This window comes from Pseudonaja textilis, chromosome 7 (genome assembly GCF_049901715.1).
Source record: "Pseudonaja textilis isolate UNSWEBS1 chromosome 7, rPseTex1.2, whole genome shotgun sequence".
Taxonomy (NCBI): Eukaryota; Metazoa; Chordata; class Lepidosauria; order Squamata; family Elapidae; genus Pseudonaja; species Pseudonaja textilis.
The window spans coordinates 33,290,130-33,409,872 of record NC_141996.1 but is presented as its reverse complement, the minus strand read 5'-3'; the positions used below and the strand labels follow the sequence as shown (position 1 = coordinate 33,409,872).

Below are 119,743 nucleotides of genomic sequence, written 5' to 3'. Positions count from 1 at the left end.
ATTTAAGAAAATTTATATGAACACCCAACTAACTCTCAGTGACTCCAGATGGCTTTCAAGGATAAAAACCCAATATAAAAACAACACAAGCAATAACACCACCACTCCAACTACAATAGTCAAATAAGCCATTTGATAGGCTCCATCCCTCTGGGTTCCCAGGCCTGTTGGCAAAACAAGATCTCCAGGCCATGCGAAAGATTGTCAAAGTGGGGACCAAACTTATCTCTAGGGAGAATGTTCCACAGGGAGGGAGCCACCACAGACAAGAGCCTTGGACCCACTAGATCGACCTCCTTAGGAAAGAATCTATTGTATACAGAATGTATATATACTGTACAACAGTGCATGCTAGGATGATAAAAAGAAACCACACACTTAAGCTACATTTGTCAAGTGAAATGATAACATAAGTTTCCATTAAAGAATAACGAGAACAGCTCTTCCCAAAGGTCATCAAGAATTAGCCCCACTAATAGCTAACATGATGGTAGTTCTGTCTGGTGTGGCCTGTAAATGAAATAAGCATAATTGTTTCCACAGTAACAAACTTTATACATGGCTCTAGCAGATCTTGCATATGGCAATTTAAATGTCAAAGTTTTCTATGTTCTCTATGAAAACATTAGTCTTCAATGAACCCTTTTTCATATTTTGAGAACAGATATTTAATTGTGCTGTGCTGCCATCTGCATTCAGAGAGAAAATGATTCAGCATATACATACTCTTTCATATACCATCTGCTGGGAACACCTTAAACCAAATGCATCTCTTCCAGGAGATGGTATTAGCTGTGGAGGCAGCTGTGAGAACTGAGAAGAAGCAACTGTTTGAAGGTTTTCCTGAACTCTGAATCACATTATGCCCTTTGAATCTAGATTCAATCTAATTGAAATCTAATACGAAGCCTTAATATGAATATTAAATAATAGGAAAGCCCTAATATAATCTCATAGGAAGAATAAACACATAAGGAAATGTTTTGCAAAATAGTAATTTTTTTAACTGATCTCAAAATTGTATAATAAAAGTTACTGATTTGTTCAAAAATTTATAAAGAGTTCCTGACTGAAATTTTCAAAGCTATTTTCTCAGTCTGAAAGGCAGTAACTAGATAATTAAACTATTCTAGCTTCCTGACTAATTAATACTAATTAATGAGCTAAACACTACGAGAATCAATAGGCACAGGATATAACCAGACAAGGCTTCCTTTTTTAAGACCTTTTTTTTTGCTAATAGAAATATAAAGCAAATGCATAACTTTTCCTTTAAAATCAATAGCAATTACTGGCAATTGAAGCTACTTATGGTTCTGTTTCAAAGTTACAGCTGCTGCAGTGCCCTCACAATCACTCACCCCTATGACTTTTTGTAGGTTGCAGCAGCAGTTCCTGCCTCTCTCCACCTCCCTCCTGCTCCCCACACCCTGAGGACCTTGGGCCTATTCCCCCCACACCTGGCATCTCTTGAAGATCTCTGAACCTCATGTTGGGAAGGTACACATTTCCAGGCCATGTGACTGCCTCCCAGAAGTGGCCATCATTTTCAGTGCACCCACAATTCCTTGCGGGCATTTCCAAATGTCAGTTGCTTCTGTGAAGCCGTGATGAGCATACCAAAATGGCCGCTTTTGCAAGGATGTTGCATTGGCCAAGGATGAATTGCTTTATTTTGCTACCTGCACACAAATCTGCACAGCACTGCAGAATTGCAGGTGTGCTGATAATGATGGCCACTTCCAGGAGGCAGCCATGTATCCCAGTGCCTTCTGTCCTGTACTCCTTCTCTAACATGAGGTCAAAAAATATTAAAGGGGTTAACGAGGGAATGCGTGGAGCCTAGTGAGATGGGAATCAAGCCTAAGACATGGGGCCCAGTGTGGGCAAGACCTGCAGGGACTGAAGGGGTGAAAATAACAATGGGACATTTTGGGAGAGGAAGAGACTGGGAAGTCTGGGATAGGTGGGCTTGTGCTAGGCCTCTAAGGACCTCTCCCACCTCTGAGACTGCCTGTGCTCCACTTAACAACCCTCATTTTCATTTAACGACTGTCTCAGGAAGAGCAGGGGTTGGGGATCATTAGACCATCTCACTTAATAGCCATCATCACTTGCAGCCATAATGGGCAGGCACCATTATGGACATACCTTGAGGACTACCAGAATTTCAGAATTCTGACTAGACATGTAATCACAGTAGTTCTAGAGTATCACAAATGTCCCAGATATAAACTGGAAAAAATACTAAAGTCTTCCATGTTTGCTTGAAAATATCGAGCTCAGGGCAGTTTATAAATGGAATAAAAACTTGGGAAGAAGGTTGTCTGTCTGTTAAGGTGAACTGGAAGATAATGCTTTTTGTGTTAGTATTACTGCTTGTGCTACCAGTTTATGCATTTCTGCTTGAATGCTCTCAAAGATTTAATGCAAGACTTGGCTGTTTTTGTCCTAATTTTTCCTATCACAAGACTATACGAAGTGCTTTATATTCATTTTGTATTTTGAACAGCTCAGTTCAGTAATCTTTAATCCCTGTGATAAGTCTATAAGATGGTACTAAAGCAATACTTCTTCCCCTGCTTTTTATGCCTGAGGACATGAAATAAACATGTCAATGAGAATGAGGCAAGGAGAACAATGAGAAACAGCATAAACTAACAAAATAATGAAGGACCATTGTCTATAATCTTCCAGTCCAATTACCCCTGATTAAGTTTAGCTGAGTTCAGTTGGATTTGCCTCAGGCTGAACATATAAAGATAGTATTCTTAAAAAATCTCCCGTTTCATTGCGGCACCCGGACTTTTTAAAGTCCAAGTAGTTCTCATTTAGTAAATGCCTCAGTTAGTAACCATTGGTGATAAAAAAGCAAAAGTGCATTTCATTCACCTTGCTGCCCAGCGCTCACCAGCCTTGGTGCCCTGCTTGGCCCTGCCACTCCTGGCTGACCACACCAGGCTTTCCACTCAAGGCTACTCATGCCATTCTCCAAATAGCTTCTGAGACCTTCCAAAGCATCTCAAGAACAACATATGCAATTTTGAGAATGATGGACATGGTCTTCCTGTGAGGTTTTAGAACGCTTCAAAAGTCTTCCAAAGCATTGTAAGAATGACACACACTATCCGGAGAATGGTGGGTGTGGCCTCATAAGATTTTAGAAGGCCTCAGATATCTTTGGAACATTGTGAAAATGGTGTGCACTATTTGGAGAACAGCGTGACCAGCTTTAGAAAGTATGTTTGGCCGGTCCAGAAACTGCCTGGCATCGAGTCAGTCTGGGTCTTGTGAGCAACAGGAAAAAAACAGCAAAGGTCAGTTGGGCTCATCAGGGCCTGAGAAATACATGGTAAACGGCCTTGGGAAAAAGGCCTAGTGTGGCCAGCAAATCACTGGAGGTAGCATAGCCAGCAGAGCCAGCATAGCAGAACCAGTAGACTTCTACTTTAGGCCCACCTTCGTTGAGAAATACCATAAAACAAGGCAGCCAAAAAGCAGAGATAGGTGGCAGGGTAAGTGGGTGGGAGAAGTGGGTGGGAGGATCCCTGTGGTTGTAATTGTGGATGGTTTGCCAAATGGCCACAGAATCATTACAATATCCATAATTTTGGAGACTGGGTGTATCATTCATTCAGGTCGCCCATAACTTTGAACAATAGCTGAACAGATGTTTGTAACTCAAGGATTACATGTATGATATTACTATCTGCTAGGATATATAAAATGTTTGTATTTTTCCTTTAAAATATGCAGTGATGTTCTGCAAATTGTTTTCTCTGAACAAACTGTAACCATACATATATTAATAACTAGGCTATTCTTAATAAAAAAGATACAGTAGCTAGACAAGAGCATGATGTAGTTAAAATAAGCCTTTCCAAAGTAAGGTAAATATTATATGCTGACATAATATCTTCAGAGTAGCAGCAGCTATAATGCATTTTGGCCTCTTGCTTGGTATTATCTGATTAAGAACTCATTTTGTCAGGAGGCAGCTGTTGTCTTGGCTGGGTATTACCACAGAAATATGCCAAATTGTTTATATTAGTATTCAAAGGTTACATTTCAACTGTTTTATAAGTCAGCCAAATAGTTTTGACATCTAAATGGAATGAAAGGCCACAATAATATCTAACTCGAGGCTTGAATACTGTATTGTATTCCAGTGTTTATCATTTATCAGTTAACACTAGATTTTAGCCTCATTACACATAAAAAGGTCAAGGGTCATTGTTGACCTTTCATTTATGATGCATCAAATGCCTTCTGCTTCCCAAGAAGGTAGCTCATAAATACACTGTAATCTATTTTAAATTCAAACTTAACAAGTGAGTTCAAGAGTGCCCTGATTTTCCCACCTTTGTGCATGCAGTATTAGGAATTTTACTAGGAAAGTTGCCTATTCCTGGACCATCTTATGTAACTAAATTACTGAATTCTAGATCTCAATAGCACATAATAAATATATACTTTGTTTATTGTTTGTAGCATTTAGCACCTTTTTATTATCCAAAACAAAAAGTACTTGGAAATAATCTAAGATTCCATCCATCATTTACAATTCATGCCTTCTATCAGCTGTCAGTCAGGATACTGGCTATATGTATAATTTGTTTAGCATGTGGTTTGAATTATCTTCTTTATAACAAGAAAAAAAGAAAAAAAAAGATTTTAAGGTAAGTTGGAATCAACTGGTGGACCACTAAGACGCCTAGATCCCTCTCACAGTTAGCACTGTTGAGCCAGGTATCTCCTAGTCTATGCCTGTGCACTTTATTTTTTTCTGAAGGACCTCTTTTCACCACTGAACTTGTTCTGTCCCAATGTTCAAATCTGTTAAGATCCTTATAACAGTGTTGTCTCCAGTTTGATGAGTTTCTTTTCTATTCTCTTGTCTAATTCATTTTAGAGATTGTTGAAGAATAATGAGCCCAAGATAGAGTTTTGTGGTGCTCCACTGCATGCTTCCCTCCATGTAGATGTAGTTCCATTAAGGACTACATGTTGAGTCCAGTCAGTCAGCTAGTTGCAGCTAGTTCCATCTGGTGGTGATGCCATCCCATATTTTTCTATATTACCAAAAAGTTTAGTTTAAGCTGTTATTGATTTGCTAGCACGAGGCATATTTTTTATTCATCATTGCTAGTGTCAGTGAGGCACTCATTCTGGACTAGCTCAAGAATTTTTTGAGCTGCATAATTAAGATGAAGCTGACTGGAGAAGGTTTTACCTTAGTGTGCTGCAAGATACAGACTCTTAGTCACTGGCACCAAATGGCTGCTGGAGCTGAAGTTGGACAATAATATATTATGAATTGACTTCCTATTGTTGCCATGGGACTATCTGAAAAGACTTTCAGCAAGAAGATTCATAAAAAACAGAGGTTATCTTGTTTGTTTATTTTTACTGCTCTGGAATTGTTGGTCTTTACTATCTTAAAATCTAGAGGATGGAAGGGCTAAGACTTACTGTAGGACAGTTTTGATAAGAGATGTGGAGGACCTGGTATCCCTGAGGGGTAGCAGTTTATTCCTACCTAGGTCAGAGTGGTAAAGGTACAGATTAGTTCACTTTAAGTTAGTAAGAATGGGTATTTTTGGTTCCTTCCAGCCACCCAAGTAACAGCAGAGTATCTAGGAGTGGGTGTTTAGACTGATGGGCAATGGAGTGGTCTTGACTGGGAGCACTGATTCTACCCTTACAATTGATTGGGAGAACTGTGGCATCTAGTTACATCTAGTATACAGTATATGATGGAGTTCCTTGATTGGAAAGGAGGGAGGATTGGGGTTGAAGGAAGTTACTATGTCATGAGGTAGAGGAAAGGAGTTGTATCATGGTGGTGAAGGAAAGAAGAATGTATGGATGGAGGGCTATAAGTTTGATACCCCTGGCATGGAGGAAGAACCTATTTGATTGGTTTATGCCAGGCACCTAATGGGCAGTGCTTGATTCAAAAGGAATTTGGGATTGTTCTTGAGGTTCTGAGGCATAGTTCAGCTGAGGCCTTAACTGCAGCCTGGAAAAAGGGGTAAAAACAGCCTTATACCAAATCAAGTTTTCAAAGAAACTGTAGGTGACATAAGCTTGTGAACAAACTTTATATTAATTTTTAATAGTCTTCGCAGGGTATCAGTAGAGTGATGAAAGCAATATCAAGGCATAACAATACAAGCTTCAACCCTTTTATAAATGTGTGAAGCTGAATGAATGTAAAAGTGGCAAAGATTGCAAGCTCCTGTGAAAATTGCTGATTTCTTACTATCATGAAAACATTTAATATCCTCAAGGCATATTAGATGACTATCCCCACCTATTACCAGTAGCAAAGTTATATCTGATATTAGCTTTATTATGGAATTTGCTTAATGCAAACTCAGTTTAAAAATTACAACACATGCAAAAATGATTGGGGCTTACAAAGCTTTCAAAAGAGATGCTTTGGAACTTATGGAGATGCATAAAGCACAGGCCTCTTTTAAATTTACACCAGCTGCATCTTTTCGAAGGTTGATGAGGCTGCTTTAACAATTTGAAAGAAGTATGTAAAACATGATCTTTGGTGTTGTGAAGCATATCTTTTGAATGCTTTATTTTTTTTCTAGATAATAAAATTTTATGAAAACCAACTGTTTAACCTATGAAATGAAAGATAGTTCTTGAATAATAACTACCTGTGACAATGTTAGAAGAAATTTTATTTTGGCAAAAATAAACAAGGTCATTGTTATATACGTGATGATTCAGTACAAATTTCCCTTTTATCTCCTTATGTCGATTAAACCAAGTAGTTGCTCCCTCCAAATTTTAAATTTACATAGATAAATTTGCAAAATGAAAATAAAATATATTTAATATCATAAAATACTTAGTATAAACTAATCAATGGAAAGATTTATTACATTAATTCCATGCTGTAAATAGCCAGCAGATATTGTCCAAATTTTGTTTCAAACAGAAATCTCCTACCTGACAATGCCGTCCCCTACTGTCAGTCTTATTTTTTAATCTGTTAATCTTGCTATCCTGTATTTAATATGCTGGGAGTCTATTATGTTACTTTAAATAATTTAAATAGTTACTTTCAATATTAGAAATGTTATTAGGATTTTAGAACTTAGAACTTTATCCCAAACACTCTAAGAACATTGTTCCATATCCTGCACTTGGCTCTTGTTCATTTGTTATGCCCCATTGGTGATAAAATACCACATCCAAAAGGACTTTGCTCAATGCCAGATCAATTCTCACAGGCAGTTTATGCAAACTTCTATATCAACAATTCAATGATATAAACATTGCACAAATATATCACACATAGTCCTTATTATGATTATGCCATAGCTGAAATAAGCAGTCAAAATTCATTATGGGCAAAAAAAAAGTTTTTGACTAGCAGAAAAGGAGTAAGAACGCCTCCATTTTCTCTTGAAAATTTTACCTGCTCAGTAACAGCTTTGTGTCTAGTTGTGCATTGCTCCACACAATATTTAACTCTTGCAGCTTGATAAGCCATCTATCTATGCTATCAAGCTGTTACAAAGATTCTTTCCTTTTCATCATTTGTAATAGTATATTTTCTTTTAAGCGCTGAAATATTAGAGCATGATAGCCAGAAAATGTGGATAACCACAAATATTTTATCTACCTACTTGTTGACTCACATGTTAAAGAGCAAAGTTGTTTTTTCAACACAGAAAATGTAATGGAGGTGATAGTACATTATCATTCCTACTTTATCTCTTTGATGCTCTGCTGTTTTCAGCTGTTCTATTTTAAGTCATCTGGGAACTGGACCTAAAAAGCACTCTTAAAGTTCAGAATGGTGTGAAATAAAATAAGAAATGAGCATTCTTTTTATCACAGTAGATATTTTTAAAAATTTTCCAAGCACAGAAATTATACTTAAACAACAAAAATTCCTAGAACCATTATTCCAGCAAAGCTCTATTGATAGAAAATTAGCAATAAAATAAAACTTGTCATGGTTGGAGTGTGTGTTGTGATTGTGTCTTATTTGAATTTCACAAAAATAGATTCCATAATTATTGTGCCAGAAAATTTATACTGTAAATTTAAAATGTAAATTTATTTTAAAGACAAAATTAGAATTTTCTAATGGGACATTAGTGGTTTAAACCAGTGGTCACCAACCAGTGGGCCGGGGACCACTGGTAGTCCATGAGAAAATTTTGGTGGTCCGCAGAGAAATGTCACCCACAAAGCACCCCCAAAACCAATTAATCCAGGCTGCACAGGAATACAAGGCTGTGCTGCCCACATGGCCCGTGGGAACACAAGGCTTGTGTGGCTTGCATTGCAAACAACATGAGGTAGTGAGGGGCGGATGGAAGGGACAGAGGGGGGGAACTTGCCCCATGCACCTGGCCTGGCCACTGGGCTCCTTCTTTCTGCTTCTTCTGCTTTTGGCTGCACACAAGGAAAGCAGCAAAAGTGTTTCTTTCTCTCCCCCAAACTCCGCCAGAAATGAGTCTTTGGGATCCTGCAAGGCATCCTGCTCCAAGAGGCTGCGCCAGCATGACAAGTCTTACAAAGACTCATTTCTGGCAGAGTTTGGGGGAGAGAAAAAAAGACTTCTGCTGCTTCTGCTGCTTTCCTTGCATGAAGCCAAAAGTCTCTCTCTCTCTCTCTCTCTCTCTACCTCTCTACCTCTCTCTCTCTACCTCTCTACCTCTCTCTCTCTCTTTCTCTCCCTTCTTCCCTCCCTCCCTCTCTCTCCCCCTGAGAACAGAGCTAGAGAAGGTATCCTGCAATCCCAAATAAAGAATGATCAATCAGTCAGAAAATGGAATGGGGAATTTTCCTGCAGACTTTTTTGGGGGGGATTTTCCCAGGATCTCTGGTCCACGGGATTTAAAATTATGAGTTTGGTGGTCCCTGAGGTGCAAAAGGTTGGCGACCCCTGTTTTTAACAAACAATGTTCAATGAATGGGGCACGATTGCTTTTCGTTAAAAAATGCCATCAGTATTTGATTTAATTTATTTTTTCTGTTACTTTCTCGAGGAACCCTATCAGATTTTTTAAAGAACTCCAGAATTACATAAAATACAGTTTTAAAAAACCCTGCATCACATGATCATTGGCACTGAAAGACAAACTTCTATCTCTCTTTACATATGTACTCTCATACACATATGCATTCTAGACATCTCTTAATCTTCAGATCTTGCTCATGTTAAAAACTATAGAAAATAAATATTGTCTGATATTTATTTATAGTCACTATTGCATGTCAGGAAGCAAGTATACAGAATAATCTTACTCCTGGAAAAGCTTTCTTGAATCCATTGTGTTATTCAGAAAAGGGTACTACTGCTGATTTCTGGATATTGAAATTAATTATGAGGGATTCTAATTTTCACACTCCTTCATAAACCCACACATAGAGTTAGCAATTCTAGATTAAATGACTCAATGAGATGTTAGCCTCCATCCCTAGTTAAAAAGTCATGAGGGCCTGGGATGAGAAATGGTACTGTGCACACGCTCCTTAGCTTATAAACATGAGCACAATTGTTGACTAAGTGCAACACTGCACAACTTCAGCATGTGATGTGACAGCTTTGGCTTAGCATCTATTGTAAATCCAGGTATTGTTTTTGTAAATCACAGCTTATGATTAAGTACTGTAATTCATATGTAATCAGTTACTGTGCCTATGGAGCAGACTTCATGCTATGTAAAAAGCTAGTCATTGACTGTTCCAGCTACATCCAGCTACCACGCCAACCCTGACTAATACTGCCTGGGAGGATAGAGAAATATTGTAATCTAAGGCCAGAGAGTTTCTTTCTCCAATCTGCTAAAAGGGGAAATCTATCTGAATTCTATTCATATTATTCACTAAGCCATGGTTTGGTTTCTTAAGTAAACTGGCATTGACTGGTTTCACACAATGCTACACCAAAACCAACCAAACTATAGGATTTACTGTGAAATGTAACACCAGCACTGGAATTAAAGAACTAAGGATAGGGTAGCACAGGGGTCGCCAAACTTTTGGACCTCAGGGACCACCAAACTCATAATTTTAAATTCCACAGACTAATAATATGAATTTTGACTGACAGTGGCTTGCTGACATTTTCCAAGGGTCTCTACAGAAAGCAGCAGAGACCCTGGGAAAATCCCCCAAAAAGTTTGCAGGAAAATTCCCCACCCCATTTGCCTACTGATCGATCGTTCTTTATTTGGGATCGCAAGAAACCATCTCCAGCTTCGTTCTGGGGGGCGGGGGTGCGAGGAGAGAGAGAGTCTTTTAGCTTCACGTAGAAGCAGAAGCAGCAGAATTCTGTCTTTCTCTCCCAAAAAACTCCACCAGAAATGAGTCTTTGTGAGACGTTGTGCCGGTGCAGCCTCTTGGAACAGGATGCCTTGCAGGGTCCCAAAGACTCATTTCTGGCAGAATTTGGGAGAGAGAGAGACTTTTGCTGCTTTCCTTGCGTACAGCCAAAAGCAGAAGAAAGAAGCTGAAAGAAGCAACCCAGTGGCCAGTCAAGGCACATGGGGTGAATGGGGCAAGTTCCCCCCTCCACCTTTCCCCCCCTCCGCTCACTACCTCGTGTTGTTTGCAATGCAAGCGACACAAGTCTTGTGTTCCCACGGGTCATGTGAGGGCACAGCCTTGTGTTCCTGCACAGGCTGGATTAATTGCTTTGGGGGGGGGTGTTTTGTGGGTGACATTTCTCTGTGACCACCAAAATTTTCTTGTGGACCACCAATGGTTCCCAGCCTACTGGTTGGCGCCCACTGGACTAGCACACCACAAAATTGGTGTGAATTCCTCCCTTTTTGTAAAATACTTGCATAAGAAATAAAGTCATCTCTGCCTTCAAATGAAACTATTTAAGGCCTCACTTCTCTTCTTCTCTACTTTGGATTATACCACCAGCTGGTTTATGCGTAGTGATGATGGCTATTAAAAGGTCTAAGAACTCCATCAGCCTCACTTCCTGAAAATGAGTTCTTCAGCTACAGGCATGACCTATTTAGAAGTGCTTAAGATACAATAATGATAAAATGTCAGCAGGCAGAATGAGTAATGACAACTTTGAAATTTATCTCAGGCTGAAAAGGCTGGGGGATAATGGTACTTGTGCACAGTCTTTCAAAAGCAGTCTTCTGGGCTGCCAAATAGGCTTGTACACTTAAAAACATACTAGAGATTAGCCATATCTTTGCCTGTTTTTGAAGCCCATGAAGAATGCAACGTTATTTTCCATTTGTAATGAAAGCATTTCTTTTGGTCTTTTTGTGTTCTCAATGTATTAGTGACTATCCAAATTGTAGCCTTTTTGATCAAAGGAACAATGGACTATTTTCACAAGTGGCATGAAAAGTGATGTAATTGCTTTTCAAACAGAGAGCAAACTGTCAATCAGAAATTCAACAGGAGGCTTTTCAAGAAGGAATTCAGCTGCTTGCTCACCACCTGGCCATCATTTCAGTATCATTTTCAAAATTTGCATAAAGATCCATGGGGATTGGCTGCTCTGATTGTGCAGCGAGCGAAGGACTAATTATTGTGATATACTGTAAGATCGGATGTACAGAGGTTCACACAGAATTCTTTGGGTGTCTCTGTTCTTCGATCCAAAATGCAAGAAAAGGTAGAGAGCTGTTATATTTGCTTTCGCCTTAAATTCTTTACAAATTCTGAATATGGGGTGTCAAAACTCATGATGCATCACATGATGTATTGTGATTTTTTTCCCCTTCGCTAAACTGAGGGGTGGGGGTGACCAGCATGTTACACATCCGGCCTGCAGGCCACAAGTTTGACACGCCTGGTATAGAGCCTTTTTTCAGATCGTGCAGATTTAAGTTCTTGTCACACTTCCCATATGTATGTTTAACCTGTTGCATTAAGAGGAGTGCTTTCTGTTAGTGTTTATGCAACCCAGATGCTGTTGTTTGTGAAGGATGTAACATATTGCATAAATCCAGATAATGGTGGTTCATTCCATATACTATTAAGCAAACTATGATTTAGTGCATTGCATTCAGAGCTCCAAATCTCAAAAGTATTTTGTTTCAATTTACATATTGCTTTCCAAATTATAATGACTGGATTCTTGCAAAGCACTGTGAAAACAGCATTTGTGGGTCTTTCCCCACCCTCTCAAAGGACCTGAAATATGACCTTTTATGGCTTCTTCTATTCCATCACTTTTATAGTTGTAAATACAGTAGTTGCTGCATTCTGTTGCTACACTCAGGCAATATTCAGCTTACTGAATTTTTAAAGATTGTTAATTTTTTATAAATATGGCAAGTATGAACAAATCTCCAGCTTCATCTTTATTTACAGAGTCCCACATGGACCATTTAGACGTTCTTAGAAAGTAGTACTTCTAGCAAAGTATGTCGTTTGGAAATATGCCCATCAGGGGTGAGGAAAGAGAAGTGATAGGAAAGGAAGATTTTTTGTTGGAAGATTAGAAATGGGAGTATCTTAGTTCATTGCTACATAAAAAAATCCACAATCAGCGTGCTTCTCGTACAATGACCATTTTGTGAAAACATCCATTAAAGTTGACCCATCTGCCCAAAAGTTAGAAAAATGTGCTTTAGTGTTTGTTCATTCTAAGTCAAGGGTGTCAAACTCACATTGTCACAGCAGTATCACGTGACACATCAGGACTTTTTCCCCCTTCGCTAAACTGGGTGTGGACGTGGCCAGTGTGTGACGCATCTGGCCTGCAGGCCACGATTTTAACAGCCCTGTTCTAAGTAGATAAACTGAATACCTTTTGATCAAAAAAGTATAGTCTGTCCTTATGAAAAATAATGTAGGACCCTAAATAAATAAGTTCTTAAGTGTTAACAACTGGGTTTTGGTTGGTTTGCAAAAATATTTTCTTTTTTGAGTTTTAGTGGATGGGGCAAATATCTGAGTTAGAAAATGGAATCACATGTTTTTAAGTAAAGTTAAATTTTAATTTAAGTTTTATATGTTTTGGAAAAAAAAAATTCACATTTTGATGAAGTTTTTCACATTTGTGAATTGAGAAAAAATGAAATAAAATACAACTCATAAACTAATCCTGGCACTCTATTCTGATAAAAATAGCCAAATCTGTGTCTTTTGACATATTAAAGAGAAAATACATATTAGAAAAAATACTAAGCACTTCCAAGTAACTATGATAGTTTCTTACAATCGAGGAACTAACTATATCCTTGTAAGTTGATGCAGGGCTGAGATTTTTTAACAGTAATCATTTAATGAGAGCCTATGGCTAAGACATTTTTTCTTCTCCTGGAGAAATTCAGAAAAAATATTGATTTAATTCCTCTGCCCACACATTTAATCAAGCATAATATTTATTTGTCCATCTCCTGTAAAGCTTTATACTTTTCTTAGATAGAAAACAGAACACAAAAATATAAAAATGTAAAAAAGAGAATAGAAAGTAAGGATCAATTGAATATGATAGTAAATTGCTACACTACAAACTGGGAAACCATAAAAGTCAGCTGGTGGTGACTTTACTCTCTTGCTCTTTCCTTCAGTTTCAGTCCACCTCCCAAGGTTGTTCTTGTTGTGGAGAAAAAAGAAACATTATTATGTTGTCTCGAATTGTACAAAACAGCACCAGACTATCAATCTAAAGTTTGCTCAACTTCAAGGTTGTATGCCAGTGGCGGCCTGTCCTAGATCAAGAGACCCTGTGCTCAGTCATTCAAACCCTAGTCATCTCACAGTTGGACTGTTGCAAGAGGCTCTACATGGAGTTACTCTTGAAGAACATTCAGAAGCTACATGTGGTGTAGAGTGTGGCAATGCGGGCAATTCTTGTGGCCCAAAGGTGGTTCACGTAACACCACTGCTCCCTGAGTTGCATTGACTGCCAGCTTGCTTCCAGGAACAATTAAAAATATTGGTAATCACCTTTGAAGCTCCTCGTGGCATGGGGCTATGTGAAAGACTGTCTCATCCCACTGGGATTTGGCTCACCTCACCCATCCTGGCAGAGGAGCCATGCTGTGAGCCCCATTGGCCAGAATATTCCAGCTAATGGGGTCCTTCGTTGCCACTGTGCCCTTTGGAATATCTTGACCCCCTGGAGTGAGCCTGAGTCTAACTCTCCTCACCTTCTGCAAGAACTAAAACATCTTGCTCTGGAGGGGTTTCACATGGAAGGTGGTTGATAGATCAATCACAGATCTCACCTCTTTTTATTCTACACCCTACCTCCCCATCTTTTAATTGGGGCTCAATAATAGAATTTCTATTGCATTGTATTTATTTTATTTGTGTCTTTTAGGTTATGTATAGTTTTTATTTTTTTAACATTGTAATCACCCATTATTACCCTGTGCTAAGGGGGCAGCCAATAAATGTTACAAATAAATCATAATGTTAACAATAATGATTATTTGCACTATTCATTTGATTTGCAGATATAAATAATTAATCAGATAGAAGCAATTAAAAAACTGTATACCAGCATAACAGTTCTTTGTGACTGTGGAATCTTAAAACCTTGCATCCTGTCATAGAAAGTTTTCTAGTCAACTTTCAAACTGCAGTAATGATGCAACTACTGTTCCAATGTCACTTAGTTCTAGATAGAGCTGACAGGCAGTCCCTAGTACATGTTATTTCTACTGAAGAATAAACAGATGTAGAGGTAAAACTTTCAGTTGAGCGAGCTCTTAATCTGTCCCAAAGCTGGCTCACTGATTCTGTCGTATAGTTTATAGTTTATAGTTATTGCCTTGCAGCAGAGCAAGAATTTGCCCTATAGATTGCCAGCTGTTGGGTAATCCCTACATTTTCTATTCCTGACAGTTATTGTATGATCTCTATTGCAGGAGTGTCAAACTCCAGGCCTGTGGGCCAGATCTGGCCCACGGGGTGCTTAGATCTGGCCCGTGGGGTTGTCCTGGAAACAGCAAAGGACTGGCCCGCAGTGTCTCTGCCAGCGAAAATAACCCTCCCGAGCTCTGTTTTTGCTGACAGAATGCTCGGACCACCACAGGAGCCCCCAACATGAGTGACGTCGAGGTGGACCTCCCTACCCTGGCTACGCCACTACTCCCAGCCCTCAGAGGTCAAACACAACCCTGATGTGGCCCTCAATGAAATCGAGTTTGACACTCCTGCTCTATTGTATGCTCTTTTGATTTTTAATATAATTTGATAGGTTTCTTTTAAAGAAATACATTGCTAAGCTCCTTATTTAAGACAAAGTCTGTGCAGTTTTACAGAATTTAAAAACAACAGCAGTGAACAACAAAAACACACTTTAAACAGTGATCATTAAGGGATCCCAACTATCCCTCCATAGCCTGAAAAACCCATAAGGTCCATCCATTTCAACCCAAAGCTGGAGGGAAATTAAAATGCTTCAACACAAGGCAAGGTGGAAGCCATGTAGATCTCTGGGAGAAGTCAACTTTGAAACAGAAGAAAATTGTAAAGAATTTTCATTGTCTTCTGTATACAGCAAACCACCTGTAGTCTTCTTTCTAAACAATGATTTTGTATTCAGAGCATATTATAAAAGAACTAAACTCTTGGTGCTAATTCTTTATTTAGAAAGAAGTATGGTGTCATGAATAGATTTTACACAATCCAGACAACCACTAGAAGATTGTGGCACTGCTTTTGACACTATCTTGTGTCTAGAAAAGATAAATCTTATTACATTCTTTTCCAAGAGGCAGCATTATTAAAAATAGACTACACTAGTCACAAGATGTATTATCAAGAGTCTTTACAATTTTTTGTTTTAACCTACCAGTTAAAGAAATATTTTATTTTTATATAACCAATGTGGATACTGCATGTCTTGATTTTAAATATCTTAAAACAAAATTTTATTCTGACAGGAAAAGGGTCCAAAGACATGAATCATAAGAAATATCTGATATATAATCACTCTGAAACTGACAGTTTTCATTAATTATATTGATGTATATACTACTTCCCATATCAAAGGAAAATAATCAGTATGAGTAGTGCCTTAAGATTTTGAGTGGCCTTAATTCAGAAAAGATCTGTGTCGGCGTTCAAAGTAATGCACCCATAGAAAGCAGAACTCCAAGGTAGGCAGATTCCTCAAGGAATGATTTATTGGATACCTCATATTGGCACAACTGGTGAAAACCAACTCTGAAAGTTCCTGTGGTTTTCACCAGATTAAAAACTGAAAGTTTCCCCTTCTCCCAAGTCATCAGTCACATTGTCCAATAGAGGTGTTGGCCGGTTGCTTGGTTACTCCACTCCTCCTCCCCCACAGCCACCTGTTGGAATGCCCTTGGTTCCCATAGGAAACCTTTTTGTTTTGACTACAAACCCCCAGCTATCTATTTCTCCCCTCCCTGTCTCTTCTTCTTCCTTGTGGCAGCTCTGAAGCCTCAAAGACAGTTTTACTACCGATTCTGTGGGCATGGCGTGGTTTGTTGGGCATGGCAGGGAAAGGATACTGCAAAATCCCCATTTCCTCCCCACCCCAGATCAGATGGGACTTGGGAGACAGAGAATAGATGGGGGCGGGGCCAGTCGGGGTGGTATTTGCCAGTTCTCCGAACTACTCAAAATTTCCACTACCAGTTCTCCAGAACTGGTTAGAACCTGCTGAATGCCACCTCTGCTTCCACCCTATTAAATTCCACAAAGTAGGAATGATGAACCATAGTAAGATCAAAGTCCAGAAGCATCCTGAAACATTGGTATTACATATTAATAGTTGCATAATTGTTGGTGGTTATTTTCTAAAATATTTATGAGAGGAATACAGTCAGATACAGAACATGCTGTTATCTCACTCCAAGATATGGGACTTTTCTATCAACAATTTGCTCCTTGGAGAAATAAATTTACTTATTTGCAAATGTATTATATTTATACACTGCATAATAGTATTCAGTATTAACATATTAGTGACATAACTACAGTTACAAATCAGTGTCATTTTAATTATGCACACAAATTACCCTACCATCACCAACTCTCAGCATGGAAAAGACATTACTGGTTAAATGACAAGAGTATGAATTGGAAATAAATGCAACCAGTCTTACTGATAATAAGCTGCAGTGTAAACTCTTGGGACAAGCTTTCAAAAAAATCGTTCATTCTTCAAAGTTAGAATTAAACAAACAGTAAAATCTCCTTTGATTCAAGTTCATATTGTAGTAAATACATGGATGTGAACATGTGGCTTTCTTAAGAAGAGTACAGAAGTAAGTTTCTCACTGTCTACTTCTGTAGGGCTTTTTAACTCAGTGGCTAATTCCAAAGTTCCCTGGAAGCATTTATGCAAATATTAATCAGGTGTAACTGCTAGCTTTTTAAATTAGCCAAGGGTGGTTTGATGTTTCCTCCTCCTGTGCTCTGTTTTGGACATTTAACTCTGTTTATTTCTGGCCTCCCTCCAGCTTATTTGAACCACAGAAAAAATTATATTTTCTTACAAGTCATTATAACTCTGCAGATCTAGTGATTAATCAAGTTTCCTGTAGATGGATTTATGAAGGCAACAGCTGTCAAGAGCCAATGCAAAGGACAGAGACCAGGCTTCATTAAGGAACAATGGACAGGGGCCAGCCACTCATCACACTGTGAAATAGATAGGGTTTAGTTTATAACTAAGTGCAGGAAGAAAAAAAAGAATTTTGGATAGATGTGTACACATAGAGGCAAATAGCTTGGTAATCATTCTGTTCTTTTTATTAATTAAGACTTTTCTAAGATCTTATTAGAGCTTGATACTTTCATTTCTAACTAACTGTAGGCTTTCTAGTTTTAGCCTCAGTTTGGACGAAGCTTGACCAAGCACTTGCAGGGCTCAAGTCTGCCTTTACGATGCTTTTCTTTCTTTCCATTCTGAAAGAGCTAGGCTCTTTGGGAGACTGCCTAGAGATAATAAGATCTACTGTATGCAGAGAAAAATATAAAATCACCTGCCCTAGATTGAAACAGAAGATCTGCAATTTTTGTTTTTAGCTTTTGCTCTTGATAACTGTTGCTTTCATACATCAGAATAAGAATACTTTTGAGGGCAAAATGGCACAGAAACAAGAAATGTTTATAGCTTTAAAATGTTGGTTTGGATTGGTTCATGAAAAAGCTATGAATATATGTATAGTATAGCTATGTATATAGGTGTAGTAGTGTAGTAACATAGGAAAACAAACAATGCATCATGACGTATTAATAACATAGATAATTAAGAAATCAGGAATTAGATTTAAGATATCTTTGTAGTAAATGATCTTAATTAACACTAATAGAGATGTACACTGTTATGAAAACACTGTAAAATGTGAGAACATGATTCTCTTTTTAAAATATTTTCTTTTTTCTTGAATAAAAACTTTTTAAAAAAAAGAATTTAAGAAATGTCTTCACAAGGAGCTGCGCTGTAATTCCCAGCAATACCAGCAAATTTGTCCAATGGATGCTGGGAGTTATGACTGGCACTTCATCTGTTTTTAGTCTTAAGAGGCATTAACTGTATAAGTAATTATGTGTAATTAAGTTTCACCATTACTATTTAAAAACATTTTTGCATTAAAAAAACCTTTACTGTCTGACTCTGGTAAGTCCACGGTACAATGTATATCTACAGAAATGTGTGCTTTTTGTTTGTGTATTGAGAGGTTTTTGTCCAGGCTAACGGGAATTTTCAAACGCCAACAATAAAAAAAGATGCAGCTATGATATGTGAGATGCTGAGTCAAAACTAGAATAAAAAAAAACTTTCTATCAGGATGTTGATGCTTGTTAACACTTCTCAAAACCCACAGCAGAATATTGCCTTTTTATGCTGCTTGTTGGTTGGAAATGCAGTATGTGACTGTCAACACATTCCGGATAGTTTTGACAACCTAGCCAAGATGGATTTCAACTTCAAAGTTATTTTCTGCTAGGAAAATAAAATGAATATTTAGCTTTCTTGTTCTGCTTTACTTTGTTTCATGCTAATTTATACTATGGATGGAAGAGCTGTGATTCTTTAACTGTTGGGGAACCACAATTCCTAGCCTTTTTCATTGAAGTCATGTCAGTTGTAGCTGCTGGAGTTTATAGTTAGCCTAGAGAACTACCATATACATTTATAAGATAGCCCTGTGGTAGAATTGTGATATATCAGTTTTGTAACTCTATACATTTTTATTTGCACAGAATTAAAAAGTCCATTGTATTTCCAGTGGGAAAAGAAGTTGTGATTGATCTTACTGATGTATGAATACTATGTTTTATACTAGAAAGACTGTGCCTTGTTTTTCTTATAACAATATTAAAATTGCCTACAGCAATTGTGTGCAGCTGTTGATTGATAACTACAGATTAAAAAACCATTTAAATTATAAATGATAGAATCTAAAAGTTTGAGAGGGACTCTGAAGCATCTCCATAATTTGTGCCTGAAGTATAATTTTTGCTCTGACAATATACAAAAAGTAATCACTTAATGTAAAAAGTAATCATTAAATCTCTTTAATCCATTTTATATGTACAAGTTTAGCAAATGTAGTTTTGGAGCACAGTCTTTGCACACTACTGGCACCATGGTATGCACCCCATCTGAACATTTATTCTTTACTGTCCCTAAAATTTTCTTAGTAAGAAACCCAGTATTAAGTGTCTTCATTTGTGAAAACTCAAATTTTTCACAGGGTTCAGTTTTTCAACTATTTACTTACTACTTTACTATTTACTTTGTACTTATTTCTGCTGGAATCACTTAGCAGGCAGACTATTCATTTTTATTTACTTAGCTAAAAATAGTGAACACTTCTTGTCTAGATAGGAACAGAATAACTAACCTAAGCTGCTTCCTTTGGGAGTGTTCACACTAGCAAGCTATTTGCAGTCACATCCATGCTCCTTAATGCTAGACATGTTAACTTATTTTCATTCAAATAGGAATGGACATGCAGTATGTGCATGAATGTAAAAGCATTTAAAGATCCAGTGAAATTCATTTCCATTAAATAGGATTCTGGCTGAGGAATCATTTTACTTGAAAGGATATTGAAGAAGACACATTCCAAAATAGCTATTGACTCCACTTTGTTTCCAGACACAAAATTCAGTTTGTTCCTTACAACCTATTTAGTTCTTAACAGTCAATACATCTGGGACACTGTTCTCACATGAACTTTCACATGGGTTTGCCCAAGAGACCCCTTGCCAAGTTCTACTTCCTACAAAAAGGCAGCACTTAGTTACTGAAGTTGTTTCCATGATGGCATCCTACATTTGAAAACATCTTTTCTAAAAAATAATATTGATAAGAAACATTTTGTCTTTTCAGTTTATTTGTTTATTTATTTGTAAAATTTATAGGCTGCTCATCTTACCTCAAGTAACTCTGGTGGCTTACAATCATAACCACTAAAATATTTTCGCTCAGCTGATTAATAGTTTAATGAAGTTGTTTGTTGAAGTGATCAGATGTTGAAGGTTTTTTGAATTACATTGAATAGACAGAGATTCCAACAGAAAAAAGTACAAGTTATCTGATAAAATACCCTCTTTTAACACAATTATAAAAGGAGCTTCCTTTTGCTTCCTTTACTTCCTTTTTGGCATTCAACACCTGCACTTGAAGAAAAGTGAGCTATTCCCATGTATACAACTTATAATTTACCTTTTTTTATGTATGCATATTTTTCTCCTGGGCATAAAACTTTAGTATTACACTGGAAAAAGTCATGACTTGACATGATGAAAAGTGCTTCCAGATTATTGGCAGAAGTTGATGTCATCAACTGATTGGCAGGAGGTTTAATTGACTTTTCTAAGCCATGCAACCCAAGGTGTGAATTAGGGAGTTTCCAAAGGATGCAGCCTGTGTGAATAAAATGCCATCATTTTTCATCATGAAGTTAACAAGTATGCAGGAGCCCAGGGGATTAAATGAAATAAAATCTCCAAATGAGTGAAGCAAGTTCAATTGCCTTCCTAACCCTAGTTTGGCTCCATGCTTTTCTTTCACTAATTAAGCCAGAGCAGGTTAATATTATTCACTGAAACAAGTTAAAAATAATCTGGCCAGCCACTACAAATATTTCTGTGGTGCCAATTTGAATTTTGATAGTGACTAACAAATTATTAGTAGCCTTAGTTTGATATTTGTTTGGTGTGTGATCCTAGTAAATGTTACCCATAGTGGGTAGTAAAACTGTTCAGTGTCCAAATATTCTCCCAGACTACTAAATATACTGTAGATGGCAAAAAGTGTATATCCATTCCATCCCCGCTTCCTCTCCTTCCTATAACTTATCACAGGACTATAAACCTTCGTGTCCAAAATTTAGCATTTTGTTGAGCCCTTTGTAGGATTGTCTTGCAGTCCAAAAAAGGCTTGTGTTTATGGGTAGGTTGATTGTTTGATTGATTGCTTTTAATTTGATCAGCAATTCATCTTTATATTTACTTTGTAAATTTTACATTGCTTCATAAAGAATCGTGAGTTAGAATCCAAACTAATTAATCAACCCCTCTCCTTAAAATGCCACATACTTTGAAATGTGCCTTCTTCCTCCACCCTCTCCGGCTTCTTCTAGGACAAGCAGCCAAATTTAGAAACAAGGGAAAGTATTGATGCCTTTTATGTCGCTATCATCAATGACCTTGGTGAAAGATGTATAAAAGCCAGGAACAGCAGAATCTCCTTAGTTGGTCCTTTTCTTGCCAGGGTAGGTATTAACCTCTCTTCTTTCTGAAGATATATGAGTATATTTTGAACCTGCTGTCCTATAAAGTTTGATTGGTATTGTATGTTTTTCTGCTAAGAGATAAAGTTTTAGCTACATAAACAGGGAATATTGTTTTAGTAGTACTGACCTGCTGCCAATAATGTATAGATTAGATACACTAAATGCTTAATGTTTTGAAAGGAGATTGAGATCTGTGTTATATTAAAGATGGACTGATAAATTTTTAGTTATATTTTCTATTTTTCCAACTATCATTGGAACTCATTCTGTAACATGGTTTAAACAGATTGTGGATTGAGATTAAGTCAGATTAAGTCAGATGGAATCCTTTAGAAATGCATAATTTAAACCAATTCTTATTGCAGATGAGAATATATTAATCATTGCAGTGGTATACAGCTATTGGTTGGGATTTTTCTTTGGTTTGTATTCTTGGTTTTATTCATAATACTCTTCTTTTTAACTTTCCAATATTTCAGATTTTTAAAATATAAACATTATTTTATTTCCCTTTATTTTATTTTAAACAGGCAGTACTAATTTGCAACACAGACTAGAATTCTATTTCCTCTTATGTTTAACATTACTTAGTATTTCTGTCCAATGTTTGTCCAGGAATTACATCCTATTGCCATGATTTGTGTATCACATTATGAGACTTTTCTGAAATAGTCTAATACTTGAAGACTATAGAATATCTCAACAGATGAAAAATCCAGTGTGGAAAAGATTATTCCTATTATTTCCAATCTTAATAGCTGAAAATTCATAAAGATTACTCAGACTTTCTGTCTTGGGATAAAAATCTTGATATAGTGGTCCTCATTTCCAAGTATATCATTTTAGGATTCTATAGTGAAGATCTGATACATTAATACTTTTAGCTCCGAGTCAGTGCTAACATATAAAAAAAAACCTGGAGAGATTTCTTGTCACTAATAATATGAAATTACAAGCAGAGGTCAATTGCATTAAATGTAGTTTTCAGTGAATGAGACATTTGTTATACACAAAAGTAACTCCTTACCTTCCACATTTTTTTAACAAAGGCTTTCTTTTTGATAAATATTATAAGAGTGTACAAAATTAAGCAGACATGATAGGAATTACCAACAAGAAGGTATTATGTCAGATGTATAAACATTAAATAATAAATAAGAACGAATGTTGATTATTCTTTTGAATGTCTATTTTTAAGAGGAACTAATCAGGGATGGCTATTAACATCCTTCTGTTTAATTTATTTACAAAAACATTAACATTAGCAACATCCAAAAAGTAATATAAAGGTCAAAGATTAATATAATACGTTTACCCATATTTGTTATATTTACACCGGGTTTGAGACAAATTTAGGAGTCAGATTTAGGCAAGGCAGTCAATGGTGTCATATGACACTCGGGGAATTCTTATATGTTTCAAGGCAGGAATTATATTGTAAGACTTTACACTTTGTTATTTAATTCCTATAGGAATCCTATATAAAATAAAATACATAATTATAAAATAGGTGTGGTGTGTTATAATAAAAAAGGGCTCTTTTCCATTTTAGGTGGAAATGCAGTAAAGCCTCAAAATTTTGAGGGTAGATCTTTGACAAAATAATAGCAATAACAATGAATGAATTCCTACCAAATTTAAACATATTATATATAGTATATTTGATGGATTTTACAAGGCAAAAATAATATTGTTTCCTGCTTCTAGCAGCAAAGTTAATTTTCATGGTTATTGAAATATTTGCAGTTATTTTTGCTTGAAAAATGATTTAATAAGGTGATCTATTGCTCTGCTTGAGAAGTGGAAATAATTATTGCATAGAAATTGGCAGAATTTTATCAGTTTTATAAATAGCAAAATTAATACTCACCTAAAAATGGAAAATTTAAATTTAAATGAGCTGATGCAAGAATATAGATACTATTCCATTTTGCATAATAAAACAATGTAATAATACCATTTCGAATAGCAGAAATTTTATTTATTAAATCTTCTTTTCACTCATAATGGTTTCAGATCAGGTCCTTTTAATAAATACCAGAGCTTCTGTTATTACTTTCATTTTTGAAATGTGCACAGCCCTAGTATTCATGTTTAGTGTAAAATAAACAAAAATTCCTGGCCTGGTTGCTTTGAAGATGAATGAAGGAATGTGAATGAAGGAATGAATTCTATTGATACCACCATTCATTAATAATGGAGAAAAATCATATATTTAAAAGATTGCAGTATTACCTTTTATTCAAATTCATAGTTGTAATTCAGTGTGAGTTTCTAAATCCCAAGTTATCTTTACATTCAAACTTTGAGGAAAAAAATAAGCAACATGCCCTATGACTAGTTCATTTTGTATAATAAGTCTTCTCGTATTTGAGCCTTCTCAAAACCTGTAACAGTTTATGGTCCTATTTAATCTTTTGGCAGTTTTCCCTTTATCCTAGCAAAATGTTACAAGATTTCTGTGTTCACTGCGAGAAGAAGGAAATACCATTCCTTTTTTGTAATCCACTCAGAGAACAGTAATAATTAGAAATGATAATGGTCCATGAGCAATTATATACTAAATGTCACAATCTCTCCAAGGAATTTTTCCATTAACTCTACAAGAAATCTGAAGAACAAAAGGTATTTGATTTACTAAATATGGAGTATGCATTATTTTATTTAAGACAAAGAATATATAAACCATATATGCATATACATACATAAAATATATAAACATACCAAGAACAGGAAAAGAATTATCCAACAGTCACACTGCATATTGACAATATCAGCTCTTATTGAATAGATAGAAATAAAGGGTGAAATAGTAACAATCTAGAAAGCAAAACTAAAAAAAAAAACCTTTAAACCATCTCTTTATATTTTATTTTATTTATTAAATTTATATAGACAAATGTGACTCTAGGCAGTATATCCTTATTCATCATACTGTTTTGTTTTATATCTGAAGTTCTATTTGCTATCTGAAAATGTCATATTACCTAGGACCAAGTGCCACTGAATTCACTGGGACTTAAGTACAAATAAATCAGTTTAGATTGGATTGGCAATGTATTTAACATTATTTATTTGGTAGTAATAATTGTACTGAAAGGGATTTTTGTTCATTTATATGACTATTTTTACTCCCAAACCTCTACCATATTTCATAATGATTCCTTGCTTCATTAAGGGGAATATTGATTTTATTTTGAAAAAAAATGAAACCACTATGATGAGTAGCTCTAGTTTTCAACCTAAGAAAATTCAAATGTGACTTTAAATAGTTATATTTTTTGTTGAATTTACTTACTTGTTTTAAAAACTGTAATCCTTGAAATCCAAAAATCTTGAACACTATTCTGCCTGTTTCAGTTGTTTGTGACTAGCAGTTAGCTATGTTGCTATCAATCTGAATAAATAGTCCTGAACTAAATGGTCTGATTTAATATGGCAAGATTGGGTGCCAAAATCAGCCTCCTTAACTCCTACAATCTCCAGCTGGCAGAATTAGTAAGCAATTATAACAGTTGTAATATCAATATATTTGGAGGTACTAAGATTTGTTGGGAGTAGAACAGGAGTGGGAAGCTGAATTCTCCAGAGGGGGAATATGCCTCTTCAAGGTTAGCCAATAATTGTTGTTTTTAGTTCATATTTTGAAGTGCCCTGAAATTTTCACATTATGTCACAATAGTGGGACATAAATAGCTTTTAAAAATTTATCAGAAAATCGTTGTGTATTAGGTACAACGTAGTGTCCATGTCAGAAATAATGTTTCCAGAGATTAAGTCTGATCATTATTTTTCTATTCCCTAAAAATGTAATGCTGGGTGAAAATGTTCCAAATGAATCATTTGAACCTGAAAAAAGGAAACTAATCATCATCATCATCTGAATGTGTATAGAATCAGTTATGTGCATAATCAAATAAGTACTACTGAACTATTGTGAGCAGTCCTATAGAAACCAGAACAAAAGAAACATTTAAAAAATGTTGCAGTGTGCTTCCAAATTTATTAATTAACTTGCTCAATGTATGTCCCACTTTTTCATTATGAACACAATGTAGAATTTGTGGTAAATCCTTATCTAGTATTGTTCCACAATAATAATCCAGCAAAGGAAACTGGCTGAAAGCCAAAGGTTAGGCCAAGGGCAACTGGTTAGTTTTCTTTCTTGAAGAGGAATTTTAATCTTGATGTCACCAGCCTTAGTTCAATATTTTAATTTAAAATTGTTATTTCAACTAAAAAGCATATTCCTTTTCTATGATTTAGTGCCCTGCTACTTTAGCAGGAATGATTTTTCTGATGCAAATGTATCTCTTAATCTCAATAATATATGCGTTTTCTCTTTATTTGTTCAGGGTCTATGTTGGAAAATTGAAAATATGTTACTGACTTTGAGTTTGTCATTTTATCTTTGTAGGCTAGTTTGCTTCGTTTTTCTTTTGTGAGCATATATCCTTCACTTTGTTTGCCAAGATGATGGACATGTCAGAGTTCGGGGAAGCTGCACCTTTCCTTCGAAAAAGTGACAAGGAAATCATGTTGTTGCAGACAGTGGCCTTTGATGGTAAGATATAATATGATATAATATGATTATTCTGCCCATCATTTCTGGTAAAGCAGATACCTGATCGGATATAATAAAATTGAAAGTTCTGATATAAAAGGTACACTGTAGGTCTGAACATGGATTTTAGCCCTTTTGCTCTCCTGGAAAAAAATATTCTGGTTGAATCTCAGAATCACACTAGTTATATCAGGCAAAGTTTATAACAGCAGGTGAGGACCAATTATTTGTTGGCTTGTTTTATATATGAATAAACTATCCTCTTTGAGGTAAAGAAAACATTTGGCTGTGGAATTCTGGGAACTGAAGCCCACCCATCTTAAAATTGTCTTATCTGAATATATTTTGTAGGCATTACTTGATCTATGAAATGGAATGAAATGGTTTAGAGAAAGCAAGCAGCCTAAGTACTGCTAAGAGAACACTGTATAATATACAGCTGTTGCTGTTATTTGACAATTTTAAGTATTTAGCATGCTTGTATAATGACAAAAATGTCTTCCTTTTCAAGGAAAGAAGAAATGTTGGATTCCTGATGAAAAGAAAGCATACATTGAAGCAGAAATCAAAGAGAGTGGTGGTGGCAAAGTTACTGTGGAGACAGCAGATGGGAAAGTAAGGAACCTTCTCTGCTTGATAGGTCACAAGTGCAAGGCCTATAAGACAGAGAAACAACAAGCCAATGTAAACTGTTGGTCCAGAGACACTTTAACAATAAGGTCAATTAATCCAAGACAAAAAAGAAATGGCCCATATAGCTGGAGATTGCCTTTATATTTTTATGTCTTTCTGCCTGTCTATCCATCCATCCACATCCATCCATCCATCCACCCATCATCCACCCATCCATCCATCCAACATACTTCAATGTTGACTGCTGGTGACTGTCTAGACAAGTCCCTATGATTTTCTTGGCAAGAAATTGCCTTCTTCACAGGGCTGAGAGTGATTGGTTACTTAGCTGAATTTGTGTGCCTAAAATGGGCCTAGAAATAATTGTCTCCTGGATTATAGCATGATGTCTTATCCCCTCATCACATTTGTTCATATATCTACTGTAGTACATAAATATAAGTCCTTTTAAAAAGAGTGAAGCAGTTTATCCTTATCCTGCAGGGACAACCATTGTAGCAACTTGAAAAAAGCCCTCTACAAATACATGCACATCTTTGGATCTGAGGCTTTGGGCTGATCATGTATAAGGCTAGCTGCATAAGAGTAATTATATAAAGATGGGCCATATCTCAGTTGCAGAGGTGGTATTCAGCAGGTTCTGATCAGTTCTGGAGAACCGGCAAATACCACCTCTGACTGGCCCTGCCTCCTGAGTCACAGCTGATTGGTTGGGTCTTCTTTTGTTGCCCTGCACAGAAGAACGGAGCTGGAAAGCAGGTTAGTAGGGTGGGAAGGGAATGGGGATTTTACAGTATTCTTCCCCTGCCATGCCCACCAAGCCACGCCAGTAGTAAATATTTTTGAATCCCACCACTGCTCAGTTGATGTATGTAGTTCAGTATAAAGATGGGTGGGTGGTTTATAGGAGATTCCTAGTGTTGTAGAAACAATAATACATTTTTATGCTGCTATCTTTGGAAGGAATCAGAGTGGGCATATATGGAGAGCCTGTGGAGGCTCTGACTTAAACTTCTCTTTCCAATCTTGGTTAAGCTGCAGTATTTATGGCAGTTCTGAATATTCTCAGAGGCAATGGGCAACAAAGCCTTAACTCTTTTATGTCACATGCATGAATACAAAGCAACTGAGTATAAGCAGAGTAGAATAAAAAGATCTGAGTTTACAAAATGTAAAAACACAAACCAACGATAGAGATAGATTTTGTAATTCTCTGTACATTGTCCAAAAAGCATTGCAAACAATCTTAAAGAACTTCAGCAATCAATACCTGCTTTAATAATTGTTCGGTTGTTTGGAATGTTTTTAAATAAGCATGCTTCTTTCATAGGTTTTTAAATGTTTCGTAGGTTTTTAAATGTTTTCATTCATGAAATATGCTTTCCAGTGATTGAAATTTAACTTTGAATATAATTTACAGACTCCTATGTCAAATGACTTTTAATTTATTCTTAGATGGTCAGCATCATTACTAATACCTGAAAACCTCAAATCTGCTATTATTATTTGAATTTCTGCTCCATATTTTATAAAACAAAATTACAAACCTACTATTTTCTATTTGATAATCAGATGTTCCAAGTGATATTGGTACAAGACTGTGCTGAAGTTGCATTTGTTAATAATGTATACTTGGGAATAATCTTTAATAATGTCCTTTTGTAGTGAGGCTACCATATCCACAAAGATCAAAAAATACAAAATTATTCACAACAGTTAAGTGGCCTTGAAAATAGTAGAAAATGGTTAAACTTCAGCAAACTTGCTAAAATTGACCTGTTTATTAGGAAAGAAACAATGACTACTTTTATAAAAAGACCAGAAACCTTTTGTGGGCTTTTTCCTGAAAATGGACAAAAATGCATTGTTGATTCTGGGGAAAAGGTTGTTTGGGGGAAAAGGAACATGTTATGTCATTTGGGGGGGTGGAAACAGTAATAATTATATTTGTAACTGCTGCAAAAATCAGATTTCACTTATTTAGATATTTTTCTTTCTCCCCCCATGTTTGATTTTTTTTCAATTTTTGTCCTATTATCCAGCCAGCCAGCTATCTAGCTAGCTACCTGAAAATCTGTTTGGTGTAATGATTAAGGCATGAGGCAAAGCCACCTGAGTGATCTTGTGTCAATCCCTTTTATCTCAAATTTAGGAAAGAGGCAATTGCAAACCACTTCTAAGAAGCCTTGTCCTGGAATCTCTAAGAATCAGACACAACTAAATGGAAGATAGAGATATACATAAATACCTTTCAAATTAATAATAATGGGAAAGAGAATGCATCCAATTAAAAGTTCCTTTCTTTTTTTGCAGACTGTTACTGTAAAAGAAGATGATGTTCAGCAGATGAACCCTCCAAAGTTTGACATGATTGAAGATATGGCTATGTTGACCCACCTAAATGAAGCTTCTGTGCTATATAATTTGTATAGACGCTACTCTAACTGGATGATTTATGTATGATTTCTTTACTTTGTCATCTTAAAATGTGCTATTTGAATAACATATTTTTGTAGAAGAAAATGCCTTAATGTTTTTCTTAAAGAATTGTTCAGGAATTATTTTTATGAAATATTTTTGTGATACATTCTTCTATTTAATTTAGCAATATTGTGAACTTTCTCCTTATCAGCCTATTTAACGGACAACAATTTGGGGAAGGCTGTTTCCAAAATAGAAGAAAGCAAATGCATTAGGCTCAGTAGAGACAATGGATACTATGTTTTGGATCAAGGATGTTGGAAAAGATTCCTCAATAAATTAAATTATTTTTCATTACATCTTTTTATTCTGAAGAATTTCTAAAGAGAGAGATGTGTGTAAATATAGCAACTGAAAGTAGTATTGTCTTAAGGCAAAGTTGTGCAATCTGCAACCTACAGACCTCTGAAGTTCTTGTGGGCCCAAGAACTCTCTCCTCAGCTGGCTGTTGAAATTAAGCTTATTAATAATTATAAAGTTGTCTGAAGATTATTTAAATTATGTTTAAAAAGATGTTTCTTTGTTTAGTTGCATAGATTTTTAATATGTTGCATTTATTTTAGATTTTTAACCCACCTTTATTATTTTTATAAATAAGTCAAAATGGTGAATATACCAAATACGCCTTCCTGCTCTTTTCCCCCAACAACAACAACAACAACAACAACCCTGTGAAGTGAGCTGGGATGAGAGAGGTGGACTGCCCAAAGTCACCCAGATGCTTTCACGGCAAATGCAAAACTGGAACTCACAGTCTCCTGGTTTCTAGCCTTTACTAGACCTAACTTAAGAATGTTAGCAGATTTTTGTATTTATTTTATTAGATATCCACTTTTATACCCTTACTCCTTCTGACATGAAGAGACAATTCTACTAACAATAAAATCCTCCTAGATCAATATGATATCAATTCTTAATACTATACCGGCAGGATCATTCTATTCTTATTAAAAATTCTTTTCATTTCTAGACTTACTCAGGCCTCTTCTGTGTGACAATAAACCCTTACAAATGGCTTCCTGTCTACAAAACAGAAGTAGTTTCTGCTTACAAGGGGAAGAGACGCTCAGAGGCTCCTCCCCACATCTTCTCCATTGCAGATAATGCATATCATGATATGTTGCGTAGTAAGTAAATCTATTTGATCACAATTCTTTTTAAAAGTTATGTGTATGTGTACTTGTAGCCTCAAGTGATCCCCAGATCAGCTTATTAACATTTGATGACAAATCACCAATATACAGCAGTACAGTTTTTAGTTAATATAATGTAGGTGTCGACTCAGTTCCTTAATTTACTTTTTTTAAAAAAGTTGTACAGAATGGAATCAAAGTTTCAACTGTGACCTTTCTAGTGGTGTCATCTTCTTTCTGGCTTACAAATACTTTTTTTAAAAAAGCATATTCTACACTGAAAAGCATATTATGCTTTCTAAAAGATTTTTAGAAAGATCTCTTATTTAGTAGAAAATGTCTGATTTGAAATTACCTTTATTTATTGATTTGATTATCTATGGATTTTATATGCTGCTCCAATTAGAGACATTTTTAAGCAGTGTATATTCCATGATCCATTAATTAGATTAAAACAAAGCCAGAAATATGGAGAAACTAAAAGAAAAGCAAAACAATCCAATATAACAATAAAATCTTAGTACTATGAATCTTAGTACTATACCATCAGGATAATTCAAGTATCCTTCAATCCTCAAAATGTTTTGGAAAAGCAAGGTCTGAAAGAAATGGACTACATATTTCAAGGGCTATGTTGTTCCCAAGAGTGAGTACAATACAGAGAAGGCCAATCCCTGAAGTTCTTGGTGTTAGCATTTTAGCATCTGAAGTTAGGAGCTTCAGCAAATTCTTACTAGATTTCATAAGTCAGGCATATTGATGTAAGGTAGTCCTGCATTGTAGATCCATAAAGAGATTCAAAGAAAAATGATTGTATCAAATTATTGTTGTATACAATTGTATTTTTGGATACAATTATTTGGAAACCTGCTCACAGTCAATGCAACTCCAAAAGTGCTAGTGTCACATATGACAAACAAAATAGATGCCATCATAACTTGAGCCAGTCATTTTGGATCTTCAAAATCTTCAAAGGAGCCTGATGGCCAGTTGCAATAATCTAACTGTGATGAAGCCTCAGCCCATAGTAACAGATGGTGACGCTTCACCCAGTGAATTCATAGATATGTTAAATTGGAGAAATCAGAGGGTTGATTCCTTAGGCATGCCACAATGTTAAGGTACTAGATAAAAAGTGAAGGATCTAAAAGTATAAGAATTATGATTCTTAGCTTCATTCACCTTTGGGACATTAAATCTATGTTGCATTTAGTTGAGTTAAATTCAAATACATATGTATGATTATCACCAACTCAGATCAACCTCCCGCATGGCTGCAATGATCATAATCTAAACTTGACAATTGCACATTTTGGTACATTAGATTTCTTCCATCAGAGGGCACTAGTGATGCATGCTTAACATCCGGGATAGAATATCTGCACTGTTTTCAGCATTCAAGAATATTACCATACAAGGTTTACAGACTATAATTGTGTACAGCAATTTAAAGAGCAGTATGGTACAAACGGATACTTTCTTTATTCACACTAGAAGTCCATAATATGCTAAATAATATGTTATACATTATAAAAATGTATGTTGAATAATATACACAAAAGCCAAATGAAATCTGTAGTTCTTCAGGCCCTAATAATATATTTTACAGACTTGTATAATTATCTTGTATTTAAATATGGACTGCCTCTACTTTAAAAGGCATGATTATTGTTATAAGGCAAAAATAAGGCCTAGTTTGACTTAATCTCTTAAACTCGGTTATTTATTTAATAATATTTATAGATCACACCAATTCTTTTTTTTTTTTTTTGGAGTAATTTTTGTAAAAAAAAAAAGCATAGTGAGAAGATTCTAGTCCTCAGGGATTCAAGATCAGTGGTTTTCAACCTGTGGTCCAAGACTGTGGAGGTTTGCAAAGACTTGAAGAAATCTTACACTTAAATATAGAATTAAGTCTTGGGCATCTATGACCACAAAAGATATTTAAAGGGGTTAGGTTTAGAGCTAGGGTTGCTGGTGAAGAAAAGGTTGAGAACTATTGCTTTAGATGATTAACAACTAAGCAAAAAACACAGTTGAAGTATTCTTAAAATTGTTAGTACAATTCTAAAAATTCCTATGACTAATGCATTCAGGCAAAGGTCAAAAGTATATTGGAATAATATGGTTTTTCCTGATTTACTTATTTCTGAAATGAAATTGAATGTACTTCAGGGATACACTCCTATAACAGTGTTCTACCAAGTTATAGGCATCTCTTAATGGTGGTCTTAACAAGCCCTCCCTAGATGTTTGGATTTCATAGGCAGATTCCATTCTAGTAAGGCTCTGCCTAATATATTTCACTGTTGAGCATTTGAAGTTTTGAAGGTAAAAGTAGCACTTTGAGCTGACCTACTGGAAACCTACTAGTAAACAACACAATGACATTAAAACTGGTGTTATTCTGTACTGCTCTCCTCTCAGCAGCATGGCCCTCATAGATTCTATCAGCTGCAGCTTCTGAGTCATCTTCAAAGGTGCTTCAATGTACAGTGCATTACAATAATCCAACCAAATGGTGATCAGGGATTCATCACCACTTGGTTGGATTATTGTAATGCAGTATTATTAGTAGCATACCAGTCAGAGTTGGGCAAAGAACCCATAACCAAAGTTTCATTCCAACTGCTAGAACAAGAACTGAGTATCTAGGAGCACCCCTCAAGTCATGAAACACTTTGGATTTTCTAATTATTTATAAATGAATAGCAACTCTTGGCATAATTTAAGTCATAAGAAGTGACTCTGGGCACCATCAACAATGAACAGTTCAATTGTACAGCTATTCAGGATTTCAATGGAATTTCCAGCTCAGTCAGAGGTGGCAATGTGTAACAAGGTATCATCAGCGTATTGATATTTCATCCCAAAGTGGTGGATGACATGTAAATGTTCATTAACATAAAGGACAGCCTTAAGCTCTATGGAACCCCACATTACTTGTACTCTACACTATCACCAGAAACGGATACAAATGGAACAGAACAGGCCATCCAATTTCTAAATTCTGAAGAATACCATAGTGAATTATAGTGAATGCTGCTGACAACTACCATTCACTGGAGCAGAGGTGTCAAACTCAAGGCCCAAGAGCCAGAATTGGCCCACGAGGTGCTTAGATCTGGCCCATGGGGCCACTCTAGAAACAGTGAAGGACCAGCCCATGGTACTTCTGCCAGCAAAAATGGAGCTCGCCCCTCCCAAACTCTGTTTTCACTGGCAGAGGGTTGCAGAATGCCGTCGCAACCGAAAACAGAGCTCGGGAGCTCATTTTCACTGGCAGAGCACTCGGGGCAACACAGCTGCCCCCTAAACAAGTAACATTGAGCTGGCCACACCCACCCTGGCCACACTCACCCCAAAGTCAAACACAACTCTGATGTGGCCCTCAATGAAATCGAGTTTGACATCCCTGCACTAGAGCAACCGAAGCCATTTTTATTTATTGATGATCAGGATGATACATTTTCCTTTAGGATTCTCTGTAGTAAATTCTTTTTTACAAGAAATGTCCTAAAATATATATTTTAAAAATAAGCATTTCCCAATAATAATCTATGAGGAGAAAATGCTGTTGATGTTTTTTTTTTCTCTTACTCATAGATCGAGAGAACCAATCAATGCTGATTACGTAAGTGGCTCTTCTCAAATTCTTTATATTAAAAAATTACTTTTCTAGTTTCTAGCATTTTTAGCAGAACATGCACATCTAGAGAAACCTAATTTTGTTGATTGCTAAACCTTTCCATTTTGGCATACAGTTAATTTTGCCCTTATGTTCTGAAAGCAACTTTGGTTTGTATGAAAGCTTTTTATCAAGATTACCTTAAGTCATAAATCTGGAAGATTTCAAACAGATTGTCCTAGTATTCCTTCCCAACATGAATGAACTGTAGATTTAAATGGATTTTGTTTGAGAAGTACTTTTAGAACATATTAAAAACTATGCTGAATTAAGATCAATTTTTTGATCAAGATCAAGATTTTATTCTAGTACCTTATTTGCTACAGGGCCCAATTAAAAGCATCACATCAACAGCCTTTACCTGATGCTGCTCATTGACAACTTTTATTCAATGGCATATTGGCTATGAGCTAGCATCATTACCATTACCTATGGAAAGTCTTATCCTCAATATTGGATGAACTTCCCTCTTTTCTTTAGTGTTCTATGTCTGGAATGCAATTATAGGGATAACCACTAGATGGCAGCAGAGTTCTCAGTGTCTCTTTTCTGCCACATAGAGGTCATCTAGTTTATTGTAACCAAATTCTGGTAGTCCCATTTTTCTATAAACATTCATTGAAAGAACCCTTTTTTAAGGGAAAGATGGCTGAGTCTCATTACAAAAAGATTAATGTTCAAGTTGTATTTTCTTGTAAATTAAAATGTTGAGATGCTATCATCTTTCTTTTGTTTACAGTGGAGAATCTGGTGCTGGCAAAACTGTGAACACAAAACGTGTCATTCAGTATTTTGCCACCGTTGCAGCAATTGGTGAACCTGGGAAAAAAAATGTAAATAAAAATGACATTTACTTTGTATAAACAATGACTACCCAGTCACAAATACCATGATAATTACCTATGATGTTTTAAAGAACTTCCAAGTATAAAAATACCAGGAATATTTTCTCCAGTGAGTTTAACCTATCTAAAAGTTTGTACCTTTGTTACAATAGTTATGACTGGGATTCAGGTATAGTCAGGGGTGGGATTCTGCCAGTTCGCACCTATTCTCTACAACTGGTTGTTAACATTCTAAGCAGTTCGGAGAACTGGTTGTTAGAAGAAATTACTGGCCTAATCCTGTAAGGAAGGCAGGAAGGAAACATTCAGGTGTTGCTTACAGAAACTGCCTCTCCACTAACCCTTATTACATTCTTGGCAGGACTAGACTTCCTGTCTCAGGAACTTCTCTGGAGTTTTTTTCCCCTCCTTTGCTGGTACTTTGCTTGTGGAGTGACCATTCAAAGTTACAATGGCACTGAAAAAAGTGACTTATGACCATTTTCCCCACTTACGACTGTTGCAGCATCCCCACAATCATGAGAGGCCAGGCTAGGAGATTCGTGCCTCAATGTGAGAGATATTGAATTGGCCACACCCAGCCAATAACATGACCACCAAGCCACACCTAGCCAGTCACATGACCACCAAGCCACTAAGCCACGCCCACAGAACCAGTTGTTAAAAATTTGAATTCCACCCCTGGGTATAGCTTATAGGTATATTAAATATTCCCTCTCTCCATCTCTTTCTCCCCTTTCTCTCTTTCTCATGCTTTTTCAAGAGACAATTGGACTTTCTTGTTTTTCTTTGAAGACGTTTTGCTTCTCATCCAAGAAGCTTCTTCAGCTCTGACTGGATGGTGAGGAACTGAAGGAATGAAGAATATAAATCCTTCCATTCCCTACTATCCAGTCGGAACTGAAAAAGCTTCTTGGATGAAAAGCTAAATGTCTTCAAACAAAAATAAGTAAGTCCAGTTGCCTCTTGAAAAAGTACCTTTGGGAAATCCATGACCTGGATGACTGAGAATCTCCATAGAGACACTCTCTCAGCTTCTCCCAAATAGTGTTGAAAATGATAATTTTCCAAGGCAGCTATGAATTTCTAAGATATTTCCTATACCCTCTTTCAGACAAAAGAGGAATGATTATAAAAGTTAGTTAAAATTTGCAATATAAAATGCGTCTGACCGAGGGGAAAAACACTGCTGTTTTGTTTTTTTACAACATATATTTTTAGTATTCTCCTAGTGGAATAGGTATGCTTTGCCATGAATTATACAGGGGATAAAACAGCTCCTTCAGGTGGGACAAGACATGAACAAAGTTAACTGGTATATGTTGAACAAGTAACTGAAGCATTGGTCTGATTTTTGGTGATCAGGACAGGATTAATAGTTTTGAGAGAACAATCAGTAGTAATCAATCCATGCTGCAGAAACTAAATCTATACCTAGGTAACATTTCTTGATTAAAAACAAGAATCTTAGAATTAAAATCATATTGTGTCACATATCAAAATGAATTGTAAAACAAATACCTAGTAAAATCACAACTGGAATGGATTGATAGATGAATATATGTTCTTGTTTTTTTCTTCAATTTTGTTTTTATCTTTTGTTTTAAACAGCAGCCAGCCACCAAGACTGGGGTAAGATATCTACATTTGATTTTGTGCTATCAAACTGTTATCAACTCTTAGTTACCACATAGTGACTGTGCATATAGTCATCTATATTACCAAAAGTTAATCCAAACATTTTCTGAAGTTTAGAAGTCATGTATGCTGTAATGTTAGTGCTTCAAAATGTAAGTATTAGTTTGCATTCATTCATTTATTGAATTATAACTGCAGTAAATGTAAGAGGAACACATGATTCACAACCCTTCCATATTGTGTTTTTTCCATTTTTAAAAATTATTTATTTGAGGTAGCATCTCACCTCAACGGGACTGTCCTGCCCCCCTGCACTGGCAGAGCGGGCATATTGAGGATTGTGACGGTCAAGGAACTTTGGCTGGTGGGGTCCAGGAGAAGAACCTTCTCTGTGGTGGCTCCTGTTCTTAGGAATATCTTACCTCCTGAGATTAAATTGTCTCCCAGTCCTCTGACTTTTTGTAAGAGCCTTAAAACCTGATTCTGCCAGATGGCTTGGGATACTAATGGGGAACTTCAGACTGGAAGTGGTTGACTAATTAAAAGCTAATCCCAAATCCCCTCCCCCAACTATCTGGCTCCCCTCTTTTCCATATCGTGTTAATGGTTTTATTTTGCTTGTCATTTTATATTGGAATTTTTTAAATATTTTCAAATGTTTAACATAATGTAATGTTATGTTGCAAGCCACCAAAAGTCATCTGAAATGAGATGGGTGGCAAAAAAATTCTAACAAATCAATAAATACAAAAAAAATATCTTAGATGCAGGGAAGGATGGAATTGTTCTGTAATGCTAAGCCAATATAATATAGGACATCTGACCAAGTACAGAAATTTCAGCTTCTTCATCATAGAATTCACTGGCTGACCTTGGGACAGTCATTTTCACTCCATCCAAACAGGTTGTGAATATGAAATGGGAGAAAGATCTCCTATGTCAACTTCCTTGAGCTTCCAGAATAAAGGATTAGCAATTGTCCATGTAAAAGCTATTCTGCAGTTCTGTCCACATCTTAACCCTGATTTAATTGTTCTGTCTGAATATCTGGACTTTTGTATATTCTTTGCATAGTGTTGCATTCTTCTGGTTTATCAAGGTGAAGCCAGAAATTGGGTATATGGTTACATTCTAAAGGTACTTAATTTTTTTGCATTGTAAGGGAACCCTGGAAGATCAAATCATCCAAGCCAACCCAGCTTTGGAAGCTTTTGGGAATGCCAAAACTTTGAGAAATGACAACTCTTCACGTTTTGTAAGTAGCATTTCTAACTATGGAACATTGCCATCTTGCATTATTATGTTCATAAAATAAAAGCAGAAATTGAATTACATTTAAATCAGTTTTTTAATAGTACTGTATTCCTTGATTAAGTTATTGGATGGTTTTTTTACAAGTAATGTCAACAGCTGTTCTGCTGTTACTTATTACAACATTTGGCATAGAAATTGTACCGTCTTGGGATTTTATCAACAACTTGGCAAGCTAAAGCATAAGCAAAGAGGACTTGATTTATTCAGGTTTTCCTGCTATAAACATGGCAGAAAAAATGGTGTTTAGAAATGGCCCAGAGGGAATTCAGGTCAAGAATTTTATACAAGAACTTTTCTAGCCTCATCAAATCCAGCCAATGATTTTTTTTTCTTTTTATGAACCTGTAATCCCTTTTACGAAAATGGAGTTGAAGCAACTGAATGGAACTGAGCGTTTACTGGCTGGATTCCCTCCCTTATGCCTACATAGAGTTCACAGCAGATATTTGCTCTTTGTGTCCTGATAAAGAAACATCTATTGACACTTAGGATTGAACTCTCAACCTCCTAAGTGTAAGGCCACTGCACCACTCAAATCTGTGATAATTATCCTAAATCAGAACATAGTACTAAAAGTTTCTGGTTCCCGCATAGGGAATCATTTCCTTTGGCAATATTCTTCCCTTTCTGAGCTCTATCTTTCATCTTACCGCTGCCAATACTCTCACGTGCTTGGAGGATATACTCTTTAATCAGAAACACACCCTAGAACCACAGAGTTTAAGTATATGGAGTTGGCCCTCCCAGAAATTCTATGCTTTAAGGGCTAAGCAACCTCTGTCCAATTGATTTTCCTCCTCAGATGTTAATTTGCTAGAAGTTATGGTAGACACCACTGAATGTGATGCTATCTATATCCTTAATCACTATTTGCCTATATAGTTATAAAATACTGTCACATTAGAAAAGAACAGAACAGAAAAACAGAGTTGGAAGAGACCTTCAAGTCCAACCCCATGATCAGGCAGGAAACCCTATACCTATTCAGACAAATGGTTGTCCAATCTCTTCTTAAAAATTTCCAATGTTGGAGCATCCACAACTTCTGGAGGCAAGTTGTTCCACTGATTAATTGTTCTAACTGTTGGGAAATTTCTCCTTAGTTCTGAGTTGCTTCTCTCCTTGATTAGTTTCTATTCATTGCTTCTTGTCCTGCCCTCAGGTGCTTTGGAGAATAGGTTGACTCTCTCTTCTTTGTGGCTATCCTTTAGATATTGGAACACTGCTATCATGTCACTCCTAGTCTTTTTTATTATTATTAAACTAGACATACCCAATTCCAGAAACCGTTATTTATATGTTTTAGCCTCTAGTCACCTAATCATCTTTGTTTACCATTAATAAAGGTGTAATAGGGAAATATCTGCTAATGCCATTTGCCCTCTCAGAATTAAATATATTAGACCATTTATACATTCTTGGCATGAAGTGTTTACTTTGGTTTTTTGCAAAGTTCCTAAACATACTGCTTACATGCTTACTTTCTGTACTTGTCTGAGAAGTGTGAAGGTAGTCCAAAGGAAACTTCTTCAAACTGATATCTTACATTGGTGTGTGGACAACAATTTTAGAATTGGTTATCCTTGACCAAGCTGGCTAGGGAACCTGAAGAATACAAGATAGTTTAATGAACTTGTGGATAGAGAAGGATACTATCCATATTTTACTGCCTTCCTCTAACATGTATTCACTCCCAACAGAATACACTTCTTATATCTATTAATGGTCCCAATCTTAAATTAGTTTTGATGTTTATTAAATGAAGACCTCATTTTTCATTGAAATACGTGGCTATTTGGATTATTTTCCAGTAAAATCATTATTTTTCACTGGAAACAAGAAGGGACTTCCACACGTGTTGCAAGTATCTTCCTGTTATTAGTGAGTAATATGAATTTTGATATTATTATAACACAGGGAAAGCTATAAATTATAAGGTCATCAGATTTGGATTGCAAAAGCCTTATCATCCTTTGAATCTTTGTAGTCTATGTCTAGTAGCCATACTAAATTAGAAAGATGGACAACATGTGAAAAATAGGTATGCAGGTAGTTTTTCTAGATCAATTAGCAGTACTAGTGGGATATAACCTGCTGCCCAGAATATGCAGTATTCATACAGTATTTTGGATTGCAAAAACAGCAGGACCATCTAAAGTTTATAAATAAATAAAATAACAAATACATTTTTTACTGATAAAACAAGTAGAGTACAGTTTTATATATGTGAAACATATGAGTCCTATGTAATATTCTGTAAGGGATTCAGCAAAAGTAAGCTGATTGCAATAAAACCAAAGGGAGTATTTGTTCTAATTATGGCTGTAAAGCTGCAGAAACCACACTAGACCCCAAATTCACACATAAAAAAAAGGCTGAAGTTCCAGACGCTTGAAAAATATCTATGCTGTTGTAAACTGATAATGTATTTTAAGTCTCTGTTTGTATATACTGTATATAAATTGTCTGTCTTTCCAGGAGAAGAATTTAGAATAAAATGTGTATATCTTTGCACAGATATCTAAATAAATCATTTTCTTAAGCAGTCCTAAACAAGCAGGCTCCATGTATACCAGTCGTAGAGTATCAAACTGTTTTAGAAAGTTTATTGACTTAGAATAGTTCCAAACCAGTGCTTCACAACACTTCAGGGAATGACAATAGACTTGGTTGTTGTCACAGTTTTGTTTTGGAAAAAAATGTAATTTTTTCTAGAGTTGAGCTTGACTCCTAGTAACTTCCATGCTTATTTGGTTTTCCTGACAACAATATGTCAAATATATTCTAGATGCTCTATTCTTCTGGATCTTTTAAAAATCAACTAATCTAGCTAATCCCTATAGCAATGTAACTTGCTTTTTTGTATGTGAAGTTTTTCTATATCTAATGATAGTGCAGGACAAGGAATGATATGTTTGCTATTAATAAGATGCAAGGAAGGAGGTTGCACAGTCATTGGAACATTGTATGAGTTTCATGTTCAACGAAATCTCAACCAAAAATAAGATAATCATGGATATGTTTCAGACTATTTTACAATGACTGCTGGAGAAACATGCATATATTTTATCTAAAAACAAAAAGGGAATCATATTCAATGACTGTGAGAAGATATAATGGGACATAGTAATATTGAGCATCCTACTGATGCTCAATATTCTTGATTGTAATGTGTCAGGGGTCCTGGAGATTGTTTTATCAAGATCTCTGAGTATAGTTTGGGAACATGCATGGCAAACTCTTTTTCTAGCCATCGTCACCATGACTTCCTTGAATGAAGATTCATCCTTCCAAGGAGTCATGTTTCTTTAGTTATATATTGGATGAACAATTTGTCCTAAATCTTCCACCATTAATGAAACTTAAAAATGAAATTGAAAAACTATTGAATATAAATTATATCTTATCACTTACTCTAAATAAACTATTGTGATTTATGCAATAAGCAATGATTTAAATAAACCAAGGTATAGCGTAATGTTTGAATCAGCCAAAGATTTATTTTAACATCCAAACACTGCTGTTATCAAAGCAAGCTTATAGTAATTGGTAAACTACTATTGGTCGTATATATTATCATTTTCACATGTTTTAAAATTTTGTACAATAGGGTAAATTCATCAGAATCCATTTTGGGACTACAGGGAAGCTATCATCTGCTGATATTGAAATCTGTAAGTAGCATACTGTTTGTTATAACTATAAGCTTTATATTTCACATAAAACTTTCAACCTATTTTTCAGTTTAATTCTTCACTCTCCAACTAGATCTTTTAGAGAAATCCCGAGTTATTTTTCAACAACCAGGTGAAAGAGACTATCACATCTTCTATCAAATCTTGTCAGGAAAGAAAGCAGAGTTACAAGGTAATAAAAAGGAAAACCATGCTTTGTTGCATGTTATAAACATGCTTTGTGTGCATGAGGTAAAACTTATCCGAAAGTGAATGGATAGAGGAACTGAGAAAGAAAAATGTGAAATAACAGCCATTTCAATTAAATAATGGCAATAAAAAGTAAACAGATAATCTGAAAACTTTGAATAATTAAAATGACAATTTTCTATCTTCAAAATAAAGAGCAATCAACAATCTATTGAAATAATGCTAACATTATTTTATAGTTATTGATTTAAAATGATTATTTTATCTCATTATTGGCCATATTAACTCACAGACTCTTAGTCTGCAGAATGTTACTTTATCCAGCACTTTAAAATAGCACATATGGAGCTCATGTTAAATAACACTATATGTGTATAGAAGAAAAGAACTAAGTTTCTCTGTATAATTTGTGTTTAGAGTAGAAGATTGCACACACAGTGAAATCCTAGAATTCCACTATTGGACAAGGTAGACAATACTGTCTGTATGGATTCTAACAGCATGAAAATGAATTCTTATGTACCCCAGTTGATGTCTTGTATTGGGATTCTGCATATAATTCTGGATGAACAGAGAGCAAAACTATCATACTGATAATAAATACTTCATATAATTTGAAAGAGGATGTTCCTTTCCATGCACTTTTTTTACTTACATCTGTATTTTTATGTGACTACATCTGTTATTACACAAGACCATTGATTGCTAGTGCTTCGTGTAATATGGGCAAAGCTTCCCTTTATACATGTCCTAAATTTCTGCTTGGCAAAAGCAGTAATAATCTCATTTTTGTTCTTGTCATCCAGGCTGAGTGGACCATCTGCTAAATCCTTAACCAGTTAGCCTTTGCTATGGCCTAATTAAGGTAGATTAGAGGAACTGTTTCAAAATGATTTTCGGCTAACAGGATTTGGATGGAAATATTCCACTGTGAAAATGTACCTTCCATGGTTAATTTATTCTTATGCTATACTTACTGACCATGATTGTTGTATGGATAAACTGCTGTCCATACAACAGTTTCACTATTACAGTCGATTATTCACAGTCTGCACAGCTGCATGTGTGAAATGGCAGAGAATTTATTAGAAGTAATACTTTTGTAAGAGGTTCCAGTTGTTGACCACATTTTCTGATATCTTAATAAATTTGTGAAATAATCCTTTTGTCCTAATTTTTTTTTTTTTTTTTTTTGTGGTGGGAGAAGGGGGTGATATGCTTCTTGCCCCAATTTGGACATTTGAAATTACATTGCTTCTCCACATAACATCAAGACATTAAAATCAATTGAACACAATTTTGATGGGCTTTTGAAATAGGAGAAGCTGTGTAAATGTCTTTGTCTTTTATTATTTGTAGCAGAATTAGGATCAGCAAGCACATCTGCCTATGCTATTTGACTGAAAAGCTAAGCAGGGTGTAGGATATGAGTCTATTGATCATGTGGAGTTAATTGCATAAGCATAAGAATGCGTCATTAGATGGAACTATTCAGAGAGACTTGATTATCCAGGCAAATACAATAAAAAATAAAATAAAGTCAATTTATAGTTTCAGAATGGCTTGGAATTCAAGATCTTTTTAATCCTGCTGGAAATGTGTTCATGTTATCACTATTATGTTAGATTAATCTCTTTCTGAAGGACTAGGAATGTCAATGAAAGTTCTGTATAGGAACCTGGTTAATATAAGCAAAGAAGTGGACTAAGCCATTTTATAGTGATCAAGTGTGGGTTTATATATTTTTCAACTGAAGTCTCTTTTGTTTGGCACTAATACTGTTGGACTGCATTGAATTGGTGGAACATATTTCTGTGTAGATACATGCAGGGTTCCATAGTGATATAATTTAAAAATAGAATTGTACACATTTGTGTAGATCTAATTTCCTAGCAACTTTGAATAAGCTGTATGAATTGCACTTGTGCTATACTGTATTTTGACTTAATAGGAGCCCAGATCTTGAGAGAATAAACAGTTTTATCTTTTCCTCATTTGCAGATATGCTATTGGTGTCAACAAATCCATATGACTACCACTTCTGTTCACAAGGTGTTGTTACTGTGGATAATTTAGATGATGGGGAAGAGCTGATGGCAACTGATGTAAGACTTATTTTTTTATTAAAGTACAAAAGGGCATAAGTTGCTCAGTGAGAACAACAGCAATTTCCTTATTTGAGTCAGTTCAAACCAATCCATATAAATTGTCTCACTCAACATGATTGCTGACAATAAATATGCAATGAATCCAGGATCAGTATATCAAAAGTTGGGGCAATTTTTAGTATGCAAAATGGTCTTAACAGTGAGTCACTCTTAGCCTTCCTTTACATTATTTTAGAACAGGACTGTACAAATAAACCCATGCTATCTTTTTATTTGATTTATTTTGATTTGTCAATTGCTTACTAGATAATAGGTATAAGAATATACATAGTTATGAACACATGAAATGGGTACATATAAGAAAAATAAAAGAAACAATAGGACAGGGACAGTAGGCACGTTGGTGCACTTATGCATGCCCCCTACAGACCTCTTAGGAAAGGGGTGAAGTCACTAGTAGATAGTCTAAGGTTAAAGTTTTTGGGGTTTGGGGAACAAAGCACAGAGTCAGGTAGAGTATTCTAAACATTGACCACCCTGTTGCTGAAGTTGTATTTCCTGCAATCAAGTTTGGTGAGGTTAACCTTGAGTTTGTATCTATTGTGTGCTCTTGTGTTGTTATGGTTGAAGCTGAAGTATTCACTGACAGGTAAGTCATTGCAATGTATGATTTTATATATCATATTTAGATCAGACCAAAGACGGAGTAATTCAAGATTTTCTAGGTCTAGAATTTCAAGTCTGGTGGCATAAGGTATTCTGCAATGAGTAGAGGAGTGGAGAACTCTTTTTGTGAAATATTTCTGGACTTTCTCAACTGTGCTAATATTAGATACGTAATGTGGGTTCCAGACTGATGAGCTGTATTTGAGTATTGGTCTAGCAAATGTTTTGTATGCTCTAGTTAGTAGTGTGATACTACCAGAGAAAAAGCTACATAGGATTAGGTTAACAACTCTTAATGCCTTTTTGGCTATGTAGTTACAGTGGACTCTAGCACTTAGATCATTTGAGATGAGTATTCCAATGTCCTTTACAGAGCCTGGATCATCAACAAGGTCTTGACTATTCAGCTTGTATTTTATTTTCTGATATTTTTTGCCAATATGTAAGATAGAGCATTTATTTGTTGAGATTTGAAGTTGCCATTTGTTTGACCATTCTGATACATAGTCAAAATCTTTTTGAAGGGTAGTAGTATTGTCTGTGGTATTGAACAGCTTTACATCATCAGCGAAGAGAATGCAGTTGCTCTTAATATGATCACAGAGGTCATTTATGTAGAGTATGAAGAGAGTTGGTTCTAGAACACTGCCTTGGGGGACACCACTATTGACAGGTATAGAATTTGATAGGACACTCCCAATTTTGACCATTTGTTGTCTGTTTGACAGGAATGTTTCTATCTAGTTATGCAGTTGTCCCGGGATACCATAAGATTTTAGTTTTAGGAGTAGTCTGTCATGTACCACTGAATCAAAGTCTTTACAGAAGTCTATGTAGATTGTGTCTATTGTTTTGCCCTGATCGAGTTTTGTAGTCCATATGTTTTTACAGTGTAAGAGTTGCAGATTACAGGATAGTTTTTTTCTGAAACCAAATTGTTTATTAAAGAGTAGGTTGTTTGTCTCTAAGTGGAGGATAATGGATTGGTTAATAATTGATTCCATGACTTTACAGGTGACGTAGCATAAAGAGATTGGTCTGTAATTTTCAACTCAGCTGGGGTCTCCCTTTTTGAAGATGGGGATGACTGTGGCTTGTGACCATAGGTTAGGCAAGGAGCTGGTCTTGAAAGATTTTTCCAAGATTATGCTTCAAGGTTCTGCTATGGAAGTGGATAGCTTTTTTAAGAAGTAGGCACATATTCCGTCCGGTCCAATAGATAGAGATGGTTTTAGATTGCATAGTGCTTTTTCAACATTGTCTTCTGTAAAATTGATATGTATTAGATCATTGTAGTTTTCTGTGGTTTGGCTAGGAAATACTGGGCATAATCCATTGCTGTTTACAAATACTGAGGCAAAGAATGTGTTAAAGATGTTGGCTTTAATGGTGTCGTCGTTTACCATTAGGTCCTATCAGGGGTAGGATCTATTGACTTTCATAAATTGAGATAAAAATGTAGTTCTGCTGGATCAGATCAACACCCTTCAAAGATCAGAATTTTGATTCTTATACTGGTTAGCCAGCCAGTGTTTGCAAACAAGAGATGGAAACATAACAGTTTCCTGTTATTGCCTTGAAAATGGATATTTGAAGGCATGCTGCCCTCAGCAGTGTGAAGATAATACTGAATGTACAAGACAAATAGCCTTTTATAAACCTGTCTTAAATACATTTATCCAACCTCATTTTAAAGCTATTTAAGTTATCAATATTAAAATATTTTAATAAATATATATCCAGAATGTATTTAGGGAATCTGTTTCCCAATTTGAGCACTGTGCTCCCCCTAGAATTTGCCTAATTGTCTTTTCCAAAGCATTTTGTTAAATGATGTGCTTCTTTTAAATTTATTTTCCAAATCCCTTAATGTGCTCTTAATGTTACTAACTGTTCCATCAGGATCAGGAAATAGAACCTGAATAAGACTTTTCCAACAGTTTCAGCTTGAATTTTTAATACCAGAAGAAACACAGTAATACCAGCAGTGGTCTAAGACAATTTTGGAAAACAAAGTGGCATGTAACTCAGGAAACAAATAACAAAAGCATGTTTTTTTTTCTTTTTAAAATTTTTAACAGCAAGCCATGGATATTTTGGGTTTTGTTGCGGAAGAAAAATACGGTGCCTACAAACTCACTGGTGCAATTTTGCACTTTGGAGACATGAAATTTAAACAGAGACCCAGGGAAGAGCAGGCAGAAGCTGATGGCACAGAGAGTAAGTATTTTCTTTCTTATTTACCAACAGCATTCCTTTTCTTGTTTTGTAATATTACCGTTGTTTTTCCTCCCTAATATTATTCCCACATAGAAATCAAACTTCTTTGTGGGATTCTGTCTATAGACAGTATGCTGCAGTTGGACACAATCTGAACATATGGTCCATGGGAGTGGATTGATATATGATGCCCGGGAAAGAAAACAGCATAGCTTTCAAAGACTGAAAAACATTAATTACATAAAAAGTGCCCTGGATAATTTTCTCACTGTTTGCTGAGCACTTAACAGAGATTAAAATTCCCACACTTAACTCCTCACGCTCCCAATTCAAAATATTCTAAGATTCCAATCATTCCTTAATTAGAAAAAAAGTAATAAGTAGTTTTTGTGAGTGTTGCCTTACCCATCATTTACCTTTACCCAGCATTCTCCAACATACAATACAATATACAATAGGGTCTTCTCCAAGGCAAGGCGTATATTCTGTGAATCCTTTGGTTGATTCTCTTGTGCCATATATTGAAGCTGAATTTACAAATTACGCATACAAAGTGTACATGATACAAACCATGCTGTTTTGCTCACATTCACTTTTTACAAGACATAATTACCCATGTAAAATATGCAGAATCTGTGAAGACAATACTCTATTCATACTCGATAGGTAGTTTGTTCTGTAATCACTTCAGAATCAGCTATTGCCCCCAATCAGTAGCTAATTTTTACATGATAATGTCTTCCAGACAATAGTCTAAATTATGATCTTATTGTGCCCATTATCTACATTTTCAGAGTAATACCTGCAAAAATCACCTTGTATTCAATAGAATACACATTGAATTCTTTCTGAGCAATCTGTTTCTCAGTGTCATGAAAGAACTTCTAGGCATGCAGGTGATCAGATCACACTAATTAATTACCTATGGTGAGAGGTCTAAAGATGTATGTGGTCCCCAAAAGCTTCAGTGTAGTCCTCAATATGACTTCTCCTAGGTCAACTTTAATGGAACAGATGGCAGGTAATTAAATTAGGGCTGTGTGGTTCTTTGGATTAAATTTTGAAAAGTTACTGAGGGGGTGCAAATAGAGCAGCTGTCAGGTCTAATTAAGAATCAACACCTTTGAAAAATATCTCTCACTTTCCTTTTCTCTTGCCTTTGAACTGAAATGGACTCCTTGTGACTTTAGGGAAATCTGTCTATATATAACTAAAACTCTCACCTTTAACTGGGAAAAATGGTGCATCTTAGGACAATTTTTGAACCAAGATACCTCAAACAGGCTGACTTACAGAATGTGTCCAAAATCTGGGGCCCATGATTTTCAAGAATCCATATGTTTGGAGAAGTTGTGGCTGCTTCAGTGCTATTGGTTGCTGTGGTACTGCTACTGCAATCACATGATCTTCATTGGCAACATACCATGACAGTTTCCCAGCCAGTTTTGCAATACCTCACTCTTTGAACCCTACCTTTGAATTGTTTGAACCCTATCTTTGCTTTCTTTTGCAATGGTTATTCTACTTTATATGCAGGTGTTTATATTATATTTTTATATTTTGCAATTTTTTCCCCTAGTTCTTTCTTTTCTCTTCTGTCAGCAATGTCTTCTATACAGTTTTTTTTTTATCAGCAATTGTTAAGTCTGGGGTGTTATGTAACAGGTGATTGCCTGAATTCTATTGTCCCAGAGCATCTTAGCTTTTTAATTTTCTATTACTTTGTTTTGTGGTCCCACCAGCTCTTGCTTACAAGTTTATTACCGTGTTTCTCATATAATAAGGCCCAGTCTTATTTTTTTTTGAGCCCCCCCAAAATGGCTAGGCCGTCTTAATTCTCCCCCCCTTGCATTTTCGGGTGGGCAGCGATGGCTTGGACATTGACCTCGGCGTTGGTGGGGCACTTCGTATCAGGGTCAACGCAGGCAGCACCATATCCAGGTGTGCAACAAATGTACTTCCTAATGGCAAGCCCCCCCCACCATTCCCCCATTTTGCATGTTTTAATATAGGCCTTAATTTGGTGGGAGGGGCTTAATTTCATTTCATGCCTATTAAACATGCTGGGACTTCCTATTGGGGGAGGCCATATTGTTGGAGAAACAGGGTATTACTATGGTTGATTGCAGTTTCGATTGGATTTGGCATTTTTATCAACTATTGAATCCTTCTGGAGGTAGATGTTGTTGTTTGATGGTGTTATCATTGTAGGTTATAAGCTGTACCAGTAGCTATTTTGAATCTCTTTCTCATGCCCTCTTCTTTTTCTTTTTCAGAACTGAATTTCATTTACTTTTTCTTAGCAGCTCTTCTTATAGTTTTTGCACATCTTTGACAAGGCTACTTCTGCACTCCTCTCCATATTCCACTCCCAGGTTTTCAAAATGGGTTACATAGAACCATCTTGCTCGAATTTTCCTTTAACAACAATGTATAAAGTTGATTGGGCTAATAGGTCATGATTGTTCTCTGAAAAAACGATTGCATTTGTGCTCTTTCATCAGTTAAAATTAAAAATTAAAAACCTGTAATGGAATCAGTCTAAAAAAAGTTTTTCAGATTGTATAAAAAAGATGATGTAGAAAAGATATACTGTCCCAGTGTCCTATATGTCTTAAGATGTCCAGGCCACACTAGCACAACATTGGCTCTGTTTAGTATAAATCAGAATGAGAACTTCTAAGAAAGTTTATCCATAATCACAAAGATGGGTGCAAGTTCACATAAATGTATGCACCTTTAAACATGGTTGTATGCAGGAGTTCAGAAATTTGAACCTGAATAATTCCCCCCCTCAAATTTCCACTAATGTCTCAATTAGAATAAGAATAAACAGTTACAGCATTGCTTTGCATTAGATGATTTTTCTTATTATTTCTGTTCATGTAACTATGGCTTACATTTGTATTTTTTAAAAAATTAAATCTTGTTCAATGTCTCATCTTTTGATATACCTGACAATTGCAAATATTGCTTCAGTAAGTAAAATAAATATATGTCTATTCTCCCAAAGTGCTACTGTATATGAACTGCTTATTCATTTTTCATTTTCTTCTTCTGTTTTATTGTTCTCCACCGTGGGTGATCTAGGTAGAAAAATACCATATTTTGAAATAATCATAATTATAAGACAGCTAGAATTTCAGCTACTCTACCATCAGTTAATTTTCTTTTTCTGCAAGCACTGTTGATCAGGCCCATCTTCTTGGCCTCCGCATTATCATTTCTGTGTAACTGAGATTATACATTTTCTGAGCTGTAATGCTGACAAGTGTATGTTCTGCCAAGTGTCAAGATTTTTCTGTTGAGGTAAATAAACGTCAACATAACAATAACTAGACTTCAAAGTATTAGTATTGGATCCATGATAAACCTAAAGTAGCTTTAGGAAAAACATATGACAGAAGTATTTTATTCTACTAGATGTTTTACATTAAATATAATTTTAGCTCACAATGATTATCAGCTGAGCTAGTAGTTGTATTATGGTTAATACCTGCTTGTATCATACACTTCATATTATTCCTCTACTCTGGAATTCTCTTCTAGAATATGTTATAGAAAACAAACAAGCTATATCTGAAAAATCATTCTAAACTAAAAAAATATTTTTAAAATTTGTATCCTGCCTTTATTACTTTTACAAATAAGGCTGCAGACATATCCAATACTCTTCCTTCTCCTATTTTACCTATTGAAATGCTGTTTCTTTCAGGTGCTGACAAGGCTGCTTATCTAATGGGAGTTAACTCTTCTGATATGCTTAAGGGTTTGGTGCATCCAAGAGTGAAAGTTGGAAATGAGTATGTCACTAAAGGCCAAAGTGTAGAACAGGTGAGAAATCCTTAAACCACATAATCCATCAAGACACCTCTTTCATATTCAGTTGATTCTTCTGTAAACAGAAGTATTATTACAAATATTTGTATTTTTATTCCTACTGCTACAATTGCCCAATATTTCCCATACCATAACTATAGCTTTTGAATGATCCAGTCAGCACCTGAATATAGTGCTCAATGATCACCAGATCAAGCTAAATGGACAAGATTTATTATATGATTTCAGGTTTCAACAAGGTTCATATGAAATTTGTCAAAGTGTTATAAAACTTTAGGCAAATCTATGTTTCTCTCCATAACTGCAGAACCTTAGTATAAGCTAGTCACAATGAAAAAAATAAATCTTTGATGGATACTTTGGTTCCACCATCTAAGAATCCTTCTGTGGAAGCTTACAAATCTACTGCTTCCAACTGTACACCAAACATTGAGTGGTAGAACTAAGACTGCAAATTCCTATCATTCTGAACAGGAATACTGCACAACACTCGAGGCTGCCTAACTCTAAAGAACAATAAACTATGGAGCACATTTTAATGCAAATTTCAATTCAGGAAAGAAATATATAGTTTGGGCACAAGAAAGCAAAATTACTTTGTGGCATTTCAATATTTTTTTTCAAAGTGAATCTGAAAAAAATATGTGGTTGTTTTAAGGCACTTTACTCATTAAAGTGAATGTGATTCTTAAATGCACCCAAATAGAAGGATCCTTTTTCAGGCTCATAAAACACAGGTTGCTATAAGCAATAGCAAAGATGTACAGTATAAAACACTCTTGAATCATTTCAAAGCATTCACAGTCCTAGTAAACCAAGCTAATATTCCATATATATTGATGTAATGCCATACAGTTCATTTATTGACATTTTAATGATTTTACTGAGCAGTAGAAAAATGGGAGATTAGCAAATATTGTACAGTTCTAAGAATGGGTCTGTTATAGCTTAAGTTATCAGTGTATTCACCAATAAAAGCTATTCCACAGCAGAAAGAGAAGCAATGAGTTTTAACAAATATTTCTTGCAGATAATAAACTTCATTACATTCTTCACTATATACCCAGCCATTGTTTCTTATGTTTCCTTAGGTTACCTATGCTGTTGGAGCTTTATCTAAGGCAGTATATGATAGAATGTTCAAGTGGCTTGTTACTCGCATAAATAAGACTTTGGACACTAAATTACCAAGACAATTCTTCATTGGAGTATTAGACATTGCTGGCTTTGAGATCTTTGATGTGAGTAATTGAAACCAAAAATGTCCACAAAAGAGCATGTTAATTTAAGTTAGCAGACTTTAACCAAGTATTTGTTTGTAAAATTTTATTAAAAGTCTACCCCACTTATTAGGCAATAACTAGTCAGAAGATTTCTTTGTTAAAATAGTTTTCAGGAATCTTCATAAACCATGCCTTCCAGTTGTATTAGACTTAAGCACTCATAATATCTTTTGTGATGACTTAGTGTTATGTTTAAAGCCCAACATTACTAGAAAGCATCAGATTGGTGAAGCTTGACTAGCACCTTGGAAAACTAGAAATGCAACTAATATTAAAATCTTGATTGCTTCCTGGAATCACTGATCTAATGTAAAATTAATATTAGTGGGACAAGGATGACTTTGGTTCATATCTTTGTGAAACATGTCTGAATAATTAGCTTAGCAGACTTTGTTAATTAAATCAATGATTCTAGCTGTTTAAAAAAAATGGCTACAATATTTAGGCATATTAAAACAGACCTTATATATAAAGAAATTCAAATTTTACCAACAAGCCATACAGATATTTTGTCTTAGTTACTCTGTTTGATTCTAAACAATTTGTTCTCTCTCTCTCTCTCTCTCTCCCTCCTTCTCTCTCTCTTTGCCTTCCTGAAGTATAACAGTTTTGAACAACTTTGCATTAATTTCACAAATGAAAAATTGCAACAATTTTTCAATCATCACATGTTTGTCTTGGAGCAAGAAGAGTACAAAAAGGAAGGCATTGACTGGGAGTTCATTGACTTTGGATTGGATCTACAGGCTTGCATTGATCTAATTGAAAAGGTACTAAAATTCTTCTAAGTCTCTGACTGTAAATTAATTTAAAAGGTTGAACTAGCACTATGCCTTTGTCAATTTTTTTCCAATAGTTATAACAAGCCTGCACAACCTTTGGGTTGGCAAGTTAAATGTACTTAAATGTGTTTACATTATGCCCATCATATTCTGATTTTTCTATTTAGGATTAAAGGAATTAAAGAGAATGATCAATTCTTAGCAGACCATTACTAACAACTTGTAGTTTTATGGGTCACAAAGCATATAGATCTGAGTATAAAGTGCTTTAGTGTCTATCTCTTTCATTGAGACAAATATGTCAGCCCATCAAAGTATTTTGAAAGTGAAAACATCAATATTATGTCAGAAACTGGGATAAAATTTAACATCTTCACATGCTATGTCAACAAGTTTTATAGCAGATGGAAAGAATAATAGATTAATGGTTATGAAAAAAAACCCAGTTCTGTACTAGTAGCATTCATTGCTGGCAACATACTGTGTATGATTGGAACAACATACTCCTAAAGCAGTTCCCATTGATTGTATTGGCTTAGTATTTTAGAACTGTGGAACAACTGGAAGAGACAAATTTGGGAAGGCTGTCATTGTTTGTTTATTATTCTGTTTTTATTGTTTACAGCCTCTGGGCATCCTTTCTATTCTTGAAGAGGAATGCATGTTTCCAAAAGCTACAGATATGACCTTTAAAGCCAAACTCTATGACAATCACCTTGGCAAATCTCCCAATCTGCAGAAACCAAGGCCTGACAAAAAAAGGAAATATGAAGCACATTTTGAACTTCTTCACTATGCTGGAGTGGTAGGGTCTTCCTTTCTTCTTTCTTTCCTTCCTTCCTTCCTTCCTTCCTTCCTTCCTTCCTTCCTTCCTTCCTTCCTTCCTTCCTTCCTTCCTTCCTTCCTTCCTCCCATCCTCCATCCCTCTCTCCCTCCCTCCCTTCCTTTGCAGTTGGAAACACCATAGAAAGTTTCTCTTCTGTGGCATCACTTTCTGTAAACTTATATCCTATGGGGAATTAAATGCCATGGAACAATGAAGCACAGTGGAATTGGAAGATGAGAAGAGTGAAAAAATGTTTTTGGCAAAAAGAGAAACTGGCATTTTGAAAAGGCTGGCATTTGAAGTGGAAATGTTTTGAGTCTCCTTTTTGCACTAGAAATGTATATCTTAGAATTCAGCAAATAAGAATCAGAATACCACTTTTAGTATACTTTATGCCTATTTCTTCTCACTTTTATATTTTGATAAAATTCATGCAATGTAATGTACAAGAAATGCTTGGATAGGCCAGTCAGAAATACACAACCTTTGGGCGACAAAGCACACTCAACATTTTTGAATAGGACTGGAGTTTGGTGTAGATTATCAAGTTTTGTTTTGTTTTTTTAACCTCAAAGTGACACAGATGAGCTTTTATTTTTCAGCAACCATGTATGGAAAAGGCTCCAAGGACTGCAAAAGAGAGAGCTGTACACACAAAAATACTGATTTATTAATATGTTAACTAAAAGCAGGCCAGCCAGTTTATGGTTTAGTATTTTGTATGCATCAGGCCATTTTTTAGTTCATCTACAAAAATATTAGGAAAAAAATCCTTTTAAAGAAGGTTGATAGTCTAGTACAGAAGTATGCAGTATTTTGATCCAAAGTGGGCAAAACAGCTTTCAATGTGTCATTCACTCCTTAGCTTTACCTGTTAGAAACAACTGCAATGAGATGCTTCTACTGTGCAGATTCAAGAAAATGTTTGATTAAGTCAAAATGACGTTATGGTTGAGATGACTCATACAGCAGCACTGCATTACTTTGGTCTCTCCGTTTTCATTTGGAAAGAAAGAGTTTGCCCATGTGGATCAAGAACTCACAGTGTTTATGGAGATACTTCCTGAATATTAAGGGCTCACTCCTCAAAAAGTTACTATAACTTAGGAAAAAGAAAAAGACAAGAGCAGGATGAAAGTTAATATTTGGTTAATTAAATACAGTAAATCAGATAAACATAGTTAATGTGACAAATGTCAAACTAAGAATTAATATTTTATGGCAATTTGGAAAGATCTGAAGTCCACAGACTGCCATATGGAGATACAAATAGCATAGCCCTCATTATGATGAATTAAGTGTAACTTAGTGCAGAACATCTTTGTTATTAATGACTGAGAGAAAATGAAATGCTGGGAAACCAGGCAGAATAATGGGAAAATGAATATTCTGGAGGTATGATATGTTACCAAGATCAATTATCCCAAAGGTGCTTTTTCAAGAGGCAACTGGACTTTCTGGCTTTTCTTTGAAGACATTTCGCTTCTCAACCAAGAAGTTTTTTAGCTCTGACAAGATGGTGGGGAATGAAAGGATTTATACTCCTTGCAGACAGTTGGTCATTTGCATTCTTTTAGCAAGTTGTTAAGGTCACCTGGATGTTTATCTGTGTCCTCAAGGTCACCTGGGTAGTGCAAATGGGTGTGGAGGCTCCTTGGAACTGTTGAAAGGACTGTGTTGTAGACTGGAGATAGATGATGTCGTATCCCTCCCTCTCTGTTGAGAGAGGCTGTTCAATGTTGTTGTAGATCGCCTCTTTAACCTCTCTTTCAAGGCCTCAATAACTCAATGTGGCCTCAATAACTCTCTAAAAGAATGCAAATGACCAGCTGTCTGCAAGGAGTATAAATTCTTCCATTCTCCACCATCCAGTCAAAGCTGAAGAAGCTTCTTGATGAGAAGTGAAATGTCTTCAAAGAAATACCAAGTTGCCTCTTGAAAAAGCATCTTTGTGACAATTATGACTATGAGAATCTCCATAGACAAGATCAATCATATTTTAGTCACCATTTAAAGATAGAAAAACACAATACCTTTTCCCATATAAAGTTCATCTAGTGACTGTTCGAAGGTACAATGCCACTGAAAAAAGTGACTTATGACTATTTTTCATACTTAGAATCATTGCAGCATCCCCATAGTCATGTGATTAAAATTCAGAAGCTTGGCAATTGACTCATATTTATGATGGTTATAGTATTCTGAGGTCATGTGATCACCTTTTTTGACTTTCAGACAAGCAAAGTCAGGAAAGCTAAATTCACTTAACAACCATGTTACTAACTTAACAATGGCAGTGATTCATTTAACAACTGTGGCAAGAATGGTCGTACAATGAGGCACAATTCTTTTAACAACCATCTCATTTAGCAATAGAAATGTTGAGCTCCATTGCTGTTGTAAGTTGAAGATTACCTATACTTCATAGCTCAAAACTAAATATAGAATTGATGTCAAATTAAAAAAGAACAATTGATTGGGTAGTTTAGTTTCTAGTTTGTTGGCTCAAAATTTCTTTTTGATGCTTCTTTTAGGTGCCCTATAACATAATTGGTTGGCTTGAGAAAAATAAAGACCCTCTCAATGAAACTGTGGTGGGTATTTTTCAGAAATCTTCCAACAAACTTCTGTCCAGTCTATTTGAAAATTATGTCAGTTCTGACAGTGGTAAGTGGAATAACCATATATTTTATTTTTTACATCACATATTAGAAAATGTGGCTAATAAATGTATTAGCTTATGATCATGGAATATTTGACAGTGGAAAATATTAGATACATAAACATTTCTCTGGGGAGCAGAGTAAGAATAATTCAAATTGTTGGTACCTCATTAAGTCTGTTTGCTGGCTCTGATTGAATGATAATTATTAAGCAGATATTAAAGGGTGCTTTATATATAAAGATACATTTCACAACTAAATATTGCCTATTAGAACTGGAGTAGAAGCAGTAGTTTGGAATTATAAGGAAGAAAATTCAGAGAGATGTTTCCTTAATGTATGTACTGTCAGCTAATGGAGTAGGCTTTCAATGATTGGCAAGTTCTCCTTTATGATAATCTTCAAATAAATAAAGAGATGCTCTAGTAGATGCTACTATGTGGAGCAGGAGATTGGACACAATGGCTTCTATGGTTTCCTGTATTTTTATACTATTTGTGCTACTCAGAGATTATATTATTTTATAATTTTTGAGTAGCACAGGCATTTGTAAATCAGCTATATTATAAGGTATACATATGAGGAAGCTAAGATAATCAATAGTTTTGATCAATAAAGGAGAATATTTGTAGCTCAGGGTTGAAATGAGGGGTTTGCTTACCTCACTCCTCTCTAGCACTAATGATGTTACCTAGTTTGGGTAATAAAATGTTTGCAAGAAAACAAACAATCTTAGAGAGCATTAAGGACACATATACATATAGTTTTGAAGAATGAACATTCTTCAAAATGTAAATTCATATTTCAAGAACGCAAAATAATCCATACAGAAGGGATGTTTTATAGTTCAGAGGTATAAATCCTGTAGGTGTACTGTAGATATGCATTGTTGCAAACAAATTGGATGCAGGCCAATATATTTAGTAACACAGAAATTGCACACACACACATACACACACACACACATATTATCTTTATCTATCTATCTACCTATCATCTGTCTGTCTATCTATCTATCTATCTATCTATCTATCTATCTATCTATCTATCTTATCTACACACATTTGAATACACAGCTACATCTGTTTAATTTTGCCTTAGAGTAATCTTGAAGTCAGCCCTTATGTTTGATAAACCATGGTTTATGGCTGAGTATAATGGATAACAATAGCTATTGTGGCTCCTTTAACCAATCATGATTAAACTAACCATGACTTAGTGTCACAACTCATATACAGTAGTTTATGTATGAGTCAAACAAGTGAAAGCAAATTGTGCCTCATTTTTTAGAACTGCATACAATTATTGTACATGGGTCATTAGTTGATAATGGTTGTGTATATTATGAATTTTAAGGGGCATTATAGGAATTCATTCTCAGTGGACACTAGCTATATGTTTCTAATAAAACAAAAGTAAGACAGTTTATACACAGACGCTCATAAATAAGTTAAATAAGGATGTGCCTTTAGTTATAAAAACATCTTTTGTTCTAAAATATTGTACATTTGATAAATAAAGAACAAAGTTAACTACTTTACAAATCTTTTGTTATGGAGATTGATTATTTAGTAGTTATTTGTAGAAACCAAATATCCACATATTACACATTTTTACATCACAATTTCTCAAAACTAAAATGACATCACTTACACCAATTAACCATATGATCAGCATAATTCCAATTAGGCATTGTCTATACCAATTTCACTGAGGGTTACATCAGGTTTGTTTTGACCTTGGGGGCCCAGGATGGGCATGGCCAGAGTAGGTGTGGCCAGCTTGATGTCACTCGTGTTGAGGTGCCTGTGGTGGCCCAAGTGCTCTGCCAGCAAAAATGGGCTCCCAAGCTCCATTTTTGGCTGCGACAGCCTCCTGTAACCCTCTGCCAGCATAAACAGAACCTGGGAGGGCCTCCCACGGCCCTCGCATGCTCTGTTTTCAGCTGAAATGGCCTCCTGCAATCTTCTGCCAATGAAAATGGAGCTCAAGAGGACCTCCCTCAGCCGTCCTGAGCTCCATTTTCACTGGCAGATGCACCGTGGGCCAGTCCTTTGCTTTTTCCAGGGCAGCCCCACAGGCCAGATCTAAGTACCCCGCAGACCAGATCCGGCCCCTGGGCCTTGAGTTTGACATCCCAGGTCTATACAGTAACTCTTGGACACAGAGCTTTCATGGAAGATCAATTCTAATTGATAGTTGACATCAATAGTTTTTATCAATACTTGACATCAAGGGATGGTTGCTTCTGGCCCAAGATTGGACTCTAGTTGAATAGAGGAAGTTCAAAAAAACAAGCAGCCACAAAGATTTGCCTAACATTTTAACACTGAAAATACCACTGAACCAAAAGAAATCTGTTTGTTGTTTCTAAAATACTCCTAAACTTCTAAATCACGTAAAACATCTGTGGTTATATGTTAGTGCTGTAATGAGAAGTTAATTCTGTTTTTTTCCTTTTATTTCAAGTTGATCAAAGTGGAGAGAAGAAACGCAAGAAAGGGGCTTCCTTCCAGACAGTGTCATCAATGCATAAAGTAATTTTACATTCACTTTTTAAGTATAACATCTCATTTATTTTCTTTCACTACTGCAGAAATAACATATTCAGATTAAACAGAACAATAATTAAACATTCATTTTACAAGGTTTGAATTTTCAGCATGTTCACTTAGAAAAGGACTACTTCTTAAAATAATTATATGAATACTTAAAGTTCCACAGGATTCATTGTTACTTTTCATGGCAACCGGTGGTTAGATTTCTCAGAATTAGATCAGTGACCAAAGGCACTTCCCAGTCATCTGGATTCTTTTTCAAAGGTAGCTGGCATGTCTGCTTTCTTAAGAGTAATTGGACAGCATTTACCTTTTAGGAGTTCACAATATAATCTGAAATTTTTAAAGCTTTGCTAATATATAATGCTAAACCATAATGTAGGGATTATTAAAATGCAAATCTACTTATGCAACAGGCCATAATTCCTTGTTTAGCAAACTATGGCCCAAAGTCCCTGGTAAATAATACATACTGAGAATCAAAGATTTGGATCTTTGGTTTTGATACTTTACCAGCATAGGTGGCTATTTTCACAGAAGATATGAAAGAACCTTGCTTATGTTCTATATATTAGGTAATATTTTTGCCACTGATAAAATTTGTGACTTAACCCAAATTGTAGAAAATGTGCAATTCTGGATAAAAGTGCAACTTCTGCTTGTCACACTCAAATATATAAATAGAATAACTGCTAAATAATCAAAGATCACACTTTCAAGAGTGTATATTATGTGTTTAATTTTGTTTGTATTTCTTTTCAGTGTTAGCATTTAATACAGAAGATAGGTCTTACTTCAATGTATTTAATTCATTAAAATTATCAGATACCTCTGTTCAGTCAGAATATGTTATAAGAAAAAAAATCTGCAAGATCATTTTGGCCCAGCAGTCCTCAATATGTGGTGTAAAAGAGCAGGAACAGATCTTGCTAGAAAGTCCAGATTGCCTGATTGAACAACAAAAAGATGGTGGGTGGGTAAAACTGACAAATAACTTAGTTTGCTTGTTTAGAATCATAGAATTATAGGGATGGAAAGGAGCTTGGTGGGCTTCTAATCCAATTCTGCTCAAGGCAGGAGACTTCTACTATCCCAAATTGGTTGCTATTTAAACAAATAATAGTTTAGAATAGAATCGAGTTGAACCGGTCCTTGGAGGTCTTCTAATCCAGTCCCCTGCTCAAGGCAGGAGAACCTCTATTATTCCAGATAAGTGGCTGTCTAGTCTCTTCTTAAAAACCTCCAATGATGTAGCATCCATGGTATCTGAAGACAAGCTATTCCACTGGTTAAGTGTCCTCACTGTTAGGAAGTTTCTCCTCAATTCCAGGTTGCTTCTCTCTTTGGTTAGTTTCCAACCATTGTGTCTTGTTTAAAGTTTAAAATTGGATGGTGTGGTGTACACGGTATATAACCTTTTTCCGGAAAAAAGGCTGCATCCAGTCTGTAAATAGTATGTGGAAGATCTTATGCCAGAAGTATTGAGAAAAAAAATTATAAATAGGTAAAAGGGACTAGGACAAAAGTCTTATTTTCATTTCAAAATGTGATTTCATTTCATTTAAATGTGAATACCCAGCTAACAACTTCAGTACCTCATATTTAATATGTTATCCCTTCTGCTAGGCTAACAGTTATAATTTGCATCTCATGATGATTCTGGAATTCTGGGAAGTACACATAGTATTTTTGGAAGTTACAGGCAATTATGAGGCCTCAGGTTGTGTGGCATAAACTAAACACAGTGTAATCCAAGACAGGCATCATAACAATACACTTTCACTTTTAGAAAGCAGATGTTTCTAATTTTCTTCAGTGGAAGAAATGTTATTTGAATACTCAAGCCCAAAACTCACCCAAATTCATTATCATATGATATAACGTTATTATTTAGCATTGTATCTAAATCATAACAAAATAAGAATACTTAACTCTAAGTGAAAACTTGAATAGACAGCAGAGAACTGATGTACGCTTCATTTTAGGACTACAGTTAGTGTCCTATAAAGTTAGTATGGTAATTTATGATGTAACTCTTCCAAAAATAATTGCTTTCTTCAGTAAATTTCCCCACATGACATGGCCAAAGTAAGTGAGATGCAGTTTTGTGATTCAAATGTTTAAATGATTTAAAAGTTTCATGATATAAATGGCAATTTATACTCTCTCTAATTCTATCGTTTATTCTCTGTGTATTTAGGAAAATTTAAACAAATTGATGACTAATTTACGATCTACATCTCCTCACTTTGTGCGATGCATTATTCCCAATGAAACAAAAACTCCAGGTAAAACTCTTAGAATATGTTTTGTTTTTAATACTTAATCTAAGGGTGGGAAAATCTTGCTTTTAAGCATGTGTATATAGGAATGCATTTATTATCCTATCATTTCAGGGGCAATGGATGCTTTCCTTGTCCTCCATCAACTTCGCTGTAATGGTGTTTTGGAAGGAATCCGCATTTGCCGCAAAGGCTTTCCTAATAGAGTGATTTATGCTGACTTTAAACAAAGGTATTGTGAAAACCAATGGCACAGTCAAATTGTTTGATTTGCAGAACTGATATTTGTTCTTTAGTAGCATCTCAGTAGATCTAGTTCTTTTTTTCTGGTCAAACTGTTTTTGAATAAAAAAATAAAATGCAAGATATAGTTTAGAATATACAATGGTTCACATTCAAAGAGGACAAAAGGATGTTTATGATTCCACAGAATGCACTACATATGTAGCACCCATCCAGTGGTGGGATTCAATTTTTTTTTACTACCGTTTCTGTGGGTGTGGCTTGGTGGGCGTGGCAAGGGAAGGATACTGTAAAATCTCCAGTCTTTTGCCAGTTCTCCAAACTACTCAAAATTTCCTCTACTGGTTCTCCAGAACTGGTCAGAACCTGCTGAATACCACCTCTGCACCCATCTCAACTTCCAAAAATAAACACATTTTCCCAGAAAGGCATAAATTTGTGGTTCCTCAGCTTGGCTGCCTTCAAATCTAACAGTTAGAATTTTCAGTCTGCATGGATGGTGGCCCAGAATGAGTTAAACGTTCTGGCTGGTGCAGTTACAGCATCTCCAAAGAGCACCAGATTGAGAAAGATTGATGTAGACATATTTGATTAGATGGACAAAGTGTCTGGGTTCACTAAACATACTTAATCTGGTTACATTTTTGTGTTCGTATAGTAATGAAATCTTAATCATATCCTATGAATTGTCACAATCTGCCAAATCACAAAAAACTAATCCAGATTAAAACCAATCAAGTTATATACATGTTTTAAATAAATAAATAAGCTTAGTATGCTGTGTAAATAAAGTACTATCTCTACATTTTTTACTGAAGTATTAAGCTTGTTGTGGAAAGGCAGTCACTGTGAGGTATTAGTAGACTTCCTGATTCTTAAATCAAAGAAGGAATTACACCATGATTTGGAGTTTAATTCTTTCTGTCTGTTATTTATTTGCTCTAACCAGATATCGCATCCTGAATCCTTCTGCAATTCCAGAGGACAAGTTTGTGGACAGCAGAAAAGCTGCTGAAAAATTACTGGGTTCTTTGGATATTGATCATAGCCAGTACCGCTTTGGGCACACCAAGGTAAAACAGTTCACGTAATCCAGCAATGGAGAAAATGGAAAGACATGTTCCTAGTTGGTATCTGGATCAAAACTCTTTTAGAATGAAATAACTATTATAAGGGAGAGTTGGAATAACCCTTAATTTATGTTGTTTAATCATGTATCTCCTCATATACAGCCCTATTGATAAGGTCTGTTTGCATTATGTTTGGGCAGAATAGTTTTATCTCAAGAAGGAAAGGAGATATTTAAAATGGATCAACTATAAGATCCATAGCCTTGCTTTCTATAGGTAGACATTGAGATTTCAATTAATTGTATGAATCTTTTAATGCAAAAGAAAAGTTTGATCCTGTGGATTTATAGTCATCCTTGAAATCCTTCTACAGTGCTTTGTCCCCCAACTCTGAAGAAACAGACAACATTTCTCCAATTTTTTTCTAGATTCTCTATTGGCTTCTTTGCACGGTGGAGTAGTTCCATTATAAATAGCTTACCAGAATGCTATTATGGTTCAAATAAAAATAAAGGGAAAAGCATATCTGTGTAATTTGGGTCCAAATGTTTTACTGTATCCAGGCTGGCAATAAATACATAAAGGGAGAAGCATTTATGTAGTGCCTTGGTTAAGGATCAGCTACATTCGGGTCCAAATGGTGTTATTATATCTGGGCTGCAAATCAGTCAGCGTTCATATATTTGAAAAAGACCATTTTTAATATCAACTGAGACCATTTCTCCACTAGTAATATAGAAAATCTTCTAGCATTACCTGGCCATAGTAATGATATAAAACCTGCCTTTTTTCTTATATGGCACAATGGTAGTTGAATTACTGTAGAAGCCTTTATAAATCACTAACAGAAATCCAGCCTTAAGTTTCATTTAAAACTCCTGCTGGTTGCCAACCTGATATTCATACAGATATGCAAAATGTTGTAATATTTATTCCCATTTAAATTTCCTAAATGTCAATTAAAACTTGAGCAGGATGCTTTTAAAACTTTCAAAAGCTTTTCTTTTTCAATGACAGAGTCTATTTGTTTATTGTATATATGGAATGTGACAGGAAATCAAAGTAGCAAATAACCTTTGGGTTTATATTTATATTAGTTTCCTTGCCTCAAATAAAGTACTGAAAGATAATTTCAATTATACCTGATACTGTCTTTGATACTTTGATACTTCTGATATATTTGATACTGTCAAATATTAGATGGGCCATCCTCAGTCCTGAGCCCCGAGCTTTCCAATGATTGCCTTTTCCTTGCACCAAAGCCAAAAGATTAACAACCTATCCATTTGTCAAAGAACCACAGTGGAAGAAAGATAGTGGCTATTATTACTTGCCTTTGTGCCCATATAGCACTTGTGAAATCTAGCACTTTCTCTTCCTTCATGAATCTACCTCCTCTCCTGCTTACACCTACCTCTCTACTTAACACATAGCTTTAAACATACTGCTAGCCTAGAAGAGCAGGTAATTATTAATTTGCTGCTGCTCCTGTCAACTGTAGTTTAGCTGGCATATTTTAATTAAGTTCCAGAAGAGATGAGCTTTTGCATTAGAATAAAAAAAATCCATGACTTAGCTTTCCTCCTTCTAATATATTCATTTTTAGAAATTATATTACATCCTTCATAGAATCCTAGAGTTGGAAGGGAAAAGCTGCTGTGTTGCATGTGTACTACCCAGAAGAAGATATATTTTCATTGCTAGATTGTCTGGCCTTCTACATTGCAGAATATGGCTCAGTGACTAGATAAATTTCATTTAGCAATGAGATATTATGTTTACAATTATTTGATTATACACATTGTTATTATATTTACACTTATTTGTATATACACATACATATAACTTTGCTTCTGTAAGTAGTTGTAAGAGTAAGCAGCACAGTAAGCAATCTGTCACTATGTGTCTTAGTTTCAGTCCCAATTCTAAACCAATTTTAACAGTTTTATTACATCTGTACACCTAAGATTGCTGCTGCAGTATTCTCAGCCTTCTGTTCTCAATCTCCTTAGGGTCATCAACATCTTTTCTAGCCTCCAATTTCTAGCCCCCAATCATTTTACTACCTTTCTTTGAACTTATTCCAAGTGAACGATAATGAAAGCGATAATATGGAACTATTATATCATGTGTTTTGGAGATCTTACTTCTTTTGATACAGCCTAAATTTGCAACTTCCTTCCTTCGTCCCTTCAATTTTCTTAGTAAGCTTTTTCAGAAGTAGTTTGTCACTGCCCCCTTCCTAGGGCTGAGAGAAAGTGACTAGGCAAGATCACTCACAGTCTCTCAGTTTCTAGCCTGATGGTTAACTACTACATCAAATAAATTCTGTTTTAAGATATTTTTCAGGAAAAATATTATAAGCCAGATATGTCTCATCCAAAAGCTGTACAATTATTTTTTTCTTTCCAAAGTGAGTTTTTCATTTGTGTCTTAAATTTATTATTTTACTTGCAGCCTATTTCTCTCTGAATATCATTTTAGTTTATTATAATAAATAATATCTATCCCATTCAATTTTCTGCCATCTGCAAATTTGATAAACATTTCTCCATTTCTATATCTAAATCATTTGTAAAAATATTGAAGAATTGAGGACCAAGTCCTGAGTTATCTTATTCTTTTTTTTTTTGAAATAAATTTTATTGAATTTACAATTAAAAACATATCGACAATACATACAGGAAAAAAAAAAGAACATCTGGGCTAGCAAACCGGAGAAAGAAGAGAGTAAAGGGTGTAGAAGAAAAAAGAGGGAAAGAAACGAGTAAGAGATGAAAGGGATACTACTAAAAGCAAACAGTATCTTTTTTGACAGTCTGTAAGATCCATTTCATCTAAATTAATTCAAATACGCTCATCTCGTCTACTATACTTAAATTGCCCTTTATCTTTTAGTCCGTTTATCTCTGGCTTAACCAATTGTACCAAGAATTCCAATTATTATAGAATGTTGAGGACTCTTTGTTTTTTAAGGCTACCGTCAGTTTGTCCATTTCTGCACATTCACATATTTTCTGAATTACCATTTGTTCTGTAGGAGTATACGGTGATTTCCAGCACTGAGCAAATGCTAATCTAGCCGCCGTTAAAATATGAATTGTTACATATTTCATCTTTTTGGATAAATGTTTGTCAGAGATCCCTAGTAGGAAGAACTCTGGTTTATATTCTATTTGTTCTTTAGTTATCTCCTCCAACCATTTTCTAATTTTTTGCCAATATCTCTGGGTTTCTTTGCAGGACCACCACATGTGAAAAAAGGTTCCTTCTGAGCTTTTACACTTCCAACATTTTGGGCTTGTGTTAGGGTTCATTTTCGCCAGTCTCGAAGGGGGCAAGTGCCATCTGTAAAACATTTTATATGTGTTTTCTTTGTACGCTGCCGATTTTGTAATCTTAATATTCCTGTTCCAAATCCTTTCCCATTCTGATAATGTGATATTTCTTCCAACATTCCTGCTCCAGGCTAACATATTCCCTTTGACTATCTCTTGCTCTAGTTCTACTTCCAATAAATATTTATAAAATTTAGATATGTTCTTTTTGTTTGGTCCTAATAAAATTTTATCTAAGTGCTGCAGTTTGCTATTAATTCCAAAATCTTTCATGTCTTGTTTGTATCTGCTATAAATTTGCATATATAACCACTGATCTATTTTGAATCCCTGTTCCTGTAATTCTTGTCGAGTTTTTAATTTTCCTAGCGGATCTAGTAAATCTTTATATTTGATCATTTTTGTTATGTCCAAATTATTGGGACGTACCATTGCCTCCATTGTTAATAGCCAGATCGGAATTTTTAGATAGTGTTTTTTACAATTTTTTTTCCAATTAGTTAATAATGAGTCCCTAATAAGGTGTCTGTGAAAGTAAGACTGCTTAGGTTTCCCCACTTCCCATAAGAAGGCATGCCAGCCTCTCTGGAGATCATACCCTTCTAGAGCTAAAGTTATTTTATTAAGTAGGTTCACCCAATCTTTTAACCATAATAAAATAGCTGCCAAATAATATAATTCCCAATTTGGAAGAGCTAGACCCCCTCTGCTTTTCGAATCTTGTAAGGCCTTGACATTGATCCTGGCTTTTTTCTCCTGCCAAATAAATTTGAGTGTTGTCTTGTTTAATTCTTCGAAAAAAATTTTGGGTAACTTAATTGGGATTGTCTGAAATAAATAAAGAAATTTTGGTAATATGTTCATTTTAATCGAGGCAATCCTGCCCAATAGAGAAAGCTGCAGCTTATTCCAAGATTCCAAGTCTTTCTTTTTTTGTTGAAGTAATTTATCATAATTGTTCTCCTTGAGTGATTTACCTTGTGGTGTTAGCCATATTCCTAAGTATTTGACCCTTTTTGTTACTTGTATCCCCATCATTGTTTCTAATTCTTCCTTCTGAGTTTCTGTTAAATTTTTGGTCATTAATTTTGTCTTTTTTCTATTAATTTTTAAACCTGCCACAATGCCAAATTGTTCTAATTCCTTTATTAGATTATATCCTTTTTCCATAGGTCCCTCCAGAAAAAAGACCATATCATCAGCAAACGCTTGTAATTTATATTCTTCTGATTTGACTCTCCTTTAATTTCAGGATTTTGTCTAATACGCATTAAAAGTGATTCTAGGGCAAATATAAAAAGGAGAGGAGAAAGAGGGCAGCCCTGTCTAACCCCTTTTTCTATATTAATTGGACCTGTTTGTTCGCCATTGATTAGTATGTTAGCCTGTTGTGTATTATAAATTGTTGTTATAATGTTTTCAAATTTAGTACCGAGACTCATATTGTAAATTTTTTGAATTAGAAAGTGCCAATTTAAGTTGTCAAATGCTTTCTCGGCATCTAAAAACATCAGTGCGAATTGTTTTTCAGGATGGGCTTCATAATATTCTAAAACGTCGATGACAGTTCCTAAGTTGTTCTTTATTTGACGGGACGGAAGAAATCCATTTTGATCTTCGTGGTTATATGGGTTTAAAACTTGTTTTACTCTATTTGCTATAATCGAAGTGAATAATTTGTAGTCGGCATTTAAAAGTGAAATCGGTCTATAATTGTTAATGTATCTATGATCTGCATCCTCCTTCGGGATTAGCGAAATCAACGCCCCCCTCCACGAGTGTGGCATCTTAGCTACCAGAAGTACCTCATTAAACACCTCCAGCATCAGTGGTCCTACTAGTTCCATTATAGCTTTATATAGTTCTGCCGGAATCCCATCTGGTCCTGGAGATTTGTTATTGCTTTGATTCTCCATTGCTGACTTCAGTTCAGACCATGTGATATCTTTATTTAATAATTCTATCCCTTCCTCTCCGATTGCTTTATCATTCATATCCTCTAAGTAGGTTCTTATTTTATCTTCATTCACTTCTTCCTTTTTATATAATCTTTGAAAATAATTGTAAATAATATCTTTTTTCTTCTCTATTTCATGTTGTAAGACACTTTTCTCATCCATTAGTTGATATATCAATCTCTTTTCTTTCTCTTTTTTAAGTTTATGGGATAGCCATCTTCCTGGTTTATTTGCATACTCAAAATAGGTTTGTTTGGACATTTTCAATTTAACTTCTATTTTGTCTTGTTCAAGTAAGTTCAACTTATGTTTAATTGTTATTAACTGATTTTGAATTCTCTGATTTTTAGGAGTTTCTTATAGTTGTGTTTCTAATTCTTTAATTTGTTGTTGTAATTCATTTTGTTGGGCATGTGTTCTTTTATTTCTCATGGCATTATAAGATATTGTTTTCTCCATTTCTATATCTAAATCATTTGTAAAAATATTGAAGAATTGAGGACCGAGTCCTGAGTTATCTTATTCAAGGCCTCAATGCCCAGTCCATCTTCAAGAAAACTTTGTCTGTGGTCCCAGAATCCAAATCTCTCCTATATAGTCACAATTTCCATGTCATAGTTTATTTATAATATTTGCATTTTCCTTCCCCTGTCTTTTTCACAGCCTGGAAAAGTAGAATGGAATACTGTTTGAATCCTCAGTGTCACTTTTTTAAAATGTCTGCTGAAAATTAAGTAGTGATTTTTTAAAAATTGGACCTATCATTAGGACTAAATGGCAATTTTTTATAAGGAAAAAGCCTAATGGAAAATATACATTCTAAGCTCTATAGTATTTGCTTTTACAATTTTTAATTTAAAGAAAAATGAAATACATTTTTATATTTCAAGAGTCAATAGTAATTCCAATTATTTAATTAACCACCTTATACAATATCTAAAGCAGCATTAAGATTTCACACTCTACTATTTTTATCTTGCTATTGCAATGTGCTGATACAACTATTATTATGCCCTTACACTGTTGTGCTTTGTTACATGTCTGAAACTGATTTATGTGTCACCAATAACAATTGATTAAATTTATTTGACAAACTGATGGCATGTATTTCAGGTTTTTTTTAAAGCTGGTCTCCTAGGCCATCTGGAAGAGATGAGAGATGAGAGATTAGCCAAGATTTTAACACTAATTCAAGCAAGAGCCCGAGGCAAACTGATGCGCACTGAGTTCCAGAAGATGGTAGAACGAAGGTATTATGCTACATACTCTTCATGACACTGTATACTGGGGTCAAATCATTACTTCTTTTTTTCCCCAAGTGATTATATTATATAGCAATTTTCCTCAGCCTAGCATCATCCAGATAATGCAGTTTACAAATTTACCAGCTAGCATTACTTTCACCATGAGGACTAGGAATTTGTAGACTAAAACAATGGTCGCCAACCAATGGGCTGGGGACCACTGGTGGTCCATGAGAAAATTTTGGTGGTCTGCAGAGAAATGTCACCCCCAAAGCACCCCCAAAAATAATTAATCCAGGCTGCACAGGAACACAAGGCTGTGCTGTCCACATGGGCCTGGGAACACAAGGCTTGTGTGGCTTGCATTGCAAACAACATGAGGTAGCGAGGGGAGGATGGAAGGAACAGAGTGGGGGAACTTGCCCCACTCACCCCACGAGCCTGGCCTGGCCATGGGCTCCTTCTTTCTGCTTCTTTCTTCTGCTTTTGGCTGCACACAAGGAAAGCAGCAAAAGTGTTTCTTTCTCTCCCACAAACTGCCAGAAATGAGTCTTTGGGATCCTGCAAGGCATCCTGCTTCAAGAGGCTGCGCCAGCACGACAAGTCTTATAAAGACTCATTTCTGGCAGAGTTTGGGGGAGAAAGTCTTCTGCTGCTTTCCTTGCATGAAGCCAAAAGTCTCTCTCTCTCCCCCTGAGAACAGAGCAAGGAAAGGTATCCTACAATCCCTAATAAAGAATGATCAATCGGTAGGAAAACGGGATGGGGAATTTTCCTGCAGACTTTTTTTGAGATTTTCCCAGGGTGTCTGGTCCACGGGATTTAAAATTATGAGTTTGGTGGTCCCTGAGGTCCAAAAGGTTGGCAACTCCTGGTCTAAAATTACATACTGTATGTGAAGGAACTAGCTTGAGGAAGCAGTAGAAATTTGATTTATGTAAAGGAACTTCGAAGTAGTTCATATAATATCTGATATTTCACAATTGTGAATAATGCCATGAAATGCCAGAAAAAATGTATTCTTTTTTTTCTTTCTTTCTCCATATTATTATGTTATGCAAACAAGGTTATTTTTATGCTGACTCGGAGCTGAATAAGATTTTTTTTCCCCACTTCTATTTCTGTAGTGGCATGTTCTAGCTAATTTTTTTTCTTCCTGTGCTCCACTCATGAAATCCAGAAAGCCTTAAGTCATCCTTAGTTACAGCATTGATAATGTAACCTCTCCTCCATTATTCTAACATTATCCAAGGACAACCTCAAGGTATATAAAACCTGTCAGGCTTTTCCGTGACTGACTATGGTGGGAAGTAAGATAACTGCAGTAACTTGAAACATTGGCAATAAGGGCAAGATAATGACTGGCAATAGGCATACCAAATATCTGCCTCAGATAACCGCCAGGAGTCATTTGTTGTGGAATGACACACTAAACAAAAAATTACATGGATTCAAGGATAGGTTTACAGCACTATAATTCAGCAGTGGAGAAAGACCTAAATTTAGATCACTAAGAAGGAAAAATGGCTGCAGTTTTTCAAGAGAACTTGATCCTTTTGTTTCATATAAGTAAAGGCTCATAACTTCTTGTTTTCTAATTTCAAAATGTACTTACACAATATGAATAAAAACAACAGATAGACATAGTAATGGTAACTGTCACAGCTGTTTCTGATACGGTGCAAAAAATAGATAGCTGTACATATTGCTTTGAAAATGCAAAAGAAATGTAGAAATGATGTACACAAATGAAGCATAAAATCTAGAAATAGGAATTATTAAAATATGTAGCATCACTATAGTATTTAGTACATAAAAGAAAACAAATTATTACAAAGACCTAAGATCATGAGGGAAGATCCAAGTACTTGTACTAAAATTAGTTCTATTTCAGATAACTTAAGACTTCCTTCCTTCCTTCCTTCCTTCCTTCCTTCCTTCCCCCCTCCCTTCAGAGATGCCCTCCTTGTGATCCAGTGGAACATTCGAGCTTTCATGGTTGTGAAAAATTGGCCTTGGATGAAGCTATTCTTTAAGATCAAACCCCTCCTAAAATCAGCAGAGACTGAAAAAGAAATGGCTAATATGAAAGAAGAGTTCCTGAAATTGAAGGAGGCCTTAGAAAAATCAGAAGCCAGAAGGAAGGAGCTTGAAGAAAAACAAGTTTCTCTTGTACAGGAGAAGAATGACCTTCTTCTCCAGCTGCAAGCAGTAAGTAGATTAAAATATCAGTGTTAATTAATCCAACCCAAACTTTGGTCCAGCACAGGAAGCTTGCTGTGAAACTGGTCCTGCTAAGTACAAACAGTGAAATCCAGGGGCACATAAAACAGCATCCATTTAATTCTAGCATAAGCTTTTAATATTTTCAATTCTTAACTTACTAAAAAGTCCCCTTCCTTTCTTTGAGTACTTTGTATATAACATTTAATTACATAAAGAATCATAAAGAAAGAATAGATAAATAGAATCGGACTTGCTAAAAATGATTGAAACATTCTTCATCTTACAAAAAATAAAATTGATAGGTACTAAAGTTGTTCACAAAAATGTTTGACTGTCAGACATTTTGCAGCAAGAGAAAATTGGAATGAAGAGTATGGTTTTTGTTTTTAAAAAAGAAATGCCTGAGATCAAATCAAATCTTTTATTATTATTTGTTACACTTGCTGCTGGGCAATATGGCTCCCCAAAGTTTATAGCTCAAGGAGAAGAATTTTCTTTCCATTGATAAAATGCTGCTATAAGAAAGTTGGTAAAAAAAAAATCTTCTATTACTAGAGAATAGTCAATTTCCAAAAGTAAACAAGCGTTGGAAGAAATATCCTTCTGAGTTTAGTTCCAAATGGGGAAAAAGACACTGGAAACATGGAGGCTGTTTGGAAAGATGGTTTAATGGTGGACAGGATCACATGCCTTGGAGCTCTTGGGTGAAGAAAAAGGGACAGAGATGCTGAAAGTACCTGGGTTTTATGCCCTCTGTTGGGCTTTGAATTTGAGCTTGGGTTCTGATTGGTTTTCAGACTCCCGTGGGGCCATGCAGGGGCAACTCTGTAGGCTGTCCTGAGTCCCAGGCTTGGTTGAGCCTTGCTGGATGATGATGTAATGAAAGGGCTTTGGGATTCCCATTATGGGTCTGCCTGAAGAGGGTAGATCTTTGTTATGTAGAATAGACTGGCCCGGGCCTTAATGGCCCATTAGCAAAGGTGGGGGAGCTAAGTTTCTGCCTCTCTGAGTTTCTACTTCTCTTTTAGAGGAAATATTCTGCCTTTTTAATATGTACTAAAATATTTCATTTCTCTAGGAGAGGGTGGGTTTTAACTTCCAACACAAGTAATAATTCTGCATTTTTCTTTTTAAAGCAAAAGCATAGATTGAACAAATAATATAAATCTATATAAGAAGGATATACAAATTTCAAAGGAGAAACATATTAAAAAACATAAAAATTAATAAGAGGCATATTATAAATCTTTTACTGTATAAAATGGGGGGATTTTTTTTTAGTTTATCATATTTTGCAAGTGTTCTTCACAATAAATTTACCTTGCTTTATTTTTAAAAAATAAATATGAAAAAGCAGAAAAACAACAGCCAGTTTCAATAATTTGTTCAACTAAGGATGGCAGCCTTCATTTTGCTCTGCATTAGTTAACATTACTTTACATGTAAATACATGAAGTGTAAAACTTTAAACGCTTGGATATAAATACGAATGTTTTTATACATATTTCAGTCTCAGAATCAGTTTCCATGGCAAATCAACAAAGAAACAGAATGTTAAACTTGGGATATGTACTGTAGCATTTTATATACAATTTATTGGTGGACTTTTGCATTGGCAAAGAAAAAAAAATGCATATTTTAAGTGTTTGTTATATTGAACTTATATCTCAATTGACTGATTATTCTATTTATTTATATGAAGCAATTTAAACCACATACTTTTTTACTTCATTAATCCTTTGCGATGTTATTATATTTATTTGAAAGATGACTAATTTTGGTTGAGATATCATAGAAGCTGAAATATTGTACTGGTCATTTGCTCAAGGATCACTGAAAAAAGGGTTGTAAAATCCAGTTGGGCCTGTGGGTAACCTGCTTTATGACCATAATGACTTACATTAGTGATGGACAGGCTCCATTGTAGTCATAACTTGAGGACTATCTGTATTCATCCAAGAATAAATAGTGATGAAAGTGGACTTACTTTTATGATATATGTATAGGATTCAGAAATAAAAATGGTAGTTCTAGGTGGTTTTTTTTAATTAAAAAAAGCTTCCTTTTGGAATAATCTAAATTTACCACATCTGGTGATAAATGTGTTAAATTTAGATGTAATAAATTTATATTATTCCAAAAGGAAGCTTTAAAAATCCACAATAAATGGAGCTGTCACTTGCAATTAGAATTGAAAGTTTATTTAGTTATTATTTATTTATAAAATTACTTCTATGGTGCCAATCTCACACATGAATCTCTAGTTGCTGACAACACATTTAGAAACAGTACAACCCCCCCCCCATCAACAAAAGAGCTGTATGTCTGATTATTTTGTGCCAGTTTACTGTTAAATCTAGTGACTACATACAGTATATAGATCATCTGTAGGATGATCTGACCCCAAGCTTGTTCTGTCGGTCTTTTAATGGTGCACACATTGCTACTGTAACTGAATCTTGTAAACTTACTGCTGGTTGTTCTTTTTGTTGTTGTTGTTGTTATTTTCACATTTTCTAGATTTCTCTAGAGAGCTGGGTGTTCACATACTGTCCAGAGTATGATATTTTGCACTTGGTTATTTCTGTCTCAGTGAGAACTTTGAGTTAATGTATTTGATGATTCATTTGCTTTCTTGGCTATCCACAATACCCCAGGAAGTCTGTTACAACTACTTTGATTCCAAACTATCAATACTTTTTCTATCCTAGTTTTTCAAAGTCCATCTTTCACTACCGTAAAATATCACATGGAAACCATTCCTTACACGATTCTGATCTTTGTAGGTACAGAAACATGACAGCATTTGAAAATCTTTTTTGAAGTCTTCATTGTGAACCTACCAAGTACAAGTCTGTAGCATATTGTCTGACTCCTGGTTTCTTTATTGCAGAGTAATCTTGAAAAGCAGAATCTAGACACTATTTCAATATTTTCATTGTATAAGTTGCTGAACAGTAATTTTGTATTCTTTCTGCCTACTCTTAGTCCCATTTTTCAGTGAAGTCTTTGGTTTTTATTACTAGAACTTCCATATAATTCCTCTAAAATCAAAGAATGTGTCCCCTTAATGCCAATTTCAATGTAAAAGTGGTGGAAGAGATCCATTGTCCATCTATCATGCCTAAAACTTCAACAATGTGCCGGTGACATAGATTGCTAAGACTAAATAAACCACAAAAACTGAAAGTTTAAACAAGTTTAATTTTGACCACACAAAACCATATAGTCTAGTCCTTTCACTGTGTTAATAAAGAGCCAGTTTAAAAGCCAGGTGTGAATACTTTTCATCTATCCAGACCTTGGTATCTGCTGCTTAATATTTTTCCAAGAACTCAAAACAATGTTGTTTTTGCAATAATCCCTTGCATCTAGCATGGGTTTAGAGTAGCATTTAGTCTAGATTCCAATTTTGTGGCTTAATACTGAAATGTATAGTTGATGATTGGTTACCTAAATAGGTTTTCTTAAGCCATTAATACAAGTCTCTATGTGTTTTTATAGTTGATGATTGGTTACCTAAATAGGTTTTCTTAAGCCATTAATACAAGTCTCTGCAAATTCTGACAGGAGCAAGATACCCTTGCAGATGCAGAAGAACGATGTGATTTACTGATTAAATCTAAGATCCAGCTGGAAGCCAAAGTTAAAGAACTGACTGAACGGGTAGAAGATGAAGAAGAGATGAACTCTGAGTTGACATCAAAGAAGAGAAAGCTGGAAGATGAATGTTCAGAGCTGAAGAAAGATATTGATGACCTTGAAATTACTTTGGCAAAAGTTGAGAAAGAAAAACATGCTACAGAAAATAAGGTACTTTTAATATTTTTTAAAAAAATCAACCTGGTCTAATTGTATAATGATTTTAAAAATGGGTTAAATTTTACATTTTGGAATGAAATCATTCCTAACTTCACTAATATGCTTGAACAATCAAGAAAGGAATATTTGGATTGTGATGGATAGCTTAATGAAAATGTCAGGCAAATGTTGATCCCTTTGAAAAAAAGTGAATTTAGGAGTAAAATGAATCAAAAATAAAATGCCCACAGTTTGAACTATGCTTCAGAAAGCTGTATTTTCTCAGTGGGAAAAGGTTACAACAGTTGGAGATTTAAGACCAGAAAAAGAAAAAGGCAATAGTAGGGGGACTAATGCAATAGCATAACTTCGTAATATTGTACATGGTGTAAAAGTAGACAGAGAAACATTAAATCTCCACTGTCCAGTGAAATTGAATACTGTAGATGTTTTTGATGACATATAGACATTGGTTACAGATTTTGCTAACTCAAGGTCTAATAATTTTTCAGGAAAAAGATATAGATGGGCAGAATCTATATAAATTACATTATTTCCTCCTCTTATTTTGTCATCCTGATATCTATGCCTATAGAAACTATCTATGATTCTGTTATTTCCTCATAGCATTCACTTGAACAAATGCAGTACCTGACTATTTGTTACACACACAAATGGGGACACACACACACACAAACATTTATTTCATTATGGAACCTAAAATAATGTACATAAGATTTTCCATGCACAGACTCTTCTCTCCAGGTATTGGCCACATCCACAGTTGCTTGGAGGATACATTATATGCTATGATATCTTGAGTGTTGAAAATTGTTGTGCAGGTTATTTTGAACAAAATATTTTATTACCTAGATACGGAACTGTCTCTGCTCCAATACTCTAAGCCCAGTTTTTTCAAACTGTGTTCTTCACTGTAAAATTTTGATAAGAGTTCCAAGAGAAGGTAATGCTCAATTAAACATAAACTGTTTTGGATCACTAGAGCTTTTTCCTTGATAAGGAGTTCTGGAATATTTTTTAAAATAGGTTTTGCAACTGAAAATCCTTCATCTAAGGTATTTTGCTTCCTTTTTTATATGAGGGCATGTCTATGATTCAATTTACATGAGGGCATACTCAAAAGAGGAGCAGCTTTCTTTGTTTTGTATGAATCAGAAGTACATTGTTTTTCACAAATAAGGATCAAAATGCATTTGAACTGCATTGACTCTGCAAATACTTCTTGACTTTTGTACTTACTTCCATTTCATTTTTCAGGTTAAAAACCTAACAGAAGAAATGGCAGCACTGGATGAAACTATCAGCAAACTTACGAAAGAAAAGAAATCTTTACAGGAAGCTCATCAACAGGCCTTAGATGACCTGCAAGTGGAAGAGGATAAAGTCAATACTCTGAGCAAGGCTAAAGTAAAACTGGAGCAACAAGTTGATGATGTATGTTTGCTTTGTTGTTGATTTGCTTAGGTAAACCTTATGCAACTAGTGCCTGTAGATCCAATGGAGTACAACTCTCATTATTGCTATATTGTCATATTGACCTGGAATGGTGAGATCTTTTATCCAATAGTTCTTGGAGTCAACTGAATAAAATTGGGCTTTTTAATTGATTGTCTGGGTGTTTGATGAGTAATAGTTTTGATTTTCTTACCATAGATTTCAGACCCATTCTTTGCCATGAGAAAAATGAATTAAAGTAAACCAGTAAGTTTTTCAACAACACTGGCCTAATGTGAAGCATGAACATATGTGTTGGTTCAATGGACACATCAGGCTTAGCCAGAAGTGATGGTTTACAAACTATCATGGCTAGATTCATAAAGTATGCTAAACAAAACCAAGTAATCCACATTATGTCTCATCATGATGTATGATTTTTCTATACTTTATTATAACTTATGCAACTAAATGTAAGATACTGTCAGAATTCATACCCCTTGAAGCCTTGATCTATAGAGTGTTCTCTTCCACCTTTTTATATCTGTAGCTTGAAGGTTCTCTAGAACAAGAAAAGAAAGTGAGGATGGATCTGGAAAGAGCCAAACGAAAACTGGAAGGAGACTTGAAATTGACTCAAGAAAGTGTCATGGATTTAGAGAATGATAAACTGCAACTGGAAGAAAAATTAAAGAAGTAAGGTTATTTATGGTTTTTAATAATTCAGTTTGTTATGGTAACATAGATAAAGGCAAGCTAATGCCTTCAATCACAATTTCCCCAATTATTTATTCGTCACAATTTGCCATGCTGGATGAGACAGATGGAAGTTGAAGTCCAAAATATCTAGAAGGGACATGCTTTTTGGTATAAGCAATTTTGGGTGCCCTTCATATTCAGTTCTAAACATGGAAACTAACTACCAACTATGTGAAAATAAATCCACGTACTTAGACTTACAATATAAACTGCTGAGTACTTGGAGATTCCCTGCATTTTTTGATCCAGGGAAAGCAGCCAAAACCTGAAGGTTTGTCAGTCCCCTGAGGTTTTGTCATATGTGCCTGGTGGGTATGTTTGATTAGTAAGTCACAACTTGCACATAACAGAAGTGGATAGCTTGGAAAGGAAGGATAGAGAATTGATAGCTAATAAGATTTTTGAAAGGAAAGGTCGGGGGAATATTCCTACCTAAAAAGTTACCTTGGGAGCTTTTGAATTTTACACCTCAATAATAAGAGGCAGCAAAATAAAACAAAGCTTCTGTGTTGTAGGATTCTGTTTTTATTTTCCTCCCCTGATCTGCTGGCGTTCCTTTTATTAGAGCAAATTGGGTTTGGCAGCAGATCAAAATGTAGCACGAAGTACACTCACCAACTTCACCCAATATCAGAGTTATTAAAAGTACAATATCCATGGATTGCTTAGTTTGCAAATCAAGAAATAAGATAACATTTTTAAAAAATTTGCATTAACAACTAGGTTTTTAAAAAAAAAATCTTGATAAATAGCAGTCATGGTGGCCATTACTCCTGAAACTGCATTTCTGCTTAGAAAGCAATAAGGCCATTCTGATTAATTGTCTTATATTCCACCACATCTAAACATCTATTTCATTAACAGGAAAGAATTTGAAATCAGTCAAATGAACTCTAAGATTGAAGATGAACAGGTCATAGTGATGCAGCTCCAAAAAAAGATAAAAGAGCTTCAGGTAAATAATGAGTGATTCTTACTTTTCCTCCATTTGAGCTGGTAATTATTTATGATTTATAAATCAAAAGTAAATTTTAGTGGCTTACACTTAAAACCAAAGTGCATTACACACACAAAAATAACCTGTGCCAATGGAACAAATATGCAATAATGAACATTATTATTGTTGCTGTTATTTCTTAAATTATACACTGCTATACCCCAAAATCTCTTATTTGTAAAGGTCAACCCAAGTAGATGCCTCAATAATTGGGTGAGCAGGCAGGAAACATGACAGAAAAGACTCAAGATTCGATTCTAGTCACTTCAGATGCCTAGAATATTTTTCACTTTAAACAGGGCTGGTGATAAGCTATCTGATAAGAATATAATCCCTAATATAGGCTCTTATGCACATTTGATTGGATTCATTCTTCATCTTCCTTGGAAAATAATGGTCCTCACAGTTTGGGATCAAAATGGTATATCTTAATATAGTTTCTGAACAGCTTTAGTACCATTCAGTCTGAATTTCTGGCAATTAGAGACATCCATGTATGAAAAGTTTTGCTTGATGTCATTGGATTCCACAGAAAACATCCAGATCACATTCTCCACTCTAGTGCTGCTTCATAAATTGGGAGTCCAATTAATATAATTTGCAAAATTTATACTGTTTAAAAATCCATGTCCTGTTGTTAGTCTAGATAATGCTTCTCCATGTGTTGTCTTCCCACAGCTAGAGGTTCCAACTACTACTTCACGAGTACATATACTTTTCTTTTAAACTCATCTAATGTTGAAAGGAGTTTTGGATTTAATATGATTTAGACTCCTTCTTTTAATTCACTTTCTCTTCCTCTTTCTTTAGGGAGGATTTAATGATTAAATTATAATGATATACATAAAAATATCTAGGTAATTAAATAAGAAGGTTGCACCTTCAGAATGCTGGCAGGCCTTATATAGTCATTTCTACAGCCTGATTATAAATGCAAATCAGAATCAGTTATCATTTCCTATGCCCAACATACATCCCTTCATCCACAGTTTAAACAAAAATGATAGATGTGGTATAAATGATACCCATGACTGGTGAGTCCACATCCAATTCATCATTTCAGACCTTTAGAATAGGAGATGCAAACTGGAGCCACAGCTCTCCCATTTTTTGTTTTCCAGAGAGTTTCTTCTGATTTTATGATTTTCTGCCTTTTTGGAACAGGAAATTCATTAATACTCTATGTTAAGTAGCTATTTTGGAGAGAAAGTCCTCCAAATACTTTTCCTGATCCCAGGAAATCAGAAATTATAGCTTGTCCATTTATATAATGTGCAACTCTGGGTTCCTCACAGATATAAGAATGATGGAGCTATCCATCATTCTGGCTTTAAAAGAAGTGCTCTTCACTTCTTGTGAGGAGAATGAGAACAATACTCATTCCCTCCACAGTATGTATACCCAGGGGTGGGATTCTACGCCTTCGCACCTATTCGCTAGAACCGGTTGTTAACATTCTAAGCAGTTCACAGAACCAGTTGTTAGAAGAAATTACTGGCCTAATCCTGTAAGGAAGGCAGAAACTGCCTCTCTGTTAACCCTTATTACATTCTTGGCAGGACTAGACTTCCTGTCTCAGGAACTTCTCTGGAGCCTTTTCACCTTCTTTGCTGATACTTTGCTGTGTGGAGTGATCATTCAAAGTTACAATGGCACTGAAAAAAGTGACTTATGTGCCTTGATGTGAGTGATGTTGAGTTGGCCACGCCCATCCAGTCACATTACCACCAAGCCACGCCCACCAATTAAGCCACACCCACAGAACCGGTTGTTTAAAAAAATGAATCTCACCCCTGCGTATACCTATATACACCCTCTCCAACACACAGAAAACTTAATTGAGTTTTATTTTGCACTTTTCAGGGGAAAAAAACTATGGATCCCTTGAGAAAAGCAGGTTTGAAATCTCCTTCCTAAACTGCAGGGGTTCCAACTAATAGGCAGGACTTAGTTGCTGGATTGCAGTCATAAAAGAGTAGGTGAGACCCTTGGAAAGAAAGATATATGAGAGAAAGTGAATTGGAGAGGGAGAAAAGATATACTCAGCAAAAACAAAAACACCTCTCTGAATACCCTTGATTATAAGTATATAGCGGCTGGTGAGTTACAGAATAAGATTGTATCATGGAGGAAGACAACATGAACTATGTTGATACGTGACATAAACACTGAATTTGTACAGGAGCAAAGCCCTTCCAGGAATAAAAATACTCCCCTTAGCTATTGATCTAGGGAGGCTCCATGATCATCTTGGTTTAACAGCTGCCAAAGTTAGTTTTCATTTCCCTTTGGAGGGGAGGTTATGGGAAGTGCCATTAATAATGCTGCAACTTGCTCATTGCCCAGAAGTGGAATATGCAATTAAACTGTTTTGACAGTTCTAGTTCAGAGTCAAAACATGGATAAGAACTACAAAAAGAGCTTCTCTTTACCTTGTAATTTATACTTCTTTGAATTTTAAAGGGGCATAAGACACTCTAGATTTAAAAATATGTATTTATCACCTCCATCAAAGTTTACTTTCATACACTGGGATTTTTGCATCTCAAGTTACCCTTAGAGTAATTTTATGCATAGTTAGAATAAACCTGGCAAAGTTCAATAGTTATTCCATATAATTTCAAATACAACTGCAGCCTGATGTCTTGGGGAAATGATACAAAACTACCTTTCCAGAAGGTGGAATCATAGTAAATTCACCTTGTACTCAGAATACATATCAGACACTTACCCTTATTTAAATACCTCTATGGCTTTTCCTCCAATTATAGGTTAAACTGCAACTCTTGTCATCCCAGTAATATTGCTGCCTGGGGATGATAGAAATTAGATACTAGGCCTCATTATGCTATGGTGTTTTTTTGCTCTACAATTAATATTCTAACTAATGCAGAATATTGTCCTGCATTTTTCTTTCAGTTCTGTTTCAGTCTGATAATTGATTTTGTGTTTTACAAATTAGGATAAAAGAGAAAATAAATTCAGAGGAAATTTCATGGATGATACCTGAACTTATTGAACAGAGAGGTGGTCAAAAGAGCTCTATGTATCTTGCCATTTTACTGTGCAGTCAGTAATCAGCAACTCCCAATATTACATATATCAATAAATCCCAAGAAGTCCATTATGAAGGAGTCACCCTCTGGGGCTTTTTGATTAGTAGTGTACTACCATGGCTAAGAGGAAGTCTTGCCCTTAATTGCTGAAGGATTTCTCTTTCCTTTCAAGACAATTTTCTGCCCACTAAGTTGGTATAGAATTTTGAAAGATCTGAAACTCAGATTCATATTCAACTAGGTAAAGAGAGAAGGTTCAGAGTTAGGTATACATTCAGGTTATATATACAGTTTGTAGCATATATAAGTGGAATACATAAGTGTTTTTAATCTGTCTGATAGGCCCGAATAGAGGAGTTGGAGGAAGAACTGGAAGCAGAAAGAGCTGCCCGAGCAAAAGTGGAGAAGCAGCGATCAGATCTGGCCCGAGAACTAGAAGAACTAAGTGAGCGACTAGAGGAAGCTGGAGGTGTTACTTCAGCACAGCTGGAAATGAACAAGAAACGTGAGGCAGAGTTTCTCAAACTTCGACGGGATCTTGAAGAAGCCACTTTGCACTACGAAGCTACTGCAGCTACACTAAGGAAGAAGCATGCGGACAGCATAGCTGAGCTCGCGGAGCAAGTTGACAATTTGCAGAGGGTCAAACAAAAACTGGAGAAAGAGAAAAGTGAGCTGAAGTTAGAGGCCGATGACCTATCATCTAACATGGAGCAGCTGGTCAAGGGAAAGGTAAAAGCAATTTAATATGAAAGTTTGAATGGGGATCTATAGAGATATAGATGCAGTAGATTTAGAGATATAGATAGTTGGTCTATCTTAAGTTGTAAGAACAGTTTCCTCTTTACTATGTTGAAGAGCTGGAAACTAGATGTTTCTAGTTAGTGTGACTATGGTTTTCTGTCCATCCATAGTTCCCTCATCATTTTATATATCCATTCTCATTAGATCTGCTATTATAGTAGCATTTCATCAATTCCAAAATCTTTTGTCCCATCCATGTATGATTGGTTCCAAGAGCTCATTTATTGTCAGGTTGCCCTTGCTCCCCTACATCTGATACAGATCTTGTTAGTTCAAGTGTCATCTGAACCAGCATGAGTCTCTTAGACTCCCGTATTTGAGATAGGCAGTGGGCTATTGCCCAAGGACTCCTACTGGTAAGTTAAGATAAGTAGCAACCAGGATTTCAAACTTGTCTCTTCTGTCAATGCTCGCACCCTAATCACCATGCTATCCAGCCTATGTATGTGCTATGTATGTATATATGTATATATAAGTGGGTGTATGCACAAACACACACAAAGTGAGAGAAAATGTATTACCTTTTTTTACTATCCAAAACTCTAATTTCTGATCTTACTTCAGTTTTCCTTTTTTATAGACCTCCATTGTAATTTGTCACTAAATTAGTCACTAAACTGTTGGTTACTAAATGAATATTAAAAATAGTGACCACAGACTGCTTTGACATTTTCTGAATTCATTTGCAGAAATTTTAAGCTAGCATCTTTTATGGACTTTGGCAGAAGTGGGTGACAGTTTATTGTAAGAGCACATCATTCTCTTCAGAAAAACTTCCATTTTACTTTTCTTTAATAATAAATGATGTGTGGAAGAATTGTAAAATATTCCCTAGGGATATTTTTTTTCTCCCAACTACTGATAAGAGTTTCTAAAAGAATGTCTAAAGCTCACAGAAGCATACTATTGTCTAAGTAACATATTTCATCTCGTGAATTCAGTCAAATAATTCCAAATTATTATTAATTAAGTAACTTCATTTCATATGTCATAATATATCTCTATATGTTTGTTTTTGGTGATATGATTCAACTAAAGTATTACTTATGAGAAGCAATAATTTGATTGATACATAGGTAAAGAAATGTCTTATTATATTCTGAGAAAAAAACAAAATGTTATCTTTGGAGATGAATGTGTAAAAGTCTTGAAATTATATCATTAAAAGATTATAGCATTTTAAATTTGTAGGTTTTGACTAAGAATCAGCTGATTTGTGTTATATAATAAAAATTTTTTTAAAAAAAATCCAGTCAGATTTCCGCCCAAGTTAACTATTTATTGGTATGCTATTCTAATTTCTTCCAGCCAAATTTAACAATATCCAAGGTCTAAAGGGTCAGGGGTGACTGGATTATAGTTTTTCACTGTTTTTCATTTATTTGTTATTAAAGTTGTATGCCTCCCAACTCGTCAGAAGCAACTCTAGGCAGCTGACAGACATTCCATTAAAATGCACTAGAAAACATTAAAACAACAAATAAATTCCGTTCCTGCTTACAGTAAGTTTGTTCCATCGCTTTAGGCAAATGCAGAGAAACTCTGCCGGACTTTTGAAGATCATCTCAGTGAGGCCAAGACTAAAGTAGATGAAATGACCCGGGTGATAAATGATCTCACTGCGCAGAAAGGGAAGCTGCAAACTGAGAATGGTAAGTTCTGTACAATTCTTATTAATTATTGTGTTTTATCTTACTTTTTCTCAACACAAATCCGTGTCAACTTACATACCTCAACATCTCAGAAGAGCTTTTCCTAGAGTTTGTTTTAAACCATTAGATGCAGTGATAAAATATGGGAGATTTCATGGAGTTTGATTTGAAGAAAGACACTGTGGAGCACCAGCTGTTGGAGACATTGGAGACATTCCTCTTGACTGCAGACTATACTCTGCAGAAAGGGCAACTTATTTAGAGTCTTATTTAAAAATTTAAAAAATACTAGGGCACCTGGGAGAAAATGTCATACTTTTTGCAGGGAAGTAGCCTGCATATTACTAATAAAACTGTACTCTTTATATCAAAGGTCATTTCAAAAAGAAAGAATATTTAGATCAGACTGAAATTAATTATAGGGATGATGACTTAATATGAATATGTCTTATTGTTTTCCTTGTATCTTTATACTTGTATCTTTATATTATTTTTATTTTTTTGATATGTTCAAATGACTAAATCAATAAATTATTCTACTCTACTCCATTCTTTATTGCCTGGGTATTTTTTGTTTTTTGTTTTTTTTAAAATTAAATTTATATGTTATGCTTTTCGCCAATAAGACAACTCTTACCTACTTTGTCCTAATCTTTATGACAGTGTTTCTTAATGTACCAATTTTAAGAAGTGTTGACTTCATCTTCTTTCCCCCAAAAGAAACACAGAGGTTTTGAGATTGAGAAACCCTAATCTAGGCATTTACCAGTAGACTGGAGAAATGCTGAATTTACAAACTAAACCCTAATGCAGAAGAGTTCCTTGCAGACTGCACAGTAAATGCAAATGCTCTTCAGAATTCTGGTTAAATGGGAAGAAAAGGCTAGGGACAACATTCATACCTCCTTTGTTGAAGCTTCTGTTTAGCTGAGCATCCAAATAGATGCACAATATACCTTGTTTACCATATGCACTCTATTGCTAATTGATATTCAGCTTTTAAAATTAAAAGCCACATTTTCTGAATAGCAAACTATTTGGCTATTAAACAGATAGTTTTTATTACTGTGTTTAATAATTTTTTTAAAAAAGAAAAATACTATTCAAAATAAGAATGTACTGAATCCTTGTATGCCACAAAGTAGTTGCATAAAGTCAAAAGCATTTGGCTCAGAAAAAGATTTGCTTTTTGAATCCTGGACACTGGTTTGTGAATTTATTTACAGGTTTTTAAATAAGGAATTTTTTTTTCAATCAAGTTTTATTTGGGTTTTCACACATACAAAATACAAGTAAAACATCTTTTTTGAAAATAGCATGGTCCCGGGTTGAACTTCTTTATACAGACACAAAACTCAATTTCATGTTCCTTTTTGTGTTCTATTCCATATCTTATACTATTCTACATTTTCTATATAGTTTTTCCCCTCTTTTAATTTTCTCAATTTTATTTTGATTATCTCATCTCAATTCAAATCATTATATTTATACTTTTGTCTGTTCTGTTTCAATTTCATATTATCTTTTCTCATTAAACAAATTTTCTCCTGTAGTTACTAATTGGAGTATGACACCTTTATATCTTTTAATTAAACTTCAATATATACCCTAAGGTTATGACTTTCAATATAATACATAATACATAACTTCCAATCGAATTCTGCTTGGTACATTCTTATAATACACACTATATTCTTTAAAAAAAAGAAAGAAAGATTGTACATATATGTAATTATAAACCCTCATTCCATTCCAATTCAGTTCTATCATTAATAATCATTAAAATCTTAACATCCTTAACACTTCTTTTCAATTAAATATCATACTTCCTTAAAAACACATATAATCTCCATAATTAATTTTTCCCTTATTTCTCTTCACATATGTTTTGTAAATCAGTAAATATTCATTTTGTTACATGTATTTATTGACAAACATTCCATTGAATTACAATAGCTATTTTATCAAACATTTTAATCATACATTTTCATATTTTCTAAAATTATTTCTGTTTCTAATATAACAATACTATCTTATGTACCTTTGCAGAATCCCCTTTTCCATTAATTTTTCACCCATTATCTCTAAATAGGCCCTGTTTCTCTATATTTTGTTTTTGTCCTTTATAACTTCTTTTCCTTTCTTTCTTCCCACTCATCTTCTCCCTCCCCTTTTTACCCCCTTGTCTCTCTACTTCTAATTCTCTCTTCTGCATTTCCCTCTTCTGTTGCTTTCTGATTTTATACTTATTTTTCACTCTATTTGGGGGTGGGGGGGGTGGGAGTTGTTTTTCCTAATCTTAAACTTTCCATTCTCTTTCCCCCCTTTCCTTTTTTCCTCCACCTAAGATTACTTGTTCATTAAAGATGGCTTCTTTTTTGTCGCAATCTTCTTGTTCTGCAGGCATTTCTTGTTGTTTCTCATAATTCCAAATCTCCATTTCTAAAAACTGAAATATGAAGCCAAAAGAACCTCTCCCTTCTTGTGCATCTTCTTTGTACTTTTTAAGTTCCATTTTCAGTTCTTCTAAAAGTGGAGCCATTTTAAACAGTTTTAAACAACCACCCACTTGATTTTAGTCATTCAAATAAAATAACCAAAAATCCAGAAATCATCAAGAAATCCAAATAGTCCCAAGTTATTTCTTCTTATTTCTTTTTCCACTTTCTCTTCCTGGGGTTTTTGTTGCGATATTTCAGTTAAAATGTATCTTTTGGAAGTCTTGTTGAGATTTTGCTGTAAGTGCTTTTTAATTCCAGGCAGTCTCCTCCCTTCCAGAACCTGCCCTTTTATTCTTTTTTTCTACTTTCCTGTTTTCAAAAGCTTTTGATTATCCAGAAATCTTTATTATCCCTTTGATTTTTTATTTTCAGCATTAAATACCTATTACTGTCAAAGTGGATTTTTTCCAATTTCTTGCTTAAGTCTCTTAGCTGCCAGTATAGGAAAAGGAGAAAAAAACCCAAATCTTTTCCCTTTTCTCTCTCCTTCACAGCTTAAAAATCTTCTTAGGGAACAATGTTATTGTTTTTTTTTTTAATAATTTCAATTCCAGGGTATCTTATTTGTTGCTTTTGCTGTTTGACCCAGTTAACCAAAACTTTCTCTTCTTATCTTCCTCCTGCATATTCTTTTCCGGTCGAGTTCTACTTTGTGGTGGCCATTTCTGACCACCGCTCTAACCGCCTTCGGGAAAGGGAGTAATGGCCAGCTGGGGAGGAGAGATGCGGCTCTCCTCAACCCTGCAGGCAGTCTCCCCCTTCTTCACCACCTCTACAGGGTGGCTTAGCCCCAAAACCAGCCGGTTCGGGGCGCTCCAGCGGCAAGCACGGATCGAAGCCTCACAGAGACGAGGTTTCGGTCTGTCGCCAAAGAAGCTCAAACTGGAAGTCTTGGTTTTTAAATAAGGATATTGAGCAGAAATACTAAACCAGGCTTCCACTCCTTTATTTCTGTGTCTGCATGCAAGAATTATTTTGTTTTCAATATCTTTCTGCAATATTTTAAGTGATAAGTATTCATACATGGTAGAAGTCAATGGAGATGCATTTGTAATGAAACTGAATATCTTGGCTAGCAGAGCTACTATATCTGCATTATGCATTAACCTGAAATTTCACATTTATGCATCTTTTCAGTCCAACATCACATTGTTTTTTTCTCCTTTGTTTTCTCTGTGACCAGAGAATTTCTCGGATTCCTCACGTAACTTCAATTTTGGCAAAGTGTGAGCCAGCCTGCAAATGTTTTGTACCATTTACTATCTCAGACCATCCCATTGTCTCTGAAGGGCAATCTCACTTTAGAATAATCTGAACTGATAAAATATTTGCCTCGAGTAACAAAATATATTCCATTTTGCTTTCTGTCATAAAAAGCATATGCTCATTATTGCTTTTGATACCTCTCTGGCAGGTGAATTTACAAGGCTGCTGGAAGAAAAAGAATCACTCATCAACCAACTTTCTCGAGGGAAATTGTCTTTCACTCAACAAATAGACGAACTTAAAAGGCAGCTAGAGGAAGAGACCAAGGTAATGCTTTCGTTAGGAATCCTGACATGATTCTGAGATAGCCCCAAAAATATATCTAATTTTAAGGTAGTTTGTGAATAGGTACAGAATCACATGTCTCATGTCACTGCAATAGAACTACACTGATCTGCATGACAAGGAAAATTGGTTCATTATTATTTTTATTTGTGTAAATCAAATAATTACCTGTCAAGCTTTGTGTAAATAGCAATAGCAGTAGCAAGTAGACTTATATACCACTTCACAGTATTTTACAGCCTCCTCTAAATGGTTTACAAAGTCAGTATATGGCATCCCAAAAATCTGGGTCCTCATTTTACCCACCTCAGAAGGGTGGAAGGCTGTATCAACCTTGAGCTGGTGAGAATCAAACTAATAGCGGTCGGTAGAATTTGCCTGCAATGCTGCATTCTAATCACTGCACCACCAAAGCACTTAAAATACAGAATGGGATTATAAATTCAGAATAAAGGTTGTGATAGTTATTATGGATGGAGTGATATAATGTAATATATGAGAATTTCATACCTAAAAGGTAAAACCCAAAATTGGGAATCAATCACAGGAACTTGCTAGCTACAACTCCAATTGTAGCTCCTTTTTCTGTTACAAAATGTGCTAATTCCAGTTTCCTTATCCTGCAGTCCAAGAATGCTTTGGCCCATGCTCTGCAGGCTTCTCGCCATGACTGTGACCTCTTGCGTGAGCAGTTTGAGGAGGAACAAGAAGCTAAGGCTGAATTGCAGAGGGCACTTTCTAAAGGGAATTCAGAAGTAGCACAATGGAGAACTAAATATGAAACAGATGCAATCCAAAGAACAGAAGAACTTGAAGAAGCTAAGTAAGAGACATCATAGTTACTGCTTAACTTTTCACTATAGGTAGTCTTTGGCTTACAACAACACAAGCCCAGAGTTTATGTTGCTAAGTCAGATATTTGTTAAGTGAGTTTTGCCTCATTTTACAACTTTTCTTGCCATATTTGTTAAGTGATTCACTGCAGTTGTTAAATTAGTTAACATTTCTAAAATGAATCTGATTTCTCCATTGACTTTGCTTGTTAGAAGGTCACAAAAGGTCCTTGGGACACTGCAACCATCATAAATATGAACCAGTTGTCAAACATCCGAATGTAAAACATGTGACCATGGGGATGCTTCAATGGTGAAGTGTGAAAAATGGTCATATCTCTTTTTTCAATGCCGTTGTAACTTCGAATAGTCATTAAAGAAACTGTTGTAAGTCAAGGACTACCTGCATATTCTTTTTATAAACTGGTATGAATATGTGGAAAAGAAAAGTAGAACTAGTGGTGAAACTATAGCAGAAAACTCAAAGGAATTTTATGTAAATATTATATAGAATGAGTTGCCAGAAAAAACTTTGGAACAGATCAGAACTGATTCCTGAGATTGACTGGTCTCAGAAGTCCCTAAATTCTGTGCTGGCCAGGGGTGCAAAAATGCTCTATACCTCAGGGTATTGGAAACAATTTTTTGCCAATATGTAACCAAGAAAGTTCAGTAGTATTCATTGAAATTAGATTATTTGATTTTTGTAAAAGTCAGAAGATTTTTGGATGGGTTAATTTATTATGAATATCTGATATCAGGAAAAAATTGGCAGCTCGTCTCCAGGAGGCAGAGGAAGCTGTTGAAGCTGCCAATGCCAAATGCTCATCTCTGGAAAAGACAAAACACCGACTGCAGAATGAATTGGAGGACATAATGATTGACTTAGAGAAGGCCAACTCAGCTGCAGGAGTTCTGGACAAGAAGCAGCGCAATTTTGACAGGATTATTGCAGAATGGAAACAGAAGTATGAAGAATCCCAAGCCGAACTTGAGAGTGCCCAGAAGGAATCTAGGAGCCTCAGTACAGAATTATTTAAACTGAAAAATGCATATGAAGAGAGCCTAGACAATGCAGAGACCTTAAAAAGAGAAAACAAGAATCTCCAAGGTAGGTCATTCATTACCAAGGATACTGCAGGGAAGTCATGAATAATTTATATAAGGAGCTTGAAGCCTTAACCCACCAAGATACAGAGCAATTTGCCTACCTAAAAGGAGAGTAAATAAAAGTCTGGTGTCATAATGTTCCAGGTGTGATCTGGACTTATTTGTCTAGAACTTCACCTCTCAAGTACCAAAAAGAACTTTCATATCAGAAACATTAATTTTCATAACATCAGTTGAGTATCCTTAAAAAGTCTTAATTACCATGGAATTTGTCAAACACATTAAGTTCCTGGAATGGTAGAATAGACAGATATCTAATATAAAACTATGAGTAGAAGATACTGATTTATCAGAACAAAGGAACACAGTGTCCACCCATAGTGGATCTGGATACCAAAGCCTAGAAAAGCATGGCACAGAAGATACAATTATTTTCACTGTAATGACCCAGTGTTAGATAATACCACGTGTCTCTTTATATGTGAACCACACAATCTGTGTACCAACATTTCATAGATATTTCCTTACCTAAAGAGAAATAGAATGAACAGGGCAAAAAAAAAGCAGCAAGAGCAGGAGTGACTTCCAACTTCCTACCAGCTTGACCATGGCTGGTCAGCCTCTGGCAACCATGAGGGGGCAGGTCTTCCTGGCTTCTGGAAAGTTAGGACTATTCTACTGAACCTCTGGATGACAGCAATATTTAAACAACCACAAATTTCCTCATGGGAGTCATGGATCCTGGATTTTGGGCCCATTCTATAACTTAGCCCATTTGAGGTAATTACTTCAAAAATTGGTGCTCTGTGATGCACCGTTTTACCCAATTAAAGTTTACAGGCATAAAAATTTTGTTTGTAGATAGATGGAACAAACATATGAAGACGAGACATAGCATTGTTGTCATGCTTCTGACCTACGTCAGTTTGTAATGAATATTCTTCATAATAGTAGCATACTATTATTGTATGATCAGGATTTCTTTATAGCATGTATTCTAATGATAATATAGGACTTTCTTTTCATAAAAAATAACAGAATAATAATAAATCTTGGATGACACTTAGAAAATATATGTACATTGGCAAATTTTCCATCTGTCAATTACAAAAAGCCACACTGCTTGGATCTGCTACTATACTATGCCAATATATTATGACACCTTAGGTTCTTGGGGAGAATTCAATGTATATGAAGTCCAACACCAGCTAAAGAACCAGGATCTGTGATTTCATATTTTTGTGTATATAATAATAGTAATAATTTATTTGATCAATGATCAGCCAAAATTTTAAAAAAACACAACACCAAAGTAAAACTGAATAGATGAGACAAACTATCAGCATACTATATATAAAATGATTAATAAAATGTGACATAAACTGCTATGATGCATTAATTACTTGTACAAGTGTAAATCTAAAACGTTACAGACTGTGAAGTAATATATATATATAATCTAAAAACAAAATAGTTGGTACGTGTTAATTGAAAGTGATAAAACAGAAGTGATTCCCCGCCCCCCCGCCTCCCGTAACCAGTTATGCTCTTTTATGATAACAATACAGAATTTGGCTACTTCATAGATGATAAATAGTTTCAAAACTTCTAGAAGATGGTTCACATGGAATTGTCTGGTCTTCCTGGAAACCTATATATTAGGGGAAGAATATATTATCTGTAGAATTTACAGTGTAGTAATACATGTGAAATAACAGAATAATAGAATTGGAAGAGATCTTGGAGGTCTATCTAGTCTAACCCCTGCTCAGGCAGGGAATCCTATATCATTTCACACAAAGGGTTGTCCAATCTCTTCTTAAATATTTTCAACTTCACAACTTCTGGAGACGAATTGTTTCACTGATTAATTGTTCTGTCAGGAAATTTCTCCTTATTTCTAGGTTGCTTCTCTCTTTGATTAGTTTCCACCCATTACTTCTTGTCCTGCCCTCAAGTGCTTTGGAGAACAGGTTGACCCCACTCCTCTTTTGGGGCAGCTCCTCAAATACTGGAAGACTGCTATCTTATCTCTCCTAGTCCTTCTTTTCGTTAAATTAGACATACCCAATTCAAGTAACCCTTCTTCATATGTTTTAGTCTCCAGTGCCCTAATCATCTTTGTTGCTCTTCTCTGCATTCTTTCTAGAGTCTCAATGGTGTCGGTCAGTATCAGTTTTACAGCAGTGCAGATGGCAAGATTTTATGTCTGACTTTGAAAACTACTATTTTCAGCTCGAAGAGAGTTACATTTTATAGAAATCTTGCTGATTCCCAATTGCCCCTATTGGTCCAGTTTCTATCAAACCTATTTTTGGAATATGACCAGTCTGATCCATGCAGATCATCATAAAAAATAACGGCATGACTATTCAAGTACCTCATGTTTATCTGGAAGTTGTTTTAATTGACAGAACTTGGAGATCCTTTTTATTCTGCCTTGTAGGAACCAATGATGCATTATAATATGTGTTCCACATGGTGCTGCCATTGGAGGGTATCTGAAAGCTTTAATTGGCTCAAAATTCAATGGCCTGTGTAGTTTTGGGCAAGCCCAAATTTGAGCATGTTTCACCTTTTTTTGCAGAGCTGAACTTTATTGGATGCTGATTTGCGTCTGGGTACAATTCAAGGTGCTGGTTATCACCTTTAGTGCCCTATGTGGCCTGGGACCAAGTTAGTTGAAGGAGTGCCTTTCTCCAATTACATCTACCCAGCCCACTAGAGTAAGAAGGCAGGGCATGTTGTGTGACCCACTTGTTAAGGAAATACATTGGGCAGGACCAAAAATAGGGCCTTCTTCTCCTCCTTCCCTGTGGAACATGATTCCCCTGGAGATAAAATTGGTTCCCATCTTGTTACTTGTTCAAAATATCCTGATGACATAGTTCTGTCAGTGAACTTGAGGATCTTAAGTTGATCCAAAGCCAAGTACCGGTAGCTTATTTGATTTGTTTTCAGCCACAGGGGCAGATGGGAGGAAATGGATTTTGGAGGAATGGGGCTTCAGTTCAATTTAATTCATTACTGTATGCTACCCAGAGTCACTGTGTGTGAATTGGACATCCCTAAAAATTTGCTAAAAAAATAAACATTCAACATCTTTCAGCTTTGATGGCACACACACAAACATGTACACATACATGTGCACAGACATTGGTTTAGAAGAAAGGGAGGTCCTTCATATTCTTATTCCTTTATCATTGTTTTTAATAATTCTTTCAGAGGAAATTTCAGATCTAACTGATCAGATCAGTGAAGGAAACAAGAACCTTCATGAACTAGAGAAAATGAAGAAGCAGATTGAACAAGAAAAAGTAGAAGTCCAGCTAGCCCTGGAAGAAGCTGAGGTAAGGTAAAGATTTGGAAAAAGAATGTGAAGGATACCTAACTTGGGCTGCAAATATTCAGAATTCTTTGCTACCAGTAGTAATTGTCTGATATTTGCCTCCCAAATCTGGGAGTCTTAATATTGTGAGAATAAAGTCTTAAACTCAATCCTGAAAGAGTTAAGAGAACTCTGGGAACCTGAAAACAATTGTTCTGTATGAGAGATAATTTGTTGGGAAAGGTAAATTAGTAAAACAATTAAGGATAAAATTTGCATAATGTTAAACTGACTTTGCATATAACATGCAAATGGAATCAGCTGGAGGAGATGATAATTATCCAAATCAAAGAAGGCAGACAGAGGGACGCTCTGACTCTTTTACTCCTCTGTTGTAATCTTGAGGGATATCCTGGCCTTTGAATTCAGGAAATTCCTGCCGTGTCCCCAGTGAAGTGTAGCTAATACCAGTTTCCGAGGAAGTGCTTTTCTTAAGACCTCATAAAGAGAAGAAAGGGCTTAATCTTCTCTTCCAACTGCTACAATCAAATAATTGCCAGTTGTATATCTAGAGAGAGTTACAATTTAAAAAGGATGTAAATGCAAATACATATTTCACATTAGGTAGTTTGCCAATTTACTATTTCTGACTTGCTCTGAGGGCATATTCATAAATGCATGCTTACCTCTGGTTAATTTAGCCATGATTTATCTAATTGATCCAGGCACAATAAACTGAATTATAAACTAAGCATTCACCCTGTGGTTGCCCAACATGCTAAACTATATTATGATTGGCCAATTTGCAATTCTATGTGTCATGTGAACAAAACATAGTCTAAAAGCAAAGGTTGGAGTTTGGTCAATTTGCATATGAAGCATTGGATCAAAAGTAACTTTTTTTTTACAGTTGTGGGTCCTTTCTTGCTCTTGAAAGTAGTGTTTTATGCCTCATCCCAAAGTGAAAATAACTTTGGAAATCTTATTTACTTTGTACAACCTCTTGGACAATCTGGAAAAGTGAAAATGGCTACAAAGCCTTTTAATTATAGTGCTATATAGATTCAGAAAAAATCCTTTTTGTTCTTTGGCTATAATCCAAATTCTCATATTACTCAATTGTCCAATAAGATATTCAATATTGTTGTAAATGTACAAGTATGGGGAAAGTTGTTCTATTTAAAAATCTCATTCACTTGCCTTGGCTACAAATATCCAGGTGTTTTCTACCATCAAATGGTGGGAAATTTCCAGCCAAGACATGTTTTTCTGTGTTTTTGTGAAATGGTAATCATCAGGTTGATTTCATCTTTTGATATCTATGTTCTTCTGTGCTCTCTTAAGTATAATTTAGTGTATCTGATAATCATCTGTTTACATAACAAGCTAAATGAATATATTCTATAGCACTGTCATAAATTAAAAATTTAAAAATTATTTATTTATGTTAAAAGGGACATACACCATCTATTTATCTAATAGTTTTGGTAATGCACTCATACTGAAAATAAGCTTTGAATCAGCCACATGTATCATTTTATTAATCTGTCTTTCTTTTTTTTAAAAAAAAATGCAGGCTATCTTATGTTTTGCAGGGATTTCCCCATCAAATAAAAAGGTTTTTGTTATTACAGCAGAGGAACAGCATGCTTGGTTCCACAGTTTTGAAGCAAGCGTATATGTATATGTATATGCATGTATACATATATTTATGTACGTATATACATACTGTATGTACAGTATATGTATGTGTGTGTGTATACACACACACACACACACACACACACACACACACACACACACACAGAGACTTTGATATACAACATATACAGCACGATAGAATAGAATCTACCTGAGTGCCATATGTCCATTGAATATATTTTACCTTGATAAAACAGTCTGTTCCACAAAACTACAAGGAAGATTTTTATTTTTGTTTCTATTTTCTAAGCAATGCATTTTGCAGTAATCCAGTGCAAAGAAGCCAGGGCCATGTATGCTCTCAGAGTGTCTTTTTGGTGGCCATTTGTGAAAATCTTCAGTAGATATCCAGAAACTGTAGTGAGCACTGAAATAGGCTTAAGCTAGTGAGTTGTTGTTTTTTTAATCCAGTGCCCTGTCCAGTACAGTCTGCTTTTCCCAAACTGTTCATTGTGGTCCCTCACCAACAGAAGGTGAAGAAAAACTTTCTCAAAATTTTGTTGCCCTTTGGCTTTTGTACTACATGGTGAAGGTTCAACCACTTGATGCATATTCATACATGAAGCTATTCCTTTTCAGACTAAACAGCATTATACATTTCATAAATACAGATTCTTACTTCCAATCTAACTAGAGCTTACTTAATACAGATTCTTACTTCCAACGTAGGAATCAATATATTCATTCCTACATTGTTTTTGTTCCTGAATATTGCAGTCATTAACTTGTAAATTTAACAAATGAGGCCCCACAATAAAGTGTTGCTATGCGTTACAAATGTTTTTATGAATATGAATGTGTGTGAGAGAATGAAGACTGGATTTTATGGGTATGAGCACCTAAGAAATCATAAACATGAACAAAAAACGTTTCTTAAAATGATTCCATTTGACAGATGACTAAAATCAGATAAACGTGTGTGCCTTCATTAGCAATACTGTTGCTTACAACTCATTGTCAGAGTTGTACTAGAATAACAACATCTGATAAGCATATATATATCCACAGATTGAATTTGCTTCATTTTAAAGAATCTCAGTCAGATGGCATAACACTATATAGAAAAACAAATGTTCAATCCACATGATAGTTAAGAGGGAACTAAATGAATTATACTGATCCTTCTGCTGCACAATGCTTTATTTTAAAAATTAGTTTAAAAATGCAATATACAACTAAATCAGAAAAAAACAAATGCAATGAAAATCAAGGAATTATTACTGCGGGATTTTATATTCTAGTTTTCTCTTAAATCTTTAGCCTTTATTTGGAATCTTGGCCATAAAATTTAAATATTCTTAAAAATTCTTAATTGTATTGATGAGTTGGCTGGTTTTTGATCCATGAAAGCTCATCCTGTTCCATATCCCTTTTTCCTATCATTCCTCAGCACATATTTTTCCATAGTACATTACCATGCAGTTTATTCATGCTAGATCTTAAAGCCAGTCATAAAAACCTCTATTTTCATATCTGCAACAAACATAAATGAGCAAATAAATGAAAAGATAAATAAACTTGCTTATGCAAATTAAAAAGAAATGGAAAACAATGCTATCAAGTTCACATAAAAATGCCCAGGTTTTTAGTGCTATTATAAGAAGCTTTGATAGTCCGGAAGGAATTAACCTTCAGCCCTACTACATACCTGCTTGTTCCTGCCATAGCTATTACATTAGAAGTGGAGGCTTAATCTATTCTAGACAGAACAAATGGTGTTTTACACAACATGTACTGCTAAGCCAAAATACATTTTGCACCAGAAGGGATATCAGATAATATCTGTTTCATCCTGATATCAAGTCAAGTTGTAGGGTAATTCAAAAGCTGTTAAATTAGAATAAATTGTATGTACCTCTTGTCATTCTGGCAGTAAGAATAAAACAGTAGTAAACCAAATCATTAACAGATTGCTCCCTTTTTATGATACTCAAGGTGAATTGTCCAATAGACATTTCATTCTCTTTGATGGTAGTTTGATCTAATGATTAAGATAGGGAGTCAAAAAATAAAATAAAATCTGAGTACCAGTCCTGCCTTAGGCAAGTAATCAGCTGCATGATATTGGCCCAGTCACTTTTTCTCAGCTCTTGAAAGAAGACAGTGACAAACTACTTTTGAAAACATATAAAATTGCAAGAACTAGTCTGTATAGTCACATGAACTCAACAGACTCTAAGGCATGTGTAGTGTAAACAACCAAATATATCAGGTAGGATCAGTGATGGCAAGATTACCTGCTCCTACCCTTGCATGTAAAAATGTTGCAAAGTGGTACTAATGCTGATAAAGAATACCAGTAGTTATAAATAATTAGTCTGTGCTTTTTGATATTATCATAATGATTGCTCTGCAACTGAACAGAATATTGGATTGTGCCTTTCAGCTACCATAGCATATGGTGTGGTGATTTTTTCTTTTCTTTTTTAAGACAGTTAACTTCAATTTATATTGTACATGTTTATTAGGGAGCTCTGGAACATGAAGAAAGCAAAACATTACGCTTTCAACTGGAACTTTCCCAAATTAAAGCAGACTTTGAACGAAAATTGGCAGAAAGAGAGGAGGAAATGGAAAACTTCAGGTACAGTATGATAAACTTTTCCACAACCTGTCATACCAAAACCAAAACTGGATTGATACTAACTGTAAACTATATATGGAATTTCGGCTTAAAACGTGTCTCTTAGTACTGTTTAGGAGTTCATTATTGAAAGTGCTCAACATATGGGCAGTTTGGACACTCCTACCACCATCTTTCTGCAAGCTGATTTTGATGTTGGCTGTGGCAGGTGCAAATGTCTGTATCAGGATGACTTTCATAATATGACTCAATGTGTTTTGGCTTCTACGTAAGATTTCTCAGTGTTCTAACTTTCCTAGAGTCCAATATCACTTAATTGCTGATATTTTTGCATATATGTGTTATTAGCAGGTGGTGTCATTTGACATACCCCAATATGGGAGGTTATTTGGAGTAGTTTCCTGTTGAAAAAGAGATTACTATAACTTAAGATGACCAACTGCCCCTATTAATTTTAACTAGGGCTGGATCCAGGCTGCAAAATTGTATTCAACAAGTAAATAGCAGACATAAAGGCAGTTCCAATACTTTGTTTCTAGGTAGTAGTTATCTGGATTTTTACCATCCAGATCTAGTAGTGCTAGTGCAATAGAATCTAAAAATTAGTCTGCAGGATGCGTGAATCTGTCAGATGTGTTTATTCATTCAAATAATTGTAAATTTCTTTTTTGTTTGTGTGTCCCAATATGTAAATTCTGGTTAGTATTTTTAAAGAGAGAAAAAGAACACTGAACAGATTTCTATCTGAATACAATATCTTATTTACGTTTTCCTAGAGAGAACGTTCTTGAGAGAACTGGGTTTTCTCTTCTTGACATTTATTGTTAAATTGGCTAGACTGTCTGTAAAAGACTAACTGCTGCAATTTCGCAATACAATTATAAATGAACTCATAAAGATTCAAGCCCAATATTTAAGAGCTACACAGTCAAAACCCTCTGAAAATATTTCTTTCTTCACAGTTCTTTTTTAACTAATTATTACACACATGCATTTATGTTTAGGAATAATAAAATAATTAGAGAAAACAAAGAAAGAACAGAAATTCTGCTAAAAGTGCAATCAATAAAAAATAGAAAAAGGTAGAAAAAACAGAAAGATATAAAGAAAGATACACAGAAAGGATATGTTTATGTATAAAGAAGTAGTTTCTGGTATTCTTCACAGCAGTTATAATTACATTTATATTGTACATCTACTATTATTGCCAAACATAGAATGGTATTAATTTTCTATTCAATTCTAAGTAGCTCACAATTCTAAACAAGGTTACTAAGAAGTAGACTCTATAGCAATCAATGGGTCTTGGTTTTGGGGAAAAAGAAACATAAAAGAGATCCAATGAAATTTATCAATAAGAACTACTATAGATACAAGTGATCTATATTTCTTAACCATCACAAGATTTTTTTTCATAGTTGTTCTGCCAGTAACACATTATGCAGAAGAGGGCAATTTACTTCTGCTTATGAATCTGTTGAACCATCTGCACATGCTGTCTTAATTTGCAAGAATGTTGTTAAGACTGATTGATAATTACTGTCTGCACAATATGTTGACAAAAGATATATTAATAAACAAAAGGAAATAAACAAGAAAAAACTGGAATCACTTTTTAAGAATTAAAAATTGAGGCAGACTGTCTTTTGTCTGATAGACAAAAATATAACAGCCTTCCTGATAGTAAAACAATGTTTGAAGATGACTTGGGATGAAAGGTGTGTATATTAAAAAATATTTCAAAAATAGGAGAAACCAGCAGCGTACAATAGACACACTTCAGGCTACCTTGGATTCTGAAGCTAAAAGCAGAAATGAGGCTGTCCGGCTGAAGAAGAAGATGGAAGGTGATCTCAATGAAATGGAAATCCAGTTGAGTCATGCTAACCGGCATGCTTCCGAAGCAACTAAGGCCACACGCATCCTTCAGACTCAAATAAAGGTATTCCATAAATTGTTAATGAAATCTGTATATCATAACAACAGCAGCAAAACTCCAATAGATGCAGATACCATATAGTGCTAAGTTTCAAATTTGGTGTTGTAAGGAAAATTTTGAATTGCCAACCCAGGGTCAGATACAAGATTTTTTCCCTATCTAATTCTAAAATAAGACGATAAGTCCACCTGGATAAAATAACTTAATATGAGAAAATTGTTGGGTGTGGAAAAATAAAAAATGTCATCAGCCAGACTACTTGGTCTTTTCCACATATTTCATAAATTGCATTTTACACTACAATGGCAAACAGAGTTTAGAGACTGTACATTTGCCATGGTATCTATCAATATTTTTCCCTGGTGAGTGTGCAGCTTGAATAATCTTAAGAAGCTCTATCCTTCTCACACAATTAATGCTATTTCAAGTCATTGTATCATATTCACATTAGTATGCAATTTATAACAGGATGTAGTTCGCATCCTTTTCCTCCATTTTATTTTTTCCTGTTTCTACTCCCTTAGATATAGTGGTCATATTAATCACAAGGATAGGAATTACATAAGCATGCAGTTATCTTTGTATGTATGTACATATGTGCCAGAATTTCAAAGTTATTTAGCTAAATAAGAAAATTCAGATCTCTTTAGCTTGTTTTGAAGTAAATCAGACTTTTTCATGCATTTGTTAAAAACATATTTATTTTACTCTGAAGAGAAAAAGATAGAAAACTAGATGGAAGTGGGGCATCAACACATTTAAAAGTGGTACAGTAGTCCTTTAATTTCATCTCTCTGTATTTTTTTTTTATATTTTTAATCAGAGATGTGCCTACCAAGGTATAAAACACATAAGCTTGTTTATTTATTAAGTAAGTGGAGAAAAGATGGCATGTTCTGCTCACCCGTGAGAAGAAAACCCTAAGAAAAATCAAAATGTTTGGAGAATTGTACTTCTAAAGAAGCAGACATGGAAGCAACCAATAGTTTAAAAAAAACATACACACAATTTGAAATTGGTCTTGGTTCTCTTTATGACAATTATGTAGCTCAAGTTGCCTGCCTACTGATCTTATAGCTGCTCCAAGATAATAAGATGAAACGTATTTACATAATATTTGCTGGTTTCAGTAAAAACAAAACACAGTTAAGCCTAGGTGTGAATAAAGACATCAGGAATTCCATGACTGTAGCAGGAGACAGATAGACAGATATATGTGAGATTTCATCTTCTTTCAGGAATTGCAAATGCAGCTTGATGATTCAACACATCTTAATGAGGATTTCAAAGAGCAATTGGCAGTCACTGATCGACGTAATACTCTTCTCCAATCTGAGCTGGATGAGCTGAGGGCTGTGCTGGACCAGACAGAACGTAGTCGTAAATTGGCAGAACAAGAATTATTAGAAGCCACTGAACGTGTCAACCTTCTACACACCCAGGTTAGCTTGCCTGTATTATTTTCTCTGTCTCCTGGTGGATAATAAATCCAACATTTCCCATAAAGAAATATCTTTGTGGTTCCTTGTTGTAGAGCAACATATAGGAAATAATAAATTTATCCACCAGGGTTTCTTTCTGTGTGAATAGAAAAAAGGAATAAAGTATATATTACAAACTGACCAATATTTAAAATTTTATCTTTTGGCCTCTAGGTCAAAGAAAATTGCCTTTGTACATTTATGTGACCAATCATTTCTTTAAAAACCCTTGTGCTTAAGGGAATATTTACCCATCCATTTCTGTTTTCTGTTAGACATTTTTCCATCCAAATTTCCATCCAAATTTTAAGGCTCTTCTATGCTGCAAGAGCTTTGGAGAATATCCAGATAATTTCAGTACAAGAATTATGTAACTTATTTAAGTTCTTTTAAAGCCCACTATTTCCATGAAAGTCCATGTCATAGCTCTTTCTTGTGGAAATAAGGGGACTTCCAAGAGTATCATCTTGGGTAGATTACTTGTTTCTTGCTTCCTGCTGTTTTCTAAGTTATAGATCAGCCTATCAGCCAATATTGGTGATCTTTTTGCAAACTAGTTACATGAAAGAAGCCTTATAATATCATGTTTTCTAGAGGATTTTTTTTTGCTTGCATAAACATAGAACCCATTTTATTGAGAGATGAGAGATTTCTTTCAGGTTGCAGAAGTATAGAAAAACTTGAGGCCTCAACAAATGTAGCAAATATGTTGTGTTATTGTTTAATGGGCTATTGTTTAATGGGCTATGCGTCCATAGATGCATCTCATAAACAACTCCAAGATTCTTTGTTGTTTTTGTCTGGCAAATACTCAGAATTCCTCATCCAATTTATATTAACACACATATCATTTTTAATTCATGGTTGACTTCTCTCTCAGATTCTAGTTATCAAGAAGGATCTGATGTGGAAGATTCTACTTTGAATCAGAAATTGACCTGATTTATTTTTCACTAGTATGTCTCTTGGAAATAATATGAGTTATTCTACCAGGAATATGAATAAGGCTACTATTATACTTTATCTTATTGGCACTGGTCCCAGTGCTACAAAAGATCCTGTCATCCTAATGAACATTCCTTTTCCTTTTGAAATAAAAGAATACAAGCCTAATCAACCAGAAGAAGAAGCTGGAGACTGATGTTACTCAAATACAAACTGAGGTGGAAGAAGCTATACAAGAATGCAGGAATGCTGAAGAAAAGGCTAAAAAAGCAATCACTGATGTAAGTAGACATCCTATTTTTTTCATTCCAGCCTAAATAATTGCTTTGTTATAGTACTTATTTAGAACAGTATTATCTATAATTAGTTGTGGAGATTTATCTAGAACTTTAAATTCCTATGTTCATTAAATCATAAAACTGAAAATAAGCATTTTAGTGTTGTAGAAGATAACCATTTCATATCTTTATGTTATTTCAGGCAGCAATGATGGCTGAAGAACTTAAGAAAGAGCAGGACACCAGTGCTCACTTGGAGCGCATGAAAAAGAATATGGAACAGACTATCAAAGATTTACAGAAGAGACTTGATGAAGCAGAACAAATTGCCCTCAAAGGGGGCAAGAAGCAGATTCAGAAGCTGGAATCGAGGGTATTTTTCTTTGAATTCAAATCAAGTGGTAGTTGCCTACTTCAAAAATGTGTACTTGGAGCATAGTTCTGGCTGAGTTAATGTTGTTATTTAGTATACTTTGATTTAAAGTATATCTTTAAAATGATAGAAAATAATATAAATCAATTATTATTATATTTACCCATCCTTTTAGTTAATTTTTAAAGCCGAAATAGGCCTTGTGATAACATTAGAACCAATCCTGAATGCCAAGAACTGATTTTCCAGAAAAGTCTTTCAAGTAGCTTCTGTGGAATGTCTATCTATCAGCCTTGGTGCCTATATATATATATATGGCATTCAGCTTTGTTCAAGTATTTTCCCACGTCATTGTAGTTATATATACATATACACACATACATATATATATATATTTGTTTTCTTAAGTTTTCGTGGGTACTTACATGTATGTTGTTCAGCTTTGTTCGGGTATTTTCTCACATCATTGTAGTTGTGCTTTTAAAGTTGTAGCAACGTTTCAGCAGAATCTCATCTGCCATTATCAGGCTTCTGTATTGTACTGCCTGATTTTATTGTACTATATATTCCCTTTAAATTATCTTTGCCAATGTCCCATGTTTTGATGGGTCAGATCTTTAGCTCGTTTTCTTTTTGCCTATCTTGAACTCAAGTCTGCTATGCAATCTCCTTCCTTCCAGCCTCTACATTGAGTGGGCTAGGTATGGATTCTCTGCTATTTTAATTCAGGGAAAAACTGGTGTATCTCTTCCTCAACTTAATCTTCTATTTGATATCATTTTCAAGGATCCTGTTTCTTGCCTCCTATAATTAAACTATATAACTGCCTTATGCCAACATTTTTGCAAATTACAGGGTTGCACAGATCCATAATCTCATGGACTATATATAGTTAATTTCCTGAATTACAAACTCAATGACGCATAGCCCATTGGCTTCACATATTTTACTCTAAAATATGGTTTACAAACCACAACATATAGCTTAGGCCCTGTGCTTCTCACCCCATTTGTAGGGACAAAATTCAGAAGAAAGTAATTGAATTTCATTATAATCTTTTGATAAAAAAGGGACTGGATATCTGAAGAACTATTTCTCTCCAATAATTTTTCCCTGACTGATATGTCCGAGCAAAATGAATACACTGCAGGTCCCTTCTAATAAACACTGTCATCTTTGTGGGACTAAGGAAAAAAATGACTTCTCTAATGCAGCCCCACCTTCTGGAACAGTATCCCGCCAGAGAAAAGGACTGTGTTCCTTCTGCTAAGGTTATGAAAATCTCTGAAAAGCCCAATAAGGTCTTGGGCTTAGATATATTATTGTTTGACTAGGGTCCCTATTTTGTTTGATTTGAATTGTTTATAACATTGCTGCAGCCTGGGCTGTTAGTTTGGTTTGATATTATACCTGTTTTTATGGATTTTTCAGTTTTGTACACTGCTCAGACTCCAATGGGCAGCTAATAAATAAAATATGACAATGGGAGCTTTCATCTATCAGAAAATAAACTGAAACCATACCACCAGACTATGAAACAATATAGCTGAATTTTAGCAATACAGTACTTGGGTAAAAATGTACAACTAAGAATAGAAAAGGGAACATCGGTTTTCTGACAGATGAACTGTCATTCTTCCCATTCTAAAAACTTTCCACAAACCTTTTAAAATAGCAAAAAATGTATCCTCTCTAATGACATAATAGACTAATTGGAAGATTATCAGTAATCAGGAGAGTGAGTTACATCTACAATCTATGTATTTGTTCATCTTGAGCTCAAGTGTTATGGTAAACCCAATCTAACAATATTTCTGTATTGGTACAGATTCGTGAGCTAGAAAATGAGTTAGAGGCAGAAATTCGTCGAAATACTGAGTCTCAGAAAGGAGTCCGCAAATATGAGAGGCGCATCAAGGAGTTGACTTACCAGGTAATTCTAGTTATCTTAAAATATTGTGGTAAAATAACACATTTTTTTAATACACTCATGTATATAAAGCAACATTTCTTAAGAAATTCTGACCAAATATTGGCTGCAAAAAACAACTTAAAGCATGCCTGCAATTCTGTCCTATATCTACTATATATAGCCAAAAATAGCTTTGGATTATGGAGAATAGAGGCCGAGGTGTTGAAGAGAGAAAAAAGAAAAGGTTCTACTTTTGATAAAAATATTTCCTTCTAAAATCCTGAATACTCCCTGATTAGAATGGAACGCAGAAATGTCAGTGTGAAAGTTTGGAAGTAAAGAATAGAATATTTGGTACAAGAACTATTTGTTCTTGAGGATTATTATTATAATTATAACTATATTATTCAAGGACAAATAACTTCTTTATCACAATTTTATTTATTAGTACTAAGTTAACATATTATTATAACATACATTTATGTTATTAATCGTTGTTAAATAATTTAGTGTAACATTTGTTAACTTTCAAGAATGAAAAACAGAAATAATTAATAGTATCAGTTAGAAGATAGAGTAAACATTAGGGGCCCATGTTTCCTCTGTTGGAAGATGACATACTTCTTTCTATATTAAGTGTGAAGCTTTTTCCCTAAAATGGTATTAAACTTAATAATTCCTTTAAAAAAGCCAACTCTAGGTTGGAAAGTAGTCCTGAAAAAAGTACAATTAAAAGTACAGTTAACTGATATGGCCTATAGTTATTGTCCCAACAGACAGTATAAGTGATAATATCATCTTCAGTTATAGCAGATGATGAAATTGTATTTGTGTCCTTCATTTTTTAAAAAACAACAACGTATAATTAAAATGTGCAAGAGTGTATGATTAATCCATTAGTTTCTTCTCATGTGAACAGTGGTGATATTTTGGTTAATTTAAATACATACTACATGTTTGTATTTTATTGCTTCTTGGAAAGAAAGGCTACCATTTTTTATATTCCAGCTGTGATAGAAATTGTGATTCTTCACCTATTCTTTCCTTTACTTTCATTTGTTGATATGAGATAAAATGCAGCAGTCTGATGTAGATCATCCTGAGCTACCTGGAGGAATGACAAGATGAAATTTAATAAAGTATCTTAAGAAACAACATTTAGACTTCCAGTGAAGCAAACTGCTTTACCTGTCAGGCTAGCGTTTGTGCATAGCTCATGGTTGCTGATGTTAATACTTTATTTATTAAAAGGCAGAAGAAGACAAAAAGAATTTGACAAGAATGCAAGAGTTAATTGATAAATTGCAACTGAAAGTAAAAAGCTACAAGCACCAAGCTGAAGAAGCTGTAAGTAGTATAGTAATCATTATTGTACATTTAGTTTTTAGTTTTTCCACTAAATTTTATTATATTGCATTTTTCTTTTTTTATGTTATTTCCAAAAATCCTGGAGCTTTCCTAGATTGTCTTATATTGCCTTCTTTTGTGTCAATGGGCACATTTTGGCTAAAGAAGTACAAGAACATCAGAAATACAGGAAAGTAAACTTGGAATGTGTACCATTGTATATAAATACAATTTCATCCTTCAGAATTGAAAATGTATGATACATTATGGGATGGAATCATTTATCTTAGCATGATAAGTAGAAGAATTCACTCTATTTTCTGTTTCTGCCTCAGTAGAGAGTGATAGATCTTGCTTATTACCCTGCAGAACAGAAACAAAGCAATCTGTGTGTTTACTGAAAGCTGCAATCCCGTGGGGCATGAAGTGGTTGCATACCAACTTACACACAAGATTTTCTCAAAGATAAATCAGTCTTCTTACAGCAATGCAATCAGGTTAAATTATGTTTCTTCCTTAAAATCTGGTTGTTATTTTTGCTGAGTCGCAAATCCACTTTATATATTATTACCTTTTTTTATAAACCACAATGGTTAGATTTATCCTTTATGCCAAGTCAAAACCAAACAAACCAATTATGAAACGTAATTCATTGTACCTGTCTGTTATTCTTAAATTATCCTGGACAGACTCATTACAACAAATGTTGAAAATCCTGTACGTTTAGAACATTTGTTATTTTTTCCTGTCTGTAAAAATTGTTGAGTTTTGCTAGGCCATCTCTTCTCCAATTGAAGGCTTGAAATCAATATTCCTGACATCCTAAAGTCCCTCCTCAGTAACTTCATAGATTGGTATAAAGAAAACTGCTTTCTATCATAATATCATTAAATATTTAACAATGAAGTACAGCAACCTTTCCAAGCTTAGTGCCTTTTAAGGGTGTAGAATTACAATTCCCATAAACCCCTGGCCAGTGGATGTGATAGAACTTTCAGTTCAATATATCTGAAAGGCAGTTTGCTATGTATAAACCTGATTTGTCTTGCCTGTAAGTTTCAAAGGACCTTTGCTTCTTGATTGTCAAAGTCAAATATTGTTACATCCTTATATATTTTTCTCCAACAGGAAGCTCAAGCTAATCAATACCTTACAAAATATAGGAAACAGCAGCATGAACTGGATGATGCCGAAGAACGAGCTGAGATTGCTGAATCTCAGGTTAATAAGCTCAGGACCAAGTCAAGAGACATTGGCATGAAAAAGGTATGAAGTGGAAGAAAATGATTCTGCTAGAATCTCTAAAAGGACAGCAAGGGAGAGGAACAAGAATAGGCAGATTATCTAGAATCTGCCACTGAAATTAACTTTTTCCAAGGTGAAAGTCATTCCTGATTCTCCTCTGCTTGGTCCCTTTAGAGCAGTGGTTCCCAAACTTTTTCAGTCCACCGCCCCCTTGGTGCTACAAACTCATCCTCGATGCCCCCCACCCAGGGGTGGGATTCAAATTTCTGTGGGCGTGGCCTAATTTGAGAGTGTGGCTTGCTGGTCATGTGACTGGGTGGGCGTGGGTTGCTGGTCATGTGACTGGGTGGGCGTGGGTTGCTGGTCATGTGACTGGGTGGGCGTGGGTTGCTGGTCACGTGACTGGCTGGGTGTGGCTTGCTGGCTGGGCGTGGCTTGCTGGCTGGGCGTGGCTTGCTGGTCACATGACCGGGTAGGTGTGGTTTGGTGGGCATGTGACTGGGTGGGCATGGCCAGGTGACTGGCAAACAAATGGTCCTCACTTAATGGCCGATTGTTTAGCAAGTGTTCTAATTTATGACTGGCCTCCCCAGAGATACTTGACCTGTTTTTGGAGTTTTGACAGCCATGCGCACACATACACACACACTCCCTTTCATTGGACTAGAATCGGCAAAGCATCTCTGATTAGATTCTACCGTAGTAGTGAATAAAATCTAATCAGAGATGCTTTGCCGATTCTTGTTGATTTGTTTTATTTGTATTTCTTTATTTTATGTTGCTGAATTGCATTGACATGTGTGTCCCTTCTTGTGCACAACCCAGAAGCTTTTGTGATTCTTGGCAGCAAAAATTACCAACCTCTGGCTACCCGCAGGTCCACCCCATTGAGCCCACTGCACTGGAGGGACCTGCCCAAGCAAGTCAAGTCAATGGGGTGAACCTGAGAGAGGGAAAGAGAGAGAGAGAAGAGAGAGAGAGAGAGAAGGAAGAAAAGAAAGAGAAAAGGAAAAGAAAGAAAAAGGGACAAAGAAAGAGGGGGGGAATGGAAGGAAGGGACAGAATGAAAAAGAAATAAAGAAGGAGGGAGGAAGGAGGAGAAAGATAATGAGATATCTATTCTAGTCCAATCACCTGCTCCAGCAGGGTTAGAAGGAAGTGTGTGTGTGCGTGTGTGTGTGTGTGTGTGTTCTCCTTGTAATTTACCAATTTTGGTTTTGCCTTCTTCATAATTGGCACTTTAATGCATTGGGGAAAAGTAATTTTTAGGGTAGAGATCTGGTCCAATGGATCCTGTTTAAAGCCTCAACAAAATGTGAGAGCTTCCTGATAGTCTTGACCATGTTTTTTTTGTCCACAAAACCTTTAATAGAAGCCAAAGATGTTTCAATGTGCTGGCAAAGATGTTTCAATGTGGAAAAGGTCCTCAGTTTAAACTAGACCTCATTTCAATCTGATGCATCAGGTCTCTCTCTCTCTCTCTCTCTCTCTCTCTCTCTCTCTCTCTTTCTTGCTTTCTCTCTCTCTCCCTCCCTCCCTCCCAGACTGGCTTTGCTCTACTTTCCCAATGTGCCTGCAGGGCTGGTGCTTCGAACATGGATGGATGGATGGATGGATGGATGGATATATAGATAGAGAGAGACAGACAGAGAGAGACAGGTAGGTAGGTAGGTAGATAGATAGATTGTAGATAGATAGGTAGGTAGATAGGCAGGCAGACCTTTTGCATGAATGTATGGATAGGTAGGTAGGTAGGTAGGTAGGTAGATAGATTGGTAGATAAGTAGATAGATAGATAGATAGATAGATAGATAGATAGATAGATAGATAGATAGATAGATATTGGTAGATAGGTGGGTAGGTAGATAGACAGAAAGACAGGTAGGCAGGCAGGTAGGTCAGTAGGCAGGAAGTCAGGCAGACTAACTGACAGACAAACCTTTTGGATGGATGGATGGATGGATGGATGGATGGATGGATGGATAGATAGATAGATAGATAGATCGATCTATATTGGTAGATAGACAGATAGGTAGGTAGGTAAGTAGGTAGACAGAAAGATAGCCAGGCAGGTATGTAGGCAGGCAGGAAGGCAGGCAGACAGGCAGACCTTTTGGATGTATGTAGGTATGTAGGTATGGATGGATGAATGGACGGATGAATGGACGGACAGACAGACAGACAGACAGAATGCGGCAGCAGCAGCACTTTGGGAAAGTAGAGCAAAGCCAGAGTGGGAACTGAAGTCCACACAAGTTGCCAAGGTTGAGAAACACGGGCTGAATATATCAACCCAGCTATTCTGATTTAGAGTTTAGCATGCTGTTTGATTCTGGCTTAGTCAATAAACTATGGCTAAGATCTTCCTGCTCCTTAATGCAGCTGCCCCTCTGCCCCTTCTCCAGCCCCCTGCCCCAGTTCTTTCTTTGGCACCCAATTTTGCAATGCCAACCTCCCCAGGGCAGCGATGCGGCTGACTTGACCCTCTTTGCTTTGACCCAAGGTCCACTTCCATTGGGCCAAGCAAGGGGAGGTGCTCTGCACACGCTCAGAGACTCCCAACTTTGGGGAAGCGCTCCGCCCGTCTTTACACTCTGACCAGGAGGAGAAAGGCATGCAGAAGCAGCCCAGAAAAAAGAGGTGGAGGGAACGATCACTTCGAAACTAAGCAAGCAAGCAAGCGCAGGGCTCGGTCAGAAGAACCGGACTGCAGAGGGAGACTAGGTTCTAGGTCCTGGCCAGCCACATAGAACTGAACTGAACAGATACATGCACCTTGGAGAGCCGCAGCTGCACCCACTTTCATCCTGTGTGCAAACCCGGCTGGCTGGAGAGGCAGAGGCCGGAGAGTGCTGCATGCTCCCTTGTTCTCCTCCAGGGAAGGGGGCCCGAATGCCGGACTACCCACCCTTTCCACTGTGCGCCTTGTTAGGGTTTTGCCTTTGGGTCTTCTGGAGCATCTCCACTGCTTCCACCGGAGAGGGCAGCCTGCAAGCTAAGATCCCCCCCCTTTCCACTAACTCCCACCTCTCCACGCCCCCCAGGCTTGGCAAGGCTCACCATGTACGGGTTCTGCATTTGAGGTGCCGGCTATGGAGCGATGAAACAGTCAAAGGGCTACGTGGCCAGCAGTCAGTGAGCCTGTGGGACCAGAGCCTCGAACGCCCCCCTGCCACCTCTTAGTGCCCTATTGCCAGCACCCTTGCCTCTTAGTGTCCCCCTAATGCATCTCACCGCCCTCCGGGGGCAGTACCACCCACTTTGGGAACCACTGCTTTGGAGGAAAAGGCTATTCCTGTCAAATTCATTCCTGTGAAATGGGATGAGACTTGAGATCCAGAAATGGAGCATTGGGCCACTAAATTAGACTTTTCCATCTAGATGTCTTGGGTACCCCCCCCCCATTTGTCAACCATCTAAATATTCTCTTAATGCATCTGGAAAAACATCATGGTTGGAAATACTATGCTAGGCTGGAGTAAGTAATGCCCCACTCTTTTGCTCTCACTGAGCTAAAAATAGTATATACTACATGAGTATCACTTGAAATAAGGTGCTATCTAATAATAAGATATTATTTCAGTCTGGATTATTAGTATTTAAAAAGGTATCCTTTTTAAAAATGTATTAATCAGTCATGCTTTGGCCATGTCATTGTACTTTTAAAATGACTGTAATTAATATTACAGTTAATAACTAAAGATGCAATCTAGGAGTATTAAAATAATTTAGGAGTTAACAAATGATTTTTTTAAATTCAAATTTGTCCCACAAAACAGCTTTAAAAGTGGTTGTTAATAGTGTAACTGATTTTAATACTATGGGCAATTAAGTTTCATGTTATCTTTTTTATCATGTTATTTTCTCTGATAGTAGTGGACAAAAAGAAATTATTCACTGACTTTACCCAATGAAAGCTCCAAAAAGAACAGTAGAGACTCAAGGAATGGCCTCTAGTGGCAAATTGCATAATCATTGGTTGTTGTCATGGTCACCATTCTGAGGGCTCCCCAGAGGCCAGTGGAGAACACAAAAATGCCTTCAGCCTGTAAAAATAACAAAAGCTCACAACCTCATACACTCTATAACAGACATAGCAGACTCACTGCAGACTAACCATCTCTGCAGGTTATACGGCGTTTACATGTCCTGTTGCTGCCTTTTTTAAGCAGTTACAAATATTACAATAAAATCACAGCTTGGTGTTATAATATAGGGAGGATGTGCAAAATCTAGCAATTTTTGGAAACTTGGAGGCAGTTAACTTTTTTCCAATTCAAAATGTAAAAAAAGCTACATGCAGAATATTTAACCCGACTGCCTGTTTTTCCCTCGCAATCTTGCCACTTTCCCTTACAATATTAGTCATGAGACCACAAAAAGAGCTTTGTTTTTATCTACATTCTGGTCTCATGAGTGCCAAATGAATACCCAGAAGAAGCATGTGAGGGCAATTATGTTATTTTCAGAATTCTGCTTCTGATATTTAAGTATACAGAAGATATTACAACCTGAAATTCATTTCTGCTATTGGATGAAATTTACATTAAATAGGTTTGTGAATCAGACCTGATATCAGTTAAACCAAAGATTTAATGTTTGTAGGTGTTCAATTCAATTTTGCATGTCAAGATGCCATCCTTATTTTAACAAGAACCACTTCTGGGAAGACACAAAAAGGCATTGAATGACAAATCTCAATGTGACACTAATTTATAAAATTGTGCTTCTTAGCAATATTTTATTTGAAAGATTAGAAGGGTTTCACTTCTCAATTGGTTTACTTTCCATAATCTAATTGTAAGTAGGTGCCAGAATTAGTGGAAGGCTGGTCAGTAATTTGAATTGAGCAACTGTATCAGTGAAGACAACAGAAGCTGGTTACACAATTGTGTTGCTTCAGAAACTCTCAGAATCAAGCAGCTAGATTGTGAAGAAGAGGACAAGCATAGATGTAAGACACACATATTCTACTACGCATTGTGGGCAACAGTATAATATACTAGTGTAGAAAGAAATGGATTTTAATGACAGTAGAGGAAACAGGCAGCTGATATAAAGAAAAATGGCTTTGAAAGTTGAAAGGTTGTGTGGTATATGGCAAACCTTTTGATTTTGAGGCTGTAATGGCAGATTGGATGGCATCATTGTACTGCTGCAGATCTTTTTGGAGTTCAGTTCACTAGCTGGGGAAGTTTTGGCAAATATAAAGGTAAAGGTTCCCCTCGCACATACATGCTAGTCATTTCGAGCTCTAGGGGTGGTGCTAATCTCCGTTACAACGCTGAAGAGCCAACACTGTCCAAAGACATCTCGGTGGTCATGTGGCCAGCATGACTAAATGCCAAAGGCGTACGGAAACGCTATTAGCTTCCCACCAAAATGGTCCCTATTTTTCTACTTGTATTTGTATATGCTTTCGAACTGCTAGGTTGGCAGAAGCTGGGACAAGTAACGGGAGCTCACTCCGTTACGTGATGCTAGGGATTCAAACTGCTGAATTGCCGATCTTTCTGATTGACAAGCTCTGTGTCTTAGTCACTGAACCACCATGTCCCTTTTGGCAAATATAGGCAGTGGTAAATATTGGTAGTCAGAGAAGCTGGTGAGGCTGACTGGCATACAGGTATCTTTCTGTTCTGAATATATTAGGCAACAGCATAGGAAGATTGACAGTAGTTATTTCCAATTCTTAAGCAGAATGCCTGTACAAAAAGGCCCATCCATAGATTAAGCAAATAACAGATAACAGATAATCAGAGTTGGAAGGGACCTTGTAGGTCATCTAGTCCAACCCCCCCGCCCAAGCGGGAGACCCTACACCATTTCTGACAAATGGCAGTCCAATCTCTTTTTGAAAGTCTCAAGTGGCTCTCCCACAACTTCCGAGGGCAAGCTGTTCCATTGCTTGATTGTTCTCACTGTCAGAAAGTTTCTCCTTATTTCCAGGTTAAATCTCTCCTTGTTTATTCCTTGTCTGGCCTACAGGTGCTTTAGAAAATAGCTTGACCCCTTCCTCTCTGTGGCAGCCCCTCAGATATTGAAAGACTACTATCAGGTCTCCCTGGTCTTTCTCTTTAGTAGACTAGCCAAGCCCAATTCCTGTGACCATTCTTGGTAAGTTTTAGTCTCCAGTCCCCTAATCATCCTGGTTGCTCTTCTCTGTACTTTTTCTAAAATCTCAACATCTTTTTTATAATGTGATGACCAAAACTGGATGCAGTACTCTAAGTGTGATCTTACTAAGATTTTATAGAGTGGTATTAGTACCTCCCTTGATCTTGACTGTATCCCTCTGTTAATACAACTTAGGGTTGCATTAGCTTTTTTGGCTGCTGCTGCACACCGCTGGCTCATATTTAGCTGGTTGTCCACTAAGACTCTCACAGTTACTGCTATTAAGCCTGGTTTCACCCAGTCTATATGTCACTTTTGTATTTTCTTGCCTAAGTGTAGGACTTTACTTTTTTCTACATTGAATTTTATTTTGTTGGATACGGCCGAGTGTGCTAGTCTGTCAAGATCCATCTGGATCTTGAGCCTATCTTCTTGGGTGTTAGCTATTCCTGCCAACTTAGTATCATCTGCAAATTTGGTAAGTTCCTCTTCTATTCCCTCATCTAAGTCGTTAATGAAGATATTGAAGAGTACTGGGCCTAAGACAGAACCTTGTGGCACCCCACTGCTTACTTCCCTCCATGTAGACTTAGACCTATTAAGGACTGCTCATTGAGTACGGTTTGTCAGCCAGTTGCGAATCCATCTAGTGGTGGTGCTATCTATTCTACTTTTTTCTAGCTTACTAAGAAGTAGGTTGTGGTCTACTTTGTCGAATGCCTTGCTGAAATCTAAATTTCCCAGAAGCCTCTTTCCCAGAAGGAGAAAGCATTTGAAGGAAAGGCTCATTCCTAATCTTGTCTCTGTTCTTTAAGCATTATGTATTGGGGCTTTGTTTTCCTTAAAAGCAGTAAGCATTTTAAGCAAAGTTCAATTTTGACTTGTTTCCCTATTCTTAAAAGCAGTGAACCTTTGGCATAAGACCTATTGTTAGACCTGTACCTATTCACTCAGTGCTGAGATTAATATGTAGAAATTGTAACATTGGCACAAGTCTCACATGAGTTACTGTAATCCTTATGGCCAAATTTAAACAGATGATAGTGAAAGTGATATTTGAGACATATACCAAACCATTATGGTGCCTATACTGTCAGAACTGCAAATGTGTACCCCAAAATTCCATTTAAATCAGGTATCAATTGTCAGTGGAATTAAGATATGCTATTACTCACATTATGTGCATAACCTGGGTTATCCCAACAGCTAACTTTAAAGAACACCAGCTACATTGTCACTTCATAAGAATACACAAATGATAGGCTGTTGAAATATTGAGTGCCATCCTGATCACCCATTTACAGGTAATGCTGGTTAGTAAGACCTTCAGATACTCCTGACTGATCCTGAGTTGCAATAGATAAAGAACACAAAGTAGGGATCATTTCCTGCCTTCACAAAGTGACCCCATGCAATTCCATTTCCTCATTTCTTGAGTTAGTCCGAAGCCTACAATTTTGTTGCCACACCAAACCAAAGGTTCAGTGGAAGAAGTCATGCACTACCCCTTAATTGAGGAGACCTTGGAGAGAAGTGTATATGTGCATGCTGTGCATGTCTGCATCCCTATGTTATTCTTGGCATTTGCTAGTTCTTGCCATTTTCTTGGCAATATTTTCAGAAGTGATTTGCCATTGCCTCCTTCTAGAGCTGAGAGAGACGCTGAGAAAGACTGGCCCAAGATCACCCAACTGGCTTCATACCAGGCAGGACTAGTACTCCAATAAAGAAAAATATTTGTAGCTCAGGGCTGAAATGAGGGTTCCTTGGTGCTCTCTGAGCTTGGTTGTTTTTTTGCAGATATTTTATTACCCAAACTAGGTAACACTATCAGTGCTTCTAATGCTACTGATAATGTTACTAGTTTGGGAAATGAACTGTCTGCAAGAAAACAACCCAGCTCAGAGAATACCAAGGATCCCTCAGTTCTAGTATTCACAATCTCTTGTTTCTAATCCAATGCCTTAACCACATAGCAGACTGGCTCTGAAGAAGACTATAAATACCATGATGTTTTTCTCCAGAATATCAGCAATTTAAACAAAAAAAGGAGCATGAAGGGGAATAAAAGATGCAATTGAGTGACTGAAACAAGTGCAGAAAGACTGAACATGGAACTTAAAAGCAGGCATTAATATTCTATAGAGAAGACTTATAATGTTTAGATAAGAATAAAAGTACATGGGTATGAAGAAAGGGAAAGAAAATCACCCTCAAGGGCAGAAGGAAATAAGAGTGGAATAGTCTTGCTTGCACAAAGAACAGCAACATGTCCCTTCATGAATATTTTGATAGGCAAAAGCTGACAAATTCTCCTCATATTGTTAGCAGTGGATTGTACCACTTAGCCCCTCTCAGTTGCCCATAGGACCAGGGGTGGGATTCAAAATTTTTAACAACCGGTTCTGTGGGCGTGGCTTAGGTGATGGGTGTGGCTTGGTGGTCATGTTATTGGCCAACTCAATATCACTCACATTGAGGCATGCATCTCCTCGCCTGGAATTTCATGAATGTGGGGATGCTGCAACAGTCGTAAATGTGAAAAATGGTCATAAATCACTTTTTTCAGTGCCATTGTAACTTTGAATGGTCACTCCACACGAACAAAGTACCAGCAAAAGAGGGGAAAAAACTCCAGAGAAGTTCTTGAGACAGGAAGTCTGGTCCTGCCAAGAATGTAATAAGAGTTAACGGAGAGGCAGTTTCTGTAAGCAATACCAGAATGTTTCCTTCCTGCCTTCCTTACAGGATTAGGCCAGTAATTTCTTCTAATAGCCGGTTCTCCGAACTGCTTAGAATGTTAACAACTGGTTCTAGAGAATAGGTGCAAATTGGTAGAATCCCACCCTGCGTAGGACAAATGCAAAAAGTCAGTTGAAGCAGCAATCATTGTAGGATATAAGAAGTACCATCAGCATAATTTAATTTGGATGCAAGCTTTAGATAGTCAAATGTAGAAAATATTCAGGAAAACCATTTGGACACCAGCTATTGAAACAAAAAGGATTCTGGGAAAAAGAAACCAGTAACTAACCTGAGTGCAAGTAACTTCCATTCTTACTACATTTTCTCCTTTACTGTAAATTTTGACCTGGCATTTTGTGATATTGTATCAATGCAACAGAGTTAGGAAGGATCATAAAATGAAAGAGGTTAACTGTTATATATTCCATGTTTTACTTTTAGGCAAGCAAACTTGAGGAAAGTGACAGAAAAGTGGTTAAAGAAAGGAGTGTATTTACTCCAGTATATTCCAGATACTGAATATTTCATTTGTCTTACATATAAATCCTCCATAGCAATATAAACATTACTAAAGATGTCTTACACATTTTAATGATGATTTCGGAGCCAAAATATTAGTTCAGGGTACCATGAATTATTATGTAAATATCAGATTAAGAAAATATAAAAGAAGAACTCATGCTGAACCTACTACAAATGTTGCAACTACACAGCTTTTTGTAATGGAGGTAGTTTTATCAAACAGTTACTTTACAAGCCTTGATGTAAACATGTGTTAGTTACCCCACAGTGTGGCTGCTGTACCATGGTAGACTAATTTTCTTTTGAGATATTTTTTTATTAACTGTAATAAAATTTGTGTTTTAATGTCTCAGACAACGATTTGAGGATAAAGTTATGCGTGTCTAAAACCCCAGAGAAATGTATGCCATGATGTGCTTCAAGAACTCTAAATAAGTGCTAGGATAATCAATGAGCGGAAGCAGACATACCACAAGTTTCCCACTAAACAGTAGTTGCTCACAATCCAGAGATAAGTACTTCAGGCACAGACAGATGTCCTTAATGCTCTACCTGTGAGCAAATCAAGACTTGGATGTCACTGTTTACTAAGCAATTATGCATGGAGCAAGTTACATGTCTTAAATATACATGTTTTCTTATGTTAAAGTGTTTTCCACATAGGGAACCAAAGCTACTAGCCTTTGTAGTCATAGTCAGCTCATATATGCCCAACCTGAACCCATATTTCTTCATGATTTCAAAATGGCACTAGTGAGGAACTAAAAACTTTGTTTTCATTTTTAATAGAGAACTCTGTACATATTTACTCATAAGGAAATTTCTCTTACAGGGCTACTCTCATAGTGTTAGCATAAAAAAATACTATATTAAAATTTTGTGTAGGATACCTATAGGATCATTGGTTCATCTGACTAATATGTTCAACACTGGCAGGCAGAAGTTTTCAGGTTCTAAAACATTTTTTACTTTAGCTGCCTAAACAGAGAATAAAGGATTTTCTAAATGTTATCTACTGCATCACATTTGTTTCCTATTGTTCTTTCCTTACCATGTTAATTTCTATTGCATCTAAATTGTCTTTGTTTTATGATATTTCAGGTTCACAATGAAGAATAAACATACTTTCCTTGAATAACTGATGGTTGGAATAGTGTTCACAAAGAGCACTCATCAATACTGAAGCAGAAAAAAACTGATTTTTAATTAATAAAAATCAACCTCTATACTGCTATTGTCCTTGCTCTATTATAAAAATACATTTTTCAAGGTTTGACGTAAAAATGTTTCATTCTGTTCATTATTTTGCATGTTGAAATTCATTTAAAATATTGGAGAAAAGGGGCACACTTCAGTAGAGAATGTATTTTGAGTAATCCCTGCTGAAACTAATGGAAATTGCTCAGCAGCTGTGCTTTCTTTCAAGTTCTTGCCTCTTTACTAGCCTGATGAATCACATCACCAATTATGAACAAACCAGAGGTGCTCACATAGCTTAAGGTCATGGTGATTAAAAGCAAAAAAATGTTTCAGAAAGTAGTAAAGCAAATTAAATTATCCTGAATCAAGCCTTAGTGTTTTGGTAAGGTAAATATTTCAAGGATAATCATGCATAAAGATAGATTCCACAAAAAGAATGATTAAAGCGCAACCTTAAGTAATGTTCGATTGCATAAATGACCCCAAGAACTACAGTAGTTAAAATATGTTCCAATATTGTATCCCAGCGGAACATATCTTCAGGTTTATCCTTAACATTTTGTTCAGCGGAGCTTTAGAGCTTATTTGACTGGTAATAAATAAACCAGTAACTAGAAGGAAATTGCTCATCAGTGTTACTAATTTTATCATATGAGAAAGGGCTAGGTATTTCTTCCTTTCATGTCACTTCAGTTAAGAACTTTGAATGGAAAGGGAAATAATTTGGGATTGTAGTCACATATGCAGGTCCTTCTTACAATACACGTGGATATTACAAATAGGCTACTATTATAATTTCTTGTTCTGGAAGGTTGCGGACCTTATTACTCTTAATTTTGTTACATCATCATTTGTATCTTTTTCAAATTTAATAATAACCCAACTTTCTATTTCCTTGCCTCGTTCCACCAACACCATTAAACCAAGGAATCACTAATAATTAATGGGTTTGGGCTGCAACAAACATGGTAACTGTATTAAAAATCATTATTTGGGAAATATAGTGTTTTTATTTGTTTTGTGCAAAAATATATATGATATTTCATGAACTCTTGGATGTTACTGAAAAACTATCAAATTATCAGCCCTTCCTCTTTGACCAGCAAATTGTAGTCGATTGGAAATAAAAGAAGCAGGGGAGCTCTGGAACATTTGATTCAGATTTTTAATTCTCAAACATTTGCCCTGTACTACAAGTCATTCGTTTATCATTTTTTTGATTACCTCAAAAAACATCCCATGGAATAACAAAACCATAAGCATTCCTTGCAAGCCAAATGTAATTTTAGTAAGAGATAAAAGCAACAACAAAAGGAACTCCCAAGCTGCACAAATGCCAACAGAGATAAAAAGAAAACCCATAAAACCCATAATGGGGAAGAATATTCACAAGTGAATCAGGAATGCACAAGTACATCAGCAAACTTTGGCTTCCTTCTTCATCTATGCCAGGCACAAAGGTGGGGCTTCTAATTAGACTCTGTCAGGCTGAAAGAGATTAGTTACTTCCATAAACCAAGAATTTTTCAGAACAAAGAATTTGCTCTTTTCACCACGGTTGATCAAGATATCAGTAGAACTTTTATAAGGCAAGCTAGGGGCCTTGCACAACAATACATTCCCATAGTTCTCATGGGAATTATGAATGCAAGTAGCAGTTATGAATACAAGAGGCATCCGGAGCTAAAACCTCATTCTGTCTTGAGGACTGAGCATAAAAAATGCCACCTTAATTTTAAATATCCAAATACCTCTCATACAATAATGGCTATAATAGTTATTGGCGTTCCCTTAAGCTCATGTTAATCACTGCTGTTCTTATTGTATCGTTGTATCTTATTGTATCATTGTTACATTATTAACCATATTTCACCATTTTAAAAAAATGTGAAAAGGGGTGCTCCAAAATACATTGTTATGACAATAATTGGAATCCCTCTGCCCGTACACGTGAAGGACCCATCATGACTTGAAGCATCATATGCTACTTAGGATACATAGTGTTCAGGGAGCTGGCTGGTTGGAACCGGCCTAGCTTCTGTTGAGTCCTTGTGGTAGTTGAAATCTTTTTTAGGTTTTAGGATTATGGCTTTCTCTTTAGTCTTGACGTTTATTTACTTTTGGAATATATAAGATTATTTTAATTATAGTATAAGAATTAGGTGTTCTGTCCACTTTAGAGTCATCATCAGTTGCAATGCTTGCATAGAAACATGTCTGTATTCCCACAACACAAGTGATTAGAAAAAGTTAGTTGAACCTGTATATGATGTGTTTGGGAGTATTTTTAATTCTGCCAAGGTTATTTGA

General features: G+C 35.6%; 1 protein-coding gene across 1 annotated transcript; it reads left to right on the top strand.

Annotated features, from left to right (window-relative positions):
- The first annotated feature begins 26,137 nt into the window (after positions 1 to 26,137).
- Positions 26,138 to 118,564, top strand: MYH15 (myosin heavy chain 15). The gene is made up of 42 exons (XM_087937409.1): positions 26,138 to 26,274; positions 26,786 to 26,889; positions 29,221 to 29,364; positions 30,359 to 30,515; positions 34,128 to 34,155; positions 34,949 to 35,042; positions 36,666 to 36,686; positions 37,855 to 37,947; positions 41,617 to 41,680; positions 41,775 to 41,873; positions 43,892 to 43,995; positions 46,746 to 46,884; positions 50,600 to 50,718; positions 51,816 to 51,965; positions 52,607 to 52,777; positions 53,415 to 53,594; positions 56,150 to 56,282; positions 58,748 to 58,815; positions 61,037 to 61,124; positions 61,233 to 61,350; positions 62,311 to 62,434; positions 68,841 to 68,977; positions 70,927 to 71,182; positions 74,768 to 75,010; positions 76,277 to 76,453; positions 77,004 to 77,149; positions 78,077 to 78,167; positions 81,608 to 81,997; positions 83,595 to 83,721; positions 87,637 to 87,755; positions 88,400 to 88,596; positions 89,368 to 89,717; positions 92,942 to 93,066; positions 97,214 to 97,329; positions 99,079 to 99,271; positions 100,507 to 100,710; positions 101,850 to 101,975; positions 102,175 to 102,345; positions 104,174 to 104,278; positions 105,509 to 105,604; positions 106,733 to 106,870; positions 117,335 to 118,564. Exons 1-42 carry the CDS (start codon positions 26,184 to 26,186, stop codon positions 117,350 to 117,352), a joined length of 5,814 nt encoding a protein of 1,937 aa, XP_087793535.1. The 5' UTR covers positions 26,138 to 26,183; the 3' UTR covers positions 117,353 to 118,564.
- Positions 118,565 to 119,743: the final 1,179 nt, after the last annotated feature.

Excerpts from the sequence above, each read along its gene's own strand:
- MYH15 (XM_087937409.1), top strand. The coding sequence starts at position 26,184 with ATGATGGACATGTCAGAGTTCGGGGAAGCTGCACCTTTCCTTCGAAAA. Across the intron at positions 37,948-41,616 it reads ATGACAACTCTTCACGTTTT|GGTAAATTCATCAGAATCCA; the intron begins GTAAGTAGCATT and ends TTTGTACAATAG. Across the intron at positions 105,605-106,732 it reads AGCACCAAGCTGAAGAAGCT|GAAGCTCAAGCTAATCAATA; the intron begins GTAAGTAGTATA and ends TTTCTCCAACAG.